We start from the raw sequence: 141,333 nt of genomic DNA on the forward strand, positions 1-141,333 counted from the left end.
AGGAGAGGACACGGGACAGCTGGCCTGTCATACAATGAATTATTCTTTGGCCGTCATCCACACACACACTCACATACGCAAATGTATATCAACTATCCATGTGGTAGGAAAGCCTTTGACATAGAAAGTGAACATTTTCTAGTGTTTGTCCTCATTGGGGTCGTGTGCGAGTTGGAGCAAATGTCAGCTAGCCTTTGGGATGAGTGCTGAGTGAGGTAATACACCGACGTACCCTGGACTGGAATTTCTAAGAGAGAATATTTATTGTTTACTTTCTAGAGCGACTACACAACTTAAAGACCAACCTTTTCAGTAGTTTTATATTAACTTAGTACTGTAGCTTCAAAGTGAACATATTTCACACAGCAGTCATTCTTAGAGGTTTGAATATATTGTTGACATTTATTGGTCAGAGTGACAACACAGCAAGCCACATTAATTTCATTTGTATTATAAACTCAAATGCTAATTTTCGCTCTCCCCTGCTTTCATTATGGATCTAGTCATTACTATGGACATGCATCCATCTACATTTGCTTTATGTTGTTAGTGCTAATGTACAGCTTGTCACCACCATCACGCAGGACTTATCGCCCCCTACTGGTAGGCAAAGAAAACACAAGCCAAAAGCCAAATATGATTAACTTCACTGAAGCCTGGTGACATCTGTATGTTATGTAGAATGGTCAACGCCATCACTCAAAAAGTAATGTAAGTGTGCAGTTGTTGAAAACAATCTTACAAATATGGTAACAAAATCTGCTAATAGAAACGAAAAATGCTTACATGGCAGTGAAAAGCTCAAATCAACTCTCAGCCTCCCTTTAAGCCTTTTTATTGGCTATAATTGATATTCAGCCTTCTTTAGATTCCAGTTTGATAGCTCTTTAATAGCACAAGTGCTTGCTTTAACTTCAATTTAAAATGATCATAAATAAATCAAATACATCACCATGTTGAGAAAATGTTAAAACTTGTCACATTGTTCTCACTTTACAAAAGAAACAATGACCGTAGGGGTTGATGATATCAATTTGGACAATTAAATGGTGATTGAAAATTCTTGACTTACAAAGGGAGAGCTGAGACGGATGATCGTAATAAGAGCATTGTGGTTCCATCCTTCAGCTTCTACTCACATTTGTGACACACAGCACACTGAAAACAAAACAAAGTAAAAAAAAAAAAAATCTCATAGGTTCTTCGGACAGGCTGAAATCATTTAGTGGGAAACCAACAACCCTTCCACCCCACAAAAAAAAATAATACTCATTTTTCAACAGCACCTTTAAAGAGATCTAATCGTTTTACAATAAGGGCACAAACAGCTGCACAATTTCATAAATAAATATATATCTCTGCTCTTATTGATCCCTTGTGAGAACGTGGCACCAAACAAAACAAAAAAAAAATCTCCATCCGTCCTTCACAGGCGCCAAAGTGCTAAATTGAGATGGTGCTAAAAACATGCACAGAGTGCATGCAAATGAACACGCAGCTGGAATTTTACATAACGAATATCTTGACGACTTTCTGGATAATCTTTCCGCATCCTGGGCAAGGAGCGTGAAACTTATGGAGCCTCCTGGCACACGGGAAACAGGTGAGCAGATGGGCCGTGCGTCCGTGGATGATGTTGCCGTTGCGGGGTCGAACCAGACACAGCTTGCACGGCTCCAGCAGGGCCTCCGGTCGGCATTCCACCTCCATGCCCAGACCCTCCTGACCTTCCCCGCCTAACGCCTGATCGTGCCTGTGGCCGGCGGTGCGTCGACCCGCGGCGGCGGTCGGCGGCAGCGGGCGGTCGGCGGTGGAGTGCGAGGGCAGGATGACCGGGTCCGAAACGGTGCGGCTGCAGTCGGGGACGTCGATGTCGGCGTCGCTGTCGTCGTCCTGGTGGTGCGCACTCAGCGAGCTGAACGCCGGGATGTCGGGTACGGAAAGGGAGTGGGCGAGTCGCGGGACGTCTTTGTACCAGTTCTTGCGCAGGGCCCAGCAGCGCACGCAGTACCGCTGCAGGGGGGAGTTGTACTTCCTGCACTCGCTGCACTGCCACGCGTCCTGAAAGCGGGGAGAGCATAGTCCAGGGTTAGAATTGTTTGGGATTTTTTTTATTAGTTATTTTTATTTATTATTATTAATTCATTAATTAATTTACTATACACATTTTTTAATCAGGTTTGTTAGTTTTTTATTTTTGGAAAAGGCTTTATTTTGGTTTTGGTTTTGTATTATTTGTTTTAGACTTTTTTTTTTTAATATGTGAAGTATCTTTTTATCATCGACATCCAATTATTATTGGTATTATTATTAATTAATTAATTTACTATACACATTTTTTAATCAGGTTTGTTAGTTTTTTATTTTTGGAAAAGGCTTTATTTTGGTTTTGTATTATTTGTTTTAGACTTTTTTTTTTTAATATATGAAGTATCATTTTATCATCGACATCCAATTTGAACGCAATGCAACTGTGATGCGACTCGCATGCGCAAAGAGCACACGTCGAGTGACGTAGTGTCGACTCGCAACGTTTCACCGCCAGCCAAGCCACTGAGGCAAGCGAGTTTTATCATTTTCATATGCAAATTTAGCTGTGCCAACGCTAGCTACAGATTGATGGACTGGTGGACTCGTTTCGCGGACGTGTTAGGAGTTCGATTTATATGTCTTGTCTGCATACATTATGCAAATTCAGCTGTGCAAACGCCCGCACTCCTGGTTAGTGGATTGTTTTCACGCTCGCACCTGGTTGGCTGCTTTCCTCGGCTTCCTCGTGCGTCAGTTTTTGAACGTGCTGTTTACGAACAGCAACTGAAATCGGTCTGACTTATTTTTTCATCTCATGTCGCCAGAGTAGCGAAATTGGAAGAGGTAATAGAAATATTATATTATAAATATAGTCAAAAATGGTGTTTTGAGACGAGCAGAAGAGAAGTTGTGCAAACCTGTGTGGAGATCTCGGTGTCTGTGTCATCGCTGAGACACTGAGACTCTTCGTCTGGCTCCTCCTGCATCTGAGGACACAATCACAACAATTAATTTACAAGACTTCACAGTGGAAATCATTATGAGTACAGGGGTGGCTTAAGATTCAACTTGAATTTGATCTTTTCCCATTGAAATGAACGGAAATGCCATTAATCTGTTACAACCTTTAAAAAAAGTTATGTGTATTTCAATAAGCAAAAAAAAAGCCCTCCAATATATTACACTCTTACCTCTCGATCCGTCTTGTCCTCCTTCCCCCCTGCTTCCTCCTCATCAAGCGGAGTGTCTCCTTCTCCTGCACTTCTCTCCTCCAGCGCCGCCGCCTCCTTCATCTCCACGCTCACTTGCTCACTCTCGCCCTCCGTCAGGAACCACAGGTCGTCCGTGGTGTCCGACACGATGGCCGTGTCCTCCTCCTGCGACGGGGGAAAGATGAGGCATTAGCCAGACCAACTCTGTCGCGCTTAAAACACACACAAGAAAAAATAACCACAAAAGGATGTGACATGGCGGGGTTCGTACTTGGTTGGTGTGAATATCAGTGGAGCCGTTGCTCCTGCGGCTGTAGTTACTGCGGAGATTGCCCAAAAACCACCAGGGCAAGCCAGAGAGATCCCAGTCATCAAGAGTGACATCTAATTTGGGCCGTTTGCAGGCAGAGTGGGGCAAACCTTCAAGGGAGTCTTGAACGGGTTCGGAAAAAGTACTTTGAGTACTTTGAACAGCATAGAGTAAAATCCTGAGCACACACAAACTGTTTATTTACCGTCATCAGGCTCTCGAGGTCGTCTTTGAGGAAAGGTCGGCAGGGGAGGCCTGTCACTGGCAACCTCCAGTCCTGCTTTGACCACACCCCCACACATCTACGAGGGGGAGGAGGGGGGGGCGAGGTGGGAGGAGAAAAAAATACATTAGACCACATAGCTACAACTGGTTTACTTGGAGGATTCGCAGCTCCTTTTCAAGATGGCCTCTGACTACGGGGCTACGTGGAATATGTAGGGTGGGAGACAAGGCATTGGGTAATAACCAGGACAACAGAAGAATGAATGGGGGGTGGAGGGGGGATACATGAAGACGGAGAAAGGAGAAAAAGTTTGCGTGGTTGTCGTTAGACCAGTTTCCGATTGGGAGCTGCGACCCTCCATTGTGAAGCAGAGAAGAGAACTCTGAGACAGACAGAGACAGTGACTCTGTCCCCCATCCAGAGTGGAGCTGGTGGGGCGCACAAAAGAGGCGGGGCCTTCCACCAAACCAGACCGAGGATGGGGCTGTACAGAGACGGTGCCACTCTGTACAAAAGGACACAAACGAAGACAGCAGCCCCGACCGGCCACCTCATCTCACTACACAACATCTGACAGGGAGATGACCAATATTCTCTTATAGACATCGAGTTAATGTGTGGACAATTTAGTAGTGGAAACACTCTTTTATTTGGTTTTAATTAGGGGTGTCAAAATTAGTGTGTTGAGTTCCTTGAATGCCACTATTTTTGTTTTACGCACAATTAATGATCGCCCCTTACTTGGAAAGCCTGTACTCGGGGAATTCCAGTCGCCACACAGCAGACACGTCCACGTCAAAAATGAGCAATAATACATTTAATAATAATGCATATATTTGTGGACACTGGGGTCAAGTTGCATTTTACAATTTAAAAACGGTGCAGACGTTCACAACTTACTTCATGTTAAAAATTAGCTAGCTCTTAATATGAAAAGAAAAATGCACTGAGCTGTCACCAATGTCTTACAAATGCAATTATGCCATCTAGTGGCAGAATGTATGACCTCAACACAAATCAATATCACACTCGTTTATTACTGTACAACACATCTTTTTCATTTTAACTCAACTGTGTGAAATATGAAATTACTGTATCAATAACTAAAAGATGCAGCCATATTTCTATTAATTTAACATTTTCCCCTCTTTTATGTTAACAAGAGCATGAAAACCTGTAATTTGTTTTTGTAAATTTAGAACAGATATAAAATGTGCGATTAATAGTGAGTTAACTATTGAAGTCATGCGATTAAATACAATTAAATATTTTAATCACCTGACACCCCTAGTTTTAATATGTGTAATACCTTATACACATCATGGTTGTCTTGCAGAACTTCGATATTTTTTTACCAAATCGATACTAATGTCGCATCCTCGGTGTTGAAGTAGGTCATTAATATTTCATTTGTGGAATAAGAAATAAGAATAATCCACCTGTTTTCATCCATCACAGAAGGCTGCCATTTTGTCTTGCACTGCCACCTGCCGTCAACTGACATTAACATCAAAGAACCTACGGGCTCACCTTGCAAATGTCTCGTGAACAAAACCAGAAAACAGGTGAGCACATTCGCAAGCTGAGCCCGTGGACACTTTAACGTCAATTTCAGTCGACAGCAGGTGGCAGTGCAGGACAAAACGGCAGCCGCCTGAAATTGACTAAAACGGGTGGATTATTCTGTTTCTTCCACAAACGTGGTATTAATCAGAATACTGCTTAAAAATATTATTGCTTTTTTTTTTAATGGTAATTTTCTAGAGCAAATTGAATTAGTGATTGACCATTATTATAGGGGTGTGTTTAATGTATACTGTAATACAAACTTTAAAGACATGGTGTTTAGCAACTCAAACAAGATGCCTTTTTTCTTTTCCCCATTTTCCTAAGAAAATAAAAACAAAAAAATAGTTGGAAATGTGAGGATTTCATGACCAAAATCGAGCAAGAGTGAAGTCGCAGTTAAAAATGAGCTAATAGTACAGAAAGGGGCCAAGTGGGTTTGAATTCAGGTGGGTGAGCATTTGGCACATTCGGTGATATATAGAGAATAATGGTAAACTGCTATTTGCTTTGGTTGTGAATAGATAACTTGACAATCAGCTGTCAGTTTCCAAACAGAGGTGAGAGCCGAGTTCAACCAACGGCAACATCTAGTCCAGATATAGCAGGTCAGATTTTAAATAGCATCCCCGTGAAATTTTTCTAGTCAGACTTCCCAGTTTACTGCAATGCAGCAAAAAGCCTCCAGTTTCAATCAGTCACCCGTGTCAGTATGAGCAATTTGTACTCAGGTTGCTAGTTGTGTGTAGTAAGGCGAGAACGGTCGGGGGCTCCGTTTCTTCTAAGCACCATGTTTCAGTTTTACCTGACCACGATCTTCCACTCCGCCCTCAACACACTCATGGCCCACAGAAAGATTCTCTGCAGCGTCTGCATTTCAGATGAGACACAGTAACAGAAACAAGAACACCACACACTCCTCACTAAGGCCTTCTTTCCTTGATCTAAGGCCTTCTTTCCTTGATCTGTACTAAAGGCTTGAAATGTTATTATTCTGCTCTGACCCTCAAGAGACACGCATCCATCACAAGCACACTTTTGGATGTAAAATATCCACCATAGTCCACAGGATCTAAACTTTGAATCAAATAGTTATTGAGTTACAATTTAGACAAAGGCAATGAGTCATCACTAATTGACATTTCTGTGGCACTTACCAGCACTACCGAGTATAACGACGTATTTCTTGAGCATTTCATACACTGGGCTGTTCAAAAAAACAAAAGCCACAATAGTGTTAATTTACATTTGCAAATGGCTAGATTTTGAACAAAAGTGATCCTAAATGTTGGTGTGTACCTTGGGTTCTTCACTGAGAAGCTCTCCACTTCAAGCAGCTCTCCTAAAGGGTCATCCTGGCAGTGGACAATGTGCTGCCTCTGTTTGTCATAGAGCTGCTTTCCCATAATGTACTGGCCCAAGTAGTGCATCACCTGCACAAACATAAACAATTAGACACAATGACACTTGCACGTACAGTGGAAACTCACTTCTCTAATCGTGTTTCACTCGGAAAATGTCCATTTTTGCTTCCTGGTAAGCGGCTAAGTCAGCACTTCCAAATATGGGCATGCTGGCAACCAAACATTTCACATTGCGGCATGACTCTCTTACGCTCACTTGACAGCTAACCTCTTTGAGTGTGAAGACATCTTCCTGGGCTCCAGCAATGCGCAGTATTTGCAAGAGTGGGGCCTTGGGTTGGACCTGGAACACATTTGTAAAAAAAACAATAAAAAAAAACATGTATGTATAATACGTAAACATGCAACTTTTACATTGATGTTGTTGATCCAGTGTACCTGATTTCCCTCTCCAGGCAGGGCCCTGATTGGTGTGCCTGAGGCGGAAGCCTGGGCTGATAGGGAGCTCATAGTAAACTTTTAGTAGCTGAATCAATCAGAATTGAAAATTGGGTACGCGTTAGGATAGTGAATCACACATACCAGGCCAACTCACTCCTAAAAATCCACAAAGTCTCCTTACAAATGGACACATTTGTGATAAAAGCAAAAGAACAGATTCCGTATTTTTTGTGTGCGTTTTTTTTTTTTTTTTTTTACAAAACGGTTGTAGGACATGCAAAGGCAGGTGCCTCGACGGCGGCAGCCATGTGGCATTTGCCGCAACATTAAAACGAAAGTGACGTATAAGCTGCCTAAAGTCCGAGACACACGCCACTGCCGCAAATGGCGCTCGCCCATTCTCAAAATATTTTTGAGCACCATGATTTGCATGAAGCTAATCAAGACGATACTTGATTTTTTGTCACGTGATTTAAAACTTTGACAATCACTGACCAAGCACATACAACAATCAATTGCTTTTGTGTTTTTTACGTGTACTGTGGACGCTTTTTATAACCTACTATTGTCCTTTATCTAACAGAAAACACATGTATACAAAGATAGGGAACGACTGCATAAACCAATAACAATAGCTCTCGTCCTGTGATAAAATACTGACATTTGTAGATATGCAGCGTTAACATTACACAGTTGTACCCGATTTTTACCGCGACAACAAAGAACGTAAACAAAGCAAAAAAAAATGATGCAAGTTAAAAATTACAGCTACCTACTGCTGCATGAATTACTTTATCAATAGTTATTTTTGAACGGTTAAAAACCTGCCGAACGTTACTAACAAGCCTGTCAATACATGTAGCTAACATTTAGCCTTATGTCCCCTTTCCTGGACCATATGTTGGTTTGAAAATGGCCTCACCGGTATGAACTGACATCACTTTAAGGCCACTACTTTGCTCCATCCGTAATGTAGCTTAACAACGCAAATCGACATTTTTGATTAAAAGATTGAGTCCAACTCCTGGGTTTCAGACACTAGCTAAATGGAAGCTAATCAGTTAGCTTAACTGCATTTCAAAACGGACACATTTCCGGAAGTACTGTTACGTTGAGGAAGTAGCGCCGCCTAGTGTTCAGGAGGCGCAATTTTCGTAAATTCTAATCATGTTATTGCACGGTTTCTTTTAGTAAGCCACTCTTTGATCTAGATTTTAAATGTAACTATTTTGTTTGTAAATGCTTTTAAATGTTGTACGTTTAATTATGCGAAGTTGCCTTGCGTGTGAAATGCGCTAAGATGCCTTGTCTTGTGTGGCGCGAGGTATGGGGTTGCAAATTATCCACTTTCAACTAATGTGATTCAAATTGATTCATCAATTTCCATCATAATTTTCATCTATTCATGCAGGGATAGCGCTATACCGGCACTAGGGGGCGCCAGAGCCCCGTCAGAAATGTGTAGCACCAGTAAAGCGCCTCAGTGATTTTATTTTAGATTTTAAAATGAATGAAAACCAAAAACAGAGCACAAATTAATCTACGTGAAAGAGACATTTAATTCATCAATACTTTCATTAAAAATACATATACAAATGTGAATGAAGCTCTACTATGAGATACTTTTAATTCAAATACTTTTCATCCATGGTCCTATCACAGCATTGTCCAAAAACATGACACAGATTAGTGACTCTCACCTCAAATATACAAAAACAAGAGGAGCATGGTAACATATATGTATGTGGCAAGAATGCATTTTTTTCACAGATGCGTATACAGTGCAAAAATATTAATCATGATCTCCAGTAAAAAGCTGTTGCGTGTATAGAGACATCAAGCATGTACTGTTCTCATACCTGACAAACATTCCTTGAGAATATGCCTATTAGTTCTACAGCGAGTAGCTTATCTGCTGGGATATTAATCACCTCTGCTAGAGGAGACAGGCTTTACATTTTGCCTGTAAGTTACGTTTCAGCTCTTATTACTGTAGAAGATGCACACATAAAAATACTGGATGAAGCGGTGTATATATATTGTAGTAACAAACAGTTGAGACTTGCTTATTTTTAGTACCTGTATCCAACTTAATATGACACACGACGTGGGGAAATATAAAAATATGGTGTATTTTATTTAAAAATAATTTTCAAGTAAAGTTTTTGAGTTAGTATTACTTTCATGTTTGTTAATTGCTGGGCTAGGGTAGATTTATCTCTACAATTAGAAAAATGCAACAATAAAAGTGCTTTGGCAATAATTCAAGTCTTTTGTATTCACTGCACAAAATGGGGAGCGAAAAATATCTGTAACACTGTGATGCTTCACATTGCCCTCCCTTTAAGAACAACTGTAGACCATTTGAACTTTTTCTCCAAATGTCATATTGACTGGCACACCAGGATATTTTTATTTTTTCTATTCAGGATGGTTCACATCACTCAAAAATGTTAGAGAATATGAGTAAATTAAACAAAATATTTGTTAAGCATAATACTGGACTAATGAAATGTTATTCCATTCTCTGTTTTGCCTACATTGAGGGTGCTTTTTTGTAAGAAAGAAAACATATATGTAGTAGTTTTAGCATCATATATTACAAGCAAACAGTGTGCACAAAAAGGTTGATATCTAAAGTGCGTCCCCCAATGTGATGATTTCAAAAGCTTTAAAAAAAAATGTCAGCTGTCTACAGTTGAAAAATCATGACTCAGTGGGAGAGGACATTAAATGCTACTGCTCACAGATGTTACTTGATGTAAAAGTGCTTGTTTTGAAAAGGAAAAAAAACAGCTTGGATGTGAACATGAAAAATAGTATTTAAACATACCAAAGCCCAATTGAGGTGACTCTGCAAAATGAAATGTCTATATGACTATATTAATTGACAAGTTTTAAATGTAGAATAAAAAAAAAAACATTTTGAAGATGGCAAAATTAAATTATATTCAGGATTTTCTTTTTTCAGTAGCTGTATTCTATTACTTGATTGTTCTATAACACTGTAAGCTAAAACATCTCAAATTCCTCTGCAGTGCATTGTCAAATGCCAAACGCCGTCTCCGAGAGCACAATTTGACACTCCGACGACCTGACAGAAACAATAAAAGCTCTGCTGGAACGTCAGAGCTTTCCTTTTGTTCTGTGCTGAGTTTTTGCCCCATACCCCTTCCCACGTTCCATTGATTTGTCGCTATGCTCTTGTCTTGATGGGAACCTCAACCATGTGATAATTCAACCCACTGCTGTCGCATCTTCCGGCCACCAGGGGATAATGAAAATTGAGAAGCAGATGTTAATCAGCATGTGGGAGAAGCAGGCATCAATGCAGATTGGAGGGGGTCAAAATGTCCAACCTATTCCAAGAGGTCCTGTGAGGAAAACAATCAAACTCCAGAAACAGTTTAAAAAAGAAAAAGAAAAGAAAAAAAGACCTAATAGGAACATTTCACATTGTCTGAGATACCTGATCTGAATCCTCATTGTACTGTGCTACATGTATTCCTGTTTCCATGTACTGGGCATCAACATCATCAACACCTTCAATTTTGTTAGCTTCAGCGTGTTCCCTCATAACGGAGTAGCGGTGCACAAGGAACCTGACAAGGACATCAGCACATATCAGAAATGCAGGAAAATATTATTTAATGGCCTGTAGCAGAGATGTAGCTGACTGACCGTCCCCCACAGACGTATTTCTTGATCACCCAGACGCCCACAACAGCGCTCATCAGCAGCATGGCTATGACAACCACGGCTGTGATTGCGGCATTTGATGAGCCGCTTTCACTCTGACAGAAAGGAAGGAACAGAATGTGAATGTTGAACTTTTAATGGCATGTTGCTTAAAACTTAAAAAGTCGGATTTAAGAAAATTTACTGTATTTCTTCATTTAGTTACTGGTGGCTTTTAGTTAGTCAACTGCAGCGCTTTGACATATAATTTTTTTTATTAGCGGCATGGTATTTATTAAGCAAATACCAGACATTCACCAAAGATAAGACTTTTTTTTGAAGGGATGCCATTAGAAGTGAATTTTGAGACTAATTTGGAGTAAAATGTGCTGTATTTTCATTTATTTTTTGCTCACAAATAACGATAATTAAATAGGGACGTTCGTCGTTCCAGACCTCATTTAATTTTTTCTTTCAGACCAATACAAGTATTTAACAAGTAGTCACCCATAACATGAGTACGAGTATAATTTTTTTTTAAACAACGACAGATAATAAAAAAAAAGACCTATATATCCCAATATACAATTAAAACAAAACATACATATAATATGCATTTTAAAATATGTAATCAATACAATATTTGAATTACATTGTCAAACTGGTATATCGTAATATCAGCAAATAAATTGTTTATGGTATGTAACTATTGCACAAAAAAAGGTGCATGTACATGCTGCAGATAAATCATGACAGTATTTCAATTTGAAATAATTAATTAACCTTAAACATTTTTTGACAATAATGTGTTATATGTGACCTCACTAGTCTAAACATGACATTCTGATTAATATTACATTTGTGGAATAAGAATAATGACGCAAAATCCAGCCATTTTTATTCATCTCATGGCGCGGCCATTTTGCCACTTGCTGTCGACTGAAGATGACATCACAGTTGCTCAGGGCTCAAGCAACGACCAATCACGGCTCACCCGTTTTCTGAAGCTGAGCTGTGGTTGGTTATTACCTGAGACCTGAGCAACATTGATGTCATCTTCAGTCGACAGCTAGTGGCAAAATGGCCGCCCCCTGAAATGGATAAAAACGGCCTGATTTTACTACTTAACTCATATTCCACTAACGCAATATTAACCAGAATACCATATTTAGACTAGTGGGACTGCTTAGAACATATTATTGTTCAAAATATTTGTGGGGGGGGGGGGGGGGTTGACTTGAAAATGAGTGGCACCAACCAGAGAAAATGGATGAAGAGCATCACTGGTGCACCCCTTCCTCAGGTCAGTCTCCTTTCTGACAGGCTGGAAACCGCCAGCACACAGGTTCCCTGGAATCTTCCGGTAACTTATAATGCGGACAAACATACAAAATTAAAAGTAAAACACAACTGAGCCCGATGGTGAAGTTCTGGTATTGTCTTTATTGTCCAAGCAGTAATGTTTTGCAACCAGGACTGCTGTTTAATTATGCTGCTGCCTTTTTGTTTTATTGTTTTAAAAAAAATCAGTCATAGATTCTCACCCACTGGTCTGCAGCTCCTCTGTGGTTCCATTGAGACAGAACTCTAGAGGATGGCCCTTCATCTCCTCCTGCTCCACACACTCTGAGCTGTTCTCAGGTCGGTAGTATCCGAAGTCACTGTGGGACAAAGCAGAGTCAAATGTGCTTCCATTCTCAACCCCATTTTAAAATGTGCCGTAAGATGTCACAATCGCTATTATCAAGAAAAATACAGCGTCAACAAGTGAAAAGAGAAGATGACTACACTCAGGAATTGACAGGACTTTTTTGGGAGTGGTAACAAGCACCAAACCTGGGTGTAAAACATGACTTTGTCCATAGGTGGCGATGCACCGTACCATTGATAATCATCCAGTGTGCAGGCACAAGGAGACAGACGCTGCCTGCCACTGAACTGCCTCCCGTTCCAGCAGGCCGAGTCTTTCCTCAAACGTAGGAACGTCTCCTTGTAGCCTAACACACAGCCGTCATTGGAGCTGTCAGGGTCGGCAGAGTGAGCCAACCACGGCACGTAGTCCTCGTCAATACCTGCGTGTACACAAGTGGTGTATAAAAACTTTGGCCCGCACACAACTCCCTTCTTATAACTCACAATCTCGGGTGAGGAGATTCCTGAAGTCGATGGTGATGACAACCCACTTGGTAAAGTCATTTCTGTACCCCCACAAGCTGACGTTCAAGGAGCGTGAGCCCGGCTCGCTGTCCATTCCGCTGAAGTGGAAGCGATCACTGGTAAAGTTATACGTGCGCCAGCATCGTCCTTCATCGGTGGAAAACCTGTATTGGATGGAGGCGGACCTATCGTGTGACAAAGGCTGCAAATGACTAAAAGTGCCGCACGGCATCCTCCTCACTTGATTTGATTGACGGGGAAGTTGGTGTGCTCCACAGCCACGAGAAGAGCCCCCGAGTCCAGTACGGCATAGTGATGAGGACCGGTGAGCGATCGCATCCACGAGTAGCCACCGTCGTCAGATACATAAACGTCAGGCAGCGTAGTCGACTCGGCATCCCCCACGCTGCCTGAAGAGAGGAACGTGTTACGGAACACTATCGAGAAAGAATATTCATTAAGTTCTCTGTGTTTTTTTAATACCATGAGCAAGAATAAGGCCCACTGCACTTGGCTGTGAGAGTGGCAACATGGGGACGTTCATCTTCATGGCCGAGCTGTAAGTGGCGTGGATGTGGAGTCTGCACTATAAAGACACAAATGGAAGTGGAACATGCCGAGTTGGGTGTATGTGTGCGTTATAAGGGCTGTGCTTGGATCATTTAGTTTGTCTCACTCTGTTTGGCCTGTTAGTGGACGTCTCAATGTCGCAATGGCTGTTTTGTGGTCGACGCAGTGTCTGCCATCTCGCTCCTTGGTCAAAGGTGATCACCGTCTTGACTGTTCCATCTACGGAGACGCAAGTTCATAATGCATGTTGAAGTCTATTAAATCAATCCATCCATCCATCCGAAGCACTTATTAAAAACTGCTGGGGGAAAAAACGGGTGATTTTTCACCATTGACAGATGTCTGTAGTCTACACTGTGTCATATTAATAATTACGGTCTTCAGGATTCTGACTGACCAAAATTGTATTTATAGCACTACTAAATAAATAAATCCCCCCCCCCCAAAAAAAGAATCATCAATTTATAGCACAATTCATACACCATATAACTCAATATGCTTCACATACTGTAATTAAAAACACAACATTTAAAAGCAGTTAACAGCGTTAAAGAGGTTTTCATAGAAATAAAAAAAATGCTTACTAAAAATAAAAAAATAAAAAAGAGAATTGTTGAACCAACTTAACATTCAACAGAGAATTGTTGAACAACTTAATAAAATTTGTAAAAATTTAATTCAAGTGGCCAACAAATGATTGAATTAAACTAATCCAAAGTAAATATATTAGATTTAATGAACTCATAATTAATTAAACTTAATATATATTCACTTTAGATTAATTTAATGCAATCGAGTACCCCTTGAAGCAATTTTATGAAGTTGGTCAACAATTCTGTTTAATTTAAGTTGGTTCAACAATTCTTATTTTAGATGTTCTATGCAAGAAAAACATTTTCAAAAACATGATTTTAAAAAGACTTTAGTCACAGGCATGGGAAAAGAGCATCATTTTTAACCTGCATTTACACTCCCTGAATCAATTTTCTTTTTTATTATTAAAAATATACCAGCAAATCAGCGGACCGTATTATACACAAACACAGAGAAAAATGGCTTTTTATGTGCGAGTCAAGATTTTACAGTAATTATAAAAATAAGATATTTAGTTCAATTAAAAGCCCAATCTTTAATGTTCTTTAGGGAAAATATTTCCATTTTGGGGGGGGGGGGGGGTTGCTAGAAAGTTATATAAAAGCTTCTGTACGTTTATTCATATGTTTTATAGACCGTGCAAAAGGCAGTTCCCCAACACTCCTCCCCAAAAGCGCTTTGGCTTACCCTCTGTGAGCACGCTGGTCATATAAACGCCTCTGAGTGACGCAATGGTGGTGAAGTCAGTGTCGCTTCCTGTGGTGGTGTAGAGATGGCGCTCTAGAGACTTTGAGAACACGGTTCCTCTGTCATCAGACACATATACCGTTCCAATCCCTGAGTCTGGGAGACACACGCAAATACAACATTTGGATACTATCCTATGTTGAATCATTCTCGCTCTGTCATTGCAACGTGATATTATTCATCAGCAACGTGTGCCTGACCTCCTGGGTCATCCACATGCATGAATATCATGTTTTCATTGGCTGCCAGGATGGAATAAAATTGTTCGTGGTTGACTGCAGGAAGCTGAGCTATGTTCCATACTTCTCCTCCATTCACCGAAACGTGGATCATGCGCTCTGTGTCCTGATTTTTAAAAAAAAACAAACAAAAAACAACAACAGCGTAAACAAATCTGAATGGGGCCATATTTATCCACATTTTCCACACGCGCACGCACACACAAATACACGGCAACTCGGTCAGTGTTAAATTTCCAGTGTTGGATCAAAATGAAAAGCACCTTGAGGGCCTTGTAACGAGGAAAAATGCTACCAGCGTAAAATGTACTTTGAGTTACATTTTTAACACTGACACTAGTGCAATACACTCATTGGTGAGTTAAGTGTAGTTAGGCAGAATTAAATTTTTAACACTGACACCAGTGTATAGTTCTTTCAACACTAGTCAGTGTTTACCATAACTAACTATACAGTGTTGGAGTAACACTGGTTAAGTGTGAAAAAGGTATCACTGTGAAAAGTGTCAGATTTACACTCATTGGTGTGGACGCATAGTAACACTTTTCCCGTGTTAAATTTAACACTCTCAGTGTCAATCTAACACTGGCGATGTTTCTGTGTATTGTTAAAACCTTGCAAACAGCCATTGTCAGGTAAGACAAGAACTTGTGACACTGTTGACAAAATGGCAGATACTGCAGATGCTCACCTTTCCAGTCATGATGGAGGCAAAAAGAAAGCGTCCGCCCAGTACGAATGAGAAAACTCTAGTTGCGATCGTCTGGAAGCTTTTGCCGTAGTCTACCGTTTTCCTTAACTCCAACATTCCTTTGTCATCTGGCAGATACAAGGTGGGCTTATGAAGCTTTCCTGAATGTGTGTGTGCACGTGCAACTGTATCACTTACTGCATGATCCGTTGTAGTTCGTCGTGAAGTAAATGCTATTCTTTGCGCCCCTGCAACACGAGAACAAGGAACAGTGGCTTGTCAACATTTTGCAACATTTGGCAGTTGTGTATGTTTAAATCAGAGTGATTATATTTGTGGTTTCTTGGCGGCAAATAAACATTCCAAAGTGCTGTCTAAATATAAGCAGGGGAATGGGAACCAGCATTTTTTTGGAGAGTGGGCTGGATGATCTCTATAAATTGCAAAAAACTGTTGCTGACTCATGACTCAGTCTAACGGAAGCCTCTGTTGCCTCCCTTGGCAAACTATTTAGGGGCCAAAATGACAGCTGCGGTCAGCCAGTGCTATCGCAATGCTCCCGCAATGCAGTGAATACAACCACAGGTTGACGCCACAAGCCCACGTTAACTGGGGGTGCACAAATTGTGTGCAGCTGGAAAAACAACACAAGACAAGAAACACATAAACACGAAGATACAAGAATGTCTCGAGGAAACCGACTTAAACAAGACTGACGCGGTGTCAGTGATTGGATGATTAAAAAAATTTTTATGTGGCTTTAATGATTCTTAATTAAACTGACAAATATATACTAGACAACTGAAGTGTCTTTTTTGTCTTTGGACTGACAAAACTATACATTAGGTACATTTGTACAATTTAGTGAGCTCAATGTGCGAAACAATCTGCCTTGCAAGGGAAGCAAAGTACAAAAGCAATTCTCAGTTTTCATTGGCATGATCAGGGAGGTATTCATTTAGCAATGCTCATTATTGTAGTGCACTTGTGTGTATAACTAACTATGTTCTGAAGAATTGTTGATACAGTTTAAGCTCGCTCTTGTTTTCCTCCTATTACGTGTACAATTTAGAGGACAATTCTTACCATCTGACGAGACAAACGCTGTCATGAATCTTCCGCCAGGTGGCACCAAAATCCTCCGACAGCCACAAATCCCACTGGCAGGAGTAGAAATATATCATTATGTAATAAAGTGTCATCTTCTGACTATTATTTAAAAATAACTGCATTGATCCAATTGAACAGCTTGACATGTTTGCTGCTACCCTGATGCTGAGAGTCAGAAGTATGTTACAATCTCCACGGTTGTACAGCATCTGAATGAGGGGCTTAAAGGGCAGTTCTGACGTCTCAAAGGTCTGGCCGAAGTTCCGGGAGCGAAATAATCGAAATCCCCCAATTTCGGACACGTCAGCCGTCAGGATCACCTGAAAGAAAATATGAAAGAAAATTCTTTCTTTTTTTCTGAAAGTAAAAAAGATTTTAGATGGTTGGGTTAAGTCATGTAAATCCTTATAACACAAACCATTAGTTTACATACAACATACAACTACACTATCATAACTTGGTGGTTAATTTGCAAGCTGCAGTTAGTTCCATTCATTTTCTACTACTTATCGTGATTGGAGTCACGGGTGGGGTGAAGCCATCACAGGGCATTACTTAAGTTCCTTCTAGGTCAAATAAAAATCTCACTGGTGCCAATTTTAAGTATTTAAAGTGGAAGTCAACCCCAATTTTTTATTTTATTTTTTTACAATATGTTCTATGCTTCCCACTAGTCTAAATATGGCAACAACAACAAAATCATGGTATTCTGGTTAATACTGTGTTAGTGGAATACGATTTAAGCAGCAAAATCCAGCCGTTTTTATCTATCTCGGGGGGGGACGGGGGGGGGGTCATTTTGCCACTTGCTGTCGACTGAAGATGACATCATAGTTGCTCAGGTCTTAGGTAACAACCAATCACTCACAGCGCAGCTTCAGCAAACAGGTGAGCTCTGATTGGTTGTTGCCTGAGCCCTGATCAACATTAATGTCATCTTCGGTCAATAGCAAGTGGTAAAATGGCCGCCCCCTGAGATTTTGCTTCATAACTCACATTTGAAAAAATATATATTAATCAGAATGTCATGTGTAGACTAGTGAGGTTACATATAACATATTATTGTCAAGAAATGTTTAAGGTTGACTAAGATCCAACACAAGTGCTTCATCAAAAACGTTAATAGAAGGATAACGTTTTGACAAAGTGTCCAATAGTTAGTCAACCTAGATTGCATGTGATATCAGGCTCCTTCAAAATAGCAAAATAAACAAAAAAATTTAGGAGAAGCACCTTGCCAGAGTGATCAGGGCTGACAGCAATGCCAAACTCTGTCTGGATGAAGGTGTGGTTGATCAGGTGGGTCACATCAGTGAACGTCTTCCCGTAGTCTTCACTGACACAGACATAAAGTTGCATTGAAATTCATTCAGTTATAGAAAGGGGGTGGGGCTAACTCTTGAGTGACCATATTTAGTGTAGCGCTCACCTCCTGTAGAGGTTGGACTGGCCAAATCGCAACATGAACAGAGGCACTTGGAATGTGGTCAACACCAGAATCACCTGGCAGGGGAGAACATTAGTGAAAAATCATTATCAATGCAAAATTTGGAGGCAAGATGTATTGTAAGTGGTGTGGGAAGGCTGAGTGATGGAAACAAGTCAGATGATAAGAACTGGTAATAGAAAGTTAAGTACATTTCATTGTACTGTCTCAATTTAAGTAGCGCATATGTCTGCGTCCTGGCTGATCAGCAAAGGATAACTAAAGTGACCACAAGTGAAATGTGCATAGGAATCTCAGTTTTTTTTTTCTTCTTCACATCAAGAAACTCAACTCCCAAACCAGCACATTTATCTCCCTCTGCATTTCCATCAAAGTTACGAGCAAGTTCACCATTTATTGTTTTACGATACAGTAGGTAGCTTCTGTTTACAATGGATGGACACTTGACAGTTAAGAATTAATAGTTTAAGCCCTAACCCTACCCTTAAACAATGATCCCAAAACACTTTAATATTATTATAAACTAATTTTACTGTTACACTTAAAAATATAATTGTTTATAAAAGATTAGATTATTTTAGAAAAAAGCATTGGCGATGCCTGACACTGGTGTACATCTTGCATCCACAACTCATAAAAATATAAATGACTATTTATGACCTATTACTTATTAGCCAGTATGCAGATAAGAAAAAAAAACACGAAAAGGGGAGTTTGTGAATGGTGAATCGCAAATCACTGTATCATTTTATTTCATATTGTCCAGCCAACAACTTCATTTTATAATTTTATGACTTGTAAAAAAAAAAAGAAGCTAAACTCATTCAAGGATTTATGATGGCAACAGTGTGACCCTGGAACACAATTCATTTTATACAATTTCAAAATCTAAACTCACAGAGATTGAGCAGAATTGTGATCAAATCTAAAAGTTCCACTGTAAGCACAGACTCACCCCCGTTTCATCTCCCACCCAGGCAAGTGATAGGGAGCCCATGGTCCTCACTTTAAAGTTGAACTGCAGAAATCAAGAAAAAGTAAAGATATGAATGTACAGTCATCATTTATGTAAATAGCTCACGTATGTGTAAGAACTAGGGAAGGGCAAGTACCGATACCAGGCACAGGTACTCGCGACGGTGGCCGATAGCAGTATCGGCTGCCCTATTGTGGAACTAAAAATTTGAAATTAGAATTGAAATTTGCCATTAATTTCTTGTAATTTTAATGAAAATGTTTTACTGTGACATATGTTTTTCTTTTGGCAGGAAATTTTATGTATCAAAAATACTGATGGTATTGGTACTTGCCACCACACAAGCATTGAGTACCCATACTGGTATCGGTCTATAAGAAAGTAGTATCGAACATCCCTAGTAAGAACATGTGTGTACATTTTCCACGATAGCCCAGTGAGAATGCTCCTGACTGTACAAAGCAACTTGGCTCTATACATGTGTTAGTGTGTGCGTATGTGCAAACGTGTGTGTGCGTGTGACCTACATTCAGCTAAATGACAAAGCCGCAGCCAGACAAGGAGACAATCGGTTATGTCCCAAGCACAGCAGCAACACAAACGCACACACATGCTCCGCAGCAGGCTGCACCAATTACCATTACGTTCTCCAGGACGAATGTAAACGTTTACAATTCGGACATTTAGTCAAAGAGGATTCATAGTTCTCTGAATTGTTGCATAATATACAGCTAATGACCATCTTGACAGCAAAAAACATCCCCAGTTTACTCATCCAGAGTTGTGTTCAAGTGTGTGGGGATTCAAGCAACAAATCTGGCAATGATCCAATTTGGGGGTTTTAGCAGTAGGAAGTTGCCCTCCTCCTTTCTTCTTTTTTTCTGGAGAGGCAACAATGTTTATAAGGTAGTCGGGCACTATAAAGCCACAGGACATGTTCTGTCTGACGGAAATTGCCTGCAAACCGGCCAAGTGCAAAAGTGTGCATCACTCTTACACATCCCGCATCACACATACACTGATCACATTTTAACAGTAACAAATGGTCGGCTCAAAACCTTACAATGCATGAGGTCAATGTCACTATGCGTAGGGCTACAACGATTCATCAAAATAACTTGTAATAAGGAGAACATTCAAGTTTGGATTTATGTCGAAAGCATGACACTTTAGACTCCTCCTAAGTTGACATCCAAACAGGACAAGAAAATGCATAATAAAAGACAAGCAATAAAGTGAAATGACTGTCCCAAGAGAAATAAACTGTTTTTTTTAACCACTCACAAAACTGATGACATGACTTATTAGGCAACTTTGTAAATTATCGCATTAACTAACTTAAAAAGTGTTGTCGTAAATTCTCACTGACTAACAACAAGCAATTGTGTTACTATACTCAGATCGATCAGGACTGGCCATCAACTGGCCAGTGTTTCAGTATGAATAGAAAAAAAGGTCAACAAAATTGAGGTGATTATGATTAATAATGTGGCAATATTAATTATTCAAACATCCAGAAATCAGTTTGTACAGTTTGACTTTTTGAACAGTACTTTATTTATTTTTTCTTCCTATGGCTAGAAGCTACACTTTGAATACAGAAAATCTATGTAAGGAGGAGCTAACTAGAAATTTGACAGATAATGGGCTGTGGCTTTTCATGGCTTGTAGTAAACCCTTAAATCTTTTACGCAAAATCATATACTGTAATTTCTTTTTTAAAATGTATTTCACTAAAAAAAAGAAAAAAAAACTTCTGCAATATAAGTTGGCCGCACATCTGTCTCTCACCATCAACAACATGGCTCCGAAAGTCATTAAAAAAAAATATATATTTTATTAAAAAAAGTGAGCTCAAATGTAAACCACTTGCACAACAAAAAACTTCCACGTTACATCTTGACTTTTCTTCTTTAGCAATGTTCCTGACAGATGCTTTCACACCTGTTTTGTGTTGAACCAGCGAGCACTTGGAAGTCTCCATGGACTAATGCTGACTTCACCAGCTACAGTTTGCCGAAAGCCAAACAATGGAAATCTCTGACGTGCTCGCAAATGAGCTTGAATCCTGCCATTTCAGTGCTGGTGCTGTACATGCACAAAAAATGCCGGTACACTTGGCAGTGGGAGGGTGCCCGCTAAAGTCGTCCTTCAGAGGTCGGACGCTGACACAATGAGCTACTTGTTCCTGCTCCCTCCGAGCGTTGACCTTTGCGCTCCGCCAATGTTTACGCACATAAAACATCAGAAGAGGAGGTCAAACACTGGCCTATGATCTAACACACCAACGCTCTCAGGTTGGACCACATCACACGAAGCGAGGACGGGGTGCACTTGTGTTACATCACACAAACTTTCTGCATGAACTACAAAATCATTCCTTTTAAAATTCACTGCAAAGCTTGTTTGGTTTCATTCTCAATTGATGAAATAATTTTGAACTATATTAATTTTGAATAAAATACATTTAAAAAAAAAAAACAGGCTAGGCACTAGCTAACATTAAAACACTTGTGTATGTATCACATTTGTTTAAAAAAAAAATCCGCATTCATTTAACCCATCAATCTAAATTTGAATTGTTTTTGTTTCTATTTGGCATCAAATCTCAAAACAGGCCTACACAAACAAACCGTAACATCACAACGTGATGACCATTAAATCAGATGTGATTTACATAAAATATGTGCTGAAATCTGTTCAGACTGAAAAAAAAAATGACATCTTCCATTAGTCACTAAATATTAAGTTAATAAATGTAATATATGAATTGGGTGATCATTTATTTAATCCACCCCGGAGAAAGTGAATAGTTATTTAATTATTCTTATTGTAGTCTTTAAACTGCAAACTCGTTGAAGGAATCAAGTGCACTCCATTTTGCCTCAACTGCATCAAGACAATTAATCAAGCATAAATTCCAAATTAAGAAATTAATGAAATTGTAACTCATTCACTGCCATTGACGGCTATAGACGTCAAAAATAAATTTGAACTATTTCTATTAGTTTTACACTTTTTCCACTTTTGTTAATAAGAGTATGTAAACCTTTTAAAAAAAAATTACATTTGGAACAGATATAAAATTTATGATTAATCGGGAGTTAATTATTGAAGTCATGCGATTAATTATTTTTTAATTAATCGCATGACTTTACTAGTTAACTCATGATTAATTACTAATTTCATATCTGTTCTAAATGTACAATAAAACAAATCTAGCTTTTCACACTTGTTAACAAAAGTGGGGAAAAAATGTTAAACTAATAGAAATAGTTCAAATAATTTTTTGACGTCTATAGCCGTCAATGGCAGTGAATGAGTTAAGCGGTATGTGATTTCATGTAATTCCTGTAAATGTTTTCACATTCGCTTTGAGGAGAAATCTCTACAAGACATCCTTTCATTGCTTCAAAGGATGAACTTGGAGCCTGTTTTGCTTTTTCTTTGGCTTTTTGTTCTGCTTTCGTAATTCTTCCAAAAGATGGCCCACCATCCTGCATGTCGGACGTGCAGGTAAGACTATCAATTCTATCAAACAAACAAAAAAGACTTTTCTGAACTCGTTCTCTTCCTCGCAATCTACTGCTTTTCTTGTTGCTCCAACAGCTGGCTGCAACCCAGCTTCACCTCTCCGCTGTTTTTTGTCCTCAACATTTTTCAGCCGGAGGGGATCGACGACAAGGGTTGGAGTGAGAAGACGAGGAGGCAACAACAAAAGGGGAAAACGCCAGTTAGTAGAACAGTCAGTCTTTTTAATGACACTCACATGAAGCAAACACTCTCGCTCTCAGGATAAAATGACACAAACTTCTCAACAATAGAAACTACCCCATTGCAGGACTCATAAAGATTATTTGATTTCATCTTACAGTATTTAGTATAATGTCCTCTGCTGTCCATGGACCCTTTTTAACGGAGTTGCCAACTTAAGTAACTTTGTCTATACAGACTTTTGCCAATATTCAGATCACTCCTTGACTCTTTTTCCCCCCCATAAAAGTGATAAACTACACTGGGGGGTGGCAAAAAACACAAGTAGAGTCTGTGTGTACTCCTTCCTACAGTGAAGAGAAAATGGGAATTATCCCGTCCAGGTATCCATGACTTCAGCTTTGGCGTAGCAGACATAGCTTGCTCTGGAGCCTCAAGCAGAAACGGCTAAAACTCGGATCAACTGCTTGAGTTGAACAAAGATCCAATACAGACTAGAGCCAACATCAATTTATGAGTCAAAATCTTCTAGATATTGTCAGCTCAAATCCAATTAAATCATATTCCTGTGACTTCCCTTTGCTAAAAACAAACACTGATCTCTTTGTCCATGTCACAATCAGATGGAAAAATAAACATTTTTATGAATTTGGAATTTCTCTTTATGTTAAAAATATCTATTCACCCTCTTGGGGCTGCTTTACGATCAGGAATTAGAATTTAGAAGACCAGAAAATTGCCATTAATTTTATGCAACTGTAAGGAAAAAAACTACATTATGATATATTGGCCCTACTTTAAAATGTTGTCATTTTGAAAGGGGTGCACAATTTTATTTATCAAAAGTAATCATACTGGTATTGGTCTGAAAAAAAATATGACATTGAACATCCCTAGTAAATCAGTATTCTTAATCTTATTATGAAATTTTTGGTGGGTTTTTTACATGCATCAATATTAACTTTGGTAGTTCCTGTTTAACATTCGCATTCGCTGTTGTCAAAATTACAGTTGTACTCTTGTGGTCTCCCTAATTTGTTGGAATTGAGAGGTTTCTGGGGTTGGTGAAAGATTCTGGTTGTTAACCCGGTGGGTAGTGATGTCTGGTCGGCGCTGGATCTCACTTTTCTTTCTTTTCTTTGATCCTTCCTCGGGTCTCCTGACACCCTCACGACTCTAGCTGGATTCTGAAGTATTTGGTTTAGGTGAACGGTATGGAATTTTTAATAGGTTTTAGGTGAATTAATGAGCACACACACACACACAAAAGAAAAAGAGAAGAAGAAAAAAAGAGAGAGAGAGCAATGATGATGACATGTCGAATCGGTAAGATTACCGAATGAACAATATTGAGCTCTCTCTCAAAAAAAAAAATTAAAGGAAAAAAGAAAAGAAAAAAAAAAAAGAGTACAACTGTACATGTACAAAAGCTAAACGTTGCTAAATGACAAAAATGCTAGTGTGAATCGTCACCAAACTGCACATGCACATCTCTACTCATGTCAACTTCAACTTCGGAAAATATCAAACCAATTGCCACAGCATGGAGCCCTTTTCTCCCTTCTACAGTTTACATACCCAAACATATGAGCACAACTATAGGGTAATGTTGACTTTTCTTTCAGTAATACCATGATAAGCAATAAAAACACTCACAAAAGCTTGTGTAAGTGGACGTGTGCAGCACTGATAGGGTACCATTCAACCCAAACAGTGAGTGGACGTGGGAGTGTGCAAACTTGGCCAATTATTTTCATGGTCAATGCCAATATGTGACCCAGACAGACACATTGGTAATAGAACTCTAGAACTCACACACGCACACACACACACACACACACACACAAGAAAACAGGAAGACACAACAGCCGAGTTGGTCCTAAAATTCCTCTGGGCATGAAGGCTATTCAGCTCTCGCTTTCCTTTGCAACACAGATGATGTGTTTGGCGTTTGGCTCAGTGAAAGCAATAATGAAGGCGCGTGTGATTGAAGACCGAGACTGTTAAGTTGATCTTGGAAGTACAACGAATACCACCATGTTGTCTTTTTGTCTCTGTCCTTCTTCCAAGAGCCTCCAATTACCAGACTGCGAGAACATTTGTGTTGTTAAAACTCCATGCACCATTTCTATTTGGCTGCTAATGGATGCGATCCGGACCAATGGCCTACATACACTCACTGGCCAGTTTATTAGGTACACCTGCACAATTCAATTCACACCAATACAAGTATTACATTTCCAAAAATAAGAATTATTAGTTTAAATTGACGCATCGAAAGTTAATCACAATCCATTCCGTGACACTGGTCTGACTTTTGGGTTTATTTTATATCAAAACAATTTTTCCACAGGATCATCTTTTAGTTCAATTATCTATGCCAGCGATGTAAGGTAAAGGTAAATTCCACTGATGTGTAGTGACAAGCAGAACATTAGATGGCAGAAGGTACCACACACACACACACTCTTACCACTTGAGGTAGCACTGCTGTCAGTGTCAGCCGATGAGGATATAAACAAGGTGAAGAGTGATGCATTTTATGACAACGATGAAAAGGTAAAAATTGTAAACTACATTAAATTCTTATCAATTACAAGATGACATGTTGATTTTAGAAGTTTAATTTTCTAGCTAAGAAACCTCCAGAAGGTTTTTAAGGACTTTATCTTGCTCATGAAATGGGTGATTTTTCCTAAATTCAGACTTTGTTGTTGATGGCTAAAATTAATATTCAAAATCGATGCAGCCAATGGATAACGAAATGAGCATTATTTACATTTAAAAAAAATAATTGTGGACTTGTGCAAGTTTGTCTAATGTTGTTAACTTGTGAGTTTATAACTTTCGAATACATTGCAAAATAATGGACTTCTCTGCTAGCGGTCTAAGCATGGTAAAACACTCTCGGCGGATAATTATGGCTGTTAAAAAAAAAAAGTGGTGAACTTACAGTGTGGGTGTTGTTTAACAGCGTTGACTCGACTCCAGGAAAACTCGGGCATGAGTGTTCATTCAGTCCTACCGCGCCGCGTTCCGACATCTGCAACTTCTCCCAAATGTGTCGCTCCTCATCACCGCTCAACTCCCTCGGCCGCCTGGCCACAAACGACTTTTGTCCCGCGTGGAAATGTCTCGCCAGCGCGCACGCAAACAAGCACAATGTGAAAACGTAAGTTGCCGAAATCATTTTTAAATTGGCTCGCCAGTTTTGTTGGCGCTCACTCACGGTGCCGCATTAAATCCCAAACACTGACTCCTCGTGCCCCCCTCATCCCCCAAAAAGTATCTTTCATTAACGTCCCCTCCACGGAGGCGCGTGATTGGTCAAGACGAGAATAACCTGCATTTTCATTGGATGGCATGACTCTTCCTCGACTAGATAATATCAAATCTTTCTTGGGGTTTTAGCGCCTCTTAGTGGTCTATCTAAACCAAACAAGCCTCCATAAACTTTTCCCCTGCTTTCTTTCTGTTAAGTTTCCCCCCTTTTCTTCCTACGAATTTAACGATTCCAGGAAGCACTAAAAATGAAGTACTCTGCAAGGGACCAAAAGTCCACAAACTTTAAAAACTCCCTCTGATATTTTGGGGGGCATATTACACAGATTAAACAACAAAACTTTCATCCCGAATTTATGTGCAATTTTTGTGTTCACACTACTTTGAAGTACAGTATAGTTTAGTATTACTTGCTAAAATGGCGAAAATGTAGTCCAAAAAGTAATCAAATAAGCATGTACTTTATTTAGTTTTTTTTATGGTATTTTGAGCAATTAGAAATAATCCAATAAACAATTTGTATTTTTTTTTATATCTCTAATTTATCTTTTCTGACATTAAAAAAAACATTTTCATAGTATTTGAGATAATTTAAACAGGTAGTGCATAATACACAATGATACCTTATTTAAAATCGTGAACTTTAAATGCCATTTTAGTTTTGGATTCAGTCTGCACAATATTAGATTGCGTAATAGGCTTACCTATGTCTTCACTGAAACAAAAGATAGCTGCATTTTCAATTTAATCAAAACACACACACAAAATTGGAGATGCGTGCTTAATGTTGGACAACAATGACGTAAAATACTAAATTCTGCAAGCACTTTTTCAGGATTGACCGAGCTTGAATGAGTGAAGAGTGAGAAACTATTAACAATTAAAAATAATATCTGTCCAGCTTTTTCCACAAGAAAGGCCTGGCCTGTTGGCTTGGCAAACAGAGACATGAATGGAGTTGCTTACTTACTTTCCAAATTTATCCTCACAAAAAGGTTAGCTAAATATTATTGAATGTTAACATCAATGGCACAAAACTAGTTTTGCATCATGGAAAATCATAGATGCGTAACTAGAACTTGGTTTTGAGTGCAGACAAAAACTTTCCACTGAAGGAGGGAAAATTGTTAAAATATTATTTGGTGTATTATAAAGGGTAAATCCTAAAATGAAGCCACACTGAAATAAATATGTTCATATGAGACTAAGAGGACATTCAGGAGTTCATGGCAGTTGAGTTGTGGGTGAACAGTAAGAAAATTAAGGTACCGGTAAGATATACCAGTAGTTATAAAGTTGGAATGTGCATGGAGAAACACCAGAAAAAAGTCATTTAGTTGTGGAATACAACAGTTTAATTGAAGTACTGATTTGTTAGAAAAAAAAACCCTCCCCCCTGTTTTCTTCCTGCCGCTGTACAGACGGTGATAGGCAAGAAGACCATTAGCACATCAAACAGACTAAACCTCTGATGCAATCCAAAAAGATCTGAGAGCAGCGAGTTGGATGTGCTGATGGAAAGTTGTGTTTTGTTGCTCGACTCTTGAGGCCAGGCGTACTTCCTGTTCTCTCGTGCCTGCGCTGAGAATCATCTAAATATCCTTGATCACATCCTCCAGCTCTTCTTTGGAGTACATGTGGAAGGTCTTTCCTGGCTCCACCGTTGCAAGCTAAAGAGAAAAACAAACTTACTAAAACTTTGGCATTTAAATGCTAACATCCAAAAGCATTGTAAAAAATTAAGTTAATATGACATATAGTGGCCTGAAGTGTTCATTTACTCAAGTACAGAAAGTTTTTGTTGTGAAAGCTCATGTGATACAACAATATTTTTGATAGGATTTGCGACGGCTATTCAAATTTCGAACTACAGCAAAGCTAGTGTCTTATGGCTGGTAGTTCATGAAAACACCATAAGCGCATGTTGCTAAAGCCAAACTGTGGCAAGGGTTTTTACTTTTTGGACCTGGATGTGACGCCTCTGGTCAATCAGAATGGAGGGCATTATTGAAGGAAATTGTGCTTATGTTCAAACAAGGCACACACACCTCAATGTTGGTGGCGTTGAGCTTTTCCTCCATCACCTGCTTCAGAATGGTGAGAGATGACTTGATGGCATCTTTTAGCGTCATGGACTACAAGATTCCAAAACAAAGGGCAGCTTTAAGTGAGTTGTCTTAAGAAGAAGAAAAAAATCCCCACAGCTGGGTTAATCCATTGAATAATGGCAGCCAATCAACAGCTCTACCTTGTGGTAGACTTCTTGCAGGGAGCTCTGTGCGCCCTCAGACGCTGAGCCTATTGCCCGAGCGTCACACTGCACAAAGGTTCCTGAAGGGTCCATGTGATACCTGGAATAAAAAATAATAATAATAAAAAAGAAAGGTGTGTGTGTTCACTTTTTTCTTTTTAAATATTCGGATATCTTTAATGTCAATAAATACTAAAAATCACATACAATTGAGGTCCTTTTTCATCCACCCCTCCAAAAAGAAGTGCCACTCCAAATGGTCGACTCTGTCGAGGAAACAGAAGAGAGGTTAAAAGATATACTAACGTGTCACATTTCGAATAGATGAAGAGCAAAGCGACTGACCATCGCACCAGGGTCGGCGTCCTCCTCTCCGAACTGCAGCGCCAGGTTGGACACCGCTTGGGTCACACTTTCTACTGTCATAGTCTCGTCATAAGTGAACCAGTGGTTCTGTGGAGGAGCAGACAATGCAGATAAGCCAAAGATGATAAGCAAAGTAAGATGCAGACTTAAATACCTGGGTTTCCACTCGGGCTTTGTCAATTAGAGTCTTGGCATCAGCTATTAAGCCACTCATTGCACAACCTTTGAGGCAAGACACAAAACATTCCATTATTTCCCATTCTTCTTAATTAAAACAAATGGAACACAATACCTTCCGGGGCATTTAGAGGTTCTATTCTCTTGCACAAACTGGGTAAGTGAAAGTGACATTCATATAAATACTCACCAATGTGACTGTCGATCTCCACAATCTTCTCAATGCTGTTGGGCTCCATCAGCGGAGAGGTAATCCTCTTCTCCACAGCCAGACACACCCCCTCTGATGTCTGGATACCAATGGCTGTGGAGCCAAGCTGCAAAAAACAACAACAACAAAACAGATGGATAGAATGAGAGACCAATAAAAAGATGATGAACTTACAGAGTGAATATAGCTGTAAAATAGTAAAATATTTAAGAGGTTGTAAAGCAAAATAAAAAACACTCACTTTTATTGCCTCAATAGCATATTCAACTTGAAATAACCTTCCTTCAGGAGAGAATGTGTTGACACCTCTGAAAGACAATGAAGCATGAACGGTGATTATTACTAAGTGCAAATTATTGGTAGGAAATTCTGATAAACAACTGACAAAAACTTCAATTGCAAGGTTTCCACTAGGCAACATCGACTAGAAAGAGGTCTATGACGAAAGTGAAAGTAATGTGAAAGACCAGCGACAAGACCTAAACATTGGAACATAGAAACACAAAGTACTTAAGATTACATTCAACTCCACCAATTTAACATGACAGTCGTTACAACACAATGAACATGATTGTGTTACTTGTAGTTTGTTCTCTAACCGTAGCGAGAAAAAACAGCCAACAAATGACAACGCAGTTTGTGTTGCACCGCCGTTTCCACCAACCTGTCATATTCCGATCTCGTAAGGAACATCGTTCAACTTTGAACAGGAGACCTACGAATAAAGAAGAGAGAAGAAAGAACACTATATAATATAATCGTGTTTAACTTCGCCCTGACACCCGGCTAGCTTTAGTTAGCCGTGCGCATGCTAGCAATCCCTCAAACATAATTGAAACACTGGATAGATGTAATATCCATCAAATAATCTCCAAACAGTATTGTGTGTGATTAATATAATTACAAAATAATCAACGCATAACATGCTTTCAAATCCATCTTCAACTAATTTACCTTGTGTTGCACAAACCCTTGAATGAGTTCGCTAGTTTCTGGGAAGCGGAGAGTGTGTAACACCGGAAAAGTTCCCTGTCTTTACAAAATAAAATGAACGTTCCTAGATCCGTTTATTTAAAGTTTTGTAGTTTAAATAATCTTAAAGTTGCTTTGCAACCAATTGACATTTAATATGTAGAATATTTTTCAAATCGGAGAACATGACATAAGATGCACGTGGTCGCTTTTGATTTTTAGTGATGGCAAAAAGTGTGCATGGGGGGAAAAAAATGTCAAGCGGTCCACAATTGTGGTATGAATATACCTCATTGTAAGCTAAGGAGCTATTTAAAAAATTGTATAGATAACATTTTCTACTGTATTTTTTTTGTTAATTCTTTTTTTGGGGGTCACCAGACCGCCACACGATGGCACTATTTATCAGATTCAACTACGAAATAAGAACGTAAGGGAGGACAAGCGATGGATGGATGGATGTAAGTAACCCTCTGTGGCGACCTCTGACGGGACAAGCCGGAAGCCACAACAACAATTTAGAAGAAGAATAAGGGAAGTGTTTGGGAGTTTGCAACATTTATCTTGCTGCCTCATATTCCTGCCAATAGTCCAGTAGTCCCGCTTTACAACCACTATAGGCACCACAGAGAACCAGCCTCACACTTCACTCATAAAAAATAAAAATAAATATTTGTTTGATGGCTTGTCTCATTGGCTGCTACAGTAATAGAATGATTAGAAGTAAAAATAAACCCAATGAAACTGGCAGGATTTTTTTCTTCCTTTCCCCTTGGGATGTCTCGGGAAAAGTTATGAAAGGAGGGGTCTGCTTGTGTCAGGTTTCATTTCGCCGGATGGGAACGCTTCACTTTGGTGATCTGTACAGAAGTCTCCACTGCAGCTGGGTCTCTTTAAAGACTTAAAAGAAAACTGACAAGTTTTGTTTTGTTGGATGAATAAACAAGACTGATTATTTCTTTGTCTCACAAGGACAGTGTTCAACCAGAGAAACAGTCTTGTTTCTAAATAGAAGCAACATGAAGAGCCACCGGGAGGAGTTCTTGATTCAGGCTGTACTCTTAATCCACAGTAAGTTTGGCTTCTAATGCCTTCATTTCCTCTGTTACATTATTACTCTATATGGAACTAATTCACATTACTGGTACTCACAACCTCTTCTTTGCCTTCTAAAGGGCATAACATTGTGTATTAATAGATTATTAATGATGTTTTACACCTTTGACTTTCATCAACATGGCATGAGTTTTAACAAAATTAATTAAAACTATTCTTGGTTGTAATAAATCATAGCATAGGTCTACATACTGTAGCCTACATTACAATTGAAAACAAAGTTGTATTGTCAGTTAAATATGATTTATTAAAAAATGTATTGTTACGTTAAGACATTTACCTAATATATATATACAAGTTACACTGACTACCCATCTTCCACGCACATTTCAAAAACATGCATGTCAGATTCATTGAAGATTCTAAATGGTCCATAATGTGTTTTGCCAATTAATTGTCAATATATGGTGACCAGTCCAGAGTGTACCTAGCCTCTTGCTCACAGTCTTGCCCAAATTTCGGTTCTTTATATAACTAAAAATAATGAATATAGAGTGACTAACTAAATCAACTGTGACGTTACATTAATGCCTTCCCCACATTGCCAATAGATAATTATGGCTTTTTATGTGATTTAACTGTGGTTGTCTTTCAGTGTCTGTGGTCTACTTCTTCACTGCAGGTATGTTACAGCCGCGTGCGTGCATGTGGTTTTTACCAGTGGTTTTTCAAAGTGTGTGATGTGGGTGCCAGAGGACTTCAGCCGAGACACAGCAGCTTGTGAATAATAAAGAAAAAAACTTTGTTGTTCTTTAAACCTGCTGACCAAACTCAAGTTAAAATGAGTCTTTTTTTTTCTATATTTGCGAACGCAATGGAAAATAGTCTTCAGCAAATCTTTTAAAGAGCATGTGTAATAATTTACACACAACGTAGCCTACAGAGTACAAAATAAATGCTATGCAATTATTCAGATAGGACTGTCACTCTGATCTGACATGAAATTTCTCAAATATCTTAGGGGAAGGCTCACTGTCCCACATTTTGAAAACCCTTAATTTGTGCCAATATACATTCCTAACTTTACATGTACTTGTGTGTGCTCCTGTGGCCCTCAGTTCGGGGCCAGTCGGATAGCAGCAGCAGCAGAAGCGTTGTATTGGGTGGCTACAATGTGAGCGCCCCGGCTGGCTCCAGCGTGACGCTACAGTGCGTCAGTGGCCGCATGGTGTGGACCAGAGACAACCTTAGGGACAGACAGAGGGTGGTCCACTGGGACATCTACCGGGCCCATGTGGATAATGGCATGGAGAGAGTTTTGGATATGTACTCTGCAGGAGAGCAGAGAATATACAACTCCTACAACCTGAAAAGAGTCAGCCTCAGTCAGGAAGCATTCAAGGATGGAAACTTCTCACTGGTCATCAAAGGTCACACTCAAACTTTGTCGTTGTTGAAATCGAAATATCTATCTATCTATCTATCTATCTATCTATCTATCTATCTATCTATCTATCTATCTATCTATCTATCTATCTATCTATCTATCTATCTATCTATCTATCTATCTATCTATCTATCTATCTATCTATCTATCCATCCATCCATCCATCCATCCATCCATCCATCCATCCATCCATCCATCCATCCATCCATCCATCTATCTATCTATCTATCTATCATCTATCTATCCATCCATCCATCCATCTCAAGCTAGCAAGCTAGCTAGTTGTCTGTCTAGCTAGCTAGCTAGGTAGCTAACTAACTAACTAGCTAGCTGGCTCGCTCTTAGGTCTACATTTAAGTATCCTCACCCCTATCTTTTTATGATAGGATTGGAAAATTGCCAATATTTCTACAGCCTTAATAGAGAAACACGTGGCGTCCATTTTAGCCTTTGAATAAGTTTATGCTGACCAAATAAGAAGAGATGTCTGAAGTGTTTACCTTGACAAAGATGACTAGAATTGACAACTGGTCAAACTTTGGAAGATACATTGTGCTCATCTTCAACATGTGTATTTGTAAGTTAAAACTAGGTTTACAGATGAAATGTAATATTTTTAGTATTTTTCAATTTCTCCCAATACAAAAATCATCTGTTGTTCTTAGATGTGACAATGAACGACAAAGGATTGTACTCTTGTAACCTCCACCATCTGTACTGCCACTTGTACGAGACGGTCCGAGTGCAACTGAATGTCACCAAATCACGTATGTCGCCATCTCCAAGCCTATGTAATGTAATGTAAGAGTACAGCGGGCATGTGACCTTTCTGTTCTGCTCCTCCAGGTCGTAAAGAGCAGCGCTACTGGGATGGCCACAAAGCGGTGTTCGTGGTGCTGTTGGGGAGCACTGTGGTGCTGCCTTGTGTCAACAGGAGAAACGTGTGGACAGACTGGAGCAATGACGAGGCGGATCAGCAGGTGGGTCTGACATCATCTTCGATGCCAGGGGTGGGCAGAGTATTAATCCGGCCCACTGAGCGTGTACGAGGTGAGTCAGAAAAGTTCCTGGACTGGTGACAAAAAAAACTCGTTATTTTGACAACATCTACGTATGGCCTGATTCATCTGTCTATTCTATGCCCAGTCGGCCCTATAGGAGAAGCATGACTGAAAAAATTTGCAACCCGCAGGTGGTCCACTGGGACCGTCAGTCCCCGGGAATCTACCACGATCGTGCAGATCGCTTAGTGGACATGTACGCCTCAGGGGAGCAGCGTAGTTACGGACCCTCGTTCCTCCAGAGGAAGATGAACATTAGCAACCAAGCCTTCTCAGAGGGAGACTTCTCACTCACCATATCTGATCTACAGGTACAGTACGTATGTGTGTCATCTCACAGGAAAGGTAGTGTGTCTGTGCAAGTCGTCACTTAAAGGTGAAGTCAAGTCTAGGGGTGAAGTGAGCCCCTGAGTAATTTGTACATTTCTCTACATATAAGCTAAGTATACCAGATATAAGCTTGTCTGTATTGTTGTCAGTGTAAAGTATGATTTTATATAGACTCTCCCTCTGGCCAGTATAAAAATACAATATAAGCATAATTGATTTTTATTTCAAATACTACATTTTTGGCAGGTGTATAAAATGTTTTCAGAGTCTTTTCCTTATTTATACAGCACACAAGTCCAATGTTATTGCTTTTTTGAAGCGGGTCTTGAATTTAGTTTAATAAAGAGTAACAAGAATGCCAAAATAGAAACAAGACATCATGTGACCGGAGATGCTTCTTCATAAAAGTCTCAAAGAAGAAACCATGTGGACAAAAGTCCCCACATTAAATTGGAAGATGTGTAACTAATAAACACTTCAGTACCATGACAACCACACTGATGGATTGATGGCAAGTTGAAAAATAAAAGTAGACACAAACTGTAGTCAAAGATAACATTAAGAAGAAGTTAAATCCATACAAGTTTTTTTGCCATACATTTTTACCATTAAACGTAACCGTATTTATCCATTGTTACACTTTTGAGTTTACACTCAAACCATATGTTATCGATAATCGACTTGTTGAACTAAGTTTTTAGTTTAAAATTTTTAACCTTTTGCGTGTGTGTGTGTTTGTGCGTGTGTGCGTGTGTGCTGACTGTTTAGGTCACTGACCAGGGGATGTACTCATGTCACCTTCATCATCATTACTGTGGTTTGCATGAGAGGAGACAGTTTCAGGTCACCGTGGAACCGCCAGTGATTCACGCCACCGTCCCAGCCAAGGCACTGCCCAGTGCAGACAAAGGTAAACTATGTTTTGTTTTGTTTAAAAAAACTAAAAAACTAAAAAATAAAGGGATTTTATCACTCAAAAAAATAAGTTTTAAGTGACTTTAATAAATACGGTATTAAGTTCCATACATTATAATTACAATGTGTTTGTTACACTCCCCCCCATTTTTTAAAAATTGATTCTGAATCAGCCAAATATGTTTCAGAAAAAAATAATGTATTGTAATTGAATGGGACTGCTTGTCAGAAATATATTAAGTAAAGTATTGGAGTTTTTTTTAGACAATTAGTTTATTAGTTGCTGCGAGTTAAAAAAAAAATTACAGAAAAGTTTAAATTAAATTGAACCTTTTTGATTTTGCGGATTTCACAGCTAAATAATATGAACATCTTTTACCTTAAAAAATGACTGATCTAGAAAAAAATATCATTAATTTAATTTGGGGGAGTTCATAGCTAAATAATATGATCTTACCCCCCCTCCCCCCGAAAAAAAAACTCAGAATTTTTATTTATTTAATTAATCAAATTTTTGGGAGTTCACAGCTAAATCATATGTTCAAAAAATCTTTAAAAAGACAGCTCTGAAAAAAAGCTCTCTAACAAAATAGCATATTGTGGTATATTTAGATGGATTTTTTGTATGCCCTTTCTGATTGGCTGGGACACATCCGTGTTGAGCTATCACTGAAACAAAAAAGAAACAAGTCTTTACCCTCAAACTGACCCTGAAAAAACAAGTGCAGTAAAAGTGATAACTCACTCCCCCAGACTGTTTCTCACACACTCACACACAGGTCAGTGTGAGTGCTTTAACAGACTTGAACTAAAACTATCATGAGTACAATTAGGAGCAAAAAGAAAACAAAACTTCACATCTGTTCTTCACCTCATTTTCTTTCTCTGCATCAAACTGCTGGGATTTGACTTCACCTTCCATCTCTCAACGTGAGAAAGCCCCTTTTCCCTGTTTGCTTCATTTTTCTTGCTCTCTCAGCTTGTCTGGCGCCTGAGCCCCCAAAACCGCACACGCACCACCCAGTCACCATGTAAAGCCTCCGCCAAAAATGCCTTTCTCATTGTGGACTTTTCATTTGCCTCCTCTCATCCTGAGTCTGTTTGTGTACAGTATTTGTCTTTGTATGTTACAGGAAGTGGTGATGTTTTTAGTGCATAAATCACATTCTTCTGCTGATAGCGCATTTTTTAGTTCACATTTCTCAGTAAAGGAAAGAAGAGAAGAAATGTGAATGCAGATGGTCTGTTTTCCAGTCATAGCTGATAATGGTAGATGTATAAATGTGGCAAAATCATTTAGAAGGTTTTGGAGCAATTCCTGTGGTTGAGCCTGTGCGTGAGTGTGTGTGCCAATATGATCTCATTCCAGTGGAATTTTATCCACAGGAGTTGAAATCCATCTCTACCCTCACAATTAATCTCCTCAGACGTACAGAAGAACCTCCAACCTCCCTTTAAAAACATGTTTTTCACGTATGATTTAATTATAATGGAAAAGTTTAATTTCCCCTTTAGGCATTATAAGAGGCTTCACACAATAACAAATAATGTGTTCCAGGGTCAACTTTAAAGTCTTTACAGGCAAGTTAAGTCATTAACATTCTTAACAGCTACACAGTACGAAAGCAGACTGAAAATGTCATACTGAAAATACAGTTGATATAAAAAGTCTACACACCCCTGTTTAAACGCCAGATTTGTTTGTGATTTTAAAAAAAATGAGAGCAAGATAATTTAAATTTTTCCCCCACCGTGTCACATATAACCTATATGATTTTTCATTTATTTATTTTGGAGAGGCTAAATAAAAATAAAAAATAAAAACAATTGAGATAATAAGAATGCACAAGTGTAAACATCCTCCACAACACAATTTCCCACTTAATTGGAGAATTTTGTTATGGTCCACTGAAAAGGTTGAACTTTTTCATTCCAAAAAGAGTGTTTTCGTGTTTTTCTTCAGTCCTTGGAAAAAGAGTGGAGAAATGATGAAGTCTTCCAAATATAAGTTAGTTAGTTTTAGCACAAACCTTTTAGGCTTTTGCTAGAAAGAGAAAAAATGTCAGGAAAAGTCTGCTAGAACAGCTACATTTTATTTGGGGTGTATAGAAATTTCCTATCTACCGTACGCAGCTAACTTTCCATTCTTATTTTTGTATTATTATAACTGTCAACCTATGTCACTTTTACACTGCACTTACCAGCTCAACTCGACTCCATAATGTGAGTTTTCCACTTCAGAATCGTACCATGGGGAACTGAAGAAAAAAGAAAAACGTGTTGCATTGAAGGCTCTTGTCAGAATAAGACAAAGCAACAATGATGGAAACAATGACGAGTGGTTAAAGGAGACATATTATACAACATTCTTTCAACAATTCAAAATAACGGCTTGTTCAGAGACACTTCTGATATAAGCAGATCCAACTATGTGTATAAAGTACAAGCAATTAAAAAACAATTTTTCCATAATGTGTCCCCCTTCACACAGCTGACTTTCTGGTCTTAAATCTGTTATTCTTTTATTATTAGCAAAAATGTTCCGACCAGATGGCTCCATATGTCATCACACATTGCCTGTGGGGGCATGTTGGTTAACCTTTAAGTTTTAGAGGCTTAATGAACGTTTCCTGAATCTTTTGGTGAAATTCCAGATTCTACGACGAGGAGTTTCAACTTTATGATAATGATCCAAACACAGAGTGCAGAGTGATAGAAAGGCTGATCATCTCATGTCTTTTTCTCTCCGACTGTCTGCTGCCATGTTGACTTTGGCTCCCATCAACTTTTTTTCCCTCTCCCTGAGAATCCCACATACTCAGGTTTATTTTCCTGTCTTCTTTAGTAAGGAAAGTATTTTTGGTTGGGGCGGAGGTGGAGTGTGTTTCATGTGTCTAGCAGCTGGTGAAAAATAGGCAGGAGAGGGAGTTGAATTAAGGATAGAATTTTATGTAGTTCTGCTCTCCTTTCCTTCATCATCCCCTCAAATGAAGAAGCGGGCAGAGTAGCCGATCCATAAACACAAACATACTGTACAGTGTGTTGCTATCAGGGATGAAGTTAGGGGAATTAGAGAAAATAAACAAAATGATCCTATTTGGAAATGCTCCCATTAGACAAGCACTTCAGTATGTCTCTGTACGCACTTTCTTCAAAGGCACTCATCATTTTTTATGGCTTTACCGCAGAAAACAACGAGTCATATGGCGTGACTGTTTGCTTTTGGCTCACATATGCTGAGTGTTAAGTTCATAACCTCATCATGCCAGCCGACTTTAGTCCAACTGGAAATGAGCTCAACATTTTAGTACAGTACAGTTAGGAGACATGTGTTTGCAGAAAAGACTTGATCATGCATGTTTGAACTAAAGTACACTAAAAATACATACATAGGGGGGAACCTTATGCCTATATATGGAATGGATTTGATTCAGCCCACCATAGCCTACAGTAAAACCTCAGACAAACTGGTAAAACCCAAAATTATTCAACAAACTAATACTCATTAGATATAATGATTAAAACACGTTTGATCATTCCAACACATTTTCATAAACTTGATGTGGACCTTTGAGTGCTGGGTAGACCTACTGTATCTCAACCAATCAGCACTCAGCAACGCGCAGACTTCCACTGAGGTTGAATTGTTTGGGACAAAACTATAAACTCACCGTTCAATTGTGACTTAAAAATCCAAAAGGACAACTAAACTCCTCCAACAATTAAACAACTTGTGGACCGCTGTGTTTGTTTTTTTGTCACTGTGTTAGCAGGCTAATTCTTGGTTTAGCAAGGATGCTTTAAGACAACAGGACATTGACATTGTGACTTAAACAATAAAAAGAGAAAATTAATTCCTCTTAAAACAAAAGTCAAAAAATGTTTTAAAGAAAAAATTAGAAGGCTACTTCCTGGTTTATGGCTCTGACAAAAATAATTTAAAAGGCAAAACAAAATTTAAAAAAATACTCACACATATTTATGTTTCAAACACAGCACTGTATTTGTGTTTGCTATTCTGTCATGTTAGCATGCTACTTTCTAGCATACAGACATGGAAACAAGATCGTACTAGTTTAAAATCTGGGGCAGGGGGGCACTTTGAATTTCAGTGTCACTTTGTAACATGATAAATTTCACATTTTAACGTAAAACTTATGTTAAATTTAAAATATGTTAGTTATGACTTCCGGTTCCAGTCACTAATGTTAAAAAAAAAAAACGAACAAGGCCAGGTGGGAAAAAAAGAAAGAAAAGAAAAAAGTTGTTTTCGTCACCTTTCAGATACCAACAAAGTGGAGTCACCACCACGGGTCATCAACGTCGTCCTCCCCGACCACAGACATCACTTTCTCCTGCCTCTGGGCTTCGTCCTCACCGCCTTCCTCCTTCTGGCGTTTGTCGTCCTCGTCATCATCCTCATCACACGCAGACGTAGAAAAACAGGTCGGATTTAAACTGAGAGTTGTGAGAGGTTTTTATTCAACCCCATAAAGATGTTTTTATGTAATATTCCTCTGACACCTTGGCTCTCAGCATTACATGAATGCTGAACGTGCAAATCAAAACAAATAATTTCGAATGCAGTTTTTGTATGTTATCAGTACACTGTACTTGAAATTGTAATCGTCTTCTGGTTTCAGAATTGTATTCAGTAGACTCCACGAGGTGAGTATGTCCTGGTAAGACACGCTACATATTGCACACACAACTTGAGGTTAAACTTATGTGACTTTTATTCCCAACTCGACACAATATTTGTCTTTAGGTCCAACAGAAGTCGCAGCTGCTCAGAAGAGTTTGAGATGGATGTTGCAGAGGCAACGCTGCCCATCAGTGAGCCGGATGACAGATTCGGTAAGCGAAAAGGAACCAAGCATCAACTTGTATTTTGAGCGAATTAAGATTTACACGTCCTTTGGTGTGATTTGAAGATTTTAAGAACAACCTGCTGAAGGAGGTCAACATGAACACGCCAAGCAAAGTCATTGATCTGGATAAAGGTAAAAACAAAAAGAACGTGGACAGAAAAAGCATAAAATGAATTGAACGGACTGTTTAAACTCTTGCAGAGATGCAGAAATGTCGCAAGTGAGAGAAGTGACCAATTGGGTCACTGGCTGGTCCAGAGGCTGCGCTCGTCACACCCACATTGTTGGAAGTTCTGGCAGTGGAGACTCCACAGAGATGCGCGTGTCATCCAAACAGCACACAAAAACCCAAGCCCTCATGATTTCTAAAGACACAAACAGAAATGAATGTTTTGTTCATCATGTCACGTAAAGCCACAATACTACAAGGTACCACAGTGCCACCTTGATGTTGTTAAATGTTGGTGCAATACTGTATTTGAAATGATGCCTGACTCAGTTGTAAATGACTGAATCTAAGTTCTAGTACAGCTTTGATGTATATCAAACTTACATTCCACTGTTTTTTTTTCCAAAACTGAAGAGCACCTTATAGTGGATACTGCTCTTCCGAAATGTAGTTGTACAGTATGCTGCAGTAACACAAAAACAGTTACATGTCCTTACTATGCTTGGCTAGTGGATTGTTTTAAACATGTAATAAAACTATTTTGTTTTTACTACAGGTCTTTCATTGATAAGCAAATATGCATACTAAAAAGCTCAGACATCATAGTTCATTTATTCATTCCTTTGTGTCACAAACAGTCCCTGAATTCAAGACAAATGGCTTTTATACACTGAAGTTTTGTGTACATCTTTCCTACAAAAACATGATACTGTTATATATCATCTAAAATTGGTAAGAAAACCAGGTTGGTTTCGCAAATGGGCCGCTTTATGGAAGGAAGCAGAAGTCACACGCTTACTTACAGCAGCACATAACTAGCTACGACATTCAGAGTCGAGTGGAAACATACACACGCACGCGCACACGTACATAAGAAGGAATATGTCAGTCATCCCATGATCACATGTACTTAGTACAGTGAGTTTAGGAAAGGGCAGGACTTTTAGGGAAAGAGCATACGTGGGGCGCTAAAAATTCTCCTTGAAATGATCATCAAAGTGTATTTGCTGTTGTCGTGGAGTCCGCATAACTAACATCTCAACAACAGACAATCAACCGATGACACTCCAGCAGCAATTCATCCAATAAGATTAAAAGCATCATTTTACATAAAGCAGCACATGTCTTTGTATCCAGACAGCCATCTAAAACAATCTACCGTGTATCCGCCATTGTGTGACATCGTGTCACTGAAGGAGTTCATGTGTACAAAGTGTACACCAAGTGCTTCGTTTGTGTTAGGATTCACAAACCGGGGCAGCAATGTCTTTGTGCGCACAGTGCTCATGTTCAGGGGGTGTTAAAAATGAGACCCACTTCCTAAAATAGTTTTTCAGCCGGTATTCCATTGTCAGTGAAGAGTGTCCGTGTTTTCTGATACTTGGACCGGGCCGGTATGGTCTTTGTGCTGTCATACAGTCACATCTGACCTACAGGCAGAGTGTGACTGCACAGGGTTCATGTTCAGGGGGCATCTTGGAATGGGCATCAAGTAGCCGGAGGATATACTTTACACTACACGGTACAATAGTCATGGTCCCATGACAGCAGCCACTTGAGGCTGGCTGGGCGTTAATACCTGTAAATTGAAATGCCCATCTCTCTTGCCCCCTTTTACATATCAAGCTAGACTAGCGTGCAGAGAACGAATCCTCTGGCCTGACCAGACAAGATGCATGGTGGGAGTTGTCAAGGATGAATGGTTTTGGGGGTCACAGCTCTCAAGTGTCCACAATAGAGTGCGGCTCCAGGGCCTCCAGAGGGGACGAGCTGTCGGGGTCTGGGGGTGGAGGCGAACGGGCTGCTCCTGCACCGGCGGTGCAAGTCACACAACCCTGAGGGACATAGTCACGAGGATGTTTAGGTGAACAGTAGACATGAATGACGTGACATGAGCTCTTGTGCGCATTCCCACCTGAGTGTCAATCTCTTGTGGGATGGCGTGCTGCTGGATCCAGGGATGGACAAGTGCCAGCTCCTCTCGCTGATCTTGGTTGAACCAAGGTTGGAGGGGCTGAAGCACTCGCAGCTTCTCCCTGTCCTCAGCCAATACCTCACTCTGGTCCCTGCAGGAGGTAATGTATAAACTAAATACAAAGTGAACCTCCCAAAAACACAAGATGTTTTGGGTTGACAGACTTTCAAAATCAATGTGCATTTTACAGTTATTTTTAAATTAGTTTTCAAATCTTTAAATCTTTATTGTTTTGAGCTCCTCCTGCCAGTGGTGAAGCCCAGGGTATACGGCGTATATACTCACTTCCAAATAAATAAAATAATCCTTCAATAGTTTACACACTAACCTACATGATGTAGGTCAGTACCAAAAGAAAGATTAGAGTCTCTTCTTTCATCTGGGAAAAAAAGTACATTTCTATCTGTTTCCGTTTTGCAGCAATTAGCATTAGAATATAGCTAAGTTTCATCATTATTCACAAATCTATTTAGAAATGTGAGTAATTAGCTTTTTTTTGTCAACATGGCCCCTGGTTGATTCATTTTTGCTCTGCTGCCACCTGCTGGCCGTTTGTGTAATAACTACCATTTCTTCAACCGTTTTTTGCATCAAAGAATTCTGTATGCTCTAGCATTAAAAACGTATAAATACATATCTGGGACACTTATAACATTTAAAATAGAACATATTTATACGTTTTTGGGAGCAAATGAGTTAATATTGCGTTAGTGGAATATGAGTTAAGAAGCAAAATCCATTTTGTCACTTGCTGTCGAGTGAAAATGACATAACAGCTGCTCAAGTCTCAGGTAATAACCAATCACAGCTCAGCTTTTGAAAACAGGTGAGCTGTGATTGGTTGTTGCCTGAGTCCTGAGCAACTATGATGTCATCTTCAGTCAACAGCAAGTGGCAAAAAGGCCGCCTTCTGATAATGCTAGAAACGGCTGGAATTTGCTTCATAACTCATATTCTACAAACGTACTATTAATCAGAATGTCATGTTTAAACTAGTGAGGTCACATATAACACATTTTTGTCAAGAAATGTTTAAGGTTGACTTCCCCTTTAGTGTTTTTCTGTATTTGTATTCATTATTCATTAAATATTGTTTTACAACATTATTTATACTGTATGTTTGTCTCATGACAAATATATTTTACATTAATTCAGGCTGCTTGTGTTACCAGTTACTACAAACTGTTTTAAATCAAGTCATGATCATTTTATTATTGTGAGTAAGAACAAATGACAGATTTTTCTTACATGTCAGTGTTTCTAAACCAGAAAAATTTTCTGGACTACTAAAAAAACAAGGCCAACATTTAGAGTATACGCACTTCTCCAGGGACCACAACACACCACTGACTCCACCCCTACACACCTAGTTGAGTATATTTACGGTTTAAACTATTAATATATGTAATTGCAAACATTTTTACTTTTCACCATTTGTGGGGGGATCCCTATCCCTGTGAATATTTGTTCAAATCATCACCATCAACAGGAATGAAAAGGGTCGAGAACTTCTTGCATGTGTGTACCTCGCACGGATCTGGTACGTCATCATGACATGCTCCGACGTGTGCTGGATCTTGCTCCACAGGGAGCTCTCCGCCTGATTGTCGAAGCTGCGTTGGTGCTCTGCTGGTGCTTCCTGACTCTTGCGGGCTTTGCGTGATGTGTCGGAGGAATCGTTGCTGGCAAAGTATTTGCTGCTGTTGCTGCTGCCTGTTACCAAAGAGAAAATGGGAATCATTCATCTCTACCTGCAATCAGGAGCAAAGTTGTATGTATCTGCTCTATAGTGGAGTATTGACAGTGCCACTACTCAAGTCTTACAACCAAGTTAATTTGGCAAGACTTTGAATCAGAATTGAACCTAAACTGAAGTGATTGCGATCTAGAAAAGATTTTGGCTGCTCAATTGGTTAACTTTCCTGTATTTTTATTTTTTTTTATAATACAGTGGTTAAATTATATTTATGATGTCAGTCAGCCATAACTGTTTCAAAATTAGAGCAGTTTAAAAGTTCAATGAGTCATGGAGTCGGTTACGTTTGGTATTTCCACTATTTCTAAGAATGTATGAAGTAAAATCTTGTATTCAGGATTTATACCAGTGTGTGAGGTAGAGGTTCCATTGGAGCCGGATCCAGATCCAGATCCCAGTGATCCTCCGGACTCTCCTGATCCAGACCCCGAGGCATTGGAGCCAGTCCCTGACCGTGCATCTTCTTGCAGCAGGAGGTCGAGCAGCTCACTGGATGTGGATTGTGCATCATGGTTCCCAGAATTACTCGGGACATCACCCTGGGGAGGGGAAAATGTTCAGTTAGAACCTTGCACCAGAGCTGCATACTCGTCGGCAATCGTGTTAACCGTGATGAGAGAAATTTTTATTGCTATCACCTCATTGTCACCCTGCTCATGAAGGCTTTCTGCTAGGTTGTGTCCTGTGCTGCTCTGTCCTTCACTCGCTTTGGGCAGCTCCTCCTGCAGCAAGTTGAGCTGAAGTGGAGAGCTTGAGCGTGAGCTGGAGAATAATGCGCGCGGGCCTGCCGTCTCCTCTTCTTCCCCGACGGAAGAGCAGGCTCTGGGTGAGCCGATCAGGGGGCCAGGGAAGGTCTGAGCTTGGGGCACAGGCTGGGCTTGAAACTGGGGCTGCAGGAAGGGGGCAGCAGGGGCGAATCCTGCCATGGTGATGGGTGCCTGGGGCATCATGGAGGCAGTGGAGGGGGAGTAAATGGATGGATACCCAGACGTGAACGTTGGGTAGTTGGGAAGGATGACAGTCATGACTGGTGTTATGAAGGGACTTATATTCTGGGCTGGCACCATGGGCTGCATATTTTGAAAATTGGGGATATTCTGCAGATTCTGCATGTGTTCCATCTGTATATTTGGTATGCCCGGCAGGTTCTGGTTTTGCTGCATGAGGTGGAAGTTGTAGTTGAGCTGGGTCTGGTCAGGGGGCTGTACCACCATAGGAGGGGCTCCGGGTAGCTGTTGCAGTCTTGGCGGTTGTTCCGGGGCCGGTTGGGTTGCCAACATGGGAAAGAATGGGGCTTGAAGTGGAGATGTTTGACTGTAGGGCACTGCCATCTGCGGCTGAGAGGATTCTGAAGAGGGCCAAGAGGAGTTTGGGACCCGACGTGAAGGTCCGGGTGGAGAGGCATAGCTGTCTGATGAGTCCATGGGTTTGGGACGCCTAAGTCGGGGTTTTACTCTGCGAGTGCGGTTAAGCCCACCAACATTCATTGGACGTGGATATTCACCTGTTGCAAAATTACATTTTAATATGCGCAAAAGCTTTGTACTGTATATCATACAGTATATTCATGTTTGTGAATGCAAACCTCTGTGTTGTGAGTGAGCCATTGAGCTGTTGTCCAGCTGAAGATAGAAACTGTAAGGGCTCTGCAGAATGCGATTTTGGTATCGGTCCACATATTCTTGCTCCTCCTTCTGCGTGTGAGCTGAAAGCACCTCCTTGGTGAGACCAACAAACCTTCGCTCCTCAGCGGCAGGGCTTGGAGCAGGACGGACCAAGGCTGGAGCAGCATCGGCGGGCTCGCTGCCCATTGGCACATCTTCTAGGGCCGTAGCTTCTGTTGAAAAATTTTTAAAAGAAAAAGTCAACCCAAAAATTCTCTTTTCAATAATAATGTTATATGTGCCCGCACCGTTAAGCAGCAGAATCCACCCATTTCTATCCATTTCAGAGGGCGGCCCTTTTGCAACTTGCTGTTGACCGAAAATTGATTAGTCGTTACTTGACCCTTGAGCAACGGTAATGTAATTTTCAGTCGACAGCAAGTGGCAAAATGGCCGCCCCCTGAGACGGATAAAAACGGGCAGATTTTGCTGCTTAAAAGGGAGAGTTAACCCAAGAATTGTCTTTACTACAATATGGCAAGTGGCAAAATGGCTGACTGAAAATCACAGTTGCTCAAAGCCCAGTTAACAACCAATCACGGCTCACCTGTTTTCTGGGTTTGAGTCATGATTGGTCCCTACCAGAGCCTTGAGCAACTGTGATGTCATTTTCAGTCGACAGCAAGTGACAAAATGGCCACCCCCTGAGATGGATAAAAACGGGCGGATTTTGCTGCTTAACACCTATTTTACAAATGCAATATTAATCAGGATACCGTGTTTAGACTAGTTGGGCTGCATTTAAGAAGAACTGATGTTCCATAATTAATATCGGATTGAAGTTAAGTGAATCGAATCGGGAAAAATCGAATCAAATGAGGAAATTAGAATATGGACAAATGTTTTGAGAAACCTCTTAAAAATATAGAAAAGGACTGTGTCCTAGTATGTAAAGCATTCAAACGGATACAAGCAGACTAGGATAAGTTGGGTGTGGAAGAAATGGAGAGCCCTGACGGCTACACCATCGTTTGGATCAACTACAACGTGTACTGTACATGCCTGATTCAGGTTGGGGCACATGGACGATGGTGCTGCTGTACGAACACTGACTGGTGACAGAGACCACACTCATTGCCTTAATGGACATGGTGATGTCGGTTAGAGGAGCTCCAACAACAGCTGCTGTGCTAGGCCCGATCAACACCTCACTTTCCAACATTGCCACTGGACAGAGAGCACATTTCAGAAAAAAACTAAACAAGATAAAACAAAATTCAACTAACAGACTTCGAGACATGTAAGTGTTGATACCATCTGAGGCAGCTTGAGCTGTGTCATTGGCTCTGGCAGGCTTGTCATCTTCGGAGGTGGAGGACGAGGAAGAAGAAGTGGCTTGGGAATGAGAGTCACTTTTTCGTTTCAGAGCTGGCCCAGTACAGCTCTCCAAATATCTGTAGGACAGCGCCGAAGACACACAGTTGATAAAGAGATAAACAGTAATTTAGGCATTTAATAAAGATGACACAAGAACCACACAAACCTAATAATGTTGTCCACACAGTTGATCTGCTGGTAGGAGGGAATGTGTGTTTGTTTCCTGCTTTCTTCACGATCCCCCACCTCAGGATTGGATGCTACCGGAAGCAAGTGTGCTATGGGACGAGAACATCATTTCAACCAACATTCAAAAAAATAAAATAAAAACACACTTATTAGGAATAAAGATGTTGCGCTTTGCATTTGTCAGTTTGCGCTACCTGGGGCGGGTTTACTGAGAAGAGCAATTTTGTGACTGGTATCAAAATAGGCCTGCTTTCCCCAACTCCTGACTCTATTCACATCTGCACAGATTTGCTGAAGAGTCATCTGGTAGGACACAAAGACACAATGTCATTCACTGTGGCTGCAGCGTTGATACTTCACAGAAAATGTGATAATTATGTGACTTACAGGTTCCCGGTGCGAGTCCTCCCACACATTGCCATTGCTGTCACTCGAAGAAGCTACGCTGATGTGATGCTCGTGAGAACCGTTACTTCCATAACTTCCATAACCACTGGAACCGTTGTTATGGACAGGCTGGGGGGGTAGAAAGGCTCATTAATGAAAGTGAGCAAAAACCCTGATTCGATTTTATTTTAGCGAGCAGTATAATGAACTCCAATACGTAGATGAATAGTAATCACCTGCAAAAAGAGCTTATAGATCTTTGCTTGCAAGTCCTTAATTTCTTCATGGGTCACAGTCAAATCCACTTTACTCGGAGCAGCAAATACATCCTCATTTAGAGGAGTCCTACCCAAAAGGCAAACAAGCAAAACCGTTTTTTTCACAAATGTATTCGTCTACCTGAGAACACTGCGTGATTGCGAACATATTTTGTTACTCCTTACGTTCTGACTTTATGGCGTCCTATGATGAACGCCACTTTGCGGCTCCAAGGGTTGATGAAGCTGGACCAGCTGGTGTCCAACGTGATGTAGTCTCCGTTCTGACAGCGCAATCGGACCGGCGAGTGTTCAAACGGTGGCTGACCCGCATACTTCAACACTATAAAAAACAAAACAAAAATAAGTTGAAGTCGTCTAGGAATCGTCACGCAAATCAAACCGTACCCTTTCGGTGCATCGACAGCAAGAGGCCACGGTCTTCGCGATGAATGCTGGTTAACAAGGATGTGCCAATTAGATCTTGAGGGAGGTATCCTAGCAGTGGTGCAGCCCTGTGGGAGGTCACCAAATGAGTTGCATTAACTTGATGTTTAAATGGTCAAGTGAATTCCCAACTTTCACACGTGAATGGGTAATGACCTGTCGTCCACTTCGAGGAATACACAGCCAGGTGAATGGGTAGTGGTGAAGATGCGTTTGTCCATGGGGATTCGAGGTGCTGGGGGAGTAAATAACACACCACTTGCGTGACACTCTTGAAGCAAATTAGGGCTAGCTACTAGCTACCATCATTTATTCAAACATCAAACAGAAAATTAAACATCTACCAACATGTACATTTGAATAGTGCATCAGGTGCTAATGATTACAACATTACCCTCATATCCTGAAATGATGCGCTCGGCCAGTGCCAAGCAGCACAGCTCCTCCTTCAACCCGCTGCTCCCCGTTCCCTGCACTTTCAGCAGGTAAGGTGTGACGCGAAACGGGTTGTAGCGCATCTCCCCCTCACGATCCTTGCCACCTCTGAAACAGATGGGAAACTTCTGTCATGTAAAAGTCACCACATAAAAAAAAATACAGAATTGCAGTTTAAGAAATTTTCTACTAAAGCTTTGTTTTCTAAATCACAGATAGCAACATAAACGCTGACCTGATTCTGCAGAAGAAAGACTTCACTTGGGCAGAGTCAAATAGAACCCCCGCTGTGGAGGCAGCCACAAAGAAATGACATTTATTTTCCACTTGTCATTGAGTAAGATACATGCAATCCAGTACAACCACCTTACAGTACAAAAGAAAACATATGTAAGAGTGAAACACTTTCCATTTGGCAAACAACTAGGAGAGTTACACAATCTTGTGAACCTCACTATTTATTCTACTCAGCAACTGCTTTGAGTCTAAATTCAACACATTTCAACAGAGCGAGCTCGAGGTGACTTCTCAAATTAAGCTAATGACTGGCATTTATAACCCTTTTTGCGTTTCGGGTAGAACGTTTTGTTTTTATTTACGACCACTACTTCCTTGTTGCTTTATGTGACTGAGAGCCAAAACAATTAAAAATATTAAGGTCAACATGAATGTTAATCAAATAAATGTCTCCAAGTACAAACGCATTTAATCTGTTCCGACCAGCTCTTCATCATTATGATTTTACAGACTGGTAATACCGGTCAAAATGTCTCTCTTAACAGCCAATGCCAACATGCGTTTACTCATTCTTTTCGTTAAAACTCTTCCTGGTTCATGGAGGATGACTTAAGATGTTTGGACAGGATGTCAGTTTATTTTGGACACCGTACAATTTCATTCACGCCATATTGAACAAACAGCAGAGTCTAAACATGGTATACTGAAATTTATGATTCATAGTGTGTTTCTGGAATAGGAGTTTAACAGCAAAATCCACCCGTTTTTATCCATCTCAGAGGGCGGCCATTTTGCCATTTGATGTCGACTAAAGATGACATCACAGTTGCTTAGGGCTCAGGTAACGGCCAATCGCAGCTCACCTGTTTCCTGAAGCTGAACAGTGATTAGTTGTTACCTGAGCCCAGAACAACTGTGCTGTCATTTTTAGTTGACAGCAAGTGGCAAAATGGCCGCCCCCTGAGATGTACAAAAACAGGTGCATTATTGCTGTTTAAAGGAGAAATCAACCCCCCCAAATTTTCTTGATATGTTCTAGGCAACTATGTAGTCGAAATGCGGTATTCTGCTTAATATTGTGCAGCAAAATCCAGCTGTTTTTTTTTTTAAAATCAATATCAGAAGGCAACCATTTTGCCACTTGTTGTCCAGTGAAAATGACATCTCAGTTGCTCGGGTCTCAGTTAACGACCGATCACAGCTCAGCTTCATAAAACAGGTGAGCTGTGATTGGTCGTTGCCTGAGCCTTGCGCAACTGTGATGTCATCTTCAATCGACAGCAAGTGGCAAAATGGCCGCCCCCTGAGATGGATTGTGCGATATTAATCAGAATGCTGTTTAGACTAATGGGGGGAGAGAGACAACACATTACTGTGAAGAACATTTTAAGATTGTCTTCTACTTTAATTAATGGGTCATTCTGTTGTCCATGTTTTACCTTGCGATACCGCTTGTCTTGGTGCATTTGTGTTTGGTGGAAGTACCAGTAATAATAATAATATATATTTTTTAAACTATAACTGTCACAAGCACACCTGTGTGCGAGTTGGTCCAGGGCGGGAGATGCGGCTGTGCCGTATGGGAGTAGAAGACGTTCACATCCTGATGGAATAGCAACTCCACGAACTTGGCTGACTCGAGGAACTTCCTCTTGCAGCACAGGATGCTGGGCGCCTGCTCGGACGCATGCAGAACGCGGCCGCTCGAGAGGGAGAAGACCACCACGAAGGAGTCCTACACAGGGGTACAGAGGCGCACGCACACACGCAAGCCAAGTCACGCACACACAAAGGCAGTAAACACATATACACTCACACACCACCCAGGTGTAAGGCAAATAAATATAAGGGACACATGCAAATGTGTGCTTATGTGTTTGCAGCATGTGCGCAGCTATGATGATATTCTCAATTTAGCATCGACTTACAAAAAATGGTCTATTGTGTAGAGTGCAAATTGCGGTGAGAATGATGAGAAATGAGTGGCAAGTGTTGGCATGTGTACCGTGTTCTTAAGGGTGTGTTCCGAGGTGACTCTTTCCAGCTCTTCACGAGTACAAACGGTGGCATTGTTCTTCTCATCCTGGCCATTTCGCATCAGCAATTTGTAATACTCGCTGTTGGCTGCAGAAAACAGCATACCCAACTTAAAAAGACTTTTCCTCGGATTGTCAATCAAGAGTTTTCGTTAAGCAACGGGCTACCTTGCACTTGCTTGACACATTTGAGGGCATAGTGCAAGGCCTCTACAGTGCTGGCTTTACTGCGGCTACGTTTGTCAGATGGAAGCCTCTTCTTCATCTCAGCTACTGTGTTCATCATCGCTTTGTGGACCTGACCTTTACTCCCATCTGCATTCACACTGCTGCGGAGACACATGAGCGGGAGGCGGGGTTAAGAAGCGTCTCAGATCATTCCCATGTTTATAACAATCACTGGAAGGATGTCAATGTGCTCATAAAGTATTGAGTCTTTTAAATTAAATTAGATTCTGTCATTGTTATAATACCTCTTTGTGGAGGCCGAGGTGGACCCTGTGGCGCTTCCAGTGCTGTGATTGTCTGGGGAGGAGCGGTCGTGCGACCCACTAGTCATGTCCTCGTCTTCCTGTCCCACCTCTCCACACACGTGAACCCTGACACTCGCAGATTGAGCCCGTCGGACCTGCTGCCCCGATGACATCCCGTCTTCCCTGCCACCTCCTCCTGTTGCCGATGGTATCAAGGGCTCCTCTCCATCTGGGCCTCGGTCTCCAGCGGGCATCTCTTCGCTTTGGTCGCACATCAGTGGTAATTCCGCCAATCACCTTGGTCAGTGGTGGTTTTCATACGATCAACAACAGGAAGTGGTTCCATGAAGTCCTTTAATTCGTGTGGAATGCGGAAAGGTTGTTTGTCTTCAGCACTGCAGATTTGGAGGATACAAATTCATTTTCAGAGCAGGTCATCACATGGATTTAATTGGTGGTGAGCAACGACTTATGGGACACCCTATGGGACCAGTGTGTGTACTGAGTATGGCTGTGATGATGCAATATATTGTGCTAACGAGAAACATAAGTCCTTTCAAACTTTTCCAGTGGAATCGGCAGCACCGGGAAGTCAAGTGCAAAGCCTGCTATATTAAAGTGAGTCAGGTAGCAATCGGTCACTTTTGTACAGAGTAGAGATAGACTGATACCGATGCTGATTTTTTGTAGTCAAGTCTGATATTCAATTTCAGTTAAAAAAATTTTTTAAAAAAGGGATTGGATATTGGCGTCAATTTATTTAAAACACAAATGCAAATCTTGACTTTATTGTAATGTCTCAAAGAGTTATTGCTTATTGAACAGTTTATCAGACTTTTCAAAATTCAAAAGTTTTTTTTTTTTAGCCTTAGACAATAGACCATTTTAATTGTTTTTTTTTTAAAAATGTTCAGGGAGCTCCCAAGGTTATCAGTATGTCTTGAAAAGTTAAATGGAGACTTAAACAAGTTTCTACAGTCAATATTTTTTTCAAAATTTTAAAAATACCTGAAATCTTAAACTTCCGCATTTATTAGTTTTAATGTTAAACAAAAACAAAATGTTCAGAAGGATCTTAGGGTCAGTTGCATCTCTTGTAAAGTTAACTGAAAACTTAAATAAACAGTTCCCTAAGATTAAAATGGTTTTAGCTTGACCTTTTATCAGCCATCAGATTTTGAAAAAAAGGGTGACACCGATTTGTCAAAATGCCCAATATCGGCGCCGATAATTGGCCTGTTTATCCCTAGTACAGAGCAAGAGAGAGCCACGATAGCACCCCTGTAGCATTAATCAGAAAGAGGAGACCAGTTACTCAATCAGAAACAGTAAAATAAAAAAATAAAAAATAAACCTTCTCGCTTGCTGTCACTAATGAAGCAATTGTTGACAACAAAACTAAGTTTGTCACATGAGCAATGAAAAAGTGCCCGTTTCTGACAAAACAGGGCTGCACATTATATAGAAAAAATATAGATATCGCAATATTTGCCCATGCAATATGCATATCGCAAATATGTGCAATAAGTTTCATATTTAGTTCAATGCTTTTATCTGAATTTGACCAGTCATATATAAACTAAAATGTGCACTCCATCCACCCCTTTCCCGTAATTACAATTAATTAACTAAGAATACATTGAGTTTTCTTATTTTGCCGCATGAAAATATTTAATTCTTTCATTAGATAATAAAAATGTCATTTCTTTAGGTACATGTTAAATGTCGCAATAATATCGATATCGCTATATTCAGCAACTATATTGCATATCGCATGTTTTTCCAATATCGTGCAGCCCTACTTCCAAGGATGGAACTCTTTGCAAAGGATGTTACAGGAAAGCTTCTGAAAAATCTGGCAAAAGCACAATTTATGCCCATTTCTGTAGACAAAAAAGTATAATGTTAAAATCCAGGTCATTTCTTTGTCTATTCTACTCCCTTCATCTTTTAGTCTGTGTGGGAGTCTGTCTGTAGTCTGATATGTGTGGTGATTCTTTAAAAGTAGATCACCTGGGAGGCATGTGAAATGCCAAAGATAAAAGGACTAAAAGTTCAAGTAAAAATTGAACCCACCACCAAAATGAAATGAAAATGCTGAGTGGCTAGTAACTTTGAGAATCCACAAGCCACAGTGGCTGGTGTGCAAAAAATGTCATGCCAATCAAGCCCTGCAGCTCCATGAAACTATACTGTAAAGTGTGATTTAGAAAAATATGTTACATTAACAACACAAACGACAAGGGAATGCAATAGAACTTGACACTTGGAAAGGTTTCCTTGCGTTTTTTGTAAATGTGGGCAATTATGTCTTAATTACTACATTGTACTTTCAAGCTTCATTGACGACTGTTAGGACAACAATTCTGGCACATTCAACTCACAATTGTGAATACCGGTACATCAGGATCCAACTGGATACAAGTGTCGTTCATAAAAAGCAACAAAAGAGCCATCAAATACAATGGAATTCTCAATAAGTCACAAACAAATGTGGATATATGGCACATGTATGACACCACTCGGCACCACTATTGTGGGATTTGCACGCGCATGAGACCAGCGTATCCCTAGAAACGCCAACATCACAAAACACAATCAGTTCATAAAGTCTACTCATTTTTAAAAGTTATCAATGTAATAAACAATGAAACTACAAGAATGTCCAGTTGATATAAAAAGTCTACACAGCCCTGTTCAAATGCCAGGTTTTTGTGATGTAAAAAAAAAAAAAAGGGAAAAAAAGGAGACCAAACAAATCACCTCAAAACTTTCCCATTTTTGATGTGACCTATAAACTTATAACTCAATTGAAAAAAATTTTTTTTTTGAGAGGGGAGATAAACATAAATAACTGTGGCTACCATTTTATAACTGGGGACAAATTCAACGAATCTGTGTTCAGAATTAACCAATCACATTCAAACTAATGTTAAATGGGAGGCAGCACACACCTGCTACCATTGAGAGAGTCTCTAAATTAACCCCAAATATAGTTCAGATGTTCTAGTCTGCTTTTTCTGACATTTTTGTGGTCGCATCTTATAGCACAAGCCATTGTGCACAGAGCGCTTCTACGGGTTCACAGGGATCTCATTGTTCAAATGTAACAAACCGCTGGGGTCAAGCCGAAACCTCGTTACGTCACATTTTGGCAAATATCAAGTATTTTTCAAAAATCTATACTTGGTCAGCCCACATAAATTATTGACCAATCTAAAGCGTTGAAAACAACTTTCTCTCTTTGATGATTGCAATGTTAACGACTAAACAAACATCCTGTTTTGGGGGTCTCCTGAAAAGTGCCGATTTTGGAGGTACAAGGCTTTGGCTTGACGCCAGAGAAATATTTTTAGAACTGTGTATTCTATTGATTATCTCATTGATTAATCTGGTTTAATTATTATCAATTTTTTGGTTACTAAACAACAATACCAATTTATGCATAAAATAAATGACAACCCTTTAAAATGGACTGAGCAACTATTTTTTTATTCTGAAAATAAAATAAAATCAACATAACACCAACCCATGGTTTTAATGTTTTTCAGTAGGGCCGTCACTCACGATTGAATATTTTCAAAAGTGAAAAAAATTAGGTATTTTGAACGGCAGAGCCAGAGTTGAAACTTGAATTAGAATGAACAGTGGGGTGAAGTGAAGGTGTGCACAGAAGATGTCCTTGAACCTGCAATATTTGGTCACAAATGGATGTGCCACACTGATAAATTTCTACCCCCAAAAACTGAGTGATGTAATAAATCTAAAAAAAAAAAATGCTGCAACAAAATGTTATTTGAGTGTTAACATATATATGCAACCAGGTAACTCAAAAGTTATCCCCATTATTTTTTCCCCGTTTGTTTTTCAATTGAGGTGTACGGGTTATAGGTCACATTAAAGGTGGAAAAACTTTAAGAAATGATTTACCTGGTTTGCACTTATTTACATCCCAAAAACCTGGCCTTTGGACAGGGGATTGCAGACTTGTTAGATCCACTGCACACTGAAAAGCTCAAGCGGCAAGCTAGTGAAAATATCCTGCATAGTCTCTGCAGGATTACATAATCAGGGAGCTCAGTTTGGGAGCGGAAGACATCTTGAGATATTGGAACCCTGCTGTTTAAAACAACTTTTTTTTGTGGTGCAGGGTGGTATGAGGAGACCTTGAGGACTAAAGCGGACATGATAAAACAACACTTAAGTCTTACCTCTTCAACAAAACCACCTGTTTATATACGGGTGCTTAACAATTAATCATAAAAATAAAACTATGACAACCACAAAATGGCGTTATAGAAGTCCACCATACCTATTGGCATAGCCAATGTAGGATTTATGAATCACATGACACTGTTCTTTGGCTGCCTTTCTACTCACAAGTCTTTTGATAACCCATACTTAAGTGATTATCTTAACATTAATTACACACATTTAAGTCACACTTTTTTCATAGTTTGGCTTGTTCTGTGATTTATAGCATTTACATTCCGTAATCAGTGGTTGGCTAACACTTTTAGTGCATTACCGCCACCTTCGCCACCGGCGGTAATGGACCAAAAGTATTTGCCATCCACCAAAATAAAGTAGTAGTAGTAGTAGTAGTAGACATGCATGATGCAATAACACTGTATTTAAAACACCAAAACAAAGTACAAGAAGAAATGCAAGAAGAAGTAAAAGTAGTCATGGCAACTGATGTGTGATGTATCGCTAGGTTAGCATGAGGCTTCCGCCACGATAATGATTTACAGAACTAAAAAGGAGCAATAACACTTTGGCAACAATGCAATACAGAATTGTAAGCCATTTTAAACTAAAAACAATAGTAGTGGTTAGAAGCAGACGTTTTAAAAAAACAACCGGAACTTGTTTGCTGCAGTCAATGTGTTTGAAAAATTAGTGAGCCCCCCCCTGAGTGTGTGTTTTCGGGGATGCAGAGCGCACCCACCACAACGTTAATTTCCAGAAGCAGCCTATGTTATAAACCAATCAAGCAGCCTATGTTATAAACCAATCAAGCAGCCTAAGTTATAAACCAATCAGCAGCTCATGCTTGAACTGTTTTCATCTGTACTGCCTGACGCACTGAGCTCCAGCATTTCTTTTTTGGGACACTCTAAATAACCGAATGGTAGATTTGAACATCGGACAGAATTTTCGAACACACCCACAAATCAGATTAGGGAACAGGGATTTTTGGGTGCAAGTCCGAGCTTTACTGTTCTTGGTCTGGGATTTTGTAAAATAAATTACCCCCAAAATTGGTTTTTTTATACTCTGCAGTGACTTCTATATGCATTTAAAAAAATAAAATAAAGATCTCAAAACTTTTTTTGGGGGGGGGGGGGGTGTCAAGAGGGGTGAAAAATGCCCCCTAAAAATGGGCTAGATACGCCTATGGTTGACAGCAGATCTAAATTGCCGTGGTCGTGAGAGCTTCCTCTTGGCATCGTGTGAGCTGTTATTTTATACTCGTCATTAAATTGGCCACTTGTGCTCAAAATTTTGTTGTTCATTAGTTTGACATGGTGCTAAATTAGAAGAATTCTGACATAGTCTGACGCAAGATCGTTAAGCACATTCAAGCATGTCTCTTGAGGCCTTGCAATGTATATAAAATGTAACGATGGAGTCAACAGACTTAAGCCAAAGTTACAAGAAAAAGCAACAAAATTCATAATTGTGAAAATTGCAACCCGTTTACCTGAACAGTGTAAACCTGCTTTTAAAAAACAAAACAGCAGACTGCACTTGAGGCTGACTCAATAATCCTGACCGCCTCTTGAAAGTTTAAAGCCCCTTTGCCACATTAAACCGGACAACCTTTAAATTTTTTTTTAAACAACTTGCATTTACTAGTTAACTAGCAATTATATTTTAATTAGATTTGTTTATTTACACCCCAACATACATACAGCATTACATTTTCACGAGATGTTATTACAACAAAACAAAGCGCTTGAAAGCCTATTAAAATCCCATAAATTTGAAAAACGTGACATCGTGGGGAACGTCAGATGAGTTTTTTGTCCACTCCGGTCGTCTGGATTATTTAAAATGCAGTCGCCAATGCACTCAAATAATATATTAGAGTTAAGTTGAGATGGTTTAAAAGTAACCGCTTGCTTCAGCTCGCTGCGTTCTGGCAGACATGTTACAACGTTAGCTACTTATTGGCTTCACACCGAAGACAATCGACGGCCGGCGCAAGAACGCGCTCGATTTAATTAAAATAATTACTATGATTCCCGAGGATAGAAAGTTATCTTATATAAAATGCTGGTCACCAGACAAATATTACTTTCAGGATTTACTTCCTTATTTGTGTGGGGTAAGTGGACGAGAGGGCTAGCTAGCTAAACCCAGTAACAATTGCCAAAAACATAGCAAAATGTTTTGTTAAATATTTTACCTTTTACACCTCACGCGTTCCTCCACTTGAATGTATTTTTCCGTGTCGTAATTAACCTATTTTTGGTGAGATCTCAGGCACAAACCTAAATCGCCAACTCGCCTAGTATTCGCGTGCGCTTGACACATTTGTGCAACGTGAGTCTGGTTGCGAATTGCCCCGCCCAGTACACAATGATTGGACAATAAATTTGCATGTGCTCTTTGAATGGCTGATACATCATTTGTGGGCGTGTATCCAGAATTGATTTGTCAAACGGCAGTGGTGGTTCACGTGGACCTCCATGTTACGCAACAGAGGAAAAACAAGTACTGTACAGTGAAAACTGCGCATGCGCATAACCACAGTCCTTTTCATCACCAAAGGAATGAACACTTCTTCGTTCATCAGATTGCTGTTGAAAACTGTTTATACGTCTCACATTATATTATTTATATATTGTTATTTTACTGGTGTAAATAAAAAAATATTACAATTTTAGCATAAACTCCACATCTGATAATACTGTGTACACATATTGAACTACTCGAAATGCGAATCGGCCCATTTCAGGTACCGAAAGTATCACTAATTTATAGCATGCAAGTTGCAAATGCATGACAATGGCCAACATTATTCACAAAACCTTTAACAAAGTGTTTCAAAAAGGCACTAAACTATAACAGACAACGTAACAAGACACCATTTAACGCATTTTAATCAGATGCAACAGCAGGGCATGCAATTATCCAGTGTTGGCACAATACATGTAATTCTCACTGTCATTCCCCAAACTAAGTGTTTCTAAAAATTCCAACAGCTGCAATGTTTAGCAGCAGTGGACACAAACAAAACAAAATGCATTCAAGATCAGCTCCACATTAGTATTAAAAAATTATAGCGCAATAAAATGGCATTACACACGTGCGCACTCGGATGGGATACATCAGTGTCATTATACGCTGTCGAGGTTAATTAAGAAAGTATGTTTTGGTGAATTCCGAAGGCACAACTGACTCCACCAGGTAGATAATTATCATTCATGGTGTGGAACAAGTGCAGACATTTGATTTGACTGTTTATACGTCCATCCGGCTGACACAAAGGGCAAGGGTGCACAATCTTTTTACAGTCGTGTAATTTCCGTTTTTATAAAGTCCTTTGAGGGCCATACTGAATACTTATGAAGTAATGTTTTTACTGTTTATTGTGTAGCGTGACCATTTGTGGGTTAAATGCTAACAGTGGACATTACATTTAATTTACCTTGCCTTCTAGAACCGGTTCTGAAGTTCTCAGAATTGCATGGCGGGCTATTGTGGCCATAATTTGCCCATCCCTGCTGTAGAAGTTGATCCAAATCAAAGCACCAATTAATTTTTAACTACACACCAAGCACAAGTCATTCCTGAGACAATGATGCAAATGGACATTACTTTATGAACTGAGACAAACATGTTCCTCCTAAGATGTCTTTGATATAAGATGATCAATTTAATTATTTCATATATTCACAATTGAATTCACTACAAGTTAAATTTACCAAAGTATATTTTTCTATCTACCTAACAATCAAAATCTCTTCAAAACAGAAGTACATAAGCACTAAGTCGTGTATAAATAAGTTAAGGCATTGGGTCGCATTATCATACAATGGAACAGCTCTTGAGTCTTTTGAAGTCAGGCAGAAGCAAAATACAGTATAGGAGTACTCAAAGTTGAAAAATGCTGAATTTGCTTCAATGGTAGGCACAATACATTTCCAAGGACAATTTGAACTATTTCTAAAGGTACATCTCTTAGCTTGGCACACACTTTGTTGGCTAGTTAGCAAATGTAAAAACAAAATAGAAGAGGATTTCACAACTATACACCATATTTTGTGTTGTATTCAAGGACAATCGGTATGTTTTGATACAAGTTACAACACCAACTGGAGAGGAGGCACCATTTTTGTTTCCACCATTTGACACCGGTTTAGTTTTAGTTCAATTAGCTAATCATCTGTTAATGTGTCTTTGGTATGTGGCACTGCATAGGAAAAGCTTGTAGTTAGCCTATCCTTTACTGAGGCACATGCCGGCACACATAACAGGACAAGGAATGAAGACCCCCTCCCCTTCCACGGAGAAGAAAATGTGGAACTAAGAAGCCATTAAACATGTGACCTCTGCCTCTCAGCCTCCAAATGATGCATGTTGCTCATCTCTTCCTCGCGCCATTCCGCCTCCTCTTGATGTCATTTTACGCTCTTGACCAAACTGAAAATGAAACAAGAGAACAGGAAATATCTTGAGCACACGAAAAGTCATATGTGAAATGTAGGGGTGCGAATGTTTAGGGCGAGGGGCAAAATGGCATGTAGTGTGTATTACATTCTCTAAATATCAGTTTTGAAATAAGGATTTGGTATTTGGAGAATATACACCTTGAAATGTAATTTTAAGATGCGAGGAAAAGCGGTTTGGATGATGGATGGATGTTATGACTGGGAAAATAATGGATGCCAACATTTCAGGAATTATATGACGACTGACAAAAGTCAAACTTATTCTATGTTACTGGAACAATGCAACTTCTTTCTAAACATTTTCTTAGCAAGAAGGTTTGCTACAAGGATACTCACTAATAATGATGACCACGATAATCAGTAGGACAGCTATCAGGATGGCCCACATCTGCAAGGCAGATAGGCAAAGAATGAAAACAAAGCTCAGCTCGTATTCAAAAACAGTAGCAAGACGTTTAACTCTTTGACTGCCAGAAGTTTTCAGAAAAGGGATGCCGTGGGTGCCAGCCGATTTAAGCATTTTGACTTATCTTTTGACTGGTCTTTCAAGGTTCACAGAAAATTATGTGTTTGGAATATGGAAACACAAATGAAAAGATTGGACTCTCATCTTTCATCAGAAAAAAAAGTTTGTTTCTACTTTATTCCGTTTTTGAGTAATCAACAATAGAAAATGGTTAGTTTCACCTCTGTTTTGAAACAAACGTCTTTTAACGTCTTTAGCACTCCTCCATAGGATTTTACTAAACGTTATTGGCATTCAAAGAGTTTAAAAAATATATATAAATAAATATTGAAATTGTACCTTGCAGTTCTTCCACCAGTACTTCCTCTTCAGCTTGGCAGCGCTGGTCTCAAACTGGGATGCTCCAGCTTGGAGTGCATCTGCTCGGTCATCCAGTTCAGATAACTTCTGGTCACGTTCCAGCACTTTGTCCACATTCACGCGCATAATATCCACCACCTGGGTGCAAACACCATGTTTGATCAATTGATTGGTACTTTTAGGGCTACAAGAAAAGTGACTGTTCAATCAAATGTTTAGGACAAAACAACACCATATTGGAGCATAATATTTAAATAGCAATAAGAGAGTTCTAGACACTGTGTTTGCTGTACATAGTGTATACAGATGTGAATGATTTAATTCCCGTTGCGCACACAGAGACTGGGGGGGCGGTAGCAACTCTTCGAGTGTGTGTGGATTTTTTGACAGACTGTTGACAATGATATATATGTACTGTATTGGCACGACTTAGGGACATTTAAAACCTTGAAATGTTGCAAAGGGTCATGTGCATTTTTTTAGACAGATTAATCGCTAAAAAAAATCTTTTTAATTGCAGCACTATATAAATCTCATCGTAGTTTCGCCTTGTAGGAATAGACATCAGACAGTATCAGGAAACACACGCGCATAACCCACATGTTACACTGATCCACAAACCCTACTAGCGCCACTCCCCTCAGACAGAGCAGCAGAGTGCAGAGGAGTGTGCAAGCATTACATAACCACAGAGATTATATAAACCTCCGGCAACCAATTGGAGGCTCTGAGGACATGCTTAAATTTCTGTGTAGGAGGGGCTAATTTCAGCATTTAAAAAAAATAATAAAAAAATAGGGGGAGCACATGCTGTCATACGTCATTTCAGAGCAATCTTATCTCAGAATGTTCTCAGGCCAGTAAATTAACATGTGAAACGTGTTTGTGGGCAACACATGTCCTTGTAGTGGCGCTTCATGAGTGATGTCAAGGGTTATGCAATACTGTTTGAGACACACATCAAGAAACAATGAGTCATATAGTATCCAGGGGCAGTGAGAGGGAGGGACAATCAATGCAGGCTCTGAACTGACGTCACTTTCCCTAAACAAACAAAACCAGAGGGAACATTTTTTGAGTAAAGAGACTTCCACTAGTAGGCAGTGATGATGATGTGCAAACATTTGCATCAGCCCTAAAATTATCTTAGCTCGTCAATGCAATGGACAGGTAAATGAGTGCTATGACTAATGCTTATTAAATTTAGTAGTACACACCACAAGCTTTATAGTAAGGGCAAATTTGTAGTTTTAGATAAATACAGTGTAACCTCTGACTCGGAATAAAATCAATGTCAATAACTCTTTATTCACTTCAAATTAAATGATGGTTCCGTAGCAACCTTGACCACATTGTTTTCAAGTTGAATGTCTTTTCCATTTCTTGGCTATTTAACTTATTTTTGTGTGTGGTATTGTATTGGAAATTAAAATTAAAACTGCTTTAATATTGAATGAAAGTTTATGGACATTCTTTGGAGGACGCACTTGAGCCCCACCAAGTGGTCTCGGCTAACGCTGCGCTTAGCAGCTGAATCCGACAGGAGCTGTAGGTGCAGAGGTCAGCGAAAATAGCTGGGCATGCGGCACCACTACGTACTGTCCCCCTGTCTAACAAACCGACTTTACTCAACTTGCGTACAGAGCCCCATGAAGCAGGCGATTCTCCTGCTTTCCGTGATTTTTTTTGAATCATTACAATTTTCAACCTACAGTCGCAGATTGAAGGTTCAGGGTTCACAAACACTGTGCCTGGATGTGTAGACTCAGATGTCAGCATGATTACAATGCTCAACTCCCTCGGTAGATAAGGTCTGCACATTATCGTCAAATTTTTAATGGTCATACAGCAAGCACATGAACATCTGCACATCATCTGTTGTTAATGTAGAAACATCATGCGCCACGTTTGCTACTTATAAGCGAGGAAGTTGTGCGTTCTGTGCAGGACACAGAGTAAGGCCCAGTATACACAAAGACAAAGGGGCCCTAATTGCCTGCAGCATACAAATATTAAACGTGTATCAATATTTACGGCAATTAGTTGCAGGAATTCCCTTTTCATGAGACACCCAGTAAGTTGAGGACCACACTGAAAGAGGATAGGGGCACTATGGATAGGGTGGGAAAAAAAAAAAGCCTGGTGGGCTGCCTGGCTAATAAAATGTTAGGGAATCGCCTGAATACTTTGATAACACCAACATTTCTGATAGCGCATTGCAATTGTTTCCACAACTCATGTAGTGAACATATTGAGAAAAAGCATCATTGCAAACAATATGTCATATTTTTATTTAGACTCTCATAGCATGGAAAAGAGAAGTTCGACTTGTGCAGAGTTATCATACCTCATCGACCTGGGCTTGGGTCTGCTGCAAACGCTTGTTGCTTGTCCCTGCACCAGAACCTTCTGGAACTAAGCCTGACCTGGAAAAACATGATATTGAACACATGTGTTATTTAGCATAAATCTAGATGTTCTAGGCAATATTTCTAAACATAAAATGGCCATGTGTTGTGTAATGAAACCGTGAAGGAAAACTAGTTAAGCAGGAGACTACAGGAAGTGAACTCTTGGTTATTTCCTTGTTTGTTTGTATGTTATTGCTTTAGAATTATGGTTCAACAAAATGACTTAAAAAAAAAACTCATGAAACAAGCCTTAACAAAAATGATAGAATCCTTGGAAAAGATGTGCTTGTATTTCATTAAATGCTGTAAATGTTATTTGTATTTGATTCCGTGTTACTTTTAGCACACTTTCATATCACTGTTCGTTTAGAAAAGAGCAGGATATTTCAAGAATAAACTGGAGAGTGACAGGGTGAGTGTATGGACATTCTGTCTGTCAAATCCATTACTAGCACTGTAGCACAGTAACAAGTAAACTTGTGACATTGGATAAGGCCTACATGAAGCCAGTACCAAGCTACTACATTCCTGTTGATATACTCATGGCGATTAGATCATTTGGCACACCAAAGAAACACCAACAAATATACATTGTTCAACTAAAGGTTACGGACCACTGAAAACACGTTTGCTCTTCGATTATCTCAACGTTAACTTATCATACAATTTGGCCCGAAACTATTTAAAATCTAGATAAAAATCTATAAATATCGGCCACAGCCATTTAAACAACACTTTAACCAGCAGCGGTTTAGTATGTGTAATGAATCGACTCACCATTTGACCATTTAATTCATTTATTGTGGTTACAAAAAAAAAAAAAACTTTTGTAGTTTTGACGTTTAGAAGCTAACGGTTAGTTTAGCTGCTCGGGGATGCTAATTCCAACTCAAGTGAACTTCAGTGAATGTTAAAGAACAGTACAACGTATGAGTTATCAATAAAAAAACTAAGTTAAAGTGAATGACAAATTCACTACTCGGCTCAAATGTGTACTTTTCTTTACGGCTAATGCAAACTAATGAGGAAATCGCCTGGTTAACAAACTAGCACTTGTTGCACGCTAACAGCTACGTTTAGGGCGTATGCTACGTTCAATTTTTTCGCAATGCAACCAGATCGAGTCTTTTCCACTTGTTTGACCCAACAACACAATCGACATAATGCGAGCACATACTGTATAACTTTAAATCTTACATCGTGAAGTGAAAGTTGCTTTTTCTTGCACCGGATGCTTCTTGTTTGTAGCGAGTTTCAGAGCTGAGCTGCGTTGCCGTTGCACTGGGAAGTTGGAAATTCGGAGTACCGAGACATTAAAAAATGAATTTAAAAAAATGCACCACCCCCTGACCTCGAGAAACTAACTGAAAATCTGACAGTCTGACTTAACTAATCGCCAACACTACCGTTTGTAAAGTGATTAATTTAAACCCTTGATTATTTCTGAAGTCGATTTGATAGCGTTATGTGGCATAGCTTTGATTACTTCTGTCTACTTATTTAGCATATTCGACATTAGTTGTACGTGGGTTCAACATCTAGATGTGGACTAAAGTAAACGTTAAAAGTGGTATGTGACGTTATAGTGTTGACGTAAAATACACGTTAAGTGTTTTTTGTCCGATGAAAACGTCAGTCTTTGTTCTCAGATTTTCTTTTTGCGGGGAGCACATGAATGCAACACTGAATAGGCGACATACTTCCGCCAACAGTGGCGACGAGTAAACGGCCACATCGAAAGATAATATTTTTTGAAATAATAATTAAAGTGTTGTATTGCAATGGCCACTCACCCAAAGCACCACATTAGCATATTAAATAACTATTTGAGTTGCATATATACATCCATTTAAAGGCATGGAGAAAAGCCCCGTGATCAGCATGTGACAAAAAGATTTGGTAAAAAACAACAACTATATAATATACTCGTGATTCTAATCATCAAAATTCAGAAAAAGATTGTGTTGACCAAAAACTTGAAACATACATTTCAATTTAAAATAGAATTTTTGTGAAACTGTAATTCTAATTCAATTTACAGTTGCCAATGCCACTATACGGCCTCCATCTCATTTGACACATATTTGACTAAACTGTTTCCTTTTCCATATTTTCCCCTTTTCCATCATTCCAATACAAGTCAAACTTGTTTCTTCACTCAAAAAGTGATTTCACATTACAGAAGGCTTTAGGATTCAGGCAGACATTAAGTAGGCCTATTGAACATTTTTGGCTACAGAACGTAATCAATTTTTTTTGGAACCCCTGGAAATTAAGTAATAAAAATAGTTATTGAATTAAAGCTGAAAAAATCTTGATTGTTTTCTTTCAAATCAAATTCGGGGCTGAATGCAGCCAAAATCATGAAAAATTGAATTGCCTAAATACTTCTGGACAAGTCTGGTATGTAATGATAAATTCTTCCATCATTCTTGTTAAACTTTTCTTTGTCTGAAGTTTCACAAACACTTTGAATTTTACACTTTTTGATGTCTTTAGTGCCTGATATAATTTTCACATAAATTGGAAACATGTATATTAACATTTGTGTAATAGCCTAAAAACAATCTTGATGAGTAACATTACTCGTGATAATATAAAACAGGATACCATTATTTGAGAAGATTTTAGAATGGGTTCATAGTGGCAAGTTACTAAAGATTGACCGTGGGTAAGCATGCAAATCATATTAAATGTCTGAATGTAATGTTCTGCAGTACAATAAATATTAGCTAATTGCGAACGATAGACTCAAACAAATACTATACAATGCTTCCCCCTAGCGGTAATATATTGAACGGTTTAGGCTCCATTTTAGATTACAGTACAGTACAGGACATTGGATGTGCTGTGAAGCGTCCAGCGATTTGTGATTTTATATGCTAATGCGCCTGAGACTCATTGCAAACGTGGGTTTGAATAAATAATAAAAAATAAAAAATATTAAACGTAGATAATACGTTATGGATTTTTTTCAGGTACTTTCATTCATCCGTTGTTTTACATATCCCAACGTTGTTTTTTTAAGGTATGATTATTTTGGTTGAAATTATGTCATTGCTTGTCTTTTTTTCCATTCAATAATAAAATTTAAATAAAGAAAAAATCCGAGCCAGCCAGGAGTCGAACCTAGAATCTTCTGATCCGTAGTCAGACGCGTTATCCATTGCGCCACTGGCCCATGTTGTCAACTTGCACAGCATTTTCATATGTATCAAAACAAACAACAGGAATTAAGTTCCTCTGTTTTCCGTGTCAATGTCATGTTTAGTTGTGCGAGTCGCATTTCGAACTGCGACCAAGAATTGCCAACAATGTCCAATCGCTGAGCTTCATTCATTTCCGAAAATTGACTAAAAGCTGTGTTGCATTTTTTTCGTGTATTACTTGTGTGTCTAAACACTGAAATTAAATGTCATCACCCAATAATTTATTTTAGGAGCTGGTTAATTAATGAGAAGGTAGGATAAGGACACCTGCCTTTTGCGGAGTGAAATAAATGTATTCGGTGTTGTTCATTAACTCCCAGGCTGGACTTTTTTTCTCTCTAATTCCGTATTCGTTTTTTAATCGTCATGATTGGTTAAAAAACAGTTGCGCTGATTGCTTACAAGTTGTTCAGTCGTTGACGAAACGAACGGGATTAGTCATTCCAAATGATTGACTTGAGAGCGTTTAACAAACTCGAACCTAGTAGCATAAAACACTGCCACAAGAGGGTGCAATTAACATCTCTCCAAATCCACTTCTTACTAAATGTCTTTTTCTTTTGTTTTAAAATCTCATCCAATTTTCGAACATCGTATAGAATTTCAATTTGCAATCGGTTATTAAGGTCCAACGCGATGTTGTTCGCAGTGGTTTTGTTGCTCCGCCTAAATTTGTGTTGGTAGGTGAGAGGGAATTGCTGCAGCTGAGAGAAGACTGATCCTCCTCCTTCACAATTACAGGTATCACTTCTGCAGGCTGGAGACTACAGAAGCACAACCGTGGAGTTAACCTTTGTATGTTTGTTTGTTTTTCCCCCCCACATACAAACCACCCGGATAATTCACTGAAATAGATTATGTCCACTGCGTGAGCGCACTGCCCTTACTTTGCAATTTCCCTCCATCTTCAACTCACGATTCTTTGCGTCTAATCATGTGGATTATCGTGTTTTTTCTCCTGACTGCGGCCGGTCCCGAGTGGAGCGAGGGGTGCCAGCTGCCCCACGACTGGAGACCCCAGACGGAGGCGTGCCGTGCCGAGTTGGCCGAGATCATCGTGTTCGCAAAGGTGCTGGCCCTGCACAAGGAGCCGTACAACTACCTGCCGTGGCAGAGCCACAGCGACTTGCTCTACTTCGCTGAGATCGAGCTGCTGTGTGACCAGGCGTGGGGAAGCATGCTGGAGGTACCCGCGGGCTCCAGATTTAATGTCACCGGCCTGGGCTACTTCTCCTGCTACTCCTACAGTGTGACTCCAAATAACAATTACTACTTCTTCCTAAAGTGAGTAAACTCCCCTCCCTCCTCCTTAATTGCTGAAGTGCTGACTGACTGAATGAGTCCATCACATATCATGTAAAATGCCGACATCATGGGTAGCCTACATCAGGGGTGAGCAAAGTTTGGCCAGTGGGCAACACACAGCACGCTCCATTCTTTAAGCATTTGCATTAAAAGGCCTGTAATATATGTTGCAATTTATCAATTAATTGGTTACCTACAATTAGACACAGGCTAATATTAGATTTTGACGGTAAGATACCTGTCAAAAAAATATTACAATTACAGCTCTAAGATGACTTTTTTTTAATGGGTAAATAAAAACAGCATTTTTTTCTCTCCATTGAACACAATCGATTTTATTTTTAAACATAATATAGGATATTTGGTACATAAGAAACCTGTATCATGTTACGTTTCAATTAATAAATTAAACATTCTTTTTCTGTTTTAATTCTTCTTAGTATGTCACAGTGTCCCTGCAATTTTTTATTTGTTAGTTTTTTTCTTTTCTTACCACAGGCCCACTCATGTTGTCCTTGGGGCAAACTAGTGCCCGCTGGCACCATTGATTTATTTATTTATTTTTAGGACAATGCACATCCATCACAGCAAAATGCATCATTATTTGCAGTGTCTCTTTCTCTTGCTCAACCCCTCCTCCATGCTTAACTGCTTTCTGCTTGCAGAGTAGGATGGGAAACATTTTTTTTATTTGGGGGCAATAAACTTCAAAGAGGCAGCTCATTTTCTCAACTCTCCAAGCAGACAATCATTTGTGTCCTGCTTAGACATCCTCTTAAGAAAGAGAAGGAAAAGAAGAAGAAGAGCTCATTACCGGTGACAAGCCGTATTAGTGGTTATTGAAACTTTGGCTTTTAAAAATCAAGGTAAACTGTCAAACGGGCAATTGGCCTACTTACAATGTATTTATTCATTTTTATGAATTAACAAAAATACAGTAATACCTTAACTTACAAATTGAATTGGTTCCTTGACCAATTTACTCATACAAAAAAAAAACATTTTCCCTTTTGAAATGAATGGAAATGCCTTTAATCTGTCTCAGGACCCAACAAACCACCACCATTTTTATGACATAGCACTGTAATGTATAAAAGCATAATAACAGAGTGTAAACAAATAGTAAAAAAAAAAAAAAAAGTTATTACCATAAAAAAATAAAACAAAACGGTACATACATTACATACCTTTCTAGTCACATACTGTTGGTGAGACAATCTTTGTCCATTTTACTTGTCGCTTTGGAAATGTGATGGGCATTGGATATGATGACCTTTCGTAGCCCTTGCAGACATCTTGTGTAAATGGTTTGTTAGGGCTCACCTAAGTGACTTAAACTGGAAGGAAGGGGGTTCATCCAGTTTTGCGGAATGCAAAAATTGGTTGTACATAACTCCTATAAACGGTTGAAAGTTTGCTTTTTTGTATGTGTGCCACTTTGATCAAAAATCATCGGCAAAGTGTGTTGAGTTTGCATATTCTGTATATTTCCAGTGTGGGCTTTCTTTGGATTCCTCCCGAATGTCAAAGACGTGCAAGTTAGGGTTCAGTGACGACTCAGTTCAAGTCTTTGCTAAGTTTCTTTCCCAACTGTTCAAATGCATACAGCAGCACTTTCTCTTTGAATGACACAGTGCTCTTCAGTTTTACAGATGTCACGTCTGCTGTCCAGGCAGCAAGTGTTATGATAAAGACATCTACTGCAACACCATGCGATATGGTCATAGAAGTGTATCTACTTCTAGCGTTGTTGATGTGCTTTAGTTAAATACTGAAATAACTTAAAACTGACAAAATGCAATTTGCCAACAATACATAATTGCAACCCACAATGCATCAGTGAGAATGTCCTTTGGACCGAGTGGGCAAAACTGCAAGTTTTTGGCAAGTCACATTAGCTCTATGTTTACAGATGCAAAAATGATGCATGAAAAGAAAATAACGCTGTCCCTACTGTGAAACATGGAGGAGGCATGGTTTTGTTCTGGGGCTTTACTTCATACAGCTTGGGGTGTCCTGAATCTAAACTCGCATGCCATTCGGAGTGTTTGTTAGAAAGCTTGGTCTCAACTGCAAAAACACACAGCTAAAAACATACAAGAATGACTAAGAACAAAACAGTTGAACATATGTGGAGGGAGCTGAAACATGCAGGAGAAGAAAAAAAAAGAAAGGGAAAAAAAAGTCTGATTTTCATTACCGGTAGTTAGTTTTCTGTATATTTTCTAAAATGTATTATTACTTTTGTCATTTATTCTAATGGCATTTGTTTGTTTTTCTTTCTGTATTGGAACGGTAGCACTTTTGACTAAACATGAAATTACTGTTAGCTAAACACCACCTGTATTTTTTCTGGGGGGGAAATGAGGGAATTTGAGGTACTCGTGTATTTATTCAAGGTTCTATGCAACTGGAGATTAATTGGGCTCAGAGTCGATGAGACCGGTGGCCAGTATTTAAGGAATCATGGAATATCAATCTCTATGAAAAGTTACATATAATTTTGTTAACATTTATTTTTGCTTTGATTCAGTTGATTTATTGCCTAAACACATCTTTGGAAACTTTGCAATAGGGAATGTCTTTCTCATAAAAAGTGAAATACCAATCGCATGTTTATCCTTCTGCGATTAGTTAATAGATGTTCTCCTGATTTATGAGATGCATGATGAGTGAAATACATCCATTTGGACACAGCACTTGGTCAAATCTCACACAGTGCCAGATATTGGAACTGGGGAGAACACTGTCGCTATCTGCAGAATGTTGTAGTATGCACTCCGAACATTAAAACATCAAACAGTCCACTTGGTGGTAAATATGTTCAAGTAATCTTTCAACAAAAGGCAAACATTTTAACTATTTTTCAATGATGTAATGTAATGCCTTTAAAATCCTTGAATTGAAGTTTCACTGTTTTCTGTTCTGCATCAACTCTTCAGATATGCGCCATAAACACGAAAAAGGATTCTCAAAGGACTCAATCAGTGAAGAAACCTAAGTTCACCAAACGGAGCATTGACGCCCACCTCCTATGTGATCCCATGTTAATTTATGTTAACTGCCATACTTTCCATGCACATTGAAAGGGTTAGTTACTGTATGTTCAAACTTTGCATTCAAGCGCATATAATTATAGAGACAATCAGAACACCAAAAGTTTGATAAAGCTCGCTATTTGTGGACCCGGCGCTGATGAAAGTCTCTGCTTGATGATAGGGGAGCATGTGCTAACAAACAGGTGTTACCAATTTTTCATTCACATTTTTTTTATTTTTTTTTGTGAGTGCTCACACAGATGAGATGTCAGATATTGAGAAGGGGTGCTGGAAAACATTCCTGGTGTGTAATGTTTTGCAGTCCCTCATGAGGGTCTGCACAAAGCCAACAACAGCAGTGATTTTTTTTGATTTTTTATAATGCATCTTTCCGAAAGATGTGTGTGAACATGTGGTTAGACAACACTTTGCTTCCTTTGGTTTTGTTGGTCAAAACATCAAACACCCGTTTCCATTTATCAGGGATAACGGGAAGAAATTGTTCCATTTCCCCTGCATAACTTCTAAACTGTTAAAAAATAGGCTCTATGTTATTCTTGTTTACAACAAAGTAGCATTCAAAAACAGTAACAGCAGATTAGACGTTGCCTGAGAAGATTTGACAAAGCCTCGCAATGTTGTGGGACAGATCAGGTCGAATGTCGTTTATTAATGATGTAGTGGCTGAGAAAAGTAACAGATTAGGTTATGGCTGTCTGTGCTCAGTGGGTGGTTATATAAGAAGATTGATATCACTTGTATGGGGTAAGAGAAGACAAGTCATTTAGTCAAACATTAAATTGGGAACAGATTAACTTGAGACAAAGCCTCTCTTGTTTTACCCTTGAAGTGCAAATCAGTACAAAACAGCCGTAAAGGGGAAGACAACTGCCCCCCATCCACACAAAAAAAAAAAAAAAAAATCTTGACAATAAGATGTTCTATGCAGCCCCACTAGTCTAAATACGGTATTCTGGTTAATATTACGAGTGGAATATGAGTTAAGTAGCAGTTTTTATCAATATCAGATGGCAGCCATTTTGCCAATTGCTGTGGAGTGAAAATGACATCACAGTAGCTCAGGTCTGAACAACCGATCACAGCTCAGCTTCGTAAAACAGGTGAGCCCTGATTGGTTGTTGCCTGCCTGAGCAACTATGATGTCATCTTCAGTCGACAGCAAGTGGCAAAATGGCCGCCCCCTGAGATGGATAAAACTGGCTGTATTTTGCTTCATAACTCATACTCCACAAATATAATATTAGTAATATTAGTCAGAATGTCATGTTAAGACTGAGGTCGCATATAACATATTATTGTTAAGAAATGTTTAACTCCTTCACTGCCATTGACGGCACTTCACTTTTGTTAACAAGGGTATGAAAACCTAGAAAAAAATTATTGTACATTTAGAACAGATATGAAATTTGTGATTAATCGTGAGATATGCGATTAATTACAATTTAAAAATAATCGCCTGACGCCCCTAATTTTTAATAATCTTTTCTTTTCTTTAAAAAAAAAAGATTATTTAAAAAAATGTCTAGGTTTTCATACTCTTGTTAACAAAAGTGGGGAAAAAAGTTGAACTAATAGAAGTAGTTAAAAGGAATTTTTGACATTTATAGTCGTCAATGGCAGTGAATGAAGTTGACTTCCCTTTTAAAAATGGTATTTCAATATCATATGAGTGTGTCTAGTTGACATGTCTTACGATGCTTTATTAATATTATATAGTGACACAAATACCCAAACAGGAATGTTCAGGGCTCACATTCGAATATGTTAACTCTTTATTTCATGAGGCAACAAAGATGAAGAGATGGAGTTCTCATTCTCATCGAAGTCTCCAGTGGACATCCATTTCCTGTTCAACAAAACCACAGAGAGACAAAAATAGTTGTTTCAATCAATCATGAGCAAAATGTTCCCAGTATAGGGCGAATGAGTATGGAGAAGAATGCAACCAGCAATCTCACATGGGATCTTAAAATGAGACAGATTGAGTGTGATGGCTAGTTCTCATGTGCACTGTAAAAACATTAGCCTATATGCTACCCCTTAAATATTCTGTCAGAAGAATAACAAACAATACTCATACAGATGGGAACCACCGACATTGTGCCAGATCAAAAACGCATTTGTTTTGTGTAACTAATGCAGGGATGGCAATTCTTACGCTTTTCCAAATCTTACCTGTAACCTTTTCAACACACACACGTGCCAACTCTGTCACTTGTACAAACAAGCAAACTTTTGATGTCTTCTGTGGAGACGAGATGGACTCCAGATGTCCATAAGTTTTCCCTCACACATTTTACATGACGCTATGCATTAATCACACTCATAAATCTGCTTTGGCTGGAGAGAGTTGAAAAGTGAAACTGTGTGCAATAAATATTTTCTTTATTGACATGCAGGATGGATGAAAACTACAACATGGTCCCCCATGGAGTGAACTTCCAGGATGCCATCTTCCCAGACACGGTGGAAAACCATCACATGTTTGCCAGCCTGTTCCAATTTGCCAACTGCACACCTGGTACTCAGGTCCATAGCTATACCCCCGAGTGGGAGGCTCAGGAGGACAGCAGGGTACGTAGATGGCAAAAAAAGCTCCTGTGTGTTTGATTTCACATGCGAAAAGTTGAATGAGAAAGTCTGATTCAGCACATTGCATTAGGGAATAGAATGCAAGAAGCCACAATTACTTTTATTAATGTGGGGGCACACATGAAGATTCACGATTATATCCTTTTGTTTGAAGAGGAAGCATGCTATGAGTCAAATAATGGTCCAAAATCTGGGAAACAGACATTTTCCGAGGTTTGGCTAGACAAAGAAGCCACAATGTTTTATGGAAAAATCCACTTTTAGAACATATAACATCTTGTTCTTGCAACATCCATGGGTTTTTGTTTGTTCTATAGCTTAGTCTTGTTTTAAGCGCAACCTGTGGGACCTTTTATGTAGGATTACATCATGTAGACGCCTGCTGAATGTTAGGGTCACTATCACCATACATGAAAGTGCCTGTGGTGTCATCATCTGAATCACTTAGTCAGCATGGAAATGTAGCAGAATAATAAGTGGCCTACATTTGACGCCATTTCGTTTTCATTGGATGTACAGTATGGTAATTTGGCATGTCTCACACACCGCCCTGCTAATTATAGTGCATGGAATGAGTGGCAAAATAATACTACAATTTAAATAAAAATTCAATTTAAAAAATCCAGTGGGTTTATTGTCCAGAACAATTTATTTGATAGAATATGTTATTACGATTTTCGTAATCATAATGAATATTTTGCATGTGTCCTTGAAAATGTTGTCCACCCTGTCATTATGGGGTAGCTGTCCTTTCAGCAAACCATCTGTTGGTTTCGTTGACATCACGTGCACCATTTAGTCTTCCCACAGTGGTTGAAACAGCGGATAGTAGTAGAATAAATAATTGACACTTCTTTTTTTGTAATTCCAATTGTAATTTTGTAATTGCTATTTGTAAAAAAAAAAAAAAATCATAGTTGGATGCTGTATAGATTAACATGTCCACTCTGTCATACTGAAATCTCAATTAATACTTTGTATAAAACCTTTCATAAATGTGGAATATAGTTTTTAAACTGCACAGTCACCTTGCTAACTTGGTGTCTACTATGTGCTCTTAAATGCTAACATTAGCCAAAAATGTCTACCCTGTCATTGTCCACCCTGTCAGCAAGCTATACATTGTCAGCTTTAAAAGGACTTTATGGTGATATTGACTCATAACACTTTTTTTTGTCTGAAAGTGTCAAAAGTATGAATTTGAAAAAGGTTGAAATGCTTTTGCCAAATATAAAATAAACTAATTACACAAATGTGCAAAAATACACAACATTCTATCTTAAAATGGTGAAATTTCCTAACATATCATCACACATTCATAACAAAAATCCCTCTAAAATGAAGGAATATCACACAAAAACGCATTTTTGCATCTTGGGGTTCACATGTTTTCTTGCCTCTCTTGTCCTGTGCTTCCTTCCATTCCAAAATCATTTAAGGTTTATTGAAGTCCAATCTGTCTGTTTGTGTGAATGTGAGTATGATTGTTTACATTTGTACTGTGATTGCATGGCACACAGTCCAGGGTGTATTTACTTACATATTTACGTGCTGCAATAGATGTTGATGTGTTTTATCGGTTGATCCACCATTGGAAAAAGACACCATGCAAAGATGGCTCTTTGTAGATAATGCTTGAAATGGGTCCACTGTATAAATGCTATTCAAATCTCAAGTTCATTTTGGCACTGTGTGTCCCAAGGAATTTGCTCAAGATTCTAAATACATGTATTTTGCATTATGTAGTCTTATTTGTTATGTATTTATAGTTTCCACTGACTCGACACTGCGTTTTCCCCTCAAACAAGCACAAACATTTGGCGCAGTCCTCCTCATTTTGGTCTTCTTCTGTCTGTTTCCAATCTTTTGCTGACTTCTCATGAAAGCAGAACTCTACCGCGGGAAAAGGGAATTACAAACACGGTTTGCATTTCCGTTAATAGCACAGATTTGGGGTTGGATTGGCCTGTGATTGTAATTACCAAGTGATATTTAGATATCTGCTGCGGGTTCTTAAATTATAGTCCAGATTGTATTTCCTCCCAGAGAAAATAAAAGCAGACGTCGTTCAGGTCACAGTTGGTACATCCAAGTCATTACAATGCATGCGCTTGCCTCGAGATGTGCTAGTAACACCAAACTGCATGACGACCAAAGCTTGCAGAGGCAACCTCGCCATACGCACAAAGGGAAAACTAATGGCTGCTTATGGCTTCAGTTCATGTGCTTTGACTAAATTTGTCTTTAAAGCAGGACACACGTGTTTCCATTCAAAACATGTCTCTTCCCACTTAGAAAAGACTTAAGTACTTGAGAAAATTTGTTCTGTTTACAGTGTAATGGCATGTAAACACAGGCATGCTAAGTGAAGTCATTGCCCCTGTGGCATTGCAATTAAAATCCACACATACTGTATTCCCATCTCTGAAACTGATTTATTAAAATGTCCTCTATGTGCAACCATATTAGTTAAAAATTCCTATTTCACGAGTTTGGCAGTACAGCACATTCAATGTCCAACTACGGTATTTGTTATGCCTGGGCTCACACAGCAGGGTCACCCACTGCTTTACGTACCATGATCATCCTGTCTCTTCACTTCAACCTTTATGTTATAAAGTTTCACAGCCTTTTCACATCCCAATAGGGAGTAAGTAATGCCACATGGTGTATGGCCACAGTTATATTGCAGGAGGAAATGTAGCCACTAGTGATGTGGCCCGGCAGCCAGAAGCACATTTTCAACATTTCCTCCAAACTTTCAGCAGTTGTTATTTAAGGGCTGGCAATTTACATGCTGGCCCACATGGAAGCATTAGCATCTGTAGAGGAAATCCACACTCAGGCAGAAAATCCATACGGTCTGAAGCAGTTGGAGGTCTTTTTTTTTGGACCTTACAAAACTTCTAGGCCTGGTAAGTGGTCTGTTGCCGGTCGTGTTGCCTCACATCACATTAATCCCTACCTGGAGGACAGAAAAGTTTACAAGGCCGATGCTCTAAACTCTGACCTACGGTTCACATACTTTGCATTGCTAGAGTTGGGGCAGTCAGAAACTGTGAACTGTAGATTCAGCCTGCATTAATGTAGTCTTAAATTTCCATTCTTTGTCCGTGAAGTGAATTTTCCTTGGGCTTTTCTGATTTTCACTCTGTAAAACAGTAGCATGTCCTTTTAATGGAAGGATTTCCAAAGCATCAGGCCTCAGTGAGATTTGAACTCACGACCCCTGGTTTACAAGACCAGTGCTCTGACCCCTGAGCTATGAGGCCCTTCATTTCCAGAACAGACTCCACATTATCAGACTAGTCAATGGTTATCTTTTTAAAATGCAAAACTGACCTAGTGACCCCTGTACGTTGCATGACAAGCAATAACCAACACTGTGTTCAGGTAGTGAACTAACGTTTCTTTTCAAACTTTTTCCGTTAAGATACTTTTGCCAAATCTGAATTTAGACTCATCAAGGTAAAGATAAATCTTTAACTCATTTACTGCCATTGACGACTATAGATGTCAAAAATTCATTTGAACTATTTCTATTAGTTTAACATTTTCCCCCATTTTTTCCCGAAAACCTATATATTTTTTATTGTATGAGAATAGATATAAAATTTGTGATTAATTGTGAGTTAACTAGTGAGGTCATGCGATTAATTACGATTAAAAAATGTTTGGAACCTGACGCTCCTAATTTTTAATAATCATTTCTTTAAAAAAAAAGATTATTAAAAACTAAAAAAATAATAATTACAATATAATTTTTTTAAAGGAAAAAAAAATTAAAAATTAGGTGCGTCAGTTGATAATTTTTTTTTATTGTAATTAATCGCATGACTTCACTAGTTAATTCATGATTAATCACACATTTCATATCTGTACTAAATGTACAAAAAAAATCTAGGTTTTCATACTCTTGTTAACAAAAGTGGGGGAAAAAAGTTAAACTAATAGAAATAGTTAAAATGAATTTTTGACGTCTATAGCCGTCAATGGCAGTGAATGAGTTAAAAGCAAAAAGAAAATTATCGGGTAGACTTACGTCAAATGGTCCTATTTAAGATGGCAACTGTCACGGAGGGTGCCACATGCCACCGTGCGAAGTCCAGAGCACAACATTTCTGAGGTTTCTGCACTGGTCTTCACTCAATTTGCCACACTTGTCGATTTGCCTGATTTGATGGAGGCATGATGTCAATGCGCGATTTAAGAGTTATTTGTTTCTGAATATGCACTATGTCTGACTGGTGGCCAGTGTAAGGTGTTGGCTGCTGTTTGCCTGAAGTCAGCTGAAATAGGCTCCAGCTTCCAGTGACCCTGAAGAGGATAAGTGGTTTAGAGACTAGATCTGTGGTGGGCAAACTCGGTCCTTGAGGGCCAGAGTCCTGCAGGTTTTGGATGTTTTCCTTCTCCAACATAGTAGATATATGATTAGCTCATCAGAAAACTCTGATAATGATCCTGTTGATTGGAATCAGCAGGGAAACATCCAAAACCTGCAGGACTCCAGCCCTCGAGGACCCACCACTAGACAAGATTGAGTTTTCCAACATAGAACTATGATTTGCTGAAATGTGTAAGAGTTGATCAGGTTCAATCACCTATGATGCAAAGTCAAAGCTAACAATGACCATGCTGTACAGACTGACTGACATCCTGTATTTAAGTCACATACACCACTGCCATCATCCAAAAACACTAGGCCCTAATGAGATTTGAACTCATGACCCCTGGTTTACAAGACCAGTGCTCTGACCCCTGAGCTACAAGGCCATTGAAGTCAAGCATGACTTCTACATGACTAGACTGGTCGTCAGCATTCCAATGGAGCCTTTATGCCATCAGATGCCAAAACTGTTGCAAAAAAAAAAAAAACATACCTCTCCTCAGCTGTTTTTCATTCCAACAAAATTTTGCAAGGTCCTGTCAGAAAGTTATACTACAAATGGATAACTGCTCAGCTTCTAATTTCCCACAACAGTGGCTTCTCTCACGCCATACTTTTCAGTCCTCAGTGGTGAGCGATATTGCAAGATTTGATATTGATCCGATACCAAATAAATACAGTGGCAATATTGCTGATATTGATACAGAGTCCAAAAAGCTGTTAAAAATTAAGGTAGATGGTGTCAATGCTAAATCTGAAAAAAATAAAAATAAATAATCAAGACCATTATGTATTTTGTTTCAGGGACACCCCACTGTCGTTTGGTGTTCCACAGGGTTCAATTTTGGGGCCATTGCCGTTTTCGTTGCATTTGCTGCTCTTGGGTTCCATCTTAAGAAAGCATGATATTTCCTTTCACTGCTATGCAGATGACAATCAAATCTATGTCCAAAAAGAACACTTTCTCCTTAAGGCCACTTTTTCCCAGTCTGGAAGAAATCAAAGCCCATGGATGGCACTGAACTTCTTGAATTTCAATACCAAAAAAAACAAGTTGTAGTGTTTGGTCCCAGTGGCCCTTGTCCATCACACCCTGCTGACTCTAAAGCCATTTTGTTTTTCTTCACAGTTGTTGTGCTCCACGGTGCAGAAGGCTCTGTTCGAGGAGGAGGAGAAAGTGAGCACGCTCTCTCAGAAGGTGCGTTCGCTAGAGAAAGCTAACGGCCACCTGAGGGAGAAGGTGAAGACCATGAAACGTCTGTTGCGTCAGGCCCAACGAGAGACGGCCAAGGAGCAACAAACGCTCAATCTCAAGCAGCTGTACGAGTCGAAGACATCCCGAACGCACCCGCATCAGGATACCACCCAGGACCGGAAGGAGCCTCCCCTCAAGAGGGCGTCGTCAAAAAAGTTATAGAAGTAGAGCTGACTTCAATGCGTGCTAACAATGCTGACCAGTCTGTGCAAAGCTGAAGTGTCTTTCATTACATTATCCATCCATATCCATATGCTTATAATAATAATATGTTCAATGCAGCCCCATTAGTCTAAATACAAAATCCAGCAGTTCTTATCTATATCAGGAGGCAGCCATCTTGCCACTTGTTTTCGAGTGAAAATGACATCAATGTTGCTCAGGTTGTAAGCAACAACCAATCACAGCTCAGCTTCAGTAAACAGATGGGTTGTGATTGGTCGTTGCCCGAGCCCTGAGCAACTGTGATGTCATTTTCACTCGACAGCAATTGGCAAAATGGCCGTTCCCTGAGATGGATAAAAACGGCTTCAAAACTCATACTGCACAAATGTATTATTAATTAGAACGTCATGTTTAAACTAGTGAGGTCACATATAAAATATTATTATCAAGATTTGTTTAAGGTTGACTTCAACTTTAAGATTCCTCATGTAGAATCTTAACAAGCCGTCTCTGACTTAAGCACAACGTGGACAAACAACTTCAACCTTCTTAATCCATCTGGGACCAAACTGTTCGTCTGAGTGACATCATATCAAATAAATATCTTCAGTTCAAGTTAAAGGGACATCAAATGAGAGCATATCATTTGAGTTGAGCATAACATATACAGGAAATACTCGAGTAACGTGTGTGCCAATAATGCCAATAGTTTTTACTCGAGTATGTGTATTTAGTTACGTTATTGGTCATGGCTGTATGCTGGTCATGCAAATCTGTTGTATCGTTGAATTAAAAAAAAAACTTAAATGTGTGATGTTTGAAATGTTGAGAGGAGCCCAAATTATGGTTTTTTTTACTACTTATTTTTATATTTGAAACTATTTATGTTGAAAACATATAAGGCCGTTTTTTTTGTAAGTGTACTCATACAGTGTTGATTTTGTTTTTGAAAAATGGTGCTGAGCACCAAGTAATTTGAATCAGTGGTTGAAGATTGTGTGAGTTGCAAATTACAATCTGTCATTTAAAATTTACATTACGTTTCTGTTTTGTTTTGTGGTTGGCTTTGCCGCTAGCATAATTATTTGTGCGCATTACCCCTGCTTTCATTGTTTAAATGAATAAATCAGCTTTAACATCACTTCCCATGTTGTCTTTCCATTTTTCTGCATTATGCTCAGTATGTTTAACTATTATGAAATGTTTAGCTTTATGTCATAAATATGACATGAACAAATTAGCAGCCTTGGATCCATATTGCGCATAGCTGTAAGACTCAAGCGTCATCCTACCAAAAGAAAATGCTCGCAAATACATTTCGACTATCAAGGTCTTTTTCCACAGTATGTGCTCTCTACGCAGGTTCTGATCGATGCTCACTTTAATGATTTATCACTGATACACTATCATCTGTAACCTCAGTGTAATTGTGTGTGTCTTACCACATAAAAGAGTAGCGGCCAAAAGGTATAACTGTGTTAAAAAGGGTCATAAATTCCTGTGAACGTTTTAATCGCTATCATAACTTCATTCCTAAAATGTCTTTGGCATGAGCAGGGTGTTAGAGCCTCTGCTAAAGTGGAAGATTTACAAACGTATGGTTCAAATGTAAAAGGAAACAAAGAACCAAGTGGAGGCCAAGCAATACCAAATAGAGATTAGAGAAAGTTACTATCCTCTAGTGTAGCTCACTGTATGAAAGAAAATAAACTTGTGCAGGGGGTCGTCGGGTAACAGTAAAGGGAATTCAAAGTTATAATTCTGTGAAATTCTGTGAAGAAAAGTGTGCTATAATTTTTCATAGACGTATTATTCAGACACCTGGAATGGTTTTAAATTTTGAAGAAAAAATATATTGAAGTTGTGCTGTTCATGCTGTTCCACCCCAGACCTGCAGGGGGTGGTAATGCACATTAAAAGAGCTCAGTCGGCCAAGGCTTTCCACCTAGCTTCAGGTCACGCAATTTATTAACTTCTATCGTTAGCAGAATATAAGGAAAAATACATGAAATCAAGAATCACCTTTGTAGATAGTCAACAATGTTTCCACTCAGTCCTGTAGGTGGTGGTAATGAAAATTTGGCAGTCAACATTAAATTTAAGAAGCTATAGCCACCATTTTGGGACTTGAAGTTTCCCCCCGCAACATTACTAACCCGAAAATAGCACCTTGTAATGCAGTATTGCCTAAATGTTATTGATTGAGTATTATTTTCTTCTTCTATGTTCTTCTACAGGTCACCACATATGTTTTTGCTAGTTGAACCTGGCTTGAAACTGTCATTATGCAGTTTCAAGCCAGGTTCAACTAGCAAACACATATGTGGTGATCTGCACACATTCATACCTTTAATAATCATTATATTTGGCGATTGTACATTTGTGTGCTGATTGTTATTGTAATGCATTGGTGGTTTCTATAATTGTGACCTGATAGTGTGGCGGCATTACTGTAAGAGGCACGCAGGGTCCCAAATGTTCGGTTCTCCACTGGAAGAAGCTTTATCTGCCATCGTGAGTAGCTAGTATCTACAGTACACAAATATTTTAACAACAATCAGGTGATAACGTTTGTCTCATTGTGCTTGGGTGAGTATCAATAACAACCTATAGGTGAGTAGGCCTTATTTTGACCTCCTCTGTTGAAGATGTTTCCACTTCAGGTTCTGTGCGCAACCACACGACCTATTGAGATCTCCAGCATGATTTTTAAGACATTTGACGTGAACCAAATAGCTTCCATATGTCGCTGTGTACGACTGAGGTATTGAAGAATGAGAAGCAGGCTTTAAATGGGAAGCGGGACAAAAAGAAACATTTAGCAGGCTGTAGAGGGATTGTTCTCCGCTAAAGTGAGATCGGAAGGGACATTTACAAGACTTTTTCTCGCTCCTCATTGGAATCCTTGTGCAAAGATTATAGCTATCTCTCTCTCTCCTGGTTTGCTCTTTGTTCTCCCTATTCCAACTTGGCCAAGCTTGCCTGCAGCCAAGTGTCAAAATCTCATGGAAGTGAGCCAAAGATGATAAACACACACAGCTTTCTCAACATAAACCAGCAGTGTGCACAGCCAAGCTGCAGAACACATGTCAGCCAATACCACTCCATGCTGGTGGTCTCCAGCACTGTCTGGATGGGACTATTTTTGCAACCTTGGTGATTTAGCGTGTCTTGTTTTAGCTTTTCACCTTGCTTTCGAGCTATTGGTCATGTATGATTTGTCCTTGTGTTTTGCTTCTCCGCATATTTTTCCAAAAATATATAACCCATACAATCACATGATTAGATGGGATGTCCTGTCTAATTTCTACCTGGGGATTGCGCATGTGTGGAAGCTACGTAAGCGCTACATTTTACAGTGTGTTTGTTTATGGGAATATTTGACTAGTTAATGCTGCCCTAAACACGGGAATACCTGGTTGCCTAATGCCTCGCTGTTGGCCTCTCACTCTGTCCTCTAGCAACAAACGGAAGTGGACGTTAGAGATGAACTAGCTTAGCGCTAGCTAGCACGATGCTACAGGCTTGTAGCCTACAGCACAACAGGGATGGATTTAAAATGGGAATATATATAAATATATATCTGTTTATCCTGGAACTGAATCATTTCATTTCTTATTGTTGCCTTAATTCCCTCTCGAATGTCTGCACCTCTGTTCTCATTCTGTCTACATTTCAGAAAAGCTGCCAGTTGCCCCGGCAACAAGACTTCTGTTCTCATGGAAATCTTTCCTCATTGTTACCATTACATTTGACCTGTGTTATTTCACTGTTGACGTCCAAGATTTCTTCCATGACGATGACTGACTTGCGTTTTGCCCTCCGGGACCTCTGTCAACCCTTGGTCCGTAAAGCCAGACGCTATGCATAATAATATTGTCAAAAAGTCTAGGCTCAGTATTTAGGTTGCAAGGTCATATGTCTGTATGTCAAAAGAGTAAAAGACGCATTATTCTTCAATCATTTTTATCCCCCTTTGGCAAAAGCCCTTTTCCTTTGTCTTTTTACTTTCCACCCGTCGCAAAATACTGGTTTTGGAGGAATGGTACTTATGTGTTTGTTGATAGAACTGTTGAAAATAGACTGAATCTTAACCTTGGTTCTCTATTTAGTTTCCACTCTGTGTGTTTATTTAAAAAAAAAAAAAAAGAGTGACTGAAACACCCCAACATTTCGAGAAGTACAATTACTTACTAATATTTATCTGGTTTACAATCATGGTCAGACTAGTCAACTTATTTCCACATGAGGCCTCAAAAAAGGGTTTTGTTTACTAATTTATTCCAGATGCACACAGACTTCCAGAAAGTCAAACGCTCATGCAAATCAAGATGTTACCTATCCATCCATGTCACTGTGCTAAAATGCATGTGGACAGACATGGAGGCAACCACACTTGGGGGCAAGTTCAAGTTTCCACTTAATGTAAAGTGCATGTGTTTGGACTGTGGGAGGAAACCAGTGCACCCAGAGGAAACTCAACACATGCAAGTCCGCACAGATAACCACCCCCATGACCAGTTAGGGGAAGAAGAAGAAAAACAACCTCTTTCACATATTTGGAATAATCGTCTAAAGATGTATTTCTTTAGTCATCCCGTTTCATCCGTCTCTCGTCAACATACCAATCATCTGGAAAGATCAATGAAAAACAAAAGTGCTATATTGAATGGTTCTCTCATTAACATTTTTATAGGAATTGGTTTTGTAGTTTATTTTTACTGTACTTGCTTTATATTGCTTGTAGTTTTAAGGGCATTAAATATTACAACACAGCATCATCTCTATTTGGAACAAAAGTCCATTGGATGTCACATTTATTGATGTTTATTTTTTCCTGCAGTTTTTCTTTCATTCGGAAACCCTAATGAGTCGTCCTTAAATAATCTGCTTGCTTGCTGTGGACTGGTGGACATGGTGAATGAATTGTTCCGAAAACTGCAAGTCACTCATCCCAATGAAGTGGAAGATGATCTCACTGTATAATTTCAAGTCTCTCACCCTCTACTGTGTTCCAGCACCTCAGGGACTTTGTTTTGTTTATGCTCTAATAACCTGGTTTGAACGAGGCCACAGGACACTCTGCAAATAGAGCTGGAAAATCTGACGCCAGTCATGACTTTTATCAGTTTTTTTTTTTAGTTTCAGCCCAAACAAAATATTGATTCTTCGAGCAATCTTTGTCTTCTCTCGAAACCCAAATGAACTGCAGATAAAAGTTGGAAATACGAGTGTCGTGTTTGCTTATCAAGGATGTAAGTGTGTGGGAAAGTTGATAAAAGCTGAATTTATACAAGTCATTTCAAACTCAGAAACGTTATTATTATTATTATTATTTAAAATGAATTATTAAAAATATGATGAATAAATAAAATCGATAATATTTTAAATGTATATATATTCCGTTTTTTTTTTCTTTTACTTACACCTGCATGACCCTAAACCCTAAACTCTGGCATAAATGTATTTACTAAAAAATATAGGGATTAATAAAATAACTTAATAATAATAATAATAATAGTGATGATGATGAATAATTAAATCTATCGTAAAACCATTTTGTAAAATTATCTATTGCTTCTTTTATTTAAAGCTCAAAGTTTAAAGTTCAATTTTGGATTGCTACCACCTGTGGCGCAAAATGAAACTGCACACACCTTTTTTTGTTTTTTTTGCTTTATTTAACAAATTGAAATCACAAGCCAAACATGGCAAACATTTAGCAAACAAACATCATCACAGTATACAATAATATCACAATAACAATAAAGTAAAATAAAAATAAATAAAAAATAAAGAAAAATAAAAAAATATGCCAGGGGTCTTAAACTAAGAAATATTAAAAACACCAAAATGAGAACACAAATTTAAGGTATTGATAGCCTACTTACTTTTGGAAATAGAGATGGACTGTAAATACACATCCATCTCTTTCAAAAACAGAAAAAAAATAGGTTTCAACTTTCCATTTATGAATATAAAACTTAGTAAAACTGCACACACCCTTCTTCACGTAGACAATTCGCACATGACGTCACATCCGCCGGAGAGTGGGAAATTCGAACCCGAATCCAGTCTGAAAACTATTGGCCAGAGGCTTACAGAAGTACCCATTGTGAACAGCTAAGTGTTAATCTACGAATTAGAAGCTGTTCCATTCATAAATGGTCAAATAAAAAGGCTATTGTAGAGATATTTTGGGGCTAACCGTCACAATGAGTAGCTTGTAAAATCAATTCTAAACCTGAAAAAAAATTAAGAAATAAACCGCAGCAGATCAACTGTTTCAACGTACTTGACACACCTGAAAAACCAACACCGACATGTGTCTTCATGCATTTCAGATTTGGTGCCTTAAAGCCCCAAAACGGTCCCTGCATGGATGTTTTGGTCTGTTTCCACTTATGAGATGTGTGAAGCAGTCAGATGTGGCAATTATCAAAGGCATTCTCCATTAGTTTGTCGCTTTAACTCAAAACAGCAGGAAGCGAATGGAAAAAAGCCAAACACCTTGTGAAAACTCTCCATTCCTATGACAACAAACCCAGCAGACACGTTAACCTCCGGCGGGCGCTGACAGAATCCTGCTGACAGATGCCGCTGTCACTTCAACCTGCGTGAGCGTTCTGTACACAACATTTCATTTCAGCTCAGCAAGTATCAGTTAGGGATGAAAGTTTAGTTTGAAGAAGAGCTTTCCCCGCAGAGACGTCTGTCATTTGCACACACGATTTCTGTTTTCTCACACTCTTTTGTTGTTTTTGGGGGAGTGAATATTTCAGATACGACCATCTTAGTGCAGAGTGTCACATTTTTTATGCTTGGCACAAATTCACTCGCACCAGCATTGTGAGTGGACTTTGGGAAAGTCTCTCTCTCTCTCTCTCTCTCTCTCTCTCTCTCTCTCTCTCTCTCTCTCTCTCTCTCTCTCTCTCTCTCTCTCTCTCTCTCTCTCTCTCTCTCTCTCTCTCTCTCTCCCTCTCTCGCGTGCAGCTTCACAGTCTCCAGGGATGAACTATCATGAGTGAACTTGAGTTTTTTTTTCAAGAAGATATCTCTTGATGTGCAAAGAGCACAGACAACCTCTATTAAGGAATTGTTTTGCAAGTGTTGACCATTTCCCAGCACATTCAAGAGTGTAGAGGAAATTCCATGACAACAACATCCGCGGTTCTGCTTAAAATAGGGATTTGCCACAACAACTGATTCAAATTTTATGTGGCGACGATCTCACAAATGAGGCAATGAAACTTCAGAACTATCAAAACAGCTCTGACAACTTGTAGCTTCCATTTCCAACATTAAATCTTTGTGAAGTTGGATTTTCTGCAATTACGTTGATTTAAAAAGAATTACAGAGTAGATTTGACACAATAAGTAACACACTTTTGGCATCACTGTCTGCCTTTAAACTAAAATGGGCTGAGTTGTTAAAAGGAAACAATCACTCCTCACCATTGACACCTGGATTCACGCTTAAAAGTATTGTATCAAAAGTAAATCAAAATTGGGTGAAATAGCTAACAGGGCTGAGTCCAAAAGTTGACTGACAATGTTGTTGTTTTTTCATAGCCAGCACGTTGGTTTGAGGATTTGACCCAGAACGTTGGGTCAAAATGTTGATCCATTAATAGATTAAAACTACCCATACTGTTAAAGCTATCAAGAAATGGTTTACCAGATTAGTTAGGTCATTAGAGCTCTGGTTACAAATAATACTTTTTTTTTTTACATACAAGAGAAGAAACATCATTCCCCATCAGGGGTTACCACAGTAAGCTGCTCACAGGATACGCTCTAACAACAGTTGGGTCAAAATAGAACCCAAATTGTGTCGAACAGGGACCAACCCAACTTTTTGGGTAATTTATTTACCTCAAAATTGTACGGAAGCGTATTGCATTCACTTGAAGAAGAAAAAAAAAACAACTCCTGTTTTTCTGACAAATTTTTGGGGGGGAGCTTTGTATTTTTTTTTTGGAGTATTTTTTTTTTATTGTCTGTTTTTTTGAATATTTTTTTCTGTTTTACTGAATTTTACAAAAAAAAAAACAGGGGAAAAAATATTCAATAAAACAGAAAAAAAATACTCAAAAAAACAAAGGTGCCCCACAAAATTAGTCAGAAAAACAGGTCCCCAAAGTGAATGCAATACGCTTCCGTAAAATTGGGTCAAATTATTACTATTATTTTTTTTTTTAACCCCAAATGAGCAGGAACAATTGTGATGTTTTGTGTAACAAAAAAATAAAATAAAAAAGGTGTGCATGTCTGGCACAATTTTCCCACTTGATGTCTTTTCTGATACAACCCACCCATTTTCCATGGGTGAGCGATACACCCTGACCAGGATTTGAACCCTAACAACTGTGCCTAAAAGTCAGCGGTGTTACCCAATGAACCATTCAGCCACGCCCCTGACTTTTTAACAATATTACATTAAACTTACTTCAACTTCAGTATACGGCAAAAAGCTTCAGCTCTTCAGCCTGCCCAAATCTTCAACCCAATCTGCTGGGACAAAATAATCAATACAAACGTGCATAAAAGTAGCCCAATATGCTTTAGGAAAACAATCCAGCATTTTTTCGCCACTTAGTGAAATGGTGAGTTGTAGTCTTAAATTTTTTTTTTTTCAGAGTTTGGGGACCACTGACCTAGGAGACCATCCATCATCTCATTCGCAAAGTGTAGGGAGTGCATACAAGCTGTTTCAGAAAAGTTCCAGGACTGGTGTCACCAAAGGTATGTTTCAAATCCCAACTCCAAAATTTCCCTCTTCAAAGTAATCCCCTTGGAGTCTAACACATATTTCCTGCCTTCTCTGCCATTCTTCCAAGATGACCTCCTTGAGCTTGGGGAAAAAAAACACACACAGCGTCAGGGTGAATAGGTGGATTGCTTCAGCATGGCCAGGAACTGTCAGATGCTCTGGGCATTGTAAGCAGGCGTACAAGTTGACTGTGCTAGTATCGCTTCCTCTTGCACACTGAATGTAGCTACTAATGCCACTTGATCTCTTGGTTGATCGTGTGGCCGAAATTGATCTTTTGTGATATCAGTGCTGGAACCCTCCTGACACACGTACAGGATTTGGATCAGCTATTTCCCCCGTTCCAACAGTCCTCCCCATTTGGGTTGATGATTTGTGTTTCCGTTCTTACATTATTTTGTCAAGTGAACGAATTGTCAATAAATATTCTAAACTAGAACATTTCATTCAAAAGATGTGTGATTTAAGTGTTCCCATTATTTGTTTATTTCAGAGGAACTCGTATCTGGTACAATGTTTGGTTGACCTCATCAACTTCATCCCCACCTCCCTTTTCCACACCAAGACGTGACTTGCACATGTCAGCACTCCCTTGCCGACCATCCATGCGATTATTTGGAAGCGGCCTTGTGCTCGTGGTCCTGCTGTAACCGCATCATTTAGACTCTGTGAGGACTCTTTATTCCCCTCGGCAGCCAAAGATCCTAGGAAGCTCTCAAATGAAACTTCTATTGTGTTGCAGTTGTTTTTGAGTATTGAAAGAGGACACCAGGACAGATTATAAATGCATAGACAAGGAGTTTAATGTATGTTTCACTTACAGCCACTTTTCCACAGCCCATGATCTTTGTGTACAGTTTAAAATACAGTTTAAGAAAAAAAGACAACATATTCATGGTAAAAACACTCCTTTGTACGACAAATCCATCTGGACAAGCAAAAAGAGGAGAAAGTAGACAACCATCACACTAATATTTTCCCTTTATCCCGATAGCAATAAGCAGAAATAATCGTAATGTCGTGTATGTCCAACCCTGGTGTATCCTCCCCCCCAATAAAAAGAAAACAAAATCCTACCACAGCAAGTTCAATGGTGAGGTAATGGCTCTATGCTTATGCATGTCATCAGCATTTGCATCATTAACCATGAATGTGAGACTTTCTTTCCTTTTTCGAGGAGTTTTGCCCCACTTTCCAACAAAGGGACACCATGTGATCATAAAATATATATTTGGGTTTCTGCATGGATTAATGAACAATTCTGTTCGACAGTGACTCGACTGAGTCAAAATGGGGGCCACCATGCAGCAAACGTGCGAGGTGCTGTTGATTGAGTCTCTGAAGAACAACAACACGAGGATCATCCTGCACAATACGACACTGGCATGACAACAGGAGTTCAGAACATCAGAGCAATTCAAAAATAATAACTGATTAATTGGTTGTTATTTTCCCTTTAGTAAATCAAGTACTTAAACATCTATCCGTAATTTGAGTACTTTTGATAGCTACAGAAGCGAGCGATTCACTTTTGGAAACGCCGTAAAATACAGTCTACATTTTTACAGTTACTGTCCAAAAACACAAGCACGTTACCTTACCTGACAGGAATGCCGACTACAGCTTAAACATTTTCTTTTGATGCAAGTTTTTTTTCGAATCTGCAGTGTTCCTCACTTGTTCTCTCCAGCGCTGACCTCATGGCAACTACTCACAACGGATTTGCACACTTCAACATGAGATGTATATTTTTGACGCTTTTGAACATGTGCGTTAAAGCTCCTCAAAAGGAGGCCATTTACTGGATTTTTTTACAACACAAGAGTGAGGAGAAAAAATAATAATGATGCATATTGACATTCTGTAATGTAGTTATTTTTAAAGGGCTGCTTGTAAAATAATCAAGGGGGGGAAAAATATGTAAGATTACGGTACACATTGCTAGATGCATATACATTTTTTGTACCCATACACAATTCTCTATCTTCAGGCTTATGTTAAATATTAAACCTGTCTAATTACAATTCGCCTGGATTTTAAAACTAGCGTCGTAGTAGCTAATCTAGAGTGAAACAAAACATTTCAAAGCTACAAATGCGATAAATATAAAACATGACCAGACTGTGCAGATTAGACACACTTGAGAAGCTCCCACCTAAAATAAATCCATCATACTGTAAACCCTAAAGGCACCATAGACAAAGATAAGATCCCTGCGCTCATGTGGTTCAAGAGGTTGAAAGAAGCCAAGGGGAAGCCTTTGCCACAGCTGCATGGAAACACCATATATATATATATATATATATATATATACCATCTCATAAAAGGCTACATGGGAACAGATGGAGTTTTGCATAAAGTTCACAGATTATCGAAGAGCATTAAATCTGTCTTCACTTTGCAGTACTATTAGCGTAGACTCTGTTACATTCAAAACTGCAAAAAAGATCTCAGAAAGGCTTTTGCTCATGGCACTCCTCCGCAATGACAGAAAGTGGGCATAATAGCGAAAACATGCTCAGGGACTCTCTCTTCTCATCATGCACAAATAACACAAAACAAATAGAAACAATCGCAAACACAAGCTGTGTCAAAATAATAGCCTCAGCTCTGTCCTGCTTTGGAAATAAACAATCCTCCCCTCTTTACTTTGAATTCTCTTAGCACAAACTACCCGCCCAGTCTGGCAACTAGTCATCAAAATCATCAATCAACACTTCCCGATTTACTGAATCTGAATCTCCTTCCATCTCAGACTGGACAGACTTGCTCCCCCTGCAGGCGAGAGGTCGGAATGACGCCTCATTCCTAACCGGACACGGAGTGGGTGTGAGGGAGTCGCAACCTCTGGTTTCACCGAGGGGGTTTAAAAATGGAAAAAAATCACTGGGGTCGACGAGGCAGCCAAGCAGCACAGGGATCACACCCGGCTCGTCGGGTGGCAGCGGTAGCTACTGTTGGACAGAGGGTCCACGCCGTCCCCGTCCAGCGCCTGGGAACACCCGGCCTCTCCACAAGACTCTAAAAAGAAAACAGACATCACGTTAATATCAGCTTTTGGACTGACATTTAATAAAACCGTAAAACCACACAATCAGATCTTGATATGACAAACCTGGCATGTGGGTGGCTTATTTCAACTCATGGACACAAATTTAGACAGGAAAAAAAGTCTTCATATTATTCACATTTTCCCAATGTAACTGAAAAACATCAAGAGCACTAAAGAGGGAATAAAGCAAAAGAGTGACTTGTGTACCTGCGTGTTGAGGGTCCTCTCCTGGGAGCAGCAGGTGAGCTCGGCACGGGCTCGTTAGGGTCGCTTGGTTGGGTTCTTCATGGTTGGTGCCCAGCTGAAGACGCCTCATGTGGCGGACCACCGCTGTCGCGTTGAATGCTTGCTGAGGAGGGACGCGAACATTAGAGCCACTTTAAAACTGGCCATCTATGACATCATCCGATCTATTTGGCAAGATTTTTGGGATGTGTCTGCTGGAATTTTTGTGTCATGTAAAACAATTTAAGATAATTATTGAAAGATATAGAAAAAGTCTTACTTTCCATTTACTTTTGGCAAAGTTCTTCTTGATCTGCGCACTGACAGACTCATGGATGTTCTTGTCTAGAGCAGTATCTCCAGCAATCCTGAAAAGAGGAAACGTATCAGCATGTGCTTTTATTTGAGTCTGTGTAGACAGTAGGAACTCACCCATTCACGATTCAATAATTTGCTTTTTTTCTTTCTTAGTTGGCTAGCTGTTTTGCTAGCAAGCTATTTAGCTGGCTAGCTAGCTACATATCTTTTATTATTTTAAGAAAAAAAACCTCAACTTGAGAAAAAATATATATTTTTTGAGGGTTGGGGGAATTGCTATCTTACTGCAAAGAGTGAAACAAAAAAGAGATAGAGAGATAGAGATAGAGAGAGAGCAAGCCAGCTAGCTTGTCAGTTGGCTAGCAATTTGGTAGCAAATTATTGAGCTGGCTACCTATATCTATCTGTATACACACACATATATATATATATATATATAAAGAAAAAAGAGAGAGAATGGCTTATTTATTTTTCCCCAGTAATCTATCTATCTAATGAGAAAGTACTAATTGAAATAGAAGAAGAATTGAAATAATACATCTCAACTGAGAGACTAAGATATTTTACATCGGGAAGGAGCTGGATTTAACCTGGGTACTAGGATAGCAGAAAATCTGGGCCAGATTAGTTGAACACTATGAATGGAATCGCAACAGGTGGATACACAGGCTCATTGGACTTTCTGCCATCTAGTGAAAGGGCATTTTCATTGTCCTGCCCTTTAGCGGCATACATAGACGACCAACGTCATAAATAAAAATGTTTCGGACCAATTAAGGGAAGATTATATAATTTCTTGCTGCACACCTGAAGACATTGCATAAACTGCCGAACCAAGTTGAACTCTGTTGCAAGCCAAACCAGCAACACCTACAGATGTACGTAGATGGTCTCTCATGAATCCACAATGTTGTGTGTGTCCATGTTTGTTGCCTAACAAATTTTACCCACAGTGCCTTGGTTCTTGGCTGCCTCGGCTATTTCTCGGATCATCATTTTCATCTTCTTTTAAACTCCAGATTCACTTGACATATATTGTACATTATCCTACTTCTCTACCGTGTTAGTATAAATAAAGTCCCCTGGCCCCAATATGCACACATCAGCCTGTTTGAATTTGAGTAAATCACTGACCTATAAAGTAGCTCAAATATCAATCATTTAAAGTTCTTAGCATTATGATTAATACATTTTAAATACAAATAGAGTTTCTCAATGCTAACGGGAAAGGAGGTTGTAACAAGTACCATGGATGCTGCAGGGCCTGCTCACAAGTGTAACGTATATTGGGGTCTTTCTCCATCAGGTGGACGATAAAGTCTTTCGCTGTAGAGATAAAAAAATAAAAGGCATCATTACACTTCAGATGTGACAAAGTTGATTTTTCTCTCAGCTACCTGAATCCGAGATGTCGTCCCAGTACGGCGAATCAAACTCATATTCTGCTTTCAGGATCTGTTCAAACAGTTTGGCGTCGTTCTCGTCGTAGAACGGAGGGTAACCACACAACCTGAGAGTCGATACATTAACAGCTGTGGCTTAGAGACATAACTGGTTCAAAAGAAAAAAAGAGAATGTAATAAATGCTTTTGTACTCACAGAATGTAGGCTATGACTCCAATAGACCAGCAGTCTACTGCTTTACTGTAGGGTTTCTGGGCCAGAACCTCAGGGGCTGAAATGAAGAGATGAATTATTTGAAACTAATTTCTTCATTTTTTTTTTTTTTTACACTTTCTATCTGTGTTGATTCATTGCATTTATGGTGAAACTTCCAAGCTTGAATTCCCTTAAACCATATAATCTGGAGATACAAGCGTATCAGCAATGCCAAAAGATGAAAAAGTTTAATGATTACAAAAGAACCAGAAATACAAGTTTATGTATTTTACTTTTAATTGGTATATATATTTTAACTAAAATGTGTCCCTCTGTCAGGGTTCAGGTGTTTTAAAGCATTATGAATGAGTTATACAATAAAACCCTGTTATATATATATATATATATATATATATATATATATATATATATATATATATATATATATATATATATATATATATATTTATTTCAGAATGTAAGTGACTTATTTACCGACATATCCAGGAGTTCCGCACGCTGTGGACATCACACTGCCAGAGCCCTCGATTTTCGACAGACCAAAGTCACTGATCATGATTTTCGAGTCTTCATCCATGCTGTAGTAGAGCAGATTCTCTGGCTGTGATGCAAATCAGACATATGGGACATTTTATCACGTCACTCTTGTCCTGAATACAGTAATAGAAAACAGCTCCGTGGCCACGTAATATTGATATAAAATTTGTAATCAATTCAAGGCCACATTTTTCAGTTTGATATAAATTAATAATAACAACAACAACAATAATAATATTAATAATACTAATACTAATAGTAATAAAACCTTGAGATCTCGGTGCACGATTCCCATGTCATGGAGGTATTTGACAGCATCCAGAATCTGCTGAATGAGTTTACTGGCATCTTTCTCCGTGTAGAAGCCCTTTTCTATGATGCGGTCAAACAATTCCCCGCCAGACACCCTGAATGGATCAAAGAAACAGACCCACATCATTGGACGTCACAATGATGTTGTGACATCTAAATAAAAGAGAAGACTTCATTTGTTGAGGGATATAACATAACATGTCTGTGTTTTCTCTGGCCACTCCGGCTTTCTGCCACATTAAAAAAAACAACATGCTTGTTATGACTATAAAAAATACAATAGTTGTTAATGCGAGTGTGAATGCTGTCTCCTGGACCTGCCATTCATTAAGTTTTACGTCTCATAGTATCACAGCAATTTTGAAGGCAAATATGTAAATGTATATTTTAGTTATTTAGGGGAGAAAACGCCACTGATTATAATAATAATAATAAAATGATTTTGCAAACAAATAATCTGATGCCGCTACTACAAAATGGCCACTAGATGGCGGCATGACTGCTTGCAGACTGCGGAGTCGTAGGCTATCAGTTTAACAGAATCTCTATGTCCCAAAAAATGTACACAAATATTAAATATGTGAACGCTACCCTGCAAAACAGCTTCTGCTTCTGTTGCGTACCTTATTGGTTTCCCCTCCTAGCCACATTAATAATTAATACATAAATTTTAACTTGGCCTGATTCAGTTCATGTACAGTAGTTAGATTCATGACTGTGCAACCAGGTCATGCTTAAATTGTTATGAGGCCAAACAAATATTACAAGGGAGTAAAATAAGTACAAAGATATCACTTCACCCTCCATCCCTGCCTTTATCATTTACACCTGTGATTTTGATGTCTCGCATAGATATCGTGTGTAATCTAATACAACTCCAGATCCATATCTACTCTTTGTCTTCTCTTTTTCTTTCTCCCTGACATTTCAGTCACTAAGGTGGGCGGCAGGCTGACAGGCTGCAGGTGTGAAGGCAAAACTCCCCACCGATGTCCGTGAGTAAGCGTCGTACGACGTGTGCCTGCACGCGCGTGCGTGCGCGAGCGTGTGCGTGTGTAAGCGCAATTAATGTCATGTGACACGCGATGCGTGGGAGATGGCTCCAAAGTCACACATATGTGAATACTCACAGTTGCATGACAAGGTACAGGTGCGATTTACTCTCAAAGATTTCTTCCAGAGTCACAATGTTGGTATGTTTAATCCTGCAAGGAGAGAGTCAAAGTTAATTAAAAGATAAAATAAAATACAAATCTCTTAAAGTGGAAGTCAACCCGAAAAATAATTCTTAACAATAATATGTTCCATGCAGCCACACTAGTCTAAATACAGTATTTTGGTTAATATTGCGTTAGTGGAATATGAATTAAGCAGCAATTTCCAGCAGTTTTTTTTTATCAATATCAGAAGGCAGCCATTTTGCCACTTGCTGTTGAGTGAAAATTACATCACAGTTGCTCAGGTCTCAGGTAACAACCAATCGCAGCTCAGCTTCAGAAAACAGATGAGCTGTGATTGGTCGTTGCCTGAGCCCTGAGAAACTATGATGTCATCTTCAGTCGACAACAAGTGCCAAATGGCCTTCACCTGAGATGGATAAAAAAGCTGCATTTTGCTGCATAACTCATGTTCCACAAATGTAATATTAATCAGAATGTCGTGTTTAGACAAGTGAGGTCGCATAATATATTATTGTCAAAAAATGTTTAAAGGGATACTTGACTCATTGAGCCATTTTCAGCAGTAAAAAGTTCAGTATTTTTCATGTAAAATTAATACTTTTAAAAAACATTTTTTTCCACTTGCTTTTGACTGAATATGACATTACTTGTGCCGAAGAAGTAGGTCACGACCAATGATGGCTCAGTTTAAAATAACGAAGTAATCGAATTCATTTTGGACAAAATATTAACTTTTTACTGCTGAAAATGGCTCAATGAGTCAAGTATCCCTTTAAGGATGAATTCCCCTTTAATTCAATGGTGGGCAAACTTTGTGCTTAAGTGCCACATTTTTTTTTAAATGGACAGACGTTATGCATCACCACTTAAACCTGGTTTTAGCGAGTCTAAAACCATAATACCCAGTGGCAAAAAAATTAATAAATCCCCAAATTCAGTTTATTTGTCAATGTTACTGTGTATCATTATTAATGTGCTAATATTCTCTTCTAATATTGTTACACCAGTTGACTGAAGGACACAGCTGAGCTATGCGCCAGTCTAAACTCATGCTGGATTACAGTGCCGATTCAAAAAATGCAGCATCATTCATCTGTTTAGCAGAGCGCAGAAAGATTGATGGACCCAGGGAAGAATGAATGTCAGATTAAAGGCGGCCAGCGCTCGGACACGTGTGAGCGGGTGCGTGCACGCTCTAGCGTGCGCATCCACTCCCACTTTCACATTCAAACACGGCATGTTTGTGTGTGGCTGTTTTATGTGTTTGTGTGGGCGAGGGATCTAACGTCGGTGAGGCTGACGCCGGTCACGGTGACTGGAAGAGAAGGGGAGAAAGAAAGGCTGGTGAGTCATCTGCTGACCCCTGTCAGCACCTACGGATCTCACAGGGCGCCGGAGCGCACAGGTCAGCAAATTAGAAGGGTGGGGCCATGTCTTGACACAGAAGCAACCACAAATGGATAATCTATCAATTCATTATTTTAGTATATTTAAAGAAACTTCATGATTTTTGTGATGCTTGGAACCACTTTGTTTGCAAAAAAAAAAGCAATATTATAGTAGATGATTTTATTTATTTATTTATTTCATGAACATGATCAGTGGAAGAAATCAGCCCTCTCTGGTCCATTGTGTGCCTCCGATTATTTGATAAAAAAAAAAAAAAGCACCTGAAGTGCCCGTGTATATACACGTGGCAAAGACTCTCCTAACTTTCCTTAACAACCAAGGCTAAACTTACTCTAGCTCCTAAAAGCTTGTCCAAATCTATCGCTTGAGACCGATTCCGAACTCGACAGGGCTTTCTTGTTGTCATATGACATCTTATCGAAAGACCGCAAAGAAGCGAGTTTTCCATCTTATAACAGAGGACAGATTCCCAAAGAAACAGGGGGTTACTATAATATAACAAAAAACATATACCAGAAGTAGTGTATTTTATTTGATCACTGATATCAGGTATCAGGCATACCAGACCTTATTTCAAGGTATCGGAATTTGCGATGGCGTCCTCCCTCTTGTGCCCATTTTACGATTAGGAATTAGAAATGAGAAAACTATAAAATTACCATTAATTTGATGCAATTTTTAGGAAAAATGCTATTTTGGGATTGGGATATCTAGGTCTTTCTTTAAAATTACCATATTTTTTTTAAAAATGTATCAATAGTTCTATTGGTGTCATTCTGGTATTGGTCTGAAAATTTTATTTAATTTACAAATGGCTTTTAATGCATTTTCAAATGACCTGTACTCATTAATTCATCTTTCATGAAAAGTGTAATTACATTTCAAAAGATTTACTCCCCACTTGCATTGTGTGTTTGTAAGGGGAAAAAAAAGAGTCATCAAATCATCAAATATGTACACACAAAGCCCCACAAGGGCAAACCTGTTTACATGAGTAAGCTCCATTTGGTCCAAATTGTAACAGAACCACTTTGTAAGCCCCACCTGTATCCCCTCAACCATCTGTATCTCGACTACTTGAGTTGTGTGTCTGCTGTAACCCAGGCAACAACAGCTCTAAAAATAACTTGGGAACCAATGCAGAAATGCCATTTTCACAACCGTCTGTAATTTTCTCAACATTTGAAAGAAAGTATGTTTCAAGGCCATGGCCTTTGTGTGACAATGTTCGACTGCAGCCATGGGGATTGTATGAAAAGAGGTTATCATACCCAAATTAATGAAGCCCACTTACTTGTGCAGCACTGCGATCTCATTCTCAATGCTGTTTTCCTTGCCCTCTAACGCCTTCTTGGGGATACATTTGATGGCCACCAACCTTTGGGTCCTCTTCTCCTCTGCCAGAACCACCTCAGAGAAAGCTCCCCTGAAAGACCCACAAACATTGTGATGATAAGATTATTAGATGAACAATATATTGAATATATGGCTGACAGATTAAGTAAGTGTCACATCAAAGTCAATTCACAAGTGAAAATTTAAGTAAAAATAATAACTGGTATATTCCGGGAGCGTGCTGTCAAGGATTTTGGTACCTGCTAAAAAAAACAAAAAAACGTGGGCCACTTTAAAGGGGATGTCAACCCTAAAAAAATTATTGACAATATGTTCTATGCAGCCCCAATAGTCTAAATACAGTATTTTGGTTAATATTGCGTTTGTGGAATATGAGTTAAGCAGCAATATTCAGCAGTTTTTGTCAATATCAGAAGGCGGCCATTTTACCACTTGCTGTTGAGTGAAGATGATATCACAGTTGCTCAGGTCTCAGGTAACAACCAATCGCAGCTCAGCTTCAGAAAACAGATGAGCTGTGATTGGTCGTTGCCTGAGCCCTGAGCAACTATGATGTCATCTTCAGTCGACAACAAGTGGCAAAATGGCCGCCCCATGAGATGAATAAAAATGGCTGGATTTTGCGTCATTATTCTTATTCCACAAAAGTAATATTAATCAGAATGTCATGTTCAGACTAGTGAGGTCACATATATTATTGTCAAGAAACGTTTAACTCTTTTGTTCCCCAAAACATATAAAAACGATCTATTTTAAAAATTGCCATGGTCCCAAAATACGTTTTTTTATGCTTTTTTTTTAGAGAGCATACAGAACTTTGAAGAGGCCTGAAGAGGTCACTTAAAGCAATGGTTGTCATTAGAGCTGTCAAACAATTACATTTTTAATCAGATTAATCACATCTTAGAATTTTGATTAATCACGATTAATCACTTAATAAAAAAAAAAAAGCCGTAATAATACAATAAATATTTTTTGGTGATTAATTAATCAGTTAAAGCTTTAACTTTGACAGCACTAGTTGTCATACAAAAAACGGCCAGCAGATGGCAGCAGAGTATAAGAGATCAACCAGTGCCATGTTGCAACAAGCTCTTTTCCCCAGTGTTTTGAACAGGTCTGTGAATAATGATGAAACTTAACTATATTCTAATGCTAATTGCTACCAAACGGAAACAGATACAAATATACTGTTTTGTTCCTGATGAAAGAAGAGACTCTAATCTTTCTTTTGGTATTATCAGTCAAAATCCAGTAAAACAGCCAGGAGCGAAGGGAATTGCTTCTGTCAAAATTGCTGGGAGTGAATGAGTTTGACTTGAAAATGCTATTTTCTAGCACCTCTTTCAGTCCTGAGAATTGCCCTGAGTACTTTCATAATGAATATAGACAGAATATCTATCAATGTACTGTAGAGCCACACATAAAAGACACTAAATTGAGATAAGATAGAGATAACTCTGAATAAATCTCGCAACGATATAACATGTTGAAGTGCAGCCACTAGATTTGTTTCCCTTCCTGCTGCATAGTAGTAGTTGAGGAAACCAACAATAACAGACAAACCAACACAACTGACAACATTTTCCCATGACCCACTAAAGAGCAAAGGCACACATTCCTGGTGGCATTTTGGCACGGCTCCAAGCTTCAGACTTAAAGATAGACATTATATTCCTCACAAATTGGGAGTAGTATCTTTTCAGAATGTTAACATTTCTTGAAATTCCTGAGATAATCCCACAACATTAACTTCATGTTTACTATTGCCAATGAAAACCATGAAATAAGATTTACGGGCTGCTCTTGCTGACAGAAGACTGCAGCCATTTCCTGACCATAATATCAATCAACACAGGCCCTACGGTCACATCAACAAGAGTCAAAGGGCTACAGAAAGGCCGTCCATTTTGGCACCAATCCAGCTGTGTGGAGAGTTACACATTCCTCGGCATCATCTGGAGGACTGAGTTGATGTTCACCATACGCCTTCTGACAGAGCAGAGGGCTGTGACCAAATGTCAACCAGTGGTTCACACAAGCAACGGAGCCGTTTCGGAACATTGTGGTTAGCTTTCTTGCTTCAACAAAATGTTGCAAGTATTCAACAGCCATTATGTGGTATGCTAATATCACTAGCTGGTTAGCATTAACATGACCAATAGCACTGTGCTGTGCTCTGCTCCCCCCAAAATAAGTAAGTAAGTAAATAAATAAATAAAGAGGCTCAACAAACTGAAGAACGTGAGAAGAGTCACCACTTATTAAAGTTAAGGCATTTTTGTTGATTTCATGATTTCCAGTGGTTAAAACTCGTGTGATTTACCAATCATAGATTACAGTATTTTTAATTTCCATGACAAATTCATATTTTTCACTGTGCAGCACGTCCCACATTTTCCTTGCTAAATTCAGTCATCATTTTGGCTAACATAGCGACCTTATTGTTATTATATGGTCTACTTGGTCAAACAGCCAAAACAATTACAGCTCACAAGGGATACATGTTTGATACTCCAAAATCACAGAGATCACATTATTAAATAAACCAAGTCATAAAAAGAAGATATACAGTATAAAAAAATAACATTCAGAGGTCAGCTGAGTTTAACGAGCTGGTTACAGTCCTACCACAATGTGACCAGTGATCAAGAAAAAGTTACACACAGGCAAAAATATCAGTGTGTGTGTAAATATACATTTTAAGAGTACATTCATTACGTAAGCATGTAAATAGAGAAAGATGTTAAATATTTGATCATGTGTTATTTGTGACGTATCATTCAGGCAAGAACACTTTATAATTGAACTGCTTAAAACTACCCTCACATTCTGAAAACATGCATGTTATGTTTACCAGTTAATTCTTTAAATTGTCCATAAGTGTAAATGCAAGAGTGAATAGTTGTTTATATATAAATGCACTGTGATTGGCTGGTGACCAGACCAGGGTGTGCCCCGCTTTTTGGCACTGTCCTGTGGGACAGGCCCCAGCTCACCCGCGACCCAAATGAGGACAAGTGATATTGACATTGGATGGATTAATGCTCAAAAGCACAAACCAAAGCACAAAAAAAAAAAAAAAAAATGCTACTGATCAAGTCAATATTATAAAGAGTCATACAAGCTACAGCTAATTTAAGTGACATATAATAATAGCACTATACCAATGGAGCGAAGGCTTGGCAGATTTATTCGGATGCTCTTTTTGCTCCAATTCACTTTTTCTTTTTGAAACCAAATCTCTCACTTTTTTTTTTGAACCATCTGTTCTATGCCGTGTCATGATAGACTCAAATGCCAAATTGAGTTTTTTAAATGTGGAGATTAAACGGAAAGATTTGCGTTCTGTGGTGTCATGACAAATCTAAAACACTAAGCAAATGTACCATCTGTGCCATTGAGAAAATGGTCAAGAAGCTACAGTACGCACACAGTCGATAAAGTGTTGACTGCGGAAAGGTCAGAGAGATAGCGCAGGACCATCTGGTCCAATCAAAACTGAGAGAGAATTCCAACTGGGAAACTGGCTGTGAAACAAAAAGACCATCTTTGCTCTGTGGGCTGTTCAAATTCAAATCTAAACAACCAAATCACTCTCCTACTCTGAGATCTCATATCAGTATCAGCAGAGCAATACGTGATCTTGATTTAAGACTTAAGGAACTATTTCGCTCACAAAATTGTACAAAAACAACAATTAAAAGGTCAACATGCTTCTACCCGTGCCTCCTCGTATTTGAATGTGAATGACTGATTGTCTATCCAGTCCAAGGTGTGCCCACCTCTCGCCAAAAGTCAGCTGGGTTGACTGCGCATCGGTGAATGATGAGGGCAAGCGCTACAAAAAATTGGAGGGGAAAAGCAATTACATCGCTGACAAACGTGAGCAGTTTTTTGTTGATTCCAAACAGGAGGATGGTAATCTGTGGTGACAGACATTCCTCACACTTCCCACCACTTCTATCACAAACATATCGCTCCATCTGTAAATTTGAAAGTGAGAATAACTAACAATTTCCAGGCAGACATCTGGAGTGAAAAATCTCATTTTTGTGAGTCACTCTTCCTGTGAACACATTTGTAAATATCATTGCATATTATAAAAGTGCAAATCTGGTTTGACAACGATAATAGCCAGTGTGACACACATCAGGCTTGTAAAAGAGTCACTGGAGACAAAGAGATTAAACTCATGTTTTAATGTAGATAATTTGGCCTTTTTTTATCTCAAAGCCCCTGTAAAGTCAAAATAAAAATGTCAAAAATCATTTTTACTCACATTTTCTCAACTCTCAGACGCTGTGGGCAGGTCTGCTGAATGCGCTGAAAACTGCACTGAACTTAAAAAACGGTCGGTCAATTGCGTTCGTATGTTTAGCTAGCATATGCAAATCCCCATTCTGTATGAGCCATGTAAATATATCCGCTTAAAGCCTACATTTGTTGGGATATACCCTCAAGGTCATCGTGGAGAGGTGCTATTCACCAGCTAGCTTGCAGGCTAACAGGCTTCAGGACGCCATGGACTGGCAGCGATCTCGTCACTGCCTTGCTTGGTGTTTAGTTAGTGTGTGGGTCCACATAAAACACATTTCAGGAAAAGCTGGCTGTTTACTAAACACATCAACACGCGATATTTTCACTGCAGCTCACAGCACATGATTGACATTTGAGCACATACTTCTGCTCAACAGATTACGCTAAACAAAGTAAAACAAACTTGGTTGTTCAAATAACAACACTGAGATGTTCTATGCAGTAAATTGTGGCTTCAGAGAGGATTAATTTTTCATGTTGTGGGCACAGCTAGCTAAATAATTGTGGCTAAAACTAGCAATTGGGTCGGATAGCCACTAATGGGATGAAAGGGAGGGGGAACACATGCTGGACACCTAAGCGCGTCACTGGGTGCCGTTTGAGTCATGCCCCCCAAAAAAAATCCAGAAAACTGAAAAGGTGAAGTACAGCTCAATGCTATATCTTGTTAGAAGACTATCTTTGTCTTCTGCGTGTTCGTTGTTGTTCGGGTAGATAAAATGTTGATTTTCTGAATACAGACTGGAGATCGGTGAACAGGTCCTTCGAAGGATTTATTTTACAGAATATTCTGGACAGAAGCAAGTTTACAGACAAATGGCTGCAGTCCTCTCGCAAGTGTGTAGTTACAGCGGACTCACAGCATTCTTATACTATCTTGAAAACACATTAACTTCAACCACAGACAAATGGTCTATTGTTGTGGAAATAGAGGAGGCCCCTAGAGCTCATTCAAACACTCACCAAGCTCTACTGAGTAAATTAAAACAGTTATGACTAAATCTAAACAGTTATGACTAAACTAAAACAGTTATAACTAAATCAAAACAGTTCTAACTAAATCTGAGCAGAAGACCCTCAACAATCTCCACAACTGAGTACTACACATTTCTCAGTCTTTGCATGCAAATATATTCAATCGTGTATACTGTATTAAGAAACAAATGTCTTGGCCAATAGTTATATATTACTAATTTACTTTTAATCACACTGTGATAAATATAAATGTGCACTTGTGAACCAATATTATAAACAACTATCGTATGTCTGTCATCCTGGGTCACTATGGCAACAATACTGATGATGTTCTCATTGTGACAATTAAGCCAGTGTCCCATCAAACGGATTTAGAAATTGTGGCCTCAATTTGGACTGTCGGCTGTTTAAAATACACAAAAAGTGGTGCATGCATCTATCCTGGTTTCTCATTACGGCTAAGTTGCCAAAAAGTCATCATATCTAATGGTAAGTACTACCACTAAGTGCTTGATTAAGTTGTAATAGAGAGTGGTCATTTTCCCCTCCTATGACAATCCTAACGGTCATACTTCTACAGTACTTCATTAATATTCTGTGCAGCATAATAATTGATACATTTCCAAGGTCCATTTACAGAAGGGAGCTCGCTATGGAACAGACATTACAATACTGTAGAGTGTAATTAAGATGCACAACAGACAGGCTTCCATTAGGATGTCCAGTATTTAAGATTAAAGTACATTAAGAATCATTAAGTCTGCTCGCTAATAGACAGAGAGCTTGTAATGAAGGAAAGGAGGGATATAAATAATACTGATAAGGAATGAGAGACTATGGGAAGATGTCAACCATTCAAGTGTATACTTAAAAATGTTTCAGGGATATTTTGCCGGGAGCAGATGGAGGTGCATGTGTGTGTTATTGTTTGTGTGTGTGTGTGTTTTCCAGGAACCGGTATCACGGCCATGCTGAGCTGCGCTGTGCTGAGATACAGGCTTCTGTGCGAATTAGGTCAAGGCACGGCTGAAGGACGGTGGGTGCTGTAAGCATTGATTTCATGGTTTGGGGCCCGAATGGGAATGCGAAGTACTTTCAAGTTAAATATACTTTTTGGGGATGATATAACTAATATATTTATCAATGCTTGAGTGTGAGTACTGAGAGAAGAGATGAGTAGACAGTCACAAGCACAAGCCGAATTCATCACGTTAGCTGAGACGTGGGATAACGTGTCCTGCGCTTTGAAGTCCGTGACACTGTTTATGCTTCATACGCTTTAATGGAGGAAGGTCTAAGATACAACATCCTGCAATTTAGATGCTATAAAAACTACTGTGAAGTCAAAATAAGGCACAGAAAAAGAGATATTTTAGTATTGGAGTTAGGTCAGGTGTCTATCTGGGACATCTGTCTGCCAATAATGGATTGAGGACATATGAAGAAGAAATATAGTATTAAACATTGGATAGAAAGAAATTGAGAACAGGAGAGAGATGAAAAATAGATGAAGAAGGACAGCTCTCATGCTGAGAGACTCATCTGCTCTACAAAGGTGTCTGCTGTTCCTTTCTTCGTCAAAACGATCTCGCTAATGATCACTGTGGATTTGTTTGATTCGGAAGCGTTACAAAAAACGATGCATAATAAAACACAACAAAAATAGACCCATACCCATACGCACAAAAAAAAAAAGAAAGAAGCTTCAAGACAAATTTCTCGGCTCCTTCCGCACCTGCATTTACACCTCAATTAAAGTTTACAATTGCACCGAGTCATGAAATCCTGCTGACAGCGGCAGGATGGTCACACTGGCAGATTTCCTGGAAATCAGGAAGATCGCTGCAATCACGAAAATCCAGCTAATTAACACTTGGGAACTCAGAAAGTCACAAAGACTTTTCGTCTGTGTGTAAAGGAACTAATTGTATCCACTTATTGTTGCATAAATTACCTTTTATTGAAAAACATTCATTCATTCATTCTTATGGAAATGTGACTTTTTAATTTGTATATAAATACTTGTGCCTGCCCACCCATTAAAGCAGAACTCAACCCAAACATTTTCTTTACAATAACATATTCTATGCGCCAACATTAGTCTAAACATGGAATTCAGATTAGTATTGTATTTGTGGAATTTGAATTAAACCGCAAAATCCACCCATTTTTATCCATCTCAGAGGGTGGCCATTTTGCCACCTGCTGTCGACTAAAAATGACATCACAGTTTCTCAGAGCTCCAGGAACAACCAATCACGGTACACCTGTTTTCTGAGCTTGGCCATGTGACATTCACAAGCTGAGCCATGTTCGGTTGTTACCGCAGTTCTGATCAACTATGATGTCATTTTCAGTCGAAAATGGCCGCCCATGAGATGGATAAGCCCGGTGAATTTTGCTGCTTTATTCATTTTCCACTGTAGAATATAAATAAAGGGAATTTCCACAAACACAGTATTAATTAGAATACCATGCGTAGTGGGGCTACATAGAACGGTTGACTTCCCCTTAATTGTGAAATAAATAACTAAGTCAATTAATGTAAAAATGCATCTATGAACTAAGCCGTTCAGTAGCCCACTTCTAAGTCATACAATAATCAATGAACACACCAAATTAGGTACAATGTTCGGTACTACTTTTTTTCAGTGGTGTATTAGCTGGGGGACAGATAAGTAAATAAGACACTGGTGACTCAATACAGGTAAGCAGAGCTGTAGAGAGGTTTCTGCGGTTCACAGATTTGATTGCTTGGTGAAGTTGTTGATGGGCCAGAGTTGGTGTGTGATTAGGTTTGGCAATGTGTCCATGCAAAAATCTTTTCATTGTTTCGGACACTCAAGTTGTTTTCCACACTCTGAGCTCACTATTAAAAGAAGTAAGCAGACGCCCTGTGAACATTCGCAGATGCCGGTGAAATCCAGCCCTCTGGTTGTCATTCTAATAAAAGCCAGGCTCGCCATTGGCCCAGTAGTCTGTCTAATGTCACCTTCAAAATAAGCCATCATGGTGTGAGGGAGGCGTTGCGACAAATAAATGAGTCTCTATGTGAATTTACAAAATAAAAACATTGATTAGATAGAAAAAGAAACCAATTGTCAATTTCTTATATTGTCATCATTTTATAAATTGTTGCTATGTGAAAAACACTTAAAACTGAATGCAGATATCCCAAAAACCTCGAAATAAACAAAATGAAACAAAAAAAAATGGACATGTGTTTTTCACATAGCAGTGACGATATAGTAAAACCCTCGCTTCGGGTCCCTGGGATAACCTGCAAAAAAAACTGCCCCTCAAAACTAGATTGTTGCTCCTCAAATAAAATCATTGATTAGCAAAACTGCTCGTCAAAGAAAAAAATATATATTTCAAGCCTTAGACTCTTTAGGCAGCAGCAGTGTATTGAAGCTGGACTGGCTACAATCATGAAGTGCACTTAAAGTAAAGTTCAATTCAACTTGGCACGAATCATAACAAAATGATCTACAGGCACTTCTCATATGGAGCAGTTGTAGCTCGGCGTTCCTTTGACATTACAACAGCAACTATTGCTGCTCCAGAGCCGCTGAAGAAGTTTAACGGCACACTGCACATGTTCATCATCTGAATGTTTGTACAGCAGTTTATTCATGACCAACATGGAAGGTACTCTGACCTCCATGGAGAACTATTTTGTTTGTAAAAAGAGTTCTAAATATTTCAGAGGAAAGATGATGGAATCAATTACCGGTGCATATTTAATTGAATGGATACAGTTTTGATACTTAAGTTTGTCATGAAATGCTTGATTGCATACCATTTTAAGAATGACATTGCAGCAATATTTTGGACTGAAATAGTCATCTCTTTAGTTTTACAAGGTGAGATCATAAAATCCATTCTTCTGCAACATCATTGATACATCTCGGTCTCACACAGGCCCGCACAAACACTCACGAAACAGAGTGAGTTATTGAACATCGTACTCAGAAGCTGAGTGCCCGCCCTCAAAGTGCTGAATTGTTGTTGAAATCAGTGTAATAGCTGAGAGGGAACAAGTGGAGCAAAAGGTTCCTCTTTTCACAACAGCACTTTCCACATCACATTCTCGTAAACATACAGTGGAACCCCAAAGGTCAAAGGCAGTCAGTCGATCCTTGACCTGCATTAATCCGGTCAACCACTGCATTAAAACAATAACAATAGTTTTGAATACGTACCAAATCCATCTCATGCATCTCACTTTTGAACAATCTAATCTGGTGTCAAACTCATTTTTGTCACAGGCTACATCGTAGCTGTTTTCGAACAGAGGACTGTTTTGACTGTCAAACCATATGGATATAATGTTGGATGTATAATTAATTGATATGTATGATTATCGTCTGGGTCAATTATTGGCGCCGATATTCAGCATTTTGAAAAATCTGACAGCTGATAAGTGATCAATTTAAAACTGTGTAACTTAAATTGCCAGTTAACAACATAAGAGATGACTGTGGGAACAAACGTCTTTTGTTTTAGTATGAGATTCAAACAAAGATGAGTGCAAGTTTTACATTTCAGTTATTTTGAAATTTGGGGAAACGTATCCGTACCACTCATTATTTCTTTGTTTTCATTTAGCCTGAGCCTTGGAGCTCCTTGAATTTTTTAGAATTTTAATTTTAAAACAAAGATGTCTACTTATGTTGATATATAAAAAAACGTAACATTTTGCAAATCTGAAACGTTGTTCAATAAACATGTGTTTAAAGACATTTCAGCAAAGTTAAGAGTTGGTTGGAGTTTGTATTTTTCGTTTTTTTATGCCAATATTTCTCCTTTTATCGAAAACATTGTTTCCAAATATCAGTTATCGGACTCCTTGACTACTTTTTATGATCAACCCTGAAAAAAACCCATCTATCTATCTTATTATTACATATAGACAACAAATGTTAAATTGCTAATAAATCAGATGTCAGGGAAAATAGCTTGTTAAACTATTTTTCAATTCTTTAAAAAAAATGGTTTGGTAACAAAAAATAAATAAAATCATTCATTTATTGCAGCAGTTTGTCATAACAATATTGAATGATTAAACATTTACTTTTTCAGTAGGAAAATCAGCGATATAGCCAAATTATAGCTAATAAATAAATAAATAAATCTTTTAATCTATCTCTTAAATTTTCCTTCCTCCCACTCCTTTTCAGGTTAGGTTTAGTATTGTGTGGAAAAAATTCTATATTGTTGATGTTGATTGCTGCCTGAAATAAATGAACACATGAATGAATGAATGAAACAAGGCTCAGAATAAGCGGTTTTGCAACGCAGTTTGCGAGTGAAAATGTGCATTTTACATCTCATAAAAACTCATTGAAAATCAAAACTGAGAAATATCTACAGAGTGCATCAGCCACGCACACACAAACGCCACTCAAGGCCAACAGCCGAGGCCACTGTGTCACCATTCTACCAGAGCACCACAGACTGTCAGGGGCCGATCCATCACAGCTAATGATTTTAGGCGATTACATCACTCGCTCCAAATGTTCCCCTTCACTCCCCCCCCCCCATCCCATGGCCTCCATTGCTCCATCCCCATGCGCTTTGCAAAGTATTCTGGGCTGAATGAAGTTCCCGTCATCCAGCGAATGGCTGAACCCAAGCGCATGCTCTCAAAATGAGAACACGTGCATGTTTAAAATGTCAACACGGCCTGTTTGTGCAGTCGGGTAGAGGAGGCAACGACGCCGGTGGGAATAATGGGAGCAAGTATTGTAACTATGGAACAGCTGCTAGCACATGAACAAGAAAAGCAGGTTTTAAGTGAGCAGAAGACCAGAAATGCATTTTGAATGTATGTTACATATTAAACATACCGCTGCAGAGAACTTATATTAAGTTTCCCATGAATCTATAAACTTCCAGATTTGACAAATGATGTCATGCCAAACAACAACATGTGCAAAACACATACATTTTTTAAATGTTGCCAGGGAAAACACAGGGGAACCAAAAGTTCCTATGCTAAATAACCTGTACGGCTGCATTCGTGCATTTTGTGGTTTCATCCAGATTCGTTTGTCAGATCCACGTGAGCTTCTGTTTTAAATATTACTTGAGCCAGCGTACACTACAGAAGCTATAATCAATCAATCAATCAAACATGCATCTATGACTTCTAATTCATGTATAGCAGAGGCTTTTTTTTTTTAAGTGAAGCACACTAGGACACACGAGGACATGAGGTGCCAAAGCAAGAAACGATCCCTGGTCACAAACACACAAAAACCAAAGAGAAATAAACAGGAATAGATTAACATAAATAACAGCAAAGAGAAAAGTGAGAAGGCCAAAGAGGATTTGAGTTGATTGCAGTGAAAGCGCTGTCGCCAGTGTGCATTATTAATCCCCATCTGTTTTGATTACAAAACCACGCAAGGGCAACTTGGGAGTCACAGTAGAAATTCCACACATGCTCGTGGAAGACAGCTAACGTATTTCAGCAAATCGGCACACCGTTAAAATAATCTAAGTCATTTTGGGGGGGAAATTATTATTTTGCCTAAATCATCTCCTTATGATGCAAATGGTTAAAAAAAATGTATTAGATTATTTTAAGAAGGCGTCGAGATATGAATTAGAATAGACAAAAATGACTTACCACATAAACAATTTCAATCTACACTTACTATCCCTAAAAAATCGCTAAAAAAACAATTCTTGTTAACTGGAAAAATAAACAAACTCTGAATATCGACCAATGGTCTAACCTCCTCATAAATCACATTTTAATGGAAAAAATATCTGCCTCAAATAAAAACCAAATATCAAAATTTATAGAAACATGGTCTACGTATATAGAATTTTTTAACCTAATTCTGGTTACTTAATTCTGTCTGTTAGCGAGAGCCACTACATCGTGATAACTTACATTGATGTTTCTGCATTTGGCAATTTATTATTATATTATATTATTAGTATGGGATTTTTTTTTAATGGGCTTTAGGTGAACTGATGAATACACACAAACACGCACGCACGCACGCACATGCACATGCTCACCCACATACAAAAAAAAAAGTGTATATATATATATATATATATATATATATATATATATATATATATATATATATATATATATGTGTGTGTATATGTATATATATGTATATATATTTAAAAAAAAAAGAGAAAGAAAAGAAAAAAACATTTTTTTTTCTTCTTTTTTTTAAAAAGGAGAGCAATGATGATGTCAAATCGAATGAACAATACTAAGCTCTCCTGAAAAAAAAAAAGAATAGACAAAAATGGATTAAATAATGACAGAAATTCAGAACATTTCAGTGCAGAGTACCCATTTTAAAAATGGGACAGGGCAACGAAAGACTCATAAAGTTGAAAAGAATGCTTGGAATAGTCTAGTGATGAACAGGTTAATTGGAAACAGGTGATTGTCATCGCCAAAAGGCTCAATTGTTCTCAAGCAAGGCAACGAAGATCGAAAAGAATTTAAGGATTGAATCATCGATGGTCCCTAATATCATCAAATGATTCCGACAATGTAGAGAAATCTACGCACGTAACCAACATTGAATTCGCCCAGACAGCATCATTGTTTCGAGTACATTGTCATATGGGATCAAGAACACTTCAAAAAACTATTGCCAGTTAAAACATTCATTGCAACACTTTTTGGCCAAATTGTTACAGAGAGCAGCTTTAAATATCTTGTCTTTTCAGTGTGTTCAATTGAAAATAGGTTAAAAACGATTTTAAAATCATTGTACTCTGTTTTTAATTTACATTTTACACAATCTCCCAGCTACGATGAAATTTAGTTGTACTTTATTTTAGATTGGCACATTGGCTAACTTCGTTTTATACCTTTATGATTAAAATTAATGAACAAATGAATTTATATGATTTCCAACTCGATTTTTGTTTAGTTTAAATTACAACTTGGAAGTCAACCAGCATCGCAGAAAGAATTTACGTGCAATTCCATTGTATAGGTTCTACCGTAATTTAAAGAATTTTATTAAATTATTGCTACGCCTTGTAAATAAAGTTAAGTCATGGAGATGTGTCAACCCTTAGTGCTTATCTCTTTCTTTTCTGAAGGACTCTGCTTGATCAGAAATGTGTTAGGACATACAATTTTCTACAATGTCATGTGTATCATGAACTGTGTGCATGTGTTCAGGTATTCATATGCTTTATGCCAGCAACATGATCAAATTAAACTAATGGTGGGTCTAAAACAAGCGAGGCTCCTTGAAACATGTTTATAAAACCACAAGCGTGAAATCTACTTCCTTTTCTGTATACGCAAGTGTGAGTCTTGCACGAACCTAATGCACACATGTGCACCCAGTGGATTATTAATAGCAAATCAAAAAACTTTGTTTCCATAGTGACTGTTTGAGTCCATTCCGGAAAATGTCTCCAGTTGTTACCAAGACAACAATCCAGCTACAGCAAATGAAGGTGGCACACAGCTGAGTAATGCGGTGGGCCAGGAATCGCCCCATATCCAAGATCCTCGAACCGAGACGGAACAGGTGGAAAGCTGGAGGACGGCAATGAGAGATAATTCTTGGGTACTGACTAATGTGAAGGTTACCACATTAATTACTTAGTTGGTGGATGCAATAAATGGGCCTTATTTTCATGTGCAGTTTAATTGTGTGCAAGATTTTCTTTTGTTTGGTAGAAACAGGCATTTGTGCCGTTGTGGGCGAGAACAAATATGACTTGCTTCCTGGCCAGTGGAAGCGTCTCCTCTCAATCCCTTCAAATTCAGCCCATTAGAGTTGAATGGACTTCATGGCGGAAGCAGAATTGACTTGCTGGTGTCAATGCAGGAGATCGACTATATATATATATATATATATTAGGGGTGTGAATTGCCTCGTACCTGGCGATTCAATTCGTATCACGATTCATAGGTCACGATTCGATAACGATTAATTCCAATACGAATCTATAAATTGAATATTGAGTTTTTTTTAACTTAAATTTAGAAAATACTAATCAGTAAACTTGTACATGTACATTGTAAGATTTGTATGAAAATGTATTTGTTTATCTGAAAATTCAGGCTTATTACTGAACCACTTTAACAAACAGGTTGCAGTCTGTTTCATGTTTGAACAGCACTGAAATGAAATATTAAGGCTTAATGTTCCATTAATATAACATTCTTCCATGCTTAATGTGTGAATCCTAACCCTAAGTAAGACGTTTTGTTGAATATTCCCATAAGAAATTGATGTTTAAAAATGGATTCGGCCGCATATCGAATCGATTCGAGAATTGCGCGCTGTCATATCGCGATATATTGCTGAATCGATTTTTCCTAACACCCCTAATATATATATATATATATATATATAAAATGAAACTGCACACGCCCTTCTTCACGTACACAATGCACAAATGACGTCTCAGCCGCAGACAGAGGGCGGGAAATTCAAATCCAAATCCAGTCTGAAAATGATTGGCCAGAGGCTTGCAAGAGTACCCATTGTGAACAGCTAAGGTGCTAATCTACTAATAAGAAGATGTTTTAGTCGTAAATGGTCAAATAAAAAGGCTCTTGTAAAGATATTTTTGGCCTAATTGTTACAGAGAGCAGCTTTAAGGATACAAAATGAGTTTGTCCCGTATATTTTGCCCCTTAAAAATGATGCCTTTATCTTAAATGATTCACTCAAACAAGATTGAGTTTCACTTCTGTATCAGCTACTGCTCACATAAAAGAATCCTGGTCAAACAGGGATGTCGGTGTGTGTCATAGGAAAAACTAATACCTCAAGCAAACATCTTGAATAAACATCCTGGCATGTGACAATCAGCAAGCATGAGAACGAGCACACACAAAAAAAGAGTTCCAGCTCAAATACCAGTTCCAACTTTGAATCGCTTAGGGGGGACTGGCCAATACCTCAGTGTGAGAAATCAGTCTCATTTGAAAACATGAACCAAGATATCCTCAGGAGAAACTCACAAGACAGACAGTCAAACAATGTTGCAGGATTGTTTTCCATAGCTGGAAGAGCTAAATTACATATTAGCTTTCAAAAAAATGTCCTGTATAGCTAAGTAGGCCCTTTCCTCACATGGATACTATCATACTACTACATCATTAGCTAGGCCTCTGAGACGCAGATGATGAGTCAGTTCAGAGTATCCAAATGACATGCAGTAGATGATCCCGGCATCCATTTCAAACAACAAGCACACATGCTCACTGTGGCACAGGCACACAATGTCCTCTGAAGTTAAGAGGTTTAATAGAGACTGTAATGCCTCAAGAAAAGCAAACAAGGCAAATAAGGCACACACACACACACACACATGTCCCGGCAGTAATCCATGGCCAAACGCTCCTCTCGTACCGCAGTATTTAACCTTCCAATGTGTGTGGCAAATGATGTCATGCGCTGCTAGGTGCTAAAATGGGACTGATTAGAAAATGGTTATGATGAATGTCATAACATACATGAAGTGGCCTTACCTTCACCTCATGTCTTATCCGTGCAGACAAATGTTGAGAGATGAAAGTGTATTCAATTATATACATGTACTGTAGTAGGGCTAGGCCATATGGTAGGCTCTTAGCAAAGCCAAATTGATAATAATAATAATAATAATAATAATAATAATAATAATAATAATAATAATAATAATAATAATAATAATAATAATAATTATACTGGGATTGGCTGGCAACCAGCTCAGGGTGTGCCCCGCCTACTGCCCGAAGCCAGCTGGGATAGGCTCCAGCAACCTCCCGAGACCCTTGTGAGGACAAGCGGTTAAGAAAATGGATGGATGGATAATAATAATAATAATAATAATAATAATAATAATAATAATAATAATAATAATAATAATAATAATAAAAACTACTTTATAAAACTCAGCACTCTATAGTGCAAAATGATCACGATCATATGACATTATACATATTTCATATATTTTAAATACATTTTTGACCTTACAGGCTTCCCGTATCTGACTTAATAAATTTCTAGTTTTTGGATGACTGTGTTATTTTCTCTTCATTCGGTTATTAATTTACCTGCTAATTTTCTGTTCATAGTTGATTAATTTCCACTGTAACGTGTGGAACAACTAAACACTGATGTATCTGGTGTTTTGCTACGCTACTTTTTATGTTAAAGAAGCGCTTATCGTAGCTTCTCTGCTTTCTCCATTTTGCTCTTCTTGCTCAGTGTGACGCAAGACTTACCACTAATCCTCCTTTAGTGAAACGATACTTGTCAGCAATGTAGTTTATTCACCGCCATGGATTGAACTAGTCGCGGCTGATAGCTGGTGGTTAGCATAGCACCTAGCATAACAGACACACGTATGGGTCAGACTGCGATACGATGACATCATCATCAAGTGTTGTTGCAATATCATATACAGAATTTCTACCACCTCCCACATACCCCTATACTGTGGTTACAAACATGCTGCTGTTTCATTTTGAAACTACAGAATTAGATGGTATCACGTTTTGTAGTGAGCTTTAACACCTCCCTGCTCAAGATCTTTCCATTGTTTTGGCTTGTGCCTTACACTTTACGATTGTTAATTGTTCGTAGTTTTGTGAATTTTCTGTAGAGCTAGTCTGTCAAGAAACATTCATCAGACTCCACTCTTTTGTACACCTGAAAAATCTACGGTGATTCAATGTAGCAGCCCAGCCATAACTGTTATCCAAGTGAAGTGTATCATGTTCACTTTTTTATTGTGACCGACGCGTCTACTCAGCTCCAGGGTGCAGAGCTGTCATGGCTCTTCCATAACAGTTTAAAGTAACCGCGTATCCTTAAGAGGCTTTCTCAAGTTCCATCTACAATTATTTACAGGCCGACAGCAGCTCCATGTAATTCTTTGTGGAGGGTTTGTTGACATTGTGACATCTCGCAGTGTCATAAAATGGACATCATAAGCTTGATTTAGTGTGCTGCTTTTTTATGACTTCAGAGAAATCAACTTGCTGAAAATCTAACCAAACTATTTAATGTAATATGACTGGGAAGGCAATATCTAAACAATTTATGACAATTCTAATATGAATAATATGAATGAGGGAAAGTGTGGAAAAAATGTTATGCATAGCTACATGATGGCAAATATTTTTCCCTTTGCTCGGATATTAATAAAGAGTTGTGTTTCAGTTATACAATAAAGACACAATCCCTGATCAGTCAGCAGTGACTGTGAATTCCACCAATCTCAAGCAGCTTTAATATTTCTGTACGTAAATGTTGAGACTGCCCACATACTTACGAGTAGCGATATGAATGGCACAGTATAAACTATTACAATGAAACATTAAACCCTATAACGTCAAACGTATCATATTAAATACAAGACATTTTGAGCCCTCTATTTCATTAGTATAATATATTTTCCCCCATTAAAACCCTGACGTATACGATCTGACACATGCATTGCACGGATAATCCATTAGAGGGCAGTATCACCCAGCTGATGGCTTTTCCAGCGAACTTGCTCCAATTAAATAAGGAGAAACACATATACTTATTAATAGCTGTAAATGTTCTTTCTGATTTTTGGAAATACTAATATGTTTGATATGTCTGTATATCATTCTATTTTTGACAGTTATAAATGTACAAATTTAAAGCATTGTAACCTGATGTATCAAATATGACACAAATCAAAAGTCATATATGGAAGTTGATTAAAAAAATGTGTCTGTACCAATAAATACTCTATTTACAAAGAATCAGAATTTTCTTTCATATATTTCATGGCACAGGCTATATGATATGATTTAAGGCACAAACCACACTTACGTTCCGAGGATATCTTTGAAGTCGTACTGCTCCTTCACATCTGATGTTTTCTTCTTCCAGGTATGGCAGTCGTCACCCAGCGGCATCTTCTTGTTATTACGGTCAGAAACGTTACTATAGACAAATAGGAGGAACAGGGGAAAGAAAATATATCATTACTAACCAAACTGTTTATGTCACATGTCATCCCTCAAATAAAATATAGTACTGTATTTCCCAAAAACTTGCAAGTAGTTTTTTGAGGTTGTGAGGTATCGTGGGACCATGGAGGTAATCGATTGCGACTCATGTTCACGTATGAGGTCATCTTGTCGCATTCATGTGACATCATCAGTCTCATGAAATAGATGCAGTGATGTGACTTCAGCCAAATAAGCATTACTTGACCAACTTACCACTCAATGAATACAAGTTATGTAGTGAACAAGGTAACCAAGGAGACTACCAGTGATGACGGTGACGGCTGAATCTGCTCATGTATCAGATATAATTCTGAACGAAAACCAGACTACATCTTAAAACAAATAAAATCTCTGCATGATATCCTATCTAGAAATACTCTTCCTGCTTTGCCTCCAGATAGAAACGTGTTTCATGCCTCTGGAGGCATTATGCTGTTGTTCTGTCAATAGTTTGATTTTTGGGGCTTGTTGTCCTGGGTTCGCATTAGCCCAGTTGGCATATGTTGGAGGCCACACTTTCTGCAGTGTAATAATGAAGTGTATACGTGACTGAATGTTGTAAATGAAACACCCCAGCAGTCGCACAATTTCAGGAAAAATCTATCTTTGAATTTGCATCGCGCAAGGCAAATCTCCGCTTCAAACCGGCTTGCAAGTCTTCAACATATCTCGTGAGACTTCAGCTCGCTGAGCATCTAACGGATGCACTAAAAATAAAGACGGTCTTAAAAACAAAATAGTGGTTGTCTTCTTATCTTTGTTCAGACACTTTATTATTGCCAGATTGGAATTTATGGTTTATATGGTAAAAGCCCTAAACCAGGTTAATTAGTAAACTTCACTTTGTTCAAGGGTAACGAGTGCACAGCTAATTCTTTGTTTAAAATGATTGGATTTAGACGTCCGTCCCCATCATACCTTTTGAGTGAGATTAATCACAGAGCACCTAGCTGCCAGAGACATCATCATCTAAACCCACAAAGTGTCTCGAACTCAAGGCCTGGCAAACTAAAATAGCCCAGTTCATATCAGCGTGCCTCACGCCTCCTCTGTTCCTGCTGCCGCAACTGCTTCCTTGTCAGGCCATATAAGAAGATGATGTAATATTCCGCTTGTTACAGACAATGAAATAGCCTCATAAATAATCTCCAATTAGCTCGGAGTCAGTTATCTATACAAGTGGAATTGTGTGAATGTGAGTGGTGATTAATGTGAAGTAATTTACATTATCTGGCAGTGGAACATCAATAGATGATATTCTATATACTTCACATTTGTCTCACTCTCACACACACACACATCAGGTGGCCCTCTTTCAGCCTTTGCCAGTAGTTCCATATGTGTCGTCATAGAAACCCAAATGGAGCTGCAATGGTATTTTGAGAGTCCAAATTGCTTTAGTGTCTCACAGCAGGTGGCAGCTGAGATGCAAATCACATGGTCACTTTGTTGGACGGGCACATGACATAATGACACGTTTTATACAACCACACGTGGTTAAAGGAATATGAATTTGCATAAGTCACCAGAGACAACAATACAGCAATCAGTCAATGTTAGTTATATATTTTGTAGCAGACATATTTGTCATGTTGCGACAAGGAGCTGCAAGGTTTGATAAGAATCTAAGATAACTGTACAAGGAAGTTTCTTTCAATGAAATATGAAACACGAGAATACGACATTTCTGCAGTAATGACTAAAGGGGAAACTAACAGCGTACAGTATGTAACAACTGAATCAACAATATTGTTTCCATTATTTACCTACTCGGGCACCAATTATGGACCGTCCATGAACAACATGCCAACATTGTTGAGCCAATACTCAATGCGACTAAAAGCTTTCAGGTACGTAAATGTTTAAATGCTTAGTTTTAGGGGTGGCGCAGTTCGGTCCTCAAGAGCCCCTATCCAGCCTGTTTTCCAAGTCTCCCTCCTTCAGCGCAGCTGAATCTAATGATCAGCTCATCAGCAAGCTTTGCAGAAGCCTGATAACGATCCTGATTATGAATCAGGTGTGTTAGTGGGAAAAAACATGGAAAACAGGTGGATGGATAGTGGCTCTCGAGGACCGAACTTGGCCACCTCTGGCTTAGATTGTCAGATTTTTTTTTTCCTGAATGATCCACGCTGCACTTCCTATTTCAACTCCACCATAAACATCAGCTTTGCAGATACAAATTGTGATGTGGAAAAGACATTACAATGCGGGAATTAAAAAATAGCCTTAAAAGGGAAGTCAACCTTAAACATTTCCTGTTAATAATATGCTATATGTGATCTCACTGGTCTAAACATGACATGCTGATTAATATTACATTTGTGGAATATGAGTTATGAAGCAAAATCCAACCATTTTTATCCATCTCAAGGGGCGGCCATTTTGCCACTTGCTGTTGACTGAAAATGACATCACAGTTGCTCAGGGCTCAGGCAACGACATCACAGCTCACTTATTATCCGAAACTGAGCAGTAATTGGTTGTTACTTGAGACCTGAGCAACTGTGATGTCATTTTCACTCGACGGCAAGTGACAAAATGGCCGCCTTCTGATATTGATAAAAACTGCTTGATCTTGCTACGCAACATTAACCAAACTACTTAGTATTTAGACTAGTAAGGCTGCATAGAACATATTATTAAGATTTTTTTTGGGGGGGGGGGTTGACTTCCCCTTTAAGAAAAAAAGCAAGCTGGTTTACTTTTTTGTGTGTAAATTCTTAGAATTAGAATCCAGTTAAAGTTGCGAAACAGGAAACCCGGAAAAAAAAGGAAATGACATCTAAATGTGGGGCTTTTTCTGAAACTGAACTACCACATTTTTAACTTCACTTTGGAATCTGTTGAACTACTTTAAAGTTATCTTCAAAAATAAAAATAAAATAAAAGTGCTATTAAATAAGGAGTAGACAGCAGAAAGTGAAAACATTGTAGCATACTTGTAGAAATATTTTTGAAAATGCGGGAAAAAAGAGGAGAGACACATGCGGGTACCATAAGAGAATTAATCATGTCCTGTGGTGACATGACCTTCGGTTTGTGGGTGGAGTCACGTTGCTTGCAATGGGGGAAAACTTGAGGTCAGAGGATCAGCAAAAAACACAGTCTCCAAGTCCAACATACACAACATGCAGCACACGGCCCTGTTGCAGGTGGACACAAAGAGAGTGACTGTACTCACTGGTTTCCCATTCCTGTGACGAGCATGGACAGAAGAGACAAACATACAAAGTACATACACAATAACAATAACACAATAACAATAACACGATGGCGTGTGCACTGTTCGACAGTGAACTTCGTTACACATGTTTACATCACAAACATACAAAGCAAACATTAAAAAGCCAACTTGGACGGATGATATTTGTCTTTTACCAGGTACAAATATTGTACCAGGCGCACCTGTGTCACATTGTTTATCTTGACAAACAATTTGTGGCACATCACCAAACTGCGAGGGAGGCAGCTGCCAACTTTCAAGCATGTAATTAAGTTCTAATGAGACACTTCCTTAAAGTGGATTCACTTTGCTGGAAGCTAAACAGCTGTTTTACAGTACACAATAGTTGGTATGTAAAGAATCAAAAAGCCATGTTGAAGGTATGGATGTTAACTCGACAAGCATGGTGAAAATGTACATCCTGTAGTCGTCTTAACATTTAACAGAAATGTTTCACACGCCTGTGGAATAATTTATTTGCACTGCACAGACAAGTTTATGCAAACAAAAAGCACAGTATAATCGAATCTACGGCCTTTTTGATCCGTTTATTGCTAGACAAAATTAGACTATGAAGCAAGTTTCAGATATGCCGCCAGAAAAGGAGAAGCACAGTCACCGATGCACTTTCAGCTTTTAGTTGAATGGGACAGACAGTCAAGCACAATAGGAAAATGAAAACACTCACAAGGAGCATGGAGGAGATGTTAACACTGAACTAAAACTAGACTGGCTCCAGGTTCTTGATGTCACTCATTAGGCCACACCCCTCAAAGGGAACCATCAACACACTGGGGCACATGAAGAAATAGGGGTGGGGAGTGGTATGCCAAGTGAACACCGTATTGAGACTCTAGTGTGCAACTAGTGGGTCACATTTAAAGGGAATAAAAGCAGCCGCTATGATTGGCCATGATATATATCGGCTGTGACCACTACCACAACGGTGCAGCCCTACTTCTCAGATCCACTTGCCGGCACTCAGCTGCAAAATTACCAACATCTGGTCTAACCCCCCTCTGCGCAGAGTTACGCTACGTGCCACACAGGAATCCATTAGTCAACAAAATAGAACCCAAAATGTGTGCTGTGCTTTTTCTTTAGCTAGTTAGCAACTATTATTCATTCGTGATGTCAACATATCACGAAAACCAGGGATTAACCGAGTATGTTTTTCTATTTATTTGCAGTTTTTTTTTGTGCACCCCCACCCCCAAAATTAAAAAAATATATCCAAAAATAGTATGAGTGTCACCAAAGGGAGTTTGACAAGAGAAGAATGTACACCGGAGAGTTGAAAAAAGAAAAAGCACCTTCAGGGCAGGAAGGGTCTAGCATGTGAATTCCAATCAGTGGGGTTGACTAGCAAACCAGTAACCTGCCAAAAACCGCCTACTAATGTATTGTGACTTGTCACCAAAGAATGTTTTAAAGTTTTACAGTACATCAGTAGTTGACTCCTTTTTACACTTGTCTGACTGTTAAGAACGGTATTATGCTATTTAGAACAATATTGGACACTAATTAATATAGGCTTTATAACGGTGACAGTTTGACTCTGGTGTGGACTAATTAAATTTATCTTATAGTGGATTGTGTTCAACTTTTTAGATTCCACTTTATTCATCTCTACTGTATTTAAATGTTTCTAAGCAGCAGCATTCTTAATTTTGTTGTACAGTAGGCTGTTGTATATATGACCAATTATTTGACTGATCACATAATGCAGAAAATGAAATCGTTTATAATTCTGACATATTTATTGTATAAATAGTAGAGTGGTTTATGACACCTATGCTGGAATGTAAACAAACACTGACCTTTCGGTTTCTGCTCTGAGAAAAAAAAAACTTGAATACAGTAACATCATCGAAGTCACCAAAGTCATAATTGCGCAAAAACTACACAACATTTTTACTTTATAGCTAGTGACAATCATGAAATGCTCCAGTGCACACACAAACACGCACCAACAAGCACTGGCACGGATTTCCTGTTTGTTCACTTGTCACTCCTGTCAACATAGCACCACCAGGGGCCCCTAAATGTCAAATTCTTGCACCGCTTATACAAGCTGCAAATCTGCTTTATCAATTGATAAGAAGATGAGGGAAGGGGGTGGGTGGCGTGAGTCGAGTAAAATAAAGGATATACTTGAGGTTATATTTAGGGACAGCAATAGAATAAACACGTTAGGTCATGTTTACGCAGAAACCATGTCATCTGACTCCAGGATTAATAAAGCCGCTTATAGAGATGTATGCGAGGGCTACGTGCAACCGCTCCTGCTACAGTCCACTCGTTTAATACAGAAATTAAAGCAAAACCAAAGTCCCAACAGAGTAAATATTGAGCGCGCCTTCTTCACATGTCAATAACTGAACACGCGACATTTTTGCAGTCTGCAAGACTCTAATATATATATTTTTAAAAGTACCAGGTAGTCTGTCCTACCTGCGGCGTGACAACGGGAGATATCCGGTGACCGAGCTCCGCGCGCTTCTGTCCTCGAACCGCCGACTCGCCCACGGCTTCTCTCTATCGGCCAAGGGGCGGAGCTACGTTAACGTCATGAGGAAGCGGGGGAGAATTTTGCATCAATCAGCGGAGGAGCTGGGGCACACAGGTAAACGCTTGCCACGCTATTGGCCACCTCGACTTTTCCACCTGTCATTTTTATGATCTATTACTGTATATATGTCATTAAGATGTACCTCGCAGTGGTTTAGAAATTAGAGCTCAGGATCTCAGACTCAGACTAGCAAAGACTTCTTCAGATGCTGTCCTAAAGCTATCAGAAGCATTTACCTACATTTACAACCTAAATTCTAACGTTTGCTCCATGGAATTGCATACACTCTTAAAAACAGTTGGGTCGAAAATAACCCAATTTGAATCAAAAAAGGACCCTGCTTTTTGGGTTGAACCTGCAGCATCAAAAATACCCCCATTTGGTCCAAAATTGGACCAACTCACTACTTGGGTCAATTTAACCCAATTTTTGGATTGCTTTTTTATTTTAATTTTTTTACAAAACAGCATTTCATTTTATTTATTTTCTTACAAAATAACCCTCCAAAATTGGGTTGCTTTGTAAACAACTCAAAGTTGGGTCCCAAGTAGCGGCTTGGTCCAATTTTTGATGGAAATTGGGTTATTTATAATGAAGAAATTTAAGGGTGCAAAAAGTTGAATGGAATGAATAACCCACAACAAAACCCTTTTTTAAAATGTCGTTTTTTGTACAAAACAACCCAATATTATGTGTTGTTTTGTGGGTTATTCATTTGAAACAACTTTTGGCGTTAAAAAAACCCTCAAAAAATTGGATTGTCCTTTTTTGACCCATTTGGGTTATTTTTAACTCAACTTTTTCTTTTAGAGTGTCCAGCAGTCTATTCTCTTTTTCTACTTCCAGCAGTGTATGTGCAATTGTGCATGTTATTTATCCAATCAGGTGGATTAAGTTGGGTAAATCCTCACTGAAGGCTCAAGAACCAAATGCACAGACTGCCAAAGGTAGGCTACCTAATAAAGTGATAACACATCTTCCTTGCATTTGCCATTTAGCTTCTACTTGGTTAATGTGTAGCTAACGTTACATACTGTATGGCGCTTTGTTGTCATGGATCAAGTGTCTCCTACAGGGATGGGCAACGTTTGTGGTCAAACTTAGGGCTAAGCATTGATTTTTAAAAGCAGAATGATGGGCCAGGTCAGTCACTGCTTGGTAAGATGAAGGCAAAAATGCAAAATATTGTATTTTAAAAACAAAAATACTGAATAACACACATTTTTTGTTCGAGATGAGTAAAAATGCATATATTTTTTAATAAACTATTATTTTTTATTTATTTATTTATTTTGGGTGTGGGGGGGTCTTTAATCTGATTTGTTTTTGTACAAAAGCTTTCTCTCTCATTATGTGCATGTGGGCCTAATGAAGTGACAGCTCACCTGTTGCATTTGCCATTTAGCTTGTGCCTAGTTAATGTGTGGCGAACGTTATGTACATCACATTATTGTAATGGATCAAGTATCAATAGCATTGCCACCATTTTAATTATAGTATTCATGTAGAGTAGAACACCTCAATCTCGGGAGTTATATTAAGAATTGTGCTGTGTAAATGACGCTGGCAAAGGCTGCCACCTACTGTCTCAAAAAAATAAAATAAAATGCTAGCAGTTTTGTTTTTCAATCGGTAGATGGCAGTAGCTGCTTTTGGAGTGCTTTACGAACCTTGCTGCGGTCGTCTGCTGCCAGTTGCCTAGTGACTCCACTGATGGTTTCCTGCTTTTCAAAATCCAATCTCCCCATTATATCACGCTCGTCTCCAACTTTTAAAGAACTCATCTCATTATGATTTTTGTCGGCTTTCTAGTTGCATTATGGGTTGCATAAACACATATCCTCTCGGAGCGAATGTTGAGTAACTTCTGTGTCGTCCGGCACGGTTATGAAGAGCCTTGAAGAAAGATGGATAATTATATTTTCATCAGGGTGGTTGGGAAGGGAAGCTACGGGGAGGTGAACCTGGTGAAGCACAGAACAGACCGAAAACAGGTGAGATGCGTATGGAATCGTAATTATTATGTACCTAAGACTCTTTGGGTACAGCTAGCGTTGTGTAGCAGCTAGCCTTGAAGTGCTAAGTTTGTTTCTAAGTATTTTTGTAAGGCTATGGAGCGAACTGAGCCTATTCATATTACCAATATAAAGTACAAGGCAAGCGTTATGAGCACCTAAAGAAATGTGATGTAGAACCAATTAGTAGCAGTGTTAGTAGTACACTCCAATTATTTTTTAAAGTCATTTTGGCAGCATGACTGTTTCAAGCTGTTTGGAGCATTTTACCACACATCTACTGTACTGATAGTGATTCACCTTTATTATATTTATCTTCATTCGCAGTTCTCCAATTGCTGTTTTGTTTCAAAGCTTTAAAATATTATGCAGCCTTGAGATTACAAACATTGATGAAGTGTGTAAATACATACTGACAATCACTAACAAATTGAATTTGCAGCAATCTCAGATAGTACACAGTGTACCCCAACTCACCCAGTACCCTTTGATTATAAGTCGTAAATAAAATGGCCAAGTGGATACGATGACAACCATATTTTCAGTATATTTATGTGTCAACAAATATTATAAAGCATCATGATGAAATATTGTTATTTTCTTCCATTGCCTACCCTGCAGTATGTCATAAAGAAGCTCAATTTAACCACTTCCTCAAAACGGGAACGTCGGGCTGCGGAACAGGAGGCGCAGCTTCTATCCCAGCTACGACATCCCAACATCGTAACATACAGAGAATCCTGGGAAGGAACGGACCTCCAACTTTATATCGTGATGGGCTTCTGTGAAGGTGGCGACCTTTACCACAGACTCAAACAGCAAAAGGGCGAGCTGCTACCAGAGAGGCAGGTAGTGGAGTGGTTTGTCCAAATTGCCATGGCACTCCAGGTATGTTGCATGTACACGTGAAGCCAAATCACAAACACAAGCGGACCTGGAGTCACTTCTTTTGCATCCACTTTCAGTACCTTCATGAAAGGAACATTCTGCACCGAGACCTTAAAACACAGAACATCTTTCTGACACGGACCAACATAATCAAAGTTGGCGACCTCGGCATCGCACGAGTGCTGGAGAACCAGAATGATATGGCCAGCACACTTATCGGGACCCCTTACTACATGAGTCCAGAGCTTTTCTCTAATAAGCCCTACAATCACAAGGTATCACCTTTATCTCATCTTACTGTTCTCTACTGGAAGGCTTGACAATTTTTTTTCATTTTTCCAGTCAGACGTGTGGGCCCTGGGTTGCTGTGTGTATGAAATGGCCACACTAAAACATGCCTTCAATGCCAAGGATATGAACTCACTGGTCTATCGTATTGTGGAAGGAAGGGTAGGCTCTATTATTCTGTCTTACTTGTGGATAAGGAGATGGCGGGCTCCGACTTTTAAGCGTCAACTGTAGCACGGGCACTATACATCAAGTCTTTTTAATTACTGTTTTCTTCTCTCAGCTACCGCAGATGCCAAGTAAGTACGACCCCCAGCTAGGAGAACTAATTAAGAGCATGCTGTGCAAAAAGCCAGATGACAGGCCGGATGTCAAACTTATCCTGAGACAACCTTACATCAAGCGACAAATTGCCATGTTCCTAGAGGCTACCAAGGAGTAAGTTAGAAAGACAAATCATTTGCATTTGTTAGTTCAGAATTTGCCTTTGTCACACAAAAGTTGATAGTAACCTCTTCCAGTTGTGTTGCTTCTTCATCCGTTTGTATGTTTTTGTTCCTTAGAAAAACTGCTAAGTCAAGAAAGAATGTTGCCGTCGGCAGCAGTGACAACAGAAGCAACGATGTAGCCAATGTGTCACAGCCGCCGCCAAAACCTGAGCGACGAGCTCCAAGTCCTCAGCAGGAACACATTCCCAGGTTGAAACAGGTTGGTGGATGTGTAAATGTTTTATTACGTTAATTGAAAGAAAAAAAACGTGAAAAATAGTCCATTAGCAAGAAGTATTAAGGTACACCTCCTAACCAATTAATCTGATCTGTAATCCTAATCTTTCATCATGACAAGACATCATTGGCTGGAACAGTTGGGAGAAGAATGTCCTATTCCCTTGCAGCATGAGGTCATAAAGGCATATTATGTATGAATTGGATGCGCTCCATGACCTCAAACATCTTTGAACTAGAACAAATGAGTCAATAGCATCATAAAAAAGACCCTTTAAAACCTCCTCAATTCACCCCAAAAAATTACGATTTTCAATTGAGCTCCATAATCACTGTGTTAAATAGATTGCATTTAGATATGCATATTGGTCAAGCTCTCACCTTTCAACTGGACTGTGTACATGCACAAAGCAAGATATGGAAGCTTTTTGACACGGTGGACAATGACAGGGTGGACATTATAATGTTAATGTTAGCATTTAATGAATATTACTTAAGCAATAAGATCCAACAAATCTACAAGCATATGTTGAGTTTTAAAAGCCTAAATAAATATTTGAATACACTAATTTGTTTTTGTTATATCGATATTTGTTGGCAATTATGTTTTATGTTTATTCATTCTACAGAAAGAAAAGCCACAGCTTCCGCAAAAGCACAATGATCCCACAAACTGCATCCCAGTTCAGATCACTCCACCGTCCAGGCCGTCCTCACCCGACGCTCTCAAAAGCAGCATCGCATCCATGGCAACCATCAGCAAAATCCAAGTTGACATGTATCCACAGGAGGATGCAGATGCGATAAAGAGGCCATTGGAGACACCTCACTTAGCTGTGTCCTGCCACCAGGCTGAGAGAAAGGAGCCCTCTCTCCCTCCTACGCATGTTAAGCCCCCACTAAAGCCTGCATCAGCAGCTGGCAAAAGGGGAGTAGATGAGAGGAAAGTATCAAATGGCTTTCGTCCATTTGAGGACACCTTTTCTGTCTTTGAGAAAAAAGTGGCAGCTAATGATGAAAAGGATGACACAATGGAGCTACTTAGAGAAGCTAACATGCCGGACCTGAAACTAGAAGTGGAGCAAGAAACAGATTTAGAAAAGCGATCTTCACACAGAATCACCATGCAAAAAGTGGAGGCAAATATGGAGTGTAAATATGATTCCGTGAAACCTGTCAATGGAGCTTTAACAAGACTTACACACATACAAGTAAGTTCAATTCTCAATTGAGATGTGTTTTGGTCATTGCAAGAGAATCATCATGCGTTTTGTTGCCTTTTTAGGATAATTTGGAATCAACGGAAAAGCTGCTAGAACCGCTGCCTCCAACAGTTGTAAGAAAATTGTCCTCATTCCTTCAGCTTTTATAACTGTTGAAGGTCCCATGCCATCAAAAATAAATAAATAATATATATATATATTAATAATAATAATTTTAAAAAAGTATACATATATATATATATATATATATATATATATATACATATATATATATATATATATATATATATATATATATATATATATATATATATATATATATATATATATATATATATATATTAATAATAATAATTTTTAAAAAGTATATATATATATATATATATATATATACATAAAATGTAATATTATTATTATTAATCTAGTAATTAGAACTGCTCGATTACGAAGAAAATATTAATCTGGATTATTTTTGGTAATAATTGAAATCACGATTAAGATGATCATTTATTTTTTGGTACAAAACAAGAAACATTTTTTAAATATTAAGAGAAATAAAATTCTCTGAAACACTATAATTATGCAAGTTCCTTTTGGATGAAGCAAAATGTATTAAAATAGTTATTTTAAAATTAAAAAAAGGTGCAAATGTATAAATTTAAACAACTCAAAATTAGTATTAATCTTATTTTTTACAATTATGCAGATTTTGTAATTGTGGAGTGTAATAATTGAAATAGCAATTGAATTTCGATTAATTGCACAGCACTTCTAGTAATTTATTTTCTTATGGCTCTGATGTATTTATTGTAAGATTATCATTGTTTCACTATTGCGTTTGTCTCCTGGATGTACCTCCAATTCAGATTAAATGGACATAACAAATGTTAACGAGAATGCCGACCACTCAAGATGCCAGGTGTTATTGACCAACTAAAATAGCTTGAAAAAGGCCATCGTGGGCATTTCTTACCCACATGACCAAATAATTTTTACCCAATAAAAGGACATCAACGATAAAAAAAAAAAAAAAACTTGCAGCTTGGGACCTTTAAAAGATGTTTATGTACTGTACTGGAAAGTGTTAACTACTGTAATTGTATGTGTTAAGGAACCTCCTGAAGAAGAGTTTCCCTTACAAATCAACACACAGAATGTGTCCCGTGCGCTGGTTGTCACAGCCCAAGAACCTGCTGTCTCACTTAAGTACAGTTGGAGAGAAACAAGACAGACAGATGCTGATCAACAGAAGGTAACATACTGTAGTCAATGAATTCCTGTCTAGAAAGTTAGTTTGAAATATATTTTTGATCATTTAGCCTAAAGCTCGCAGACCTCTGCCTCCACGTCCTATCGAGCCGTCATTAGAACCGAGGAAGAGAAACACAGAGGGCAAGAAATCGAATGAGAATGAAGCATCGAAATCTTGTGGGGACGGATTATTTCATCTGCCAAAGGTACAATGCTTCGTTTGTTTATTTATTTACACACTCCTGATATGGAGAACTTTTACACATGTTCATTTTTATTCAGCCAGCATCAGGTTATCACCAGTGTCAGATTATTGATTTGATGTAGTGAGTAATTATGTGGGTGACATCCGCATTGGAGTTCTGATGCTGCGGGTTGGAATCCAGGTTCTGTCCTTCCTGTGTGGCATTTTCATGTTACATGCGTTTTTTTCCAAATACTTTCTTCCCACATTCCAAAAACGTAGGTTCACTAAATACTCAGAATTGTCTTTTTGGGTTTAAAGGTGATTGTGAATGGTGGTTTTTGAAAGATGACCTTTATTCTTGTAATCTTTTGCGTGTTCAAATAAATCAAAGATGAGATTCTTGTGAAGAGGGTCCTTGCAAGGTTGAATTATTACAGAGATCTCTGGTCACACAATTGCATATCACCCAAGCAGTGTCATCCAAGATGTGTGTCTGCTCTTTTGCCCACACAGCCTTTTTATTCAAAACAACAGGAAACGCCTCTGTCCTCCCGTGAGGTACAGAATGAGATTGCATTTTTCCAGTATACTAGATCGTCCTTGAACTTTTGAAAACCGGATTTCTGACGAACAGGAACTAGACTTCTTAAATAAACAAACAAAACATATTAACTTTCTCATGTCTGGGAAAACAGTAGAAAATATATCAAGAATGTCAAAAGCATTACTCATCAGGTTATATTAGGTTAACATAATTACACCTACATCAACACATCTATAATGAAATGCAAAACAGGTAAAATATAAAATAAAACAGTAAAAATGTTAACAATGTCAACATTTTCCTATTTGATCAACTGAAATACGCTCCAGCTCACCCGCAAGACTCATGAGAACAAGTGATAATAAACCTAAATGTCAATTTCCAGGAGCGTCCTCTTTCTGCCAGGGAGAGAAGACGACTGAGGCACTCGCAAGACACTGCCTGCCAATCAGGTACAGTCCAAATATTGTTTTAGTCCTCCTTTTGAAAGAACAACAAAATGAAAATCAGTACAATTATATTTTGTGGCATTTTCATTTGACAAAATATGACACTTCAAACTATGATAATTCTTCCTCCAGCTGCTGTAAGAGCATCTCATGATGTCACTGCTTCCAAGACCCAACACTACAACGTTCCAATTTCCGACTCTGCTTCAGATTTTATTAGTCAGACCAATAAGGTACGACACACACTTAAGGTTTCTTGTACTTTTTGGAGGTTTTCTAAAAGCAGAAATGACAAATGTGAAAACTTTGGTGTGATTCACTGAAGCGGGAAAAGGACGAAGACGAGTACAGCTCTTCCACAAGCTCCACAGAGCATGCAGAAGGAGATGGCAGGGAAAGGTGAGGCAGTACAGCAGAGAAAGACCTCAGAATAAACTTTTTTTTTTTTTTAAAGTGCATTATTCACGTTATAAGATTGTTCTGTGCAGGAAAGCCGAATCCACAGACATGCAGGATTTAGTCCAAATGATGACCCAAACTTTGAGGATGGTTGGTGGGAATGATGTGACCGGGGTGGACAAAAATGAGTTTGGCTCTACATTGTTGCCAGAATTCAAACTGAACAGGAAGTACAGGGACACCCTGGTGCTCCACGGCAAGGCTCGACAGGAAGCAGAGAACTTGTCACTGGGTGAAATCCCAATAGGTCGGATATTACAATCAAACGTCCACCGTCACCTTTGCGGTGCGTTTACTACATTTTCCATTCATTAAAGGCTCCAAGTCCGGCCCAGCCAAGATCAGGAGGGCCATCGAGCTCCTGAGAACTGATGTAGTGAAGGGTCTGGGGGTCAAGCTCTTGGACAAAGTCTTGGAGATCATGGAGAAGGAGGACGATGATGATAAACGAGAAGTATGATTTTAGAAATGCTCCAAATGAGGCGCACTTTGACTACATGACTGTTTTTTTTTCAGAGTGCAAAATTGAAAGCTAATCTAATTGATGAAGATGAAAAGGGTCAAGAGGACAAGAGCATAAATCGTACTCATTCCTTTGTCTCTCACTGCAGCTGTGCCTTCGTCAGCAGATGGGTGATGACAAGTATCATGCTTATGCTGTGATGGTGAGACAACTGAAATTCTTTGAGGAAGTCGCCTTCGAGGTTTAGAAAAACACAGTAATTTTTTTTTATTTTTTAAATTGACTTTAGAGCTTTCACCAATGAGGCAAGTGCCATGACAAGTGCCACTTCCTGCCTATTTTTGCATTTACACCATGTGAAACAATGAAATGTAAATAACTGTACAAGATTATTTATATCCTTATAGTTTAGAATTTTTCTCAATGTCTATGCAAACATCTTCAATTACTTTGAAAGGACTTCACGTAACTACTTGCTGTAATGGAGTACTTAGTTTGTTAATTTATTATGTGAGCCAGAGTACCATGTATCTTTTGATAATTACTTATTTTTTATTTGTCGAATACACAATGTAGACATGTTGTATCATAGATATTAACAATAAAATTATTTCTGATAAAACCTTGCCTATAATGTTATAGCCTTGTCCTTCATAGTTCTTGTAGCGTTGCAATACAGTTGCGCAGGGGTCTATATGTTGTGGCTATAATGCCCAAAGCGCCCTTTTTAAAAATATATATATATTAGGTATTTGGACAATGGCCTGTATTTTATTTCAAAGGATTTGAGGAAAAAGCAATGATTAATATTGAGATTTTAAGATTTAACCCAAGATGTCTTAGCACCATTGCTTTCATTTTCCCTATTGAGACAAAAAGTGATATACTGCAATTGTTAATGTGACCATGTTCAATACAATAAATGGATGACAAGACAACCCTTTACATCCAACGGCTGTCTTAAATCTGGAGTACATGGATATCACAGAATAAAGTATCCTGCCTGGATACAGACATCAATCAGGCCACGTGAATGCTTATTTAAAAATATGTATTTGCCTGTACCAAATAATCTCGCAGTATAGGGTCATTGTCCATCTGCACCATAAAAACTGAGTTGTTGCTGTTGGTAGCCACAGTATCAATAAACACCATTTAACCCATTTCATTATGACGCTGCCTCCACTAAGTTTCACACGTGGTAAGAATAGTGACAACATATCAGCCACACAAAATTTTATTGGACATGTATTTCAGACTGTAACATGGGTTGCGAGAACACATTTCCAACGTAAAAAGATGTATCAATAACTGGAAGATCCAGAGTTACTTGTGTTTCTTTTTCTTTTGACTCTCCTGGGGCTTTTGATTGGATTCTGCACTGTTCTCTGGAATAACAGGTTGCCACGGCAGGGGATGCCTTCTGTACATTGGCCATGGGGGCAGGGTCAGCTTTAAAAAAAAAATATATATATATATATATATATATATATATATACACATTAGTGCATACACATTTTAAACATCACAAGTGCAAGATGGAAAATAGTCTTAACTCACAATGCATGACACAACAAATCCAACCAGGACTACGTATACAGTGTATCCAAATTGTTGAATGATGAGGCCATACACGAATCCAACCACCTAGAGGGGACAAACCAAACGCACAAGGTGAGAACTGGAATGCTTGGTTGATCTAAATGCGTTGATATAGTTGCATATTTACCGCAGAGACAAGGATTATCCCTTGGAAAATCTGTTCAGACAGTTTCTGTCCTTTGTAATCCTACAACAAATTGGAGAAAATCAACATCACCGTTTATGCAACCCCATAACATTAAAGCAGGTGGTGAATCCCTATTACAACCACTTAAGCAGAATTAAGCATCGATTGTAAACATTACTGTAACTCAAACAAATTACAAACGGGTGTAAGACCCGCCAACGACATGTACATATTGCATTCAAGCTGCATCGGATGAGGTTGGCCGTACGGTTTCGCAAAACCAAACAGGCAAACGACCTCAAACTGGATCATACTGTGATACAATAACATAAATCCAATCAAATTTACCATATGTGTCGGGATTGAGTTAAATATCGACAGCATATTTCTTGTTAAATCCGAACAGCCTGCGCAATAGAATTTCCGGCAAGAAAAGATACGTCACCGTAGACATCAGAAGACGGTCCCATATCTTCTTCTTATAAATTTTGGCCGGTTGACAGACAACGCAATGGTACATTTTCGCCACCTACTGGTTCGGAATGTTGACAAAAAATAAAAACGTTAGGATAAACACTACATACGTTCATCAGTTGTGTTTGTTTGAGAATTAGAAATCGATAAAAAATATCCTTATAACGCTTATTTACTGAATAATTTTGTAGAATATATATAATATTTGAGCACGCATTTTCTCTATCAAGGTCCCCTTTCCACTGCACACTACTGTCATGTCCTTTTGATGAACTGGAATCTATCTGAGAATAATTATGCCATGATCCATTTGACGTCACACGTTTCGGTTTTATTTTAGAAATATTTTCAGCCAGTGTAAATATTATACGAAAGCACGATTTACTTTGCAGACTTTGTGAGTGATGCTGAAAGATCATAAGAGTAGCTCTCGGAAGTAATATTGGTATTTGTAAATACGGTGGGGAAAAAACAACTTAAAATTAACTACAGTCGTACTTAGTGAAGTATAGCTATCTACTCAGAAAAGAAAACAATCTGCGTTGGCCGGGAATCGAACCCGGGTCAACTGCTTGGAAGGCAGCTATGCTCACCACTATACCACCAACGCTGTGTTACACTAATGCAAAATTTGAATCTATATAATAACTTAATTACAAAGCGTTGGCTTACGTTATAATGTATTTACAATGCTGAAATTAGAAAAGTTTCGGCACGTAAATTACATTTATTTTTCGTTTCGGGCAGGATTCAAATCCCTTCATCTAAAAGACGCAATATAATTATATTTTACTCTGGTCTCTGGTCTGAATGCAAGATAAATATGTTTTCCAGCTGTCAGTGTCGAATATAGGATTACTCAACTGCACGTTGTTGTTGTTGTTGTTTTTTTAAAGATACATCTAAATTCGTTTCAAACTATTTACATGAAATATTATAGAGTATTGGGTTTAAAAAAAAGTTATTAAGAAAAACAAATGTGACCCACTAATGCTAATGTATATGGGCTAGCTAAATCATTGCCAGTCAACAATATAATCATTATTACAACAAATTGACATAAAAAAAATAGCCACTCACACAATGATTAAAATTATGGATTTACTATGTATATGTATTTTTAATTATGGTGTATTTGCTGTGTAACAATCAGGCTGGTCTTCACTTATAATCAGGCACGCTGTGGGCGACTAATTGTTCGTGCGTTTGTAGATGATGGTGGTGCGTTGGCAGTTTGGTCCGTATGTTTCTCATGCAAATGATTTATATAGATACATGTTTTAGGGTTTTCTAGTTGACATACACTCGGACGGTTAAATGTGCTCCAATTTGAAAATGGTTTTATTTTGCCACGTTTTAGAAGTGCATTGGTTTTCCAAAAAGTGAGCAAGTTATCATTGATAACGTGGCGGTTCTGTGTACATAACAATATTGTTTGTTATTCAGCAGAGTAACGAAAGAGGCGATGAGGAAAGGTTCGTGAAGTCGTGTAAAATTGTTTGTGGCAATCAGACATTTTTTTCCTCTAATCTGAAAGTAATTGCTCGGGTTTTATTCACCATATGTGCTTTTGATTACATCTTCCAGTAAACGTGGTCATCCTTGTGCTACTTGCTGTGGCTTTCCTGATTATAATTCAACGGAATCTCCTCAGCCTCAGTGACTTTTTACACAAAGAAATAACACGTAAGTGTTTTTCCTTCACTAGCATTTATACCATACCTTCACGTCCATATGTTCTACTGCCCTCTTTGTCCTCAGTGGTAAGTGCACTAGTAGAACGACCGCGTCTTTGTCTTTTCCACCATTAGTACCATTTTTGCCCACTAAACAATCTAAAAACTATACTAAACTAGCAATGTATAGTTGTCCCGCTGCTGTGTAGAAATGTCATGCAGCAGTGGGAAAAAAAAATGTTAAAGTGGTTCAGACAGTCTGTTGATTTGCCTTACTAGTAAGAACAAAGAGCGTACTAGTAGATGGACGTTAAACTGCTTGGATGCATTTCTGTCCTGCGCACAACCACAAAGTGAAAATCCCTGATCTCACTATAGATACTGGGGCCATTCTTCCCTTTGAGGCGGAATTGCCTCCAGACCTTCGGGTGGATTTTGAGAGGCAAGGAGACGAAATCCCTGTGGTCATGACTGCTGCTGAGGAGAGGCTTGGTGCCGTCGTGGCTGCCATGCACAGCATCTACCAGAACACTAAAGCCAATGTTGTTTTCACAATTGTCACCATGAACGACACAGCTGATCACTTAAAGTAAGACCGTTAAAGCACACATAAAATACTGACGATGTCCAGTATTGTTATGCTTGTCTTGAGGCATTAAACCAACGCAGACAGAAAAACACAATTTTGTTAGCTTTAGTTATTATCAAACTGTGTTGATCCACAGGATGTGGTTGAGTGTGCCGAGTCTAAAAAGCATCAAATATAAAATGGTTCCTTTCAAGCCTGAGCTGCTGGTTGGCAAGGTAGCAAAACATCCTGAGACGATGGATGCTACAAAACCGGTGAGGCAACTTTTTGTACATTTAGAGCACTGAGCATGTTGACCTTCAGTTTATTTCAATCAAACTGTTTTTCAGCTTACCTTTGCCAGATATTATCTGCCTTTATACCTGCCTGAGGTGGAGAAAGCCATCTATTTGGATGATGATATTATTGTGCAAGGTAAGATACTCAGCATTTTTGCACAATCTATATTATGGCCCTATGTTATTTACTGGAAAAACTATGTTCTTTTGGGTTTTAGGGGATATTAAAGAGCTTTATGAAACAAGTTTAAAATCTGGACATGCAGCAGCCTTCTCTGATGACTGCGAGTCGGCATCTGCCAAAGGTGTTGTTCGAGGGGCCGGAACTCAGGTGGGAATCTCCATTCAACATCAATAATAATAAAAATAATAATACTTTTATAGAATCTTGTTTTAAAATTGAAGCTTTGAGAGCCCGACGTTGTCAGTTAAAACTTTATTTTACCCTTGTTAATGTTAAAAGTTCATAATTCATAAATATATATATTTTTTTCTCAATAGAATAACTACATAGGTTTCCTGGATTTTAAAAAGGAGGCTATTAAACAATTAGGCATGAGAGCCAACACATGCTCATTCAACCCAGGAGTCCTGGTTGCCAACCTGACTGAGTGGAAGAACATGAACATTACTGGTCAGCTGGAGCACTGGATGGAGCTCAACACACGGTCAGTTGCTCACACCGCACAAATATGGCCATCTTTTATGTTTCTTCCCATTGAACGTGCACGCATTGCTCGTCTTTCTCCAGGGAGGATTTGTACAGCAAGACATTAGCTGAGAGTATCACCACCCCCCCACTTCTTATTGTTTTTTACAAGCGTCACTCGGCGCTTGACCCCATGTGGCACGTTCGGCACCTTGGTAAGTACTGTCCAACCCTTAATTTTTTTTGTTGAAAAACAGAAATGTCTTAAAATAGTATTGTGTCATCATTGCCTGATTATTATTAAACATTCAAACTTTATTTGTTTGTCTCAAATTACTTGTAAATAAGATCTAACTAAAAAAAAAGGAATTAATAATTAAATTATTCTAAGTAAAGATTTTTGCGCAAAAAAAATTGCACAATTAACTGTCCTCTTTTTGGGTCATAGTAAAGATATGTTCTCAAAAAGAAATCACTTAATTTTAAATCAAGTTTTGAAATGATTGGCAGGTGATGCGAGGTGGCATATGACAGTTTGGGTCGAACCATTCTGTTTTGGGGAGACTTTTCCCCCCCGTCCCCAAAGGACAACCGAATAGCCTACTCAATCTAACGTTCATTTTAAGAGTTTACATTTTTCTGAAATATTTGCATTAATTAATAATTATTTTTTATTTTATTTTTTTATACAAGTATTTTTGCATGGATGCTATTTTTTTTTAATTTATTTTAACTCTTTGACTGCCAAAAACGTTAAATAACGTTTAGTAAAATCCTATGGAGGAGTGCCAAAGACGTTAAAAGACGTTTGTTTGGTGAAACTAACCATTTTCTATTGTTGATTACTGAAAAACGGAATAAGGTAGAAACAAACTTTTTTTTCTGATGAAAGATGAGAGTCCAATCTTTCATTTGGTAGTATGTGTGTTTCCATAGTCCAAACACATAATTTTCTGTGGACCTTGAAAGATCAGTCAAAATGCTTAAATCGGCTGGCACCCACGGCATCCCTTTTCTGAAAACGTCTGGCAGTCAAAGAGTTAATTCATTCACTGCCATTGACGGCTATAAAAAGGTCAAAAATTCATTTGAACTATTTCTATTAGTTTAACATTTTTTCCCACTTTAGTTTACAAGAGTATGAAAACCTAGAATTTTTTTATTATACATTTATAACAGATATAACATTTTTGATTAATTGCGAGTTAACTAGTGAAATCATGCGATTAATTACGATTACAAATTCCAATCGCCTGACGCCCCTAATTCTTCTTAAATCTTTTCTTTCTTTTTTTTTTAAAAAAAAAAAGGAAGAAAAGATTATTAAAAATTAGGGGCGTCAGGTGATTAAAATCCCTTTTCTGAAAACGTCTGGCAGTCAAAGAGTTAAGATCTCACGTACCCCCATTTGATAACTGATCTAGAGCAGTGATTGTCACCTGGCAGGCTACATTCAAGTACACTAGTTACAGTAGAGGACAAAGAACATAGTTTAAGTTAGGGCTCAACCGAGTCAAGCTTAACACATTACAACAGAGAGAAAAAGACAAAAAAAAATGGTAGTAAAGTGAAATACTAAAGGACAACATATTGTAAAATAGTCAAATGTTCTGCCTGTAATGCTTATCTTTTTGTAAGCTTTAAAGGACAGAAAAAGTTAATCATATTATATTCTAGCATTCTATTCCTGAAACAGGCCCTACTGTCAATGAGGTTCAAACACTTTATTTTTTAGGTACTACTGGTGCTGGAAACCGCTACTCGCCACAATTTGTCAAAGCAGCTAAACTCCTTCACTGGAACGGACACTATAAGCCTTGGGGGAGGACGTCCGCCTTCACCGACGTGTGGGACAGGTGGTTCATTCCGGACCCCGCGGAAAAGTTTCATCCTGTGCGGAAACACGCGGCGGACAAATAAAACTGAAAAGCTGTGAAATGTGGGCATCTAAGCAAGTCAAGTCAACCCAGCCGACAGAAACCCGCCTCTCTCAGGACCAGAATATACACTAGGGAAAACTTTCCACTCATCATTTCTCAATGGTTACACTAGTACCACTGAGAATTATTTTATTCACTCTACAGAGAATACCTTTGAAATCATAGGAACATATTCAAAAAATGTACTAAAGCCATCTGACATTCAGATGGCTGTTTCAGACTTAGTGTATTGAAAATATAGTAGCCAACTGAAAAGTGAAGCAGCTGTGTGTTGTCAAACTTCTTAAGAGCGTGATAATGCTAGGCCTGTTTGGCATATACAAACCCAACACAATTGTGCCAAAACTATTTTCAGTTAAAATGTTTACACAGAGCTCTCACATGTCTAACTACTCTGAAAGGGTTTTCATTGTTATAATGGTGATAAAACATCTTGCCAAATTTCACATGTATCATTTCAAAAAGTTGTTGCATAAATGCTGTTACCTCAATATTTCCTGGGGAAAAGTCATGTATTAGGTCATCGTCTCCATTTTTAGTGTGAATTAAGTTGTACACATTTCTACTCTTACAGAATGATCGACTGGCAATTCCAACCTTGGATTGAACATGGGACAACACTAATTGTACTTGAATTACGATTTCAAATGGCTTACTGTTACAATGCGGTTTTTCCAAGGATATAATATGCAAACCACTAAGCAACCGCTTTCACAGATTGATTTTAATATTCCATTCCAGGCTAGTGTAAATCTATATTGTACATTAAATGCATTTTGTACAATTGTCTACTTTGAAACTTTTTGGTGACAAAGACCATGTCATGTTTGTGGTGTGAAAAGGTCTACAGCATGAAACAACTGAAAAGCCTAATTAAATTCATTGGCCAGCAGATTGGAAGGAACTGTGGTTTATTACATCAGTAGCATCTATATACAAAATGTTCATGCATGCAGAGATACAATTTTAATTGCATCATATGAGACCTGATTATTAAATCTGCAATGTAGGCATATGTACCATATTTTCAGACTACAAGTTACACAAAAGTATATGTCACATTTTTTATTTTATTTAGGCGGGGGGGGGGGGGGGGTATATTTTTACAAATACAAAACAAGAACAGTAGCACTTTGACTCGCTCCCAGAATCTCAGTTCCCTAATCGTGGGTGCATTTGGAATTACGCTTCGATCCCACACATCGCTTCACGCTGATCGAAACTAGAGTGCCCCAAAATGTTTCCAATGCACCCAGTGTTGACAGGTGAAAACCTCCGCATCCAACTATGGAGAAGTTGTTTTAAATTTAAAATGTTTTCTCAACAAGCCGCCACCTTAACTAGTTTACATCACACATTTGTTGCCTTGACTACTACTCTTCTTCTGCTTCCATGTCTTCTTTTGGCAGTTGGCAAATAAACAAGGTGGCCACCGCTAGTAATGCATGACTACTACTACTATTTTTTGGCAGTTGTAAATACTTTTGATACATTACCGCTGGGGGACAGAAGGTGGCGCTAATGCAAATAGCACAATTAGGGTCGGGTTACTTTTAGTCTGAAAAATATGGGTACATAAATAAGATAAGATACGCAAATGTTTTCAGCAGAAAGGATGTCAGGCCATTAAATAAACATGATTCTTTCTAGACACCAATTCAGACATTTTTCACCTTATGGGTTAACACTAATTTATGTAGCAGGCTACATAGCTCTTAATTTTTCATAATTATTATTTTTTTTTTTAATTAAGATTGTTTAGAATATTGTCTTTGACGATTTTTATTTATTTTTTTTACTTCTATGTGACAATTTGTGTTCAACTTAATTTGTAATTCCGTATGCGTCTGTGAACAGTCCACAAGTATGAATTGTCTTTTTTCTTATTTTTACATTTTTTGTCTATGAATCATCCGGATACCGGGGAGAAGAGCTTTTGGATTTAAATCTAAAAGCACACTACGTTTCACTGAACTTTAACACACAATAACTCATCTTGTATGGCATTTACAAGCAGCAAACTGGCATGAACCTGTTTAGTTTATTTACTATTTTTATCTTTTTAACATATTTTGCTATTTTTACGTACTGCACTTTGGCTTGCCCTGTACAAATAAAGTTGATTGACTGATTTGCAGTGAGTGGGTGTTTTTCATGTAAGTAAATGAAGGTCCGCAATCTGCATCTCCACCCGACCCCATGGAATCAGGCACAAGTTCATTTAAAATAAGCGTTGAAGTCATAGGCATCCTCGGTTTCCACTGCGGAGGAGCTGATGTCGTTGGGCACCGGCTTGAACTGGACATGATTTGTTTTTTCTATAAAGACAACAACATATGGTCCTCAGTGGGTGGGTGTTCACATTTTTTGTATATGTAAGAAATTGGAAACAAACGTACCTTCAGGTGTAACTTCCTCTGGTTCATCTGCATTTATCTCATCGGCTATTAGTTCAGGCTGTGAGGAAAAACAAAGTTAATAGAAAGGCAAGCACAGTTCTTCCATTAGAGGTTTGTTCACCAGCAGGATCAGAGTTGGATTAGAAGTCTTCATGAGTAAATCCAGACTTGCGATTCTGTCCTCATTTCCATGCTAAGGTGACACCTCATAATTGTAAAATGAAGTCACGCGACAACAATCAGGAGTACCTCTTCGGTGATCTTTGCCTCCACCATCGCAACCTCCTCTTTGGCTTCAACAACTTTTTCTTGAGGGATGTCGCTGACAACTAGCAGACCTTTAGTTGGACCGGTCGACATGAAGCTGATACTGCTGGACGGGGTTGGGAATTTTATACCTTCAGGGTGGAAAATAGTCAACTATAACATTACGTAGTACAGTTTCTCAAACGTGTGCTAGCTAGCGCACGTACTTCTCAGAGTATTCTCATTGGCAGTTTGCAGTTGCATGCGATCCAGACTGCTCCACATCTGCGTGATCGCGGCATCCGTCACATAGGCAGGGAGGCCATTTTTGTCTGTGGCCTTGCAGTGGTAGCTCATCTTGGCTCTGAGAGAAAAATCAAACCGTGGACAGGTGTGAGGGTGCACTCATGCTCATACATGTGTCATCCTGGCACAGTGTTTGGATCAGAGTTGGATTAACAGTCTTCATTTGAAATCTGCTGAAGCTATTTTTGTCCTCATTTCCACACCGATTGTCTGTAGCCGGTCACCAAGGTTCAAAAGCTTACCCTGTCCAATCATCTAGAAACGCTGAAGCGGCCTGCACCGTATTCACGACGCCACCCTTTTGCAAGAAGCCCCGCTTTTTGGCCAATAACGTTAGAAACTCTGCATGGTTTCTGTAGTTAGCGATATTGTACTGCAATAGGATCTGAAACAATGAGAGCAAAATGGTGTGAGATGACTTCAAAATGGCAG

The 141,333-nt window shown here is 38.8% G+C and overlaps 12 protein-coding genes and 5 non-coding genes across 23 annotated transcripts in view; 4 read left to right on the forward strand and 13 right to left on the reverse strand.

Moving 5' to 3' along the window:
• Window positions 1–372: 372 nt before the first annotated feature.
• Window positions 373–8,251, reverse strand: mdm4 (MDM4 regulator of p53). The gene is made up of 11 exons (XM_077573827.1): window positions 8,072–8,251; window positions 7,147–7,234; window positions 6,977–7,051; window positions 6,644–6,777; window positions 6,502–6,551; window positions 6,150–6,214; window positions 3,758–3,854; window positions 3,514–3,674; window positions 3,222–3,407; window positions 2,949–3,017; window positions 373–2,061 (listed from the first exon to the last, which is right to left on the reverse strand). The coding sequence occupies exons 2-11, from the start codon at window positions 7,216–7,218 to the stop codon at window positions 1,507–1,509; spliced, it is 1,464 nt and encodes a 487-aa protein (XP_077429953.1). The 5' UTR covers window positions 7,219–7,234; window positions 8,072–8,251; the 3' UTR covers window positions 373–1,506.
• Window positions 8,252–8,690: 439 nt separating this feature from the next.
• On the reverse strand, window positions 8,691–26,346 carry LOC144056978 (sortilin-like). The gene is made up of 20 exons (XM_077574152.1): window positions 26,026–26,346; window positions 19,338–19,400; window positions 18,365–18,438; window positions 18,169–18,271; window positions 17,094–17,255; window positions 16,912–16,985; window positions 16,024–16,073; window positions 15,826–15,953; window positions 15,096–15,240; window positions 14,836–14,991; window positions 13,661–13,773; window positions 13,468–13,570; window positions 13,226–13,394; window positions 12,964–13,148; window positions 12,710–12,899; window positions 12,372–12,488; window positions 12,086–12,194; window positions 10,831–10,943; window positions 10,619–10,751; window positions 8,691–10,523 (listed from the first exon to the last, which is right to left on the reverse strand). The coding sequence occupies exons 1-20, from the start codon at window positions 26,260–26,262 to the stop codon at window positions 10,509–10,511; spliced, it is 2,439 nt and encodes an 812-aa protein (XP_077430278.1). The 5' UTR covers window positions 26,263–26,346; the 3' UTR covers window positions 8,691–10,508.
• Window positions 26,347–27,686: 1,340 nt separating this feature from the next.
• psma5 (proteasome 20S subunit alpha 5) lies at window positions 27,687–39,527 on the reverse strand. Of its 2 annotated transcripts, XM_077574287.1 has the most exons (11): window positions 39,418–39,527; window positions 37,342–37,398; window positions 30,024–30,074; window positions 29,601–29,667; window positions 29,339–29,465; window positions 29,126–29,193; window positions 28,951–29,058; window positions 28,813–28,871; window positions 28,603–28,705; window positions 28,403–28,489; window positions 27,687–28,024 (listed from the first exon to the last, which is right to left on the reverse strand). In XM_077574287.1, exons 3-11 carry the CDS (start codon window positions 30,050–30,052, stop codon window positions 27,947–27,949), a joined length of 726 nt encoding a protein of 241 aa, XP_077430413.1. In that variant the 5' UTR covers window positions 30,053–30,074; window positions 37,342–37,398; window positions 39,418–39,527; the 3' UTR covers window positions 27,687–27,946. The 2 variants fall into 2 exon arrangements, with proteins under 2 accessions (XP_077430413.1, XP_077430412.1); XM_077574286.1 differs by lacking the exons at window positions 37,342–37,398; window positions 39,418–39,527 and adding an exon at window positions 30,314–30,424.
• Window positions 31,165–40,730, forward strand: LOC144057056 (matrix remodeling-associated protein 8-like). Of its 2 annotated transcripts, XM_077574285.1 has the most exons (12): window positions 31,165–31,402; window positions 32,043–32,069; window positions 32,506–32,817; window positions 33,500–33,601; window positions 33,681–33,814; window positions 34,027–34,206; window positions 34,994–35,135; window positions 39,425–39,586; window positions 39,784–39,808; window positions 39,909–39,997; window positions 40,075–40,143; window positions 40,213–40,730. In XM_077574285.1, the coding sequence occupies exons 1-12, from the start codon at window positions 31,351–31,353 to the stop codon at window positions 40,233–40,235; spliced, it is 1,317 nt and encodes a 438-aa protein (XP_077430411.1). In that variant the 5' UTR covers window positions 31,165–31,350; the 3' UTR covers window positions 40,236–40,730. The 2 variants fall into 2 exon arrangements, with proteins under 2 accessions (XP_077430411.1, XP_077430410.1); XM_077574284.1 differs by having other exon boundaries at window positions 40,075–40,730.
• Window positions 40,731–40,773: 43 nt separating this feature from the next.
• On the reverse strand, window positions 40,774–57,904 carry per3 (period circadian clock 3). Its single transcript, XM_077574283.1, has 22 exons — window positions 57,769–57,904; window positions 51,354–51,748; window positions 51,049–51,209; window positions 50,850–50,968; window positions 50,381–50,579; window positions 48,843–48,894; window positions 48,567–48,715; window positions 48,329–48,407; window positions 48,134–48,240; window positions 47,912–48,068; window positions 47,705–47,813; window positions 47,469–47,597; window positions 47,276–47,384; window positions 47,059–47,170; window positions 46,830–46,969; window positions 46,578–46,742; window positions 45,497–45,748; window positions 44,550–45,415; window positions 44,258–44,450; window positions 43,682–43,868; window positions 42,096–42,246; window positions 40,774–42,015 (listed from the first exon to the last, which is right to left on the reverse strand). The coding sequence occupies exons 2-22, from the start codon at window positions 51,626–51,628 to the stop codon at window positions 41,902–41,904; spliced, it is 3,825 nt and encodes a 1,274-aa protein (XP_077430409.1). The 5' UTR covers window positions 51,629–51,748; window positions 57,769–57,904; the 3' UTR covers window positions 40,774–41,901.
• Window positions 57,905–58,447: 543 nt separating this feature from the next.
• vamp3 (vesicle-associated membrane protein 3 (cellubrevin)) lies at window positions 58,448–64,835 on the reverse strand. The gene is made up of 5 exons (XM_077573754.1): window positions 64,472–64,835; window positions 63,211–63,289; window positions 60,843–61,001; window positions 60,374–60,425; window positions 58,448–60,008 (listed from the first exon to the last, which is right to left on the reverse strand). Coding segments are annotated over exons 1-5 (309 nt in total). The 5' UTR covers window positions 64,474–64,835; the 3' UTR covers window positions 58,448–59,991.
• ccdc3b (coiled-coil domain containing 3b) lies at window positions 63,668–80,387 on the forward strand. Of its 2 annotated transcripts, XM_077573753.1 has the most exons (4): window positions 63,668–63,686; window positions 67,225–67,767; window positions 73,247–73,421; window positions 78,956–80,387. In XM_077573753.1, exons 2-4 carry the CDS (start codon window positions 67,418–67,420, stop codon window positions 79,241–79,243), a joined length of 813 nt encoding a protein of 270 aa, XP_077429879.1. In that variant the 5' UTR covers window positions 63,668–63,686; window positions 67,225–67,417; the 3' UTR covers window positions 79,244–80,387. The 2 variants fall into 2 exon arrangements, with proteins under 2 accessions (XP_077429879.1, XP_077429878.1); XM_077573752.1 differs by lacking the exon at window positions 63,668–63,686 and having other exon boundaries at window positions 67,180–67,767.
• trnar-acg (transfer RNA arginine (anticodon ACG)) lies at window positions 66,383–66,455 on the reverse strand. Its single transcript has one exon. It is a non-coding gene; the product is annotated as a tRNA-Arg (tRNA).
• trnat-ugu (transfer RNA threonine (anticodon UGU)) lies at window positions 76,639–76,711 on the reverse strand. Its single transcript has one exon. It is a non-coding gene; the product is annotated as a tRNA-Thr (tRNA).
• Window positions 78,140–78,212, reverse strand: trnat-ugu (transfer RNA threonine (anticodon UGU)). The gene has a single exon. It is a non-coding gene; the product is annotated as a tRNA-Thr (tRNA).
• An 8,410-nt stretch (window positions 80,388–88,797) lies between the features above and the next one.
• Window positions 88,798–122,107, reverse strand: camk1b (calcium/calmodulin-dependent protein kinase Ib). 3 transcript variants are annotated; one of them, XM_077573312.1, is made up of 13 exons: window positions 122,006–122,107; window positions 119,510–119,522; window positions 116,144–116,257; window positions 97,969–98,100; window positions 95,214–95,288; window positions 94,040–94,178; window positions 93,709–93,835; window positions 93,214–93,289; window positions 93,012–93,124; window positions 92,862–92,940; window positions 91,577–91,664; window positions 91,279–91,420; window positions 88,798–91,040 (listed from the first exon to the last, which is right to left on the reverse strand). In XM_077573312.1, the coding sequence occupies exons 2-13, from the start codon at window positions 119,518–119,520 to the stop codon at window positions 90,940–90,942; spliced, it is 1,197 nt and encodes a 398-aa protein (XP_077429438.1). In that variant the 5' UTR covers window positions 119,521–119,522; window positions 122,006–122,107; the 3' UTR covers window positions 88,798–90,939. The 3 variants fall into 3 exon arrangements, with proteins under 3 accessions (XP_077429438.1, XP_077429439.1, XP_077429440.1); XM_077573313.1 differs by lacking the exon at window positions 119,510–119,522 and having other exon boundaries at window positions 122,006–122,090; XM_077573314.1 differs by lacking the exons at window positions 119,510–119,522; window positions 122,006–122,107 and adding an exon at window positions 119,323–119,490.
• Window positions 122,108–123,653: 1,546 nt separating this feature from the next.
• On the forward strand, window positions 123,654–131,242 carry nek4 (NIMA-related kinase 4). Of its 2 annotated transcripts, none has more exons than XM_077574451.1 (16): window positions 123,654–124,117; window positions 124,760–125,026; window positions 125,104–125,301; window positions 125,369–125,476; window positions 125,598–125,752; window positions 125,878–126,022; window positions 126,669–127,250; window positions 127,325–127,375; window positions 128,374–128,514; window positions 128,582–128,719; window positions 129,630–129,696; window positions 129,826–129,926; window positions 130,019–130,092; window positions 130,182–130,399; window positions 130,470–130,606; window positions 130,669–131,242. In XM_077574451.1, exons 1-16 carry the CDS (start codon window positions 124,031–124,033, stop codon window positions 130,813–130,815), a joined length of 2,616 nt encoding a protein of 871 aa, XP_077430577.1. In that variant the 5' UTR covers window positions 123,654–124,030; the 3' UTR covers window positions 130,816–131,242. The 2 variants fall into 2 exon arrangements, with proteins under 2 accessions (XP_077430577.1, XP_077430578.1); XM_077574452.1 differs by having other exon boundaries at window positions 123,656–124,117; window positions 130,764–131,242.
• A 594-nt stretch (window positions 131,243–131,836) lies between these two features.
• spcs1 (signal peptidase complex subunit 1) lies at window positions 131,837–132,833 on the reverse strand. Its single transcript, XM_077573759.1, has 4 exons — window positions 132,693–132,833; window positions 132,345–132,404; window positions 132,176–132,262; window positions 131,837–132,067 (listed from the first exon to the last, which is right to left on the reverse strand). Exons 1-4 carry the CDS (start codon window positions 132,726–132,728, stop codon window positions 131,942–131,944), a joined length of 309 nt encoding a protein of 102 aa, XP_077429885.1. The 5' UTR covers window positions 132,729–132,833; the 3' UTR covers window positions 131,837–131,941.
• A 523-nt stretch (window positions 132,834–133,356) lies between these two features.
• On the reverse strand, window positions 133,357–133,428 carry trnag-ucc (transfer RNA glycine (anticodon UCC)). The gene has a single exon. It is a non-coding gene; the product is annotated as a tRNA-Gly (tRNA).
• A 604-nt stretch (window positions 133,429–134,032) lies between these two features.
• Window positions 134,033–138,842, forward strand: glt8d1 (glycosyltransferase 8 domain containing 1). The gene is made up of 9 exons (XM_077573244.1): window positions 134,033–134,293; window positions 134,406–134,504; window positions 134,873–135,083; window positions 135,220–135,337; window positions 135,413–135,497; window positions 135,580–135,692; window positions 135,863–136,029; window positions 136,113–136,225; window positions 137,746–138,842. Exons 1-9 carry the CDS (start codon window positions 134,284–134,286, stop codon window positions 137,928–137,930), a joined length of 1,101 nt encoding a protein of 366 aa, XP_077429370.1. The 5' UTR covers window positions 134,033–134,283; the 3' UTR covers window positions 137,931–138,842.
• A 190-nt stretch (window positions 138,843–139,032) lies between these two features.
• The window catches only part of gnl3 (G protein nucleolar 3), a 6,292-nt gene continuing 3,991 nt past the window's right edge, over window positions 139,033–141,333 (reverse strand). Inside the window, exons 11-15 of the mRNA XM_077573241.1 lie at window positions 141,144–141,286; window positions 140,823–140,959; window positions 140,599–140,747; window positions 140,350–140,407; window positions 139,033–140,268 (exon numbers count right to left, since the gene is read on the reverse strand). Of these exons, the coding sequence (XP_077429367.1) occupies window positions 140,168–140,268; window positions 140,350–140,407; window positions 140,599–140,747; window positions 140,823–140,959; window positions 141,144–141,286 (588 nt within the window). The 3' untranslated portion in view covers window positions 139,033–140,167. The remainder of the gene's footprint in view (window positions 140,269–140,349; window positions 140,408–140,598; window positions 140,748–140,822; window positions 140,960–141,143; window positions 141,287–141,333) is intronic.
• On the reverse strand, window positions 141,027–141,101 carry LOC144057183 (small nucleolar RNA SNORD19). Its single transcript, XR_013295180.1, has one exon. It is a non-coding gene; the product is annotated as a small nucleolar RNA SNORD19 (small nucleolar RNA).

The sequence above is a fragment of the Vanacampus margaritifer genome, chromosome 8 (assembly GCF_051991255.1).
Source record: "Vanacampus margaritifer isolate UIUO_Vmar chromosome 8, RoL_Vmar_1.0, whole genome shotgun sequence".
Lineage (NCBI taxonomy): Eukaryota > Metazoa > Chordata > Actinopteri > Syngnathiformes > Syngnathidae > Vanacampus > Vanacampus margaritifer.

Bases quoted from the DNA above. Each gene is read 5' to 3' on its own strand.
- mdm4 (XM_077573827.1), bottom strand. From the start codon at position 7,218: ATGAGCTCCCTATCAGCCCAGGCTTCCGCCTCAGGCACACCAATCAGG. The intron at 3,408-3,513 runs GTACGAACCCCG...CCCCCGTCGCAG, and splicing joins CTGATATTCACACCAACCAA to GAGGAGGACACGGCCATCGT. The intron at 2,062-2,948 runs GTTTGCACAACT...CCCCGCTTTCAG, and splicing joins ACACCGAGATCTCCACACAG to GACGCGTGGCAGTGCAGCGA.
- LOC144056978 (XM_077574152.1), bottom strand. From the start codon at position 26,262: ATGATTTCGGCAACTTACGTTTTCACATTGTGCTTGTTTGCGTGCGCG. The intron at 13,774-14,835 runs GTAAGCCAAAGC...GCGTCTCCGTAG, and splicing joins GACCAGCGTGCTCACAGAGG to ATGGAACAGTCAAGACGGTG. The intron at 10,944-12,085 runs GTTGGTGCCACT...CCTTTCTGTCAG, and splicing joins CTCTTCATCCATTTTCTCTG to AGTGAAAGCGGCTCATCAAA.
- psma5 (XM_077574287.1), bottom strand. From the start codon at position 30,052: ATGTTCCTTACGAGATCGGAATATGACAG. The intron at 29,194-29,338 runs GTGAGTATTTAT...CTTGCCTCAAAG, and splicing joins GGAGATCGACAGTCACATTG to GTTGTGCAATGAGTGGCTTA. The intron at 28,706-28,812 runs GTATGTGATTTT...TTTTTATTCCAG, and splicing joins GATGAAAAAGGACCTCAATT to GTATCACATGGACCCTTCAG.
- LOC144057056 (XM_077574284.1), top strand. From the start codon at position 31,351: ATGAAGAGCCACCGGGAGGAGTTCTTGATTCAGGCTGTACTCTTAATC. The intron at 31,403-32,042 runs GTAAGTTTGGCT...GTTGTCTTTCAG, and splicing joins GGCTGTACTCTTAATCCACA to TGTCTGTGGTCTACTTCTTC. The intron at 39,587-39,783 runs GTCGGATTTAAA...TTCTGGTTTCAG, and splicing joins ACGCAGACGTAGAAAAACAG to AATTGTATTCAGTAGACTCC.
- per3 (XM_077574283.1), bottom strand. From the start codon at position 51,628: ATGTGCGACCAAAGCGAAGAGATGCCCGCTGGAGACCGAGGCCCAGAT. The intron at 50,969-51,048 runs GTAGCCCGTTGC...TGTTTTCTGCAG, and splicing joins ATGTGTCAAGCAAGTGCAAG to CCAACAGCGAGTATTACAAA. The intron at 45,416-45,496 runs GTTTGCATTCAC...ATTTTGCAACAG, and splicing joins GGCTCACTCACAACACAGAG to GTGAATATCCACGTCCAATG.
- vamp3 (XM_077573754.1), bottom strand. The intron at 61,002-63,210 runs GTATGATAACTC...GTTTGCACCCAG, and splicing joins CCCAAGCCCAGGTCGATGAG to GTGGTGGATATTATGCGCGT. The intron at 60,426-60,842 runs GTACAATTTCAA...TCTGCCTTGCAG, and splicing joins ACTGGTGGAAGAACTGCAAG to ATGTGGGCCATCCTGATAGC.
- ccdc3b (XM_077573753.1), top strand. From the start codon at position 67,418: ATGTGGATTATCGTGTTTTTTCTCCTGACTGCGGCCGGTCCCGAGTGG. The intron at 67,768-73,246 runs GTGAGTAAACTC...ATTGACATGCAG, and splicing joins AATTACTACTTCTTCCTAAA to GATGGATGAAAACTACAACA. The intron at 73,422-78,955 runs GTACGTAGATGG...TTTTCTTCACAG, and splicing joins AGGCTCAGGAGGACAGCAGG to TTGTTGTGCTCCACGGTGCA.
- camk1b (XM_077573312.1), bottom strand. The intron at 94,179-95,213 runs GTGAGTATTCAC...TGATCCATTCAG, and splicing joins CTGTACCTTGTCATGCAACT to GGTGTCTGGCGGGGAATTGT. The intron at 93,836-94,039 runs GTTTTATTACTA...TTTGCATCACAG, and splicing joins TCGTGCACCGAGATCTCAAG to CCAGAGAATCTGCTCTACTA.
- nek4 (XM_077574451.1), top strand. From the start codon at position 124,031: ATGGATAATTATATTTTCATCAGGGTGGTTGGGAAGGGAAGCTACGGG. The intron at 125,302-125,368 runs GTATCACCTTTA...TCATTTTTCCAG, and splicing joins ATAAGCCCTACAATCACAAG to TCAGACGTGTGGGCCCTGGG. The intron at 130,093-130,181 runs GTGAGGCAGTAC...TGTTCTGTGCAG, and splicing joins GAAGGAGATGGCAGGGAAAG to GAAAGCCGAATCCACAGACA.
- spcs1 (XM_077573759.1), bottom strand. From the start codon at position 132,728: ATGCTGTCGATATTTAACTCAATCCCGACACATATG. The intron at 132,263-132,344 runs GTAAATATGCAA...TGTCCCCTCTAG, and splicing joins GGATAATCCTTGTCTCTGCG to GTGGTTGGATTCGTGTATGG. The intron at 132,068-132,175 runs GTGAGTTAAGAC...TTTTTTTTAAAG, and splicing joins GATTTGTTGTGTCATGCATT to CTGACCCTGCCCCCATGGCC.
- glt8d1 (XM_077573244.1), top strand. The intron at 135,498-135,579 runs GTAAGATACTCA...TTTGGGTTTTAG, and splicing joins TGATGATATTATTGTGCAAG to GGGATATTAAAGAGCTTTAT. The intron at 135,693-135,862 runs GTGGGAATCTCC...TTTTCTCAATAG, and splicing joins TTCGAGGGGCCGGAACTCAG to AATAACTACATAGGTTTCCT.